Source organism: Mchenga conophoros, linkage group LG3 (assembly GCF_057382185.1).
Source record: "Mchenga conophoros isolate Kocher_MC1m ecotype Shallow Benthic linkage group LG3, M_conophoros_male_GT1.1, whole genome shotgun sequence".
NCBI lineage: Eukaryota > Metazoa > Chordata > Actinopteri > Cichliformes > Cichlidae > Mchenga > Mchenga conophoros.
In genome coordinates, this window is record NC_140528.1 from 62,011,840 (window position 1) to 62,156,018 (window position 144,179).

Sequence of the window (144,179 nt, forward strand, 5' to 3'; positions counted from 1 at the left end):
GTTATTTATTCATTTAGCAGGAACAAACTTCTAACTATAAATGCATGAAATTGTTACAAATGTTTAAGACAAATCAAAAAAAAGAAAACAAGAAAAACATTCATTACATTCAAATCCATACAGTACTGATCAGATCATTTTTATATCATTTAGATATTTAAACAAATACAGTAAAAGTATCTGTAGGTGCCCATAACAGTACTTTCTAATGTAACACTGCTGACTTTAACTCGAGCTATCAGCTTCTAAGATCACATATTTCACACTTTGTTCTCACTGATGCTGAAACAGGAAACATTCAAGGTTTTATAAAAAGAAAGCTTTAAGAATGAATATAAAAACAGCTGAATGTATAGAGCATAGATTTCAAATAGAAATATGCTTTATGCTATAAGAGAGTACTCAGTCTATAGGATATTATTACTTAATATTGTAACTGTACATAAAGCTGAGCATGTCTGATATTTGGGCAGCAGAGGAGCAAGAGTGGCTTCATAAAAAGCTTCTTCTTGGCTTTGCTGCTACAGCTCTCCTCACTGACCTGTAAGACAAGCACAAAAAGACAAAGTGATTTCCAACATGTAAAGATATTATGAGCTGAAGACATTTAATAATGTGAAGAATAAATCAGCCTGCATGGCAGCAGAATTACTGAGAGAGCTTCCTGATGTGACTTCAGAATAAACTGCATCAGCTGCAGGACTTGATTTTCCTGTGAATGAAGAGAAGATCATTGAAAACAATAATATCATTAACCAGGAGGAAACTGGATGTCTCCACTGATGCAAAGATAGAACTAGATTTTATTAACCAAGTAATTAGTACGCATGAAAACCTAAATACAAATATTAATATAAACAGATTTACATTTTAAGAGCAGATAAACATGTTGAACAATATTCAGTGGAGATGATGGCAGACTTTGCTCACCTTTGTTTTTCTTGGCTTTTTCTTTTTTGGGCTGTTTGACCTCAGCATACATCAGACTGTCCTCTAAAAGAGACGTCAGAGCTCAGGACACATTTGTTCAGCACAGATATGATACAAACATGTTGGATACACATGGAATTTAAACTTTTTACAACTACAGTGAAAGAAATCTAAGTAAAAATCATTTGTTGCCTGTGACACTTCAGCTTTGCATGTGTGTGTTTTGTGATTGAGGTCTGGGTCAGAATCTGTGGATGCTGTGATTCAGTAAAGCTGAAACACTGATTAGTAAGTGAATAACTAAACTCCATGTTGACCTATAATTACCTGCAATATAATGATGTGATGACACATTCAAGTACAAACACTGAATGAGACTGTTGTGACTGTACCTGCAGCTCCCGTCTTCACCTCAGAGTAAACAGCACTCTGCTCTGGTTTATGCTGCTTCCCTGTGAAGATGATCGAATCCACAAAAGAAAAACATTTAATACATTTTTTAACTTTTCAAAAACTTTCCAGGCTTTTTTTCTACATTGTATGTTTTGTGTACTCACACTTATTTCCAAAGTTTTCAAGTTCAATATTAGAGTAAATGACATCTGGAGGTTTATCTGCACCTGAAATGTTCATATTTTAGTTACACAATTGTAAACCAATGACATGGTGCCAGTTTCCTTAAATTAAAAGACTGTTTCATCTCTAGCTGCTCTGTGCTTTTCACATGATGTACTGCACCAGTGTTTCAGTGGCTCACACATGAAAACCAACATGACACATTTTTCAAAGATAAATGAAAAAACAGAAAAACCTTTTACAGAGTTTCATTAGTTGTGTTTAAATCAACAACAGGACTATCAGATATTTTCAGAGCATGAACCCATCATGGTGTTACTGTTTGTGTTGTTCTGATATGAAACAACAACATTTGTGGATTCTTTCAGTCGAGTTAAAGATACAATCAGGTTGTAAAATCCTGTTTGTTTCTGATCTTTTGTGCATGTAGTCAGTTGGTTATTTGGATGAAACTGAACCTAAGAAATGTTCCTGTCAATGGAGATGAATGAAGAGTCAATATTAATAATGATAATAAAGATCGGTTTAAGTGCTGACCACTTACTCGAGGTCTCAGTGTCAGTCATTTCCTGTTTTATTCTCCCCTGTTTCTTGTGTCATTCTGTTAACATGTTTTCCATTAGTAACTAAAACAAGGTTTTCAGGGTTTTCCATCAGATCATAGAACTATTTTAGTATTTACTCAACCGGAGTTCCAAGTGATCCAAGGTGATCCCAAAATGTGACGTCAATAGAGTACATGCCACCGACTGACTGGTCAGTGGCATCACTCGATGAGTTACGAGAGCGTCTTGTTGATAAAAAAAAAAAAGCCATTTTTGAAACCCGGCAACCCAGAAATGGCTACACAAGCAACACCGTGGCCCCGAGTCTATAGAAAGCCACAGACCGAGCAACAGGTATATCATTACCGCGATGTTCACCTTTGTTGTATCATTTGTGACAAATACTAATTAAGTCATGGGGTGCTCGACCACGTCACTATGACGATGACCAAACACATTAGGTGGTACTTGAGCGTGATGGAAAACCAGTCGATCTGAGTAATTATTAATGGAAAAGAGGCTTTAGTTACTTAGTTAACACCTGTTACTCATCATCTCATTATCATGTGTTTTATAAACTGCCTCAGTTTTCCTTTGCTTTGTCACATCTTTCCTCATAGTTTGTTTTCCTAAGAATTGTAGAAATGTGGTTTCCAACTTTTATTTAAATTTGGATTTGTACTGAGTTTAATTTCTACAATAAAGTCGTCATTTAGTTTAGTAACCCTGAAAGATTCCTAATGTAATATGAATAATAATAAAAACAGAAAAGAGGCTCTTACACTTGGACTGTCTGCAGCGATACAACAAGAGCAGGAGAATAATAATGAGAGAGACTCCACAAACCAGTCCAACAATCAACCACACAGGAGATGAAGAGCTGTCAGCTCCTGACATGGTTACTGTAACAACAAATAGCAATTAATTATTAATAAATTATAATCTTATGAATAAATGCATTTATAAAATAGAGCCAAGTGACTTTGAGACTTAAATCAGACAATCTAATGTTCCTTCTCAGTCATTAAACTCATCTACAAAATCAATCAAATGTTTTGATCCTGCTCACCTTTAACTGACATCCAGCTCTGTGCTGACTCTCTTCCTGAGTACTGACACTTGTAGAAACCTTCATCAGACTTTGACACTGCAGAGATCTTCAGCTCCCCTCGGGAATCATTTTCAATAAGTTTGTCATTGTGATAGAAAAACACATTGGAAAGTATTTTTTGTGTTCTCAAACTGCAGCTCAGACTAACAGAAGCTCCCTCAGTCACAGGATGAACAGGACTCACCAGGATAGGACCATCACCATCATCTGTGACACAATCACACACAATTGTTTCAGTCACATCAGCTGCTGCACACTTTTAGAAAAAGCTGACAAACAATAATAAGAACAGATTGTACAAATGCTTTTTTTATCATGAAGATCTGATCTTGTGTATTTAAAAACTGCTGTATGTGTTTTATTTTTCCCACATGAAATGACTTCACATACAGCAAAGCTGGGACAAATGTTCATGTGACGTCTAAATCATTAACATCCAAGAAGTAAATGTATAATAACATACTCTGTACAGTGATGTTGACTGCACTGCTGAACTCTCCTGATCCAGACTCACACCAGTACACTGCAGTATCTGACTTTGATGTGTTGATGTCACATGTGGATCCAGTCATTCTCCTACAGTCAGAGTACAGTCGGCCGTCCTCAGAGAACTTCCTCACTCTCCACTCAGTGAAGTTTCCCTCACAGGTCAGTGAGACAGAGTCAGAGGTGAAGTGTTGCACTCTGTCAGGACTCACTGTGAGAGACGCTGCTGAATGAACATCTGGAAACAACATGCAGTGAAGAGACAAAGCTCACAGATGTTAGCATTCAAAATATCAAATTAATATTAGAAAAAAAAATGATGAGCTGAATCTTGGTGGTTTACAGTGATGACACAACTTATTAAACAGAAACAAACTGACCTGCAGACCAGACAAACTTTGGTTGACTGTGATCAGTGTGATACTCTGGGTCTCCTCTTCCAGCTCTGCACACATATCCTGCTGTATGTGTCTGTCCATGAATGATGTAGGAGTCCTGTGCAGTCCCACTGCCATCAGGTAGCAGCTCATAACTGGAGGATTTCTCTGATAGATCAGGAACAGCTTTATACCAGTAGAAGCTCCATCCTGCAGACGGATGTTCAACCTCACAGTTCAGAGTTACTGAGGCTCCAGGACTCAGCCATGATGGAGACACAGTGAGGACAGGACGGGGTTCATCTGTTCAACAAAGATTTTCTCTCAATCTTTCGTCTCTTAACTCTGAATTCAATGTCACTAAAATGTTGACTCACAAATATTTATGATGAACTTTAAGAGTGAGACTATCTAAACATGTCAAATATCTCAACATGTACTAATAAAAACACATTTTTACAAACTGTTTCTATTTCCAGGTTAAATGAACTATGACTCTACTTACTGTCAGAAACTGTCAGTGTGACTGAATCACTCCACTCTGTTGTTTCATGCTGTGAACTTTCCATTCTGCCCTTACAGCGATAGTTTCCACTGTTGGATGATGAAGCAGATCTAATCCTGTATTCATTTTGATTTGGAGCTTTTATCATGCTGTTTGTTTCCCACTCATAATCCCACTCAGTGTCTCCTCCATGGATCTCACATCTGACAGTGATCGTCTCTCCTCTGTATATCTCAGACCAGTTTGGATACAGAGTCACAACAGGCCTGTTTGGGACTGTTACTGTTCAAGAAAGTACAATAAAAACACATGAATGTCAAAAATGTTAATGCCTTTTGTTCTTCATCTTCCTCCTTAATCAGGAATTTATCGGACTTCATGTTAAACTCACCAGTTTTCCCAATCCTGACTGACTGGCTGTCCTCTGTGTAGTAAACTGGGTTTCCTCTTCCTCCTCTGCACCTGTAGAGTCCTTCCTGTGAGACACTGATTTGTCCATTTGAGTGGAAAACTGCATCTTGTGTGGTCAGGGCTTCAGAGGATTTCTCATCTCTGTACCAGTAGTATTTCCATCCAGATGATGATGATGGGCTCACAGAGCAGGTCAGGGTCACACTGCCCCCTACTGGAACAGCTGTGTTATCAGCTCTCAGTTTGGCCTTTGGTTTATCTGCAGTTCAGTTTAGAAAAAGAACAAAAGTCAATGACTGAATCAAACCAGTTGAAATAACTTGGTGGAAATATGGAAATAATAAATATCACATAACTTTAATGGTGAAGCTGCAACAAACTGTACAACTATCACACAAACACAACACTAATCTTTCATATTTAATTTGCTGCATTTCTAAGTTAAAAACACACATGAGGAACAATCAGTGGATTTAATGTTTCTTAGTGGATGTGGTGGAGCAGCTGAGACAGATTCAGCATTTGTTCTGCATTTCATCTTTCATGTATTAGAGCTGCACAGCAGAGAAGTTACTCTCATATGTTTTGTTCTCTTCACTGTGAATAAAAAGCTGCTGTTCAGGTTTTTGTTGTTGGAATAAACACTAAACATTTTACTGACCAACATGAAAGACAGTTATAAAGCTGTAAGAAAGAAGAAGTGCTTTTTCCTTATTTAGATACTCTGGATGAAAGATCTTACATGATACAGTCAGTGTGATGATATCACTCCACTCTGAGAAGAAATAGTCCCTTCTGCCCCGGCAGCTGTATCCTCCACTGTCAGACTCAGTAGCTCTGATGATTCTGTATTCATTGGATGTTGGAGGTGTGTTTAACTTGGCTGCTCTCCATTCATACGTCCACTGAGCTCCTTCACCTCCCTGAATCTCACATCTGACAGTGACTGTCTCACCGCTGTATATCTGAGTCCAGGATGGCTGCAGGGTCACAGTGGGCTTACTGGGAACTGTTCACAGAAAAATATCCAGTTAGAGACAAATAGAAACATAAAAATTCTGATGTTTAAAACATGAGAGTAACATGAGTGGAAAAAATAAACCTCCAACAGGCTACAGGGTTAAACCACACCTCGGGCCAGTCTGACCACTGATAACTGTTTTTGATCACGGCCACATCCCACTTTGTAAAATTGCTACAATCAGCACAAAGACAGTGAAAACCAGGCCACAGGCAGGACGGCTTCATCGGGATGCACTGAGATATTTTCAAACACCCTGACCTGTAGCTGGTTTTTGATAGCATACTGTGCTACATGAAGAACTGTATAGCACAGCTGCACAGTAGCACAGAGGAAATAGCTCCACAGGGTTATACAGGTCACCCAGAGGATAGTCGGCCATCCTTTGCCCTCACTTGAAGAACTGCACAGCTCCCGCAGTCTCAGGAACACAAAGAAAATCCTTCAGGATCCATCTCACCCAGGTCATGCACTGTGTGAACGTCTACCTTCAGGCAGACATTTCAGAGCCATAAAGACAAAAACTAACAAACTAAGGAACAGCTTTGATCCCTCAGCCATCACCATGCTGAACGCTGAACAATCAGATCCAACACAGCTCTCATATACAGTGTTTACATTGTTACAGCACAGTCTCATGTTTACACCTGCAGGTACGGCTGGTGTTTACATCAACACTGTAACAAAGAAACATTTGTTTTGTTGTTTGTTATTAAAACAAAATCTGAAACTTTTCATTGCAAGGTCTCATTTTTCTTTGGAATTTGAACTTTTGTAGCTAAAACACATTTTTTAAAGGTCTGAATCGTTTTGTTGATGTTTTTTGGAGAACACATTCTCTGTGAGGGTGAGTCCTTAATCTCACAATTTTTGACTTAAATCAAGAACAAAACTAAATAAATGTTTCTATTTTCCCACATTTCCAAGTAATTTTAATGAACAGAAAAGTCATCTAAGGGTTAATAAACTCACAGCTATATGATCTCTTAGTGTGGTAGAAATAAAATAATTAAACTCACGAGTTTCTCTAACTGTGACGTCACTGCTGTCCTCTGTGTAGTAAACTGGATCTCCTCTCCCTCCTCTGCAGTGGTACAGACCTCCTTGTGAGACACTAATAACTCTGTTTGCTTCATTTCCTCTCATGAGCTGAGCTTTAGAAGAGACTGAATCACGTCTGAACCAGTCAAACTTCCAGCCAGCAGAGCCCTCCACAGAGCAGCTCAGTGTCACACTGCCCCCTGCTGGTATGACTGAACTTTGTGCTGTCAGTGTGGCTCTGGGTTTACTTGCTGTTGAAGAAACAAAAAATAAAACATTAAATCATTACCAAGAATACTCTTGTCACAGTACTGATCAAACTTTAAACATTCGCTGAGTAATTTATCTAAAAACATAAACAGAAATTGGTAATCCTTCATGTAGTCATGGGAGTAGAGAACTGGATCACAGTAGTCCCAGTCCTGGGAATTGTTAGTCCACTTGCTTATTAATCCTGTTTATTGGTTCTTGCACTCTCGCTACGATCAGCTGATTCCAGTTTGTATCAAAGGAGGAAAATGGTGGTGCAGAAATTACTTTTATTGTTACTACACAAAGGATGGGAACGATGGTAAAGTGGAGACTGCTGCAGGACAGAAACAACTGCATTAACGTGATCAACTGTTAACACAACTTCAGCTCTTCAAAGTACCTGCACAGACAGTACGCTAACACTAAGCTAGCCAATAACCCAGAGTGATGAATTTCAACAGGTAAGAAACTGATGAGCAGTCAGGCTGCAGCTCCGTTTCTACCTGTTCATGCCTCTACAGTAGAATCACCATGACGACCGATTTAAAGTCTCTTTGTGCTGGTTTTGTGTAAGAACTTCTTTGCTTTACTATTTTTGAGAAATGATCCCAACACTGATCCCAACAAAGAGGGGAAATACCTCCAACATGCACAAATATTTGACCTCACAGCCTCTAATTAATCTGCATGAATGTCTTTGATATTCTGCTTAGAGATGGTGGCGACTCTCAAAGTGGAGCCAATGAGAATCAATAAATTCTTATCAATTCCCATCCCTACCTGCATGTGACACATTAGACTGTTTAACAAACTAAAAATTTCACTGATTTATCATTCTCTTATCAAACTGTCATCTCTGTACATTCCTCTTTACATTGCTGATATTTTAAGAGCCTCCATGGTGTCTCTCCTTTCTGTTTGCACAGTGAGAAAAACTGTTGTCCTGAGCTGCCTGCAGACAGCTGGATCATTGTTGGAGTTTTCCTGTTAAGACAGATGTAAACATGAAAACATGAAATGTCAGCATGAATCATGGTCCAACTCACACGAAACTGTCAGTCTGAAGGCATCACTCCATCCTGTTAAGAGATAGTCACTGCTACCCCGACATCTGTAGTCTCCACTGTGGGACACTGAAACTCTGCTGATCCTGTATTCACTGGATGTTGGAGGGCTGTTTGTGTTGGGTGCTGTCCATTCATATTTCCACACCTTTCCTTCACCTCCCTGAATCTCACATCTGAGAGTGATTGTGTCACCAGTGAATATCTGAGACCAGCTGTGCTGCAGTTTCACAGCAGCCCAAACTTTCCCTAACAAACAAATAAACACAAATATTAAACTGAAAAAAAATCAACAAGGCATAAAACAAAATCATATTTATAATGTTTTACTTTCATTTAATCATTAATTTGTGTTATCTCACAACAAAATTTCACCCTCACCTTGTTTCTGAATTGTAACTGCAGCACTGTCCTCTGTGGAGAAAACTGGATCTCCTCTCCCTCCTCTGCAGTAATAGATGCCTCCTTCTGAAATACTGATCGTGTGCTCTGATCTTCCAGCTCCTATTTTCTGAGCTCCAGAAAACTGTGAATCACGTCTGAACCAGTCAAACTTCCAGCCAGCAGAGCCCTCCACAGAGCAGCTCAGTGTCACACTGCCCCCTGCTGGTATGACTGAACTTTGTGCTGTCAGTGTGGCTCTGGGTTTACTTGCTGTTGCGTTTACAGGGAAAAGTTTATCAGATTGTCACTTGCTTCAGGAAGAACTTTGTTATAGAAATGATCAGACTTTACACATTCACTCAGTCATTTAGCTTCTAGCACCAAACAAAAAGTATTTGCCTGCATGTGACACATTAGACCAGGGGTCGGCAACATGCGCCTCTTTAGTCTTACAGTGCGGCTCCGCGTGGTTTGGGAAAATAAATTAGAAGTATTTAGCTGAAGTGTAATTTATTTATGTTAGCTCTTTTTTAACTTGTAGTTCTAAATTGGAAGATTATTGTGATCTTGAAATATAAAAATACAATTCTATTCTATTATTTTTTCATCGCTCAAAATAAGCGTCATACCCGCTGAAACGACATGCATTTATCGAGACTTTCAACCCCAGGTAGGCCAATTATGGATCTTCGGATCCACATTATGTCAGCAGCTGTTCTCCTCCGTGAACTATGTTAAAAACAAACACCGCTCACGCCTCACAGATGACAGCTTACAGTCCTGCGTAAAGATGAAAGTGACTTCGTACAGCCCCGATCTGCAGACGCTGTGCGCAGAGGTTCAGGAGCAGAAGTCCCATTGTAAACATACCACGGCAGACCCGACGATGTTTCCATGAACACACTTTACAGCTTCTCTTTATTGATCACTTTTCACACACGGTTGCTGTACACATACAGCCGGCTGTAGCTTTTCAGCTCACAGCCCGACACACACCAACAACAGCATAGAGAGCACAGACGTTAAGACTGCGAGGCGTGATTGCGGGTGCCGCTCAGGTGCGTCCGCCTCCCCTGCAGCAGCGCTTCAGACCACGCCCCGCCACACAGATTAACCAGGTAAAATACATATTTAGGCAGAATTTTGCAAATATCTATTTTCTTTTTTTTTTTTTTTGCAGCATAGTGCTTTTTTTCCAATTATTTTTTAAAAGTCAGGTCAAGGCTCCAAAAGCCCAAAGGTGATATAAGGCTGGAGGCTCACAACAGTTTTTGTTTGCTACATGGATCATTTTAGTTCAGCTGGGTGTCTTTCCTTTTGTTATATTTCTTTAAGAGTTCAAAATGTGTTCATTACATAAATAAAATGTAAGTTTCTCTGTAGCATGGATTTCATAAGCAACACACCTTAGTTGTTCACACAAAGCATAAAGGTAAAAAAAAACAATATAGATGTCAAAAAGTATTTGCGGCTCCCAATGTTTTCTTTTGCGTGGAAATTGCGTCCAAATGGCTCTTTGGGTGTAAAAGGTTGCTGACTCCTGCATTAGACTGAGTGTCTTCATACAAAACTGCACTACAGCTTCACTATTCAAAGACGAATGCTGCACAAACAAATTACTTTTAGATGTTTTGTGTGCTCTCTGCATTTTCCTTTAATAACAGTCAAAAGTGACACTAAACTGAATGGTGTCTGTTATTGTGAGAGCACCGTGACCATCAGTCATCACTGACATGGTTCAAGTTTAGGTAGTTTTCTATAATCCTATAATTTAATTTCCAATGATGTAAACAACTGATCGACATAGAAAAACTAAAAAATCAGAGAGGCTGACAGACTCCAATAAAGCCTCCAATAAAATGAGACCACATGGGAGTCTGTTGAGTTTTATTCAACTAAAAAAAAGATGGAGTCCAAATGTCAGTTTTGGAGGATCTCGTTTAGCGCTGCCTCTTGTCTAACATCTGACTGATTACCGTGCACAGTAAGTCAGGACAGATCGATATTAGAAAATCGCTGCTATGAACTGATGGTACTATGGACGTGCGGCAGCCAGGTATCCCAGCATGAATTTCAACTCACAAGCAGCAATGTTAGTGCTCTACACTGTAAGTAAAGTTTTAAAATACCGTGTTTTTCTGTCTCCAAGTACGGAATTTTTTGGACTGTAAGGCACACTTAAAATCCTTTAATTTTCTCAAAAATCGACAGTGCACTTTATAATCCGGTGCGCTTTATTTATGAATTGTAGTTGTGCTTACTGACCTCGAACCGATTTTATGTGGTACGTGGTGCTCAAAAATCAGTCCAAAAATGTTTTAGTACAACTTTGGTAAAAGCTACACCGCTTGATGGATTGTCGGAGCATCACGGCTACCACAGTCAGAATCCTCAGTAATCTGGATTAAAACTCAGCTTCAGGTCCCAAAGTCAAAAGAACACATGTGGCATCACTGAGAGTTAAAAATGGTCTAAATTCTTTCATCCTTAATAAAATGATCAGTGTTGATGCTTTGCTTGCTGTTGCTGGCCAGCTAGCTTTGCTAATTGTTAGCGGAAGGAATGTTCTGAGCTCACGATGCTACAAAGTATCCAGTCAGACAGTTAAACATGCTGTTCGTGGACACTGAAGACTGCAGCCTGTCCACAAATGGTTAAATGATCAGTTTTGAAATATAAACAAAAACTGTCTGTTATCATGTTTGAAAGTTTACTAGAATAAAAAATAAATAAATTAACATCTGATTTGTGATTTTATTTATTGAGCAGACGACTGATTTTCCCAATTAAAGGTTAGATTAACACAATAAGTAATTTGAAATAATCTGGATGAAAGATCTTACATGATACAGTCAGTGTGATGATATCACTCCACTCTGAGAAGAAATAGTCCCTTCTGCCCCGGCAGCTGTATCCTCCACTGTCAGACTCAGTAGCTCTGATGATTCTGTATTCATTGGATGTTGGAGGTGTGTTTAACTTGGCTGCTCTCCATTCATACGTCCACTGAGCTCCTTCACCTCCCTGAATCTCACATCTGACAGTGACTGTCTCACTGCTGTATATCTGAGTCCAGGATGGCTGCAGGGTCACAGTGGGCTTACTGGGAACTGTTCACAGAAAAATATCCAGTTAGAGACAAATAGAAACACGAAGTCATTTTGAAGCCTGATTTTCTTTTTGCTGTTGTTCAGAGGAGAAAGATTTACTGCATCCTGGTGACATTTTGACTGTAAATGAAGTTGGATTTAAAAGTCAGTGTTTACATTTATTTACCGTGTGGTACACATGTGTGGTGGCCCACCGGTGTATCTGACTCACACAGCCTGTTCTCCACACACTCCACATTTATAAAGTGATCTACAAATCCTAACATTACAGCTAACAGCTGCATTTTCCCTTTGAAGAACCACTTACAGCTACAGAGACAGGGAGTGAAGGTGGACAGTATATCCTTGTTTTTATGGCAACAAATTTACCTTGAAAGTGGTGCAACTGTGTATAATATGATTCACAAGCAGAAAGTAAGATTTACAGATGTGTGCAGTGATTTGTGTGCAACTTTTCAGGTCTCCAGTTCACACAAACTATTGTACAAATGTGTCGACACAAACCTGAGTAACTGCTGATCGTTGAGGGACAAATTTTAACGTCCGGATTGTTTTTCAGATTTCTTTCTTTAAAATTCATCGTCCATAATTCAGAGATGATAATAAATATACTTAATACAACACAAGATGTCTTAATAATAAGAAGAGCTTTTTTACCTTTTAAGAACTTTTTAACAAAAACTTTAAAGAGGAGAAAAACAGCACAGGCCTGTGCAGGCCTACTTTAAATAAAGCATCATTCTGCAGGTCTGTTTGAGTTCAGAATAAGTAAATAAAATGTAGCTGTGGTCCAATAATTGTAAAATAAGAAGAATAATCATGAAAACTATTTGTATATAATTATGTCTTCAGTCCGTTTCAATGAGCGATCATCTTCTGTTGTTTTCATGCAGCCACAGGCAGCCCTGAGTATAAAATACATCAGCTCAGGGTCGAAAACATAAAGATATTTATTGCACAATAACAGCAGATCTGATGATAATACACAGCTCACAACACCTTAAATACATGTGGACGAATCACCTGACACGCACAGATCACGTCTCGTGCCCACGTGGGGTTTTGAGTCTAATTTAACTGCCAGCTTCACACAGATCCACAAATGTGAGCTGCTTTCAAGTCCCGGTGTGAAACAAATGTGTACAAATCATTGCTTGTTGATCATGTCGTGCACATTTGTAACACTTTCAAGAGATATTTGTTTCCTTGTGGAAAGCAGACTTTGTCGTGTTGACGTGAGTGTCAGAACGGCAGGTTTATCTCCAGATCCACGGCTCTGACCCACGGAGACCTCTGGCTGATGCTCAGTGTTCTGAGTTTGGCTCGTAGCTACTAACTAGCTTTCTGCTCTGGGTCAACTTATGGCAAAGTGCAGAGATGGAGGGAGGCGTGGGAAGGTTACAGCAGCACACTTTTTTCCTCTGGAGGCGGTGAACACAGTGAACAGCTGGATACTAACATGTGGCTCACAGCTGGGCCTGTCAGACTCTCTCTGGCTGCAGTAGCTGCTGCTATAAAAACACTTTTCTTTTTCTCACTCTGTAAACTTCCTCCTGCAGATGTTGGGGATGTTGTGTGGGACTTTTATTTTTCATTTTTTCACCCAAAGCTTGCGGGAGCCACAGCTGAGGGGCGGAAGAGCCGCGGGTTACCGACCCTGATCTGACCTGATGTTAGCTGAGCTGTTGATGACCTCGGATGAAAACATGTTCAGGATTAACCCTTATGTTTGTTTGTTTGTTTTTAGGGCTCTATGGCTTAATACACAGTCTTTCATGTCCACTTAAAGTCAGTTTAATGTGAGGAAGCATTTAGAAAGAGAGGCCAAAAATATTTAACACAAATATTAAACACAATTTAAAGACTAACAGCAGCTAATGAGCAATAAATATGCAGTTTTTCTAGTCTTTTCTGGAGTTGATGCCACAAATTTTATTTCTACATTTCTATGAACGTGGCTCAGGGAGTTGGGCGGCGCATCTCTAACTGGAAGGTTGCCGGTTCGATCCCTGGGCTCTCTGTCCTGGTTGTTGTGTCCCTGGGCAAGACACTTTACCCTACCGCCTACGGGCCGATGGCAAGATATGACAGCCTCACTTCTGTCAGTCTGCCCCAGGGCAGCTGTGGCTACGACTGTAGCTTTCCTCCACCAGTGTGTGAGAGTGAATGAATATTGGAATTTTAAAGCGCTTTGGGTTCCTTGAAAAGCGCTATATAAATGCAATCTATTATTATTATTATGAAACACATGAGAAACTTAAATAACAGAAAGTTTAAAACTCACAAGTCTCCACAACAGTGACGTCACTGCTGTCCTCTGTGTAGTAAACTGGATCTCCTCTCCCTCCTCTGCAGTGGTACAGACCTCCTTGTGAGACACTAATAACTCTGTTTGCTTCATTTCCTCTCATGAGCTGAGCTTTAGAAGACACTGAATCACGTCTGAACCAGTCAAACTTCCAGCCAGCAGAGCCCTCCACAGAGCAGCTCAGTGTCACACTGCCCCCTGCTGGTATGACTGAACTTTGTGCTGTCAGTGTGGCTCTGGGTTTACTTGCTGTTGAAGAAACAAAACCATTAAACAAATTAAATCATCAACATGAATACATTTCTTACAGCACTAATCACACTTTAAACATTCACAGAGTAATTTATCTACAAACACAAAAATTAATTAGTTTCCCTGCATGTGACACATTCGACTGTCTAACAAACTAAAGATTTCACTGATTTATCATTCTCTTATCAAACTGTCATCTCTGTACATTCCTCATTACATTGCTGATATTTTAAGAGCCTCCATGGTGTCTCTCCTTTCTGTTTGCACAGTGAGAAAAACTGTTGTCCTGAGCTGCCTGCAGACAGCTGGATCATTGTTGGAGTTTTCCTGTTAAGACAGATGTAAACATGAAAACATGAAATGTCAGCATGAATCATGGTCCAACTCACATGAAACTGTCAGTCTGAAGGCATCACTCCATCCTGTTAAGAGATAGTCACTGCTACCCCGACATCTGTAGTCTCCACTGTGGGACACTGAAACTCTGCTGATCCTGTATTCACTGGATGTTGGAGGGCTGTTTGTGTTGGGTGCTGTCCATTCATATTTCCACACCTTTCCTTCACCTCCCTGAATCTCACATCTGAGAGTGATTGTCTCACCAGTGAATATCTGAGACCAGCTGTGCTGCAGTTTCACAGCAGCCCAAACTTTCCCTAACAAACAAATAAACACAAATATTAAACTGAAAAAAAATCAACAAGGAATAAGAAAAAAATCATATTTATAATGTGTTACTTTCATTTAATCATTAATTTGTGTTATCTCACCACAAAACTTGTGTTATCTCACCTTGTTTCTGAATTGTAACTGCAGCACTGTCCTCTGTGGAGAAAACTGGATCTCCTCTCCCTCCTCTGCAGTAATAGATGCCTCCTTCTGAAATACTGATCGTGTGCTCTGATGTTCCAGCTCCTATTTTCTGAGCTCCAGAAAACTCTGAATCACGTCTGAACCAGTCAAACTTCCAGCCAGCAGAGCCCTCCACAGAGCAGCTCAGTGTCACACTGCCCCCTGCTGGTATGACTGAACTTTGTGCTGTCAGTGTGGCTCTGGGTTTACTTGCTGTTGATGTTACAGGAAAGACAAACATCAGACTGTCAGTTGCTTCAGGAAAAACTTTGTTATATAACAAATAAAGATTTCAACATAAAAACTCAATAGTAATTTTAAAAAAAATCCAATTTATTTTTATTAATTTACAATTTATGTATTTTTTTAATTCAGTAAGTGCTTAATAGGTCACGACCCTGGATGATGGGTTAAGAAGATGGATGGAGTTCAATAATAGATCTCAGGTTTCTCAGGTAGGTCGGTCCCTGATCTCAGTGTGATCATCACACTTGATGCAAACAGGCACCAACAGCACAAGAACAAAAAAGTGTCTTCAAAGCAAATTTGATGAGAATCAACAACTGGCAGCAGCACACATGAGGACAGCACAGGTATCTCAGCTAACTGTTAGCCAGCCAGAGAGCCAGGAGCTAACACTGGATGTATATAACATGATGAAAACTTTATCAGAGTGAATCAAGAATCAGGTGAGACTGTTTTTATGCTCTGTCACCAAACTGTACTCCTAAATGCAGAGACAGGTGAACTATACACTGTTAGCTGATCTGAGGCCAGTTGATTGTGGTCGCTCTTATTATCAGATTTTTTAATCTGTTTTTTATTTAAATGTTTGTTTTAAGGATCATGATCACATAAATATATATGCATAAAGATGCATAACCAGTGCACAGTCAGCAGCATTTATCAGTCATAATTTACACAGATGTTTTTCATACTGTAAATGGTAAATGGCCTGCATTTGTATAGCGCTTTTCTAGTCCATAGGACCCCAAAGCGCTTTACACTACATTCAGTCATTCACCCATGCACACACACATTGGCGATAGCAAGCTACATTGTAGCCACAGCTGCCCTGGGGAGCACTGACAGAGGCGAGGCTGCCAGACACAGGCGCCACCGGGCCCTCTGACCACCACCAGTAGGCAACCATGGGGTTAGTATCTTGCCCAAGGATATTTGGCATGCAGCCAGGATGCAGCCTGGGATCGAACCACCGACCTTCTGATTAGTGGCTGACCTGCTCTGCCACCTGAGCTACAGCCACCCCTATATGCTATCCCCAACCCCAACCAGGGCTGTGATGTGATAACAGAACTCTTCTCTGTTGATGATCAGCCTTTTCTTTTTTCAGCATCTGTATTTCCATCGTCAGACAGCAGCTCTGCTCATTCTGTATTTATTGATCATGTTTGTTCAACAACTTCAAATAAATTATAAAAACAAAATAATTGTGTCATAATTCTGAGCTGCAGTGGTGGAAACTACACATGTGCAGGTACTGAAGAAACTGAGATCATCACATCTGTGTTTAATGTTTGTTACGATTTTCTCTGATTTTGTTACTAAACTAAAACAAAGAACAATATGACTCAATGAAATGTGTCCAACTTACATGATACAGTCAGTGTGATGATGTCACTGCAGACTGAAAGACTCATGGTGCAGCAGCTGTATCCTCCACTGTCAGACTCAGTAGCTCTGCTGATTCTGTATTCAGATGTTCGAGGTCTGATTACTGTGCCATCTCTCCATACAAACAGTGACTGACTTCCTTCACATCTGACAGTGACTGTCTCACTGCTGTGTATCTGAGGCCAGGATGGTTCGAGGATCACGGTGGGCTTATTGGGAACTGTTCACATAAACACATCAAGTTAGAGATTGATGGAAGCATAAAGTCATTTTGAAGCTGAACTGATTTTATTGCTGCTGTTAAGAGTCAAAAGATTTACTGCATCCTGGTGACATTTGGACTTGAAAATAATAAGATGTGTTTTTATGAAACAAATTAAAGCAGTTAATTAATATTCTGAGTAAAACCACAGAGTGACTGCACAGACCTGCAGGATTTAACTCACTCACTGTTTATAAACCCATTTAGTATCTTAAATAAAACGATGCACAAACAGAGAAACAGAATGTGATTTAAAATGGTGCATGAAATATAAAATATCAGATTAATATTATACATATTATATCAATGTGAAGAAATGAAAGAAACATTTCTCACCTTCAGCATTAATGTAGAAGAGAGAACCGAGCACTAAAGTAAAGATTAAACATCATCAGGATCAAACTGACAGAAAATCAAAATCAAAATGAACAAAAGTGTTTTTAAAGATTAATTTTCACATGACGCAGTTACTGCTCATCAAAATATTTCTGTGCATAAAACACTATGAATATATGAACTTGTACACAACAGTGAGTCAAGTGCAACAAGCAGCGATGTATCCAACACGATACTCCAGACTAAACTGAACCAAGGAACCAGCCAACATTTGTCTGTAACTTTCATAAACATCACAAACATGCTTTGTTCAAACTCTCACATAAACACTTCAAACCAGTGATACACTCTAATTCTCACACATGAGAAACACTTTCATTAATCAGTGCCATTCAAACAATGTCACAAATGTACTTACACAATAACCCCGTCATGCAGAGCAAAGAGTGCCCCATCCTCACATCCAGCCCTGCTGCACTCTGATCCTCAGCTGATCTCAAACACTTTGACTTTACATCAATAATAAAAAGAGAAGCTGCATTTAATACAGATAAGAGCAGAGTGTTTCTTCTGACTGTGGCCTCTCTGTGCTTCCTTTCCTTTTATACAAACCTCAAACAGCTCCTGTAGCTTTGACCACAGCAGTTGTGTGACGTGTTCACATTTCCTGTCCACTGCAAACATGCAGGCTTGCTTCTTGTGTTTGCTTCTTACCTTCTGTTGTTTCAGGTCAGGTGACATATTTTACCAGCTCATAATCATGTTTTATTATTTATTTTTATTCTTTTATGTGATTTGTGCAGTGTCCTGTGTGGTCATCATAAAGCTGCGATATTTTATCTCGAGTCATCTTATCAGTCAATGTTTGTGTAGATCCACAGACAGTTATTGTGCCATACATGAATGCTGTCTTCCCAAAATGTATTGTTTTCAGTTTCTGGCCACCACACTCACTCACTCTCCAGGATTATGCACAGACAATGATCTCCAAATATTTATTTGGTTTCATCTGCTTCCAATATCATATCAAAGATCACTCATACGAAGGTGCCAGTGTTCACATTTTGAACAGACAAGTATGGTTTGAAAGAGGAGTGAAAGAGGCCGTCTATGTCTACTGTGAATGACCATCATTAACCAGAGGTGGTGCCTTATGGCGTCAGCTGTCAGCCAACTACAATCCTGTTTTGAGATCTCTTCCCAGGCACATCAACCCCCACTAGTATCTTTCTTCAAGTGACCTCAATACATCACATGATGGGGTGAGGCAACCTCTCACAGCATTCTCACCCAAAATCTCCGGTGATAATTTCTGAATAAGCCAGAAGTTTTTTTGTTTTTTTAGTGGAACTAAACTCACATTTACCGCTTGGAAAGTCTGAGCAGACACACATACTGTGAGTTAACAATCCAAGATGGCAGCACTGAACCTAAAACGACAGTCAAACTGTAAACTTTTATTTGTACTGCCACTCTTTTGTATTTTTGAATCACTAAATAAGCCAAACACAGAACACTGATTAGCTTTGATTCATGAATGTGTTTTTTAAGTCCAAAAACTTATAGGTCTATAATGACCCACACCTTTTTTCACAGCTTGGCTCATGTGATGACTCACGTCATTAATTGTGAGTCTTTGACCAACTTAAAGTAAAACCCTCACTGAGGTTGTCTGTGAAGGTTCTCAGTCATCCAGGTCATCGTAGTCAAAGGAGCTTGCAGAGAAAAGCGTCTGGACTTCTTTAAGTTGCTTGAAGACGTTTCACCTCTCATCCGAGAAGCTTCTTCAGTTCTAAGGTCAAATGGTGGAGAGTCCCAGATATAAACCTAGTGGGAGTATCCCCCCACAGAGGGACAAAAGGACCCCCTGATGATCCTCTAATCGCCTGAGCCAAGGGTTACTCCCACTAGGTTTATATCTGGGACTCTCCACCATTTGACCTTAGAACTGAAGAAGCTTCTCGGATGAGAGGTGAAACGTCTTCAAGCAACTTAAAGAAGTCCAGACGCTTTTCTCTGCAAGCTCCTTTGACTAGGGATGGGTATCGAAAACCGGTTCTTGTTGAGAACCGGTTCCCACTGTTTCAATTCCTTGGAATCGTTTGAAACTTTTAAAAACGATTCCCTTATCGATTCCAGACGCCCCGAATGACGTCATCACGTTGAGTAGCGTCTTTTACCCAGTAGGAAACACGGCGCCTGAGCGGCACAAACGCTCAAAAGTTTGGTTACACTTTATGAAAAAGGATGACAACAGGGCAACGTGCAATACTTGCAAAGTAGAGATTTCATCAAAGGGAGGAAACACTACGAATATGCAAAAGCATTTGCTCAAAAAACACGCGATTGCTTTCAACGAATGTCGTGTTTTTGATCCGCTCCGGACTAGCGAAGCTCAACCCAGTAGCAGCGGTAGCGTTTCCACGTCCTCTCCCGTTAATACTGCAGGTAACTAATCAATTAGCATTGCATATTATCAGAATCAGAATCAGAATGGGTTTATTGCCAGATGTTGAGGTTTACAACATTAGGAAATTGCTGCGGTGCTTCAGTGCAACTGAGTGCAACTATGTTAGCGCGATTTACCTTATTACAAAACCTGCTATTACTGTGCGTTGCATTTAGATAACCATGATGAGAGAGACAGAGTCTGGCTGGCTCAGATGCTGGCAGTTCTCGCTGCAGTCTACCGTTAGCGTCTCCTTTCAGGCCAGGATAGACGAATGTCACCGAGCAGTGACTAAGTTTGTGGTCAAAGGTTTGCACCCATTTGCCACAGCAGATGCCCCCGATTTCACTTTGGTAAGTGAATGTGTTTAATTGTAGGCAGGGACATTACTGGATATTCTTGTGTAATTGCTACAGAATAATTTATGTTAAACTTTGTTATTGCTACAGGAGAATATTTATTTTATTATTTTACATATACATTTTTTTTCCTGGGGACCCTGTGACACCCCATTGAAGAGCCGTAGGCTGTGGATCTCTTAAGATCTCACTGTTGGGTTTTTAAGGCCATGTTACTCCTAAATTTCTATCTTGTTCAAAGAGAAGATATAAAACACAGTTCTAAGCTAATCGACTTTAGTGTTCTCCTTTAAAAAAAAAAAAGAATCGATAAGAGAATCGAATCGTTAAACAGAATCGAAAATGGAATCGGAATCATTAAAATCTTATCAATACCCATCCCTACCTTTGACCCTCACTGAGGTTAAAATACCTGAGACTCTCTACTGTTTGCTTTTAGAAATGAAAAAAGCCTCTTAGATGAGAGGTGACACATCTTCAAGAAAGCTAAAGAAGTTTAGTCACTTTCCTTCCAAACTTCTTAGACCACCATGAGCTGGATGACTGAGAACCTACACAGACATTAAACCAGAAATAGAAAGGAGGCACATAGATACAGTAGTTCATACTGTTGCCTCACAGCAAGAAAGTTTCCTGTTAGAATCCACCAGCTGGGCTGTTTGTGTGAAGTTTGCATGTTCTCCCTCTACCTATCTGACTTCTCCCCAGAGTCCAAAGTCATATATTATTATGTTAACTGGTGATTCAGGTGATTGCCTGCAGGTGTGAATGTGAACATGAATGGTTGTCTGTCTCTCCATAACCTGTCTAGTTGGACCTCATCTGTCACACTATGAAAGCTACTATAGGCTCCGCCCACATTAGACTCCAAAAGGACAACACAGCAGTGAAAGATTTAAGGTGTGGTAACTTTGCAATTGGGTAGTCCCCTCCATATGAGCATAAGGTGTACCTCAGTTTCTCACTTCTCATTCTCAATATACAGTCTATAATATTAGTAATAGTTAAAGCCTGCAAACACAGCATCTATCCTTATTCTGTCAAACACTTTCTTACAAAGATAACCTTTGATTAAGGTTTGTTGCAGTATCATCTACACACACTCACAAACATGTTGATATCGAAGTGTTTTAGATTGTTTAACAGCAGGTGTGTTTCTCCTTCCCTCCACTTTTCTGTGGGAAAGGTAAAATACATTAAGATGTTACTTCATGTTTTTATGTTATTTGCAGTTTATGTGTAAACATAAGTGCAAAAGTTTCAGTACATATCAATATGTCATGAGGCTTGAAGACAGGAAGTCTCTGTGATACTGCAGAGTCCAGCAGACAGTTTGGAGTCAAACACTGACGTCATCATCACAGGTGTAGGAACCATTTCTGTAACAGCAGCCAAACAGACACATTAGTATCAGTAGGTTTAGATGATTTACTGGCTCCTCTGCTGGTTACAAAGCAGTGATTATACTTTGGAGTTTTGTGTTATACTGTGAGGAACTGGCCTGTTTGGAAGTTGCAGTAAGAAGAAAAACATGTCTGTATATGATGTTGTGGACAGAGAGAGTGATGGATGGTTTTATTTATCTCAGAGATAAATGAACATTTACAGCACGTCCATGCAGAGACTCTTAAAGACATGAGCGTGAGAAACAAGCTTTTCACCGTTTCTCTTGATGCCCACATGCTTTATTTATCCTTTAGTCCAGCATGTGTCATCACCACAATAAAGCTGCTTTTAACCTGTTTTCACACATTGTCATACCTGCACATTTCCACTGTGCTGTGTTGAGATTAAAGAAGATGAACGTTAGACTTCAGGCTGAAACCACAGGCTGCATTTCCTCTTTTCTTGGAGGCCCAGACAGAAATTTTGTGGTATCAGATTTTCAGCAGATAAAAATAAACCTACAACAGTCTTTTACACACATGCAGTCATCACAGTCTGCTCAGAGAAACAAAGGGGGGTCAGAAAAGAATTAAAGGGTGACCCGAACCACTAGGTTCACATGTCATATGTACTCTTGTCTACACGCTGAGGCATCTGTCAATTAATATTAATCTGAAACATCATCACCCTCCTTTTTTCTTCTTTGTGTGTGTGTTTGTATTTAGATTTGTGAAGTTGTGCCCTTAATCTTCATAACATCAAAATCAATAATCAAAAACACCAGCAAAGTGCATCATGATGAGACCCAGAATCAAAACATTACAGCAAAGCTGAATACACTAGTGTATATAACACCCAGCAGTGTGGTAAATTGTGCTGAGAGAGCATCTGCACCCCATAAGACCAAGAAGCCAAGAGCACCAGCATGCTGTGTGAGAAACATGCATGAAAGTCAGAACACCTCTGTCAGTGCGTTCACGTGGCTAGTGGGTCCTCTCTGTGGCTGACTGGCTGTTAACCCAGTGAGTGAGAGTTTCTCCCACTGCATTGGGCCGTATCCTTCTGCTGCACTAAAGGACAGTTTTGCAGCCATGTAGCTCTGCTCATGTCACGTGCAGCCTTCCCACATCACATAATTTCTGGGCATGACTGTGGAGTCCAACAGAGCCTCCATGTCCCTCACCCCGAATTGACAGCAGGCCTTCGGGGTGTGCCTAGACCCATTTGGGCTTCACTCGTGGGGTCAGCTCCTGAGGCTGAGGGCTCTACAGTCTACAGCTCTTATATCAGTCATTGGGCGTCTCTGACATAAATATGCTGGAGCTGCAAGCTGTCATCCTGGCACTCAAGCAGTTTCTGTCATGACTGTTAGGGTACCATGTTATCATCAAGACAGAAAGCATGGTCACAGTAGCCTACATCAACAGCTAAGGGGGCCGAGGGTCTCCCCTCCTCTGCACGATAGCTACCAGACTGTGGCAGTGGGCTCACCCTGTTCTACTCACTGAAAGCAGTTTATGTGCCAGGACCATTGAACGTGACAGTGGACATTACAATATGTTGAGGGGGAGCCCGATCCAAGAGGAGTGGAGGTGGTCCACCAGATCTGGAGTCGCTTCAGAGGGGCAGAAGTTTTTTTCCCCCAGAGAATCGATACATTGCCATCTGTTCTTCTCCCTGCAGACAACTTGGTGCACTCCTCACCACAGGCTCTTCTCTGTGCCTTCCCTCCATACCCCTCCTCCAGTTATTCCTTCACTAGGTCCAGACCGAGGAGTTGATCCTGGTGACCCCTCTTTGGCCACACATGCTAGTTTTCAGTTATCCTGCCAGTCATGACCAGGACACCCCCGGAGCTCCCTGTTCTGAGGGACCTCTTGTCCCAGGTGAGGGGGTCACTGTTCCATCTTTTCCCAGTAGGGCTCAGGGTGACAGCCTGTACCCTGAGAGTGAGAGGCTCCATGCCTGGCCTGATCTAAAAGTGAGAATGCTGCAGGAGTTTTGTGTGCTATCCACTAGGACTGCCTACTGCTTTCTTCGGGGGCTGTTTGCCTCCTGGTGTGCGGCCTGTGTGACCCCATCTGAATTTCACCTGTCCAAGTCAGTGGAGTTATGAATATTCCTCACAGGGGACCTGCACAAGGAGGCAGCTGGGAGCCAGGTTGCCCTGTGCCATCTCTGTGCTTTGGCACAGAACTTCTTACTTATCCGGCCGTTCAGGAAGACAGACCAGCCGTTTGTGAGCTTCCACTATGGAATTCTGGTCAGACCCTTGTCTAAGTCTCGATTGTCCCACAGGGTTGTGGAGGCCATTCAGCAGGCGTATGCCTCTTCGGATGTTCCCCTCCCTTCCAGAGTGCGGACCCACTGTGTCACAATATTAAAAATTTTAATCACTTTCAGCCAATAATCAATATACATATATTTTTTAATTAAAATTATTAACCTATCACAGAGAGAGCTATGTGTGCATGCAGCTAAATTTGTCCACCACTACAAACAGTCACGTGTTAGAGAGCACAGCTCATGCAGTGAAAACCTTGTGTGCTGTCCATGGTGCTGAAATTATATCAGTTTAATGAATTTAATATGACTACTTATTAGTCGTGTGCAATACTGCAAGATTTGGTATCAATCTAATACCAAGTAAATACCAGGCCTATATCGCTGATACTGATACCAGTACCAATACTTTTTAATAATTACCATCATCAGTGTTGCTAATTCTGAATGAATTTTCATGACCTTTAAGACAGCCAGGTTGCTTCTTAGATGGAACTGCAGCAGTGCGTACAGGAAAGAAACAGAAAGTAAAGTATCGAGTTCATTACACTCGTAAGGAAAAAGAACGTGTTGGTTGACCAGGAGGACTGGGAGACTATGACAGATACAATAAATTATAAATGGATTATGTCTCCCTCTATTGGCCACCAGCTGTAAACACAGTCAAGTGATTGTACTTGGAAGCTGTGTTCAGAGTCTGACATGAGAAATATGGGAGAGGAACTATATCTGTATGTCCACACTGACACTTACCTTTATTTACCATGGGCCCACCAGCGGAGAATGTGCTTTAGAAAAGAAGAGAAGCTGAGATTTACAGGGATATTTGGTGTATTACGGTACAATCACAATAGTGTAAGCATAGTTTGATTTCCAAAAATGATAACACTTCGCCCAGTCATGAAGAATTTTCTTAATACTGTTTGTTTAAAGAAAATTTTAACATATTTAAACGATGCCTTCTCTGTGCGATCAATGAATGGTGAAATAAAAAATGTGATATAGGCTTTTAGGCAAGAAGTGCAAAACAAAAAATAACTTAAAGACCTCTGGAATTAAAAAAAATGGTATAATGGTACTGGTATACAGTACCGCGATGGTACGAGGGAAATTTCTTTTGCAGTTCGTCTGAAAAGCTGCACTTGCGCTTTGGCATCTTTTAAAGATCATCTGTTCCATCTGTGAGGCAGAACAACTACTCACAAAGCAGCAGCTCGGCGTGTGACATCACACATATGACCCATATTTGTGATGTCACACCTGTAGGCCTATAGAAAAACCCGGACATTTTCATCAGTCTCGAAAATCCCCTCGGACAGAACGTGAAAAGAGGACATGTCCGGGGAAAAGAGGACGGTTGGTTACCCTAGATCACACGCTATCGCTGTCTTAACACAGAAAAGTCAACTCCGGCTGGTTTTACCAGGGTGACTCGCACTACTGTATCTCTCGACCAGTTGGGCTCGAGAGAAACGGTTACTGAAAGATGAGAAGAAAAACATTACGAAACTTTACGGTGCATCATTATAATGCACGGTCCAATCACAGGTAAGTAATGATGGCACGTGGAGCACTTGGCTCTCCACAATAGAGAGAGATTTGCAATATAAAAAGAAGGATATACAAAAAATTGAGTGGGCTAGGCTCAAATACTTTTTTGTACTAGTATAGTTCATATTTAAAGTTGATGTTGTATTACATTTCATTTATGTTAAATCTGTTTCCACTTCACTATAAATCTGAAAAAACAGAGTCTGTTTTTTCCCCACTGTTGTTCCACTGTCATACGAATACAAGAAAGTATAACGACTGCCAGGTATTGAAAGCTGAGGATTTTCTGGGGGAAAAAAGGGCAAAAGCTGTCACTTACAGTATGATTTCTGACACTTTTACAGCCAAGATTATGATACCTGGTAAAGGGTCTTTTAAAGGACCTTTGAACAATGATATCTGCTGTTTTCTGTCTGTACCGTTCGGCACTGTATTTTTGTCTGATATTTTTCTAAATGAGAGTTTTCATCAGTTCTCACAGTGTGGTATTTTTCCTAGTACAGGTAGATCATATAAAATGTGCAGTCCACACAGAGAACAAGTGCAGTGCTACAGGGGCACACCTGACACTTTTATCCCTTCAACTATACTTTATATTTATATCTGACAATATCAGCATGTAGCTGTCAAGAGAACAACACTGTGCTGTTATTGTCTGCATTTCTTGTTGCCTGTTTGCTAAAACAAGTCATTTACTTTTTCTCTTCAACCACAGGCTGCTTTTCCTCTTTTCTGGGGGCTCAGGCAGAAATCATGAGTCATTTTCAGCAGATTAATAAATAGGATATAACAGACAGTTAGAAAAGACATTTTTATCCACATATAAGCATCACGGGTCACTCAGAAGAACAAAGACGTTTTGTCGTGATATTATTTGATTATTTTTAAAAGCACCACAATTATTTTACACACATCAAACTGTAAACAGCATAAAAGACACAAACATCACCTACAGAAAACAATTTGATCACACACAAAATGTTCTCTGTCATGGCCTCAGTGATGACATGAATAACATTGTAAAATCTGAACATTGACAATAAGTTTTTGTGCATCACAATTTGGAAACATGTATATTAACATAATTCTTATTATTTATTGTTACTTATATGAAAAATATGCAATAAACATCTCCATGCAGCAAACTTTTTTTAAATTCCCCAATTCTTTGATCTTTGCGCTGAAGGAAGAACAACACTCAGTGTATAAATGCTCAATCAACAATCTCTTTAATCGATACAATTCTCTTTATTCCATACAACACTTTGAGCATTACAAACGGCCAGACGGGAGATGTGGACAGGAGGGTATCTGGCAAAATCTCGAAGTGTCTGACCGTTTCTCACACTCTTGTAGCTTCAGCCTCCCTCCAAACTAAGCATTTACATTTTTTCTCTCTCTCAGTAAGTGTAAGTTATGACCTTGGCTTCCTGTGCAGTATGTTTTGTTCTTTCTAATCAGACAAATAAGGCTATGATTCTCTGCAAACAGCATTTCTTATAAATCAGCACTATAATGCATCATAAGACAGTGTAATATTTCATTCCTGTTTTTTCTCAGAACAAATAATCAACTAATTTTATTACATGTACATGGGGATTTTCACAGTTCAGCATCAATCATCAAAATCTGCTGGGGCAGTCCCAACAGCACACAGAGGTCAACAACCTTTGTCTTCTCAAAACTAGGCGCCTGCTAATGTCTCTCTATCTGCTGTCTCCCTTTCTCGTGTCCTTGCTGCCCATTTCTTCGCACACTGTGTTCTCCTTTCTGTCGCCTCTGCTTCTCACATACACCTCTGACTTATTCTCCCAATTCTGTGTCTGCTCTATGTGTGAGTGTTTAGCAGCTTGACCTATGGCCTACTTAAATGAATAACGGATATAATGCTTTACTATCGTTAATACAACTAAATCCCTAATCCTAAAATAATCTATTCTTACACTTTAAAGATAACATGTAAAATTCAGCAGGAAGTGAGTGAACATCTTATAGAAATAAAACAAAGAGACTGAAACAAACTCACAGAACCAAATCATGAAATTGTATCTTGACGGAAACAATGTCCCACACCATCCACCCTCCACTTATTACAACAGAAATAAACACAATAGGATTTTAATACAAAGATGAACCATATAATCAGTCTTCCAGTGTTGATATTAAACCAAGAGCATGTCATTGTTTACACTGACGTTGCTGACGTTGTTCGTGAGTCTTGAGTTTTGTTGAAATAATCTTTTTATGGACCTGAAACAAAATCAGAACAAATACGAGTTTGAAAGTGAAAAACAAAGAAATGATGTTGCCAAAGATGTGATGATGCTTTCTGACACGTTCATGCTTTAATCACACAGAACTGATCTCATCTATTTTATTCAGACATCACAACAGCAGCAGAACGCAACTAAAGCCAATCATATAAAAAGTGATTCAGCTCATCAGCTCCACAAACTTTAGCAATGATGTCACACATTTAACTGCACATGTAATCTGATTACTAATGATTCAGTGTGTGTAGAGTTCACATTTGTACCTGAGGCTGATTCAGGATTCACATTATTGTAGTCAGAGCTCTCCTCTGTGCCATCATGTCTGCCTGTTGTGATGATGGATTATTGTGTTTAATAACATGGAGACTGTCTTCCTCTAAAATGACACAAGTTACAAAAACAATCGACCAATTATTACATTTCATGTTTCTTGTACTCACTCCTTTTATCAAGACCTTCAAGCTGAAATCCAGATGTGACGTTGTTGTATTCATCTGCTGAAATATTAATGAAGTTTGATCAGTCAGAATAAATATTTACATTTCTTACAGCTCTGCTATTATCAAAGTTTATACTGTTTGTACCACTTCCAGTGTTTCCAGAGCCTCTGATTGATTCATAGACTGAAAGATCACCTACAAGTCATTGAAAATAAGAAAGAAGGAAGAAAAATATTATTTCTTTTTGTTTTTGTCACTGTTTGCTGGAAAACTGAGTGTTGAAAACTGTATTAAAGAGAAAAGTAATAATTTCTGGTCTCACCATGAAGAAGAGAGGAGTAAACCTGAGCTTCATTCTGGTTGGATGTTTGTTGTGAAGCAGAGCTTTGATTGGTGCTCTGAGACTGAGTGAGACTGAAACAAATAATGAAAATTTAATGAGGAATAATTCAAAGTTAGTTTCATTTAAAATTATATAAATGAAACTAAACTGCTGCACCAACCTGTTACAACAGGGATCTGTAAAAAGCACAAAGATTATTACATCAGTTTGTTTAAAAGTGTCACAGCATTAAAAAAAATATTTTTCTTGTAAATTTTCAAACAGAAAGTCTCTCACCCTTTATCTGTTTATAGCAACACATCAGCAGCACGACAATAATTCCACTAACAAGTCCGATGATGAACGGAACGATAAATGAACTTCTTTCACATCCAAAAGCTGAAACTAGAAAATGTCAGATTTTGGATCTGAAATCTTAATATAAAGAAACAAAAACTGATGTTTACATTGAGATTTTCTGTTTCCTGTCAGAAACTGTCAGCATGACTCTGCTCTGTGGTTTCATGTTGTGACTCCTGCTCTACACTACTTGCAGTCTTACTTGTAGAATTGTTACAGAACTAATTGTGAATTTATGTTGATTTGGAGATTTGCTGAAAATGATTGTTTCACATTCATAATCCCACCTAGTCTCCCCTCCTTGGATCACATTCCTGACACTGATTCTCTAGACTCCACATTTTACATGACTATTCATGTTCAACCATTTCCAATAAGATCATTATTACAATGCCAAAGAGGTTACCATGAGATATGATGCTCTTTCTCTTCATAGTAATCCTCAATCAACAATCTATTCAACATTGTTGCTGAATACTAACTCACCAGTCATGTTAATCTGAACTTCTTGGCTGTCCTCTGTGTAGTAAACTGGGTTTCCTCTTCCTCCTCTGCACCTGTAGAGTCCTTCCTGTGAGACACTGATTTGTCCATTTGAGTGGAAAACTGCATCTTGTGTGGTCAGGGCTTCAGAGGATTTCTCATCTCTGTACCAGTAGTATTTCCATCCAGATGATGATGATGGGTTCACAGAGCAGGTCAGGGTCACACTGCCCCCTACTGGAACAGTTGTGTTATCAGCTCTCAGTTTGGCCTTTGGTTTATCTTCAGTTTAGAAAAAGAACAAACAAATAAATGACTGAATCTAAGTCATTTAATCAACTAGATGGAAATGAGAAACATGAACAAATCTTGAATAAAATAAACAGTAAACTCATTTTGATCAACACAGTAAAATTTTACATTTACTTTGCTGTATATAAAAAGTAATTTGTCATGGTCTGGTGTGTTAGGGTCCCTGGGTCGTTGACCCAGTGTTTTGTGTTCTTTGGTTCTTTGATTTTGTTATTTCATTATATTCTAGCTTTGCTTTATGGGTTTCGGATCATTCTTAGTTTAGGTTCTCTTGGTGGGGTTTGGTTAGAGTTTTAGTGTTCTGGTTTTCTGTCTGTGTTCCATAGTTGCTGTCTCCCCTGTCTGCTGTATCCCCACATCCAGTCAGTGTCTGTGTCTGCCCTGGTCCCACGTCTTTGTTCCCTTTGTTATAGTGCCTGCCTGTGAGTCTGTGTTATGTTTCCTGTTTTACTTTGAAAGTCCATGTCTGATGTTAATGTGTCTGGTTTTGCTTCCCCTTGTCTCGTTAGGCTAGATTTGCCCCAGCTGTGTTTCCCTCCTGTTACCCAATCCCTGATTGCTCCCTCTGTGTATTTAAGCCCCGTGTTTCTTTGTGTTTGTGTTGTGATCTACTCTCATTTATGCTGTGTGTTCCGTTTGCCTGGTCATGTAAGTTTATTTGGATTTTTGGATTTCAGATTTCTGTTACTTTTTGCCATCCAGCAATAAAAGCTGAGTTTTGAGCCACTTTCTGCCTCCGAGTGTCTGCACTTTGGGTCCTTCTACTTCCACTCCTACCTGCACACAGCCTTAACCTGACATGGTGACTCCGTTATTTAGTGGTTTTTCATGGTTTTGCCTTTTGTATTTCTAGTTCCCTTTGTTATTCTTTGGTACTTCAGTTATTATTCTAGCCCTTTCGTTTTGTCACTGTGCCTCTCTTGTGTTCCTTGTGTTACGTCTAGTGCTCCTGGTTTCTATGTTCATGTATTCCTGTTTTGCTTCGACAGTCCCATGTGCTGCGTCAGTCTATTCTGTATTTTTCCTCCCTGTCTTCTCTCATCAGATTAGGTTCAGCTGTGCCTCCCTGTTATGTATTCCCTCGTTACCCACTGTATGTACTGTGTGTGTTTCCCTTTGTTCCCTGTCGATTCGGCTGCGTTTCTCCTGTTTATCACAAACTGCATTTCTCATGTCTCAGGTTTTGATGTTCCAATTCCCACGTCTCAGATCTTTAATTTTTTATTTTGGTTTTTTAACGTTTTCCCAGTTTAGCTTTTGCTTGTTTAGTCTCTTTCACCTTTTGCTTTTGTTTGTATTCTGCTCTGCCGTAATAAAGGTTCACTCTCAGTTCAAGTCGGTTTTCAGTGTCTGCATTCGGGTCTGACCTCTCTCAGCACCCAACTCTCCTCCAACACTGAATACTTTCACTAAAGTGATTGGTCATCATTGCTTTTTGTATTAAACCAGGTCATGTGTATGTTATATTTTAACAAATGGCAGTGCTTTATGACATGACAGACCAGAGTGACTTATTCTTTCTTATAGAAATTGTAGATTTGCTGCTATTTCTTTGAAATTATTATGTCATCATTGTCCTCAGGTGATGGAGCAGCAGGTCAGCATTGGCATCTCTATACCAGCTGAAGGTTCATGACACAAAGTGGTGACAAACTGTCTACAATGAGGCTACTATCAGCTGCAGCTCTTTGTCTGACTAACAATGTAACATGCTTTGTAGACCATTGAATTCATCCTGTGCTGACCATTATGACATTTGTCAAATGGAGATCACACAACAAACATGACTTACTTGATGCTGACAATGTGAAGGCTTCACTCCACTCTGTTGAAGAATATGAGTCATCTCTGCGTCGACTCTTACACATGTAGTCTCCACTGCTGGACTCAGAAACTCTGAATGTCACATCATTATTGTGTGTCCACTGTGTGGGTGTCCTGGGTCCTCTCCATTCATACTCCCACTCAGTGGTTTCACCTCCTTCCTGCACCTCACATGTCAGAGTGATCGTCTCACCTCTGAATATCTGAGGCCAGTTGGGTTGTTGTTTTACAACAACTTTATTGGAAACTGTTTACACATATTAACAGTTGAGATACAAATAGAAACATGAAATCAACACAGAAAACTTCACATTGTATGTTTGATAATCATGAGTGAATGTATATTTCAAACTAAATTACTGAACTCACAGGTTATCTCAATGATGACATCATCACTTCTATCAGTGTAGTAATCTGGGTTTCCTCTTGTTCCTCTGCAGCTGTAGATTCCTCCTTCAGATACTCTGATATCTCTGTTTTGTTGACCTCTGATTTGAACTTCAGAGGTTGTTTGGGTTCGTCTGAACCACTCAAATATCCATCCATCAGAGCTCTGCACAGAGCAGGTCAGTGTCACACTGCCCCCTACTGGTATGATTTTTGTTCCTGCTGTCAGTGTGGCCCTGGGTCTATATGCTGTTATGAAAAAAGAGAAGAAAATGTACACTTCATCCATTATAAAGGTAGTTTAAAACATTTCAAATGTTTGCCATTTTTCTGTCTCAACATGGTGACAGAGCTGCAGTAATTCAGGTTGTAGATCTCTAAATAAACACAGTATAAATGTTTGTCCAATCTCAGGCCTGAAGAAGTCACACTGGATGTAAACTAATGGAGTTCACTGTTGAAGGAAACACAATGATGGGTTCAGAGGGATCTGCCTAGTTTCAGGTTTAGATAACAGAAACATCATCACCTTAATTTTTTTTAAGCTTTTGACGTTTCTTCTTCTCCTTATTTAAAATTTATTTCATCCACAGTTATTTTATTTATACAATAAAATACACACATATAGTAATAATAAATGACAGAGTGTGAGTATTGTAGTGCTGACATTAATGTATTGAGAATTTACATCTGTATTTCAAGAGGAATCATCACATTATTAGTCATTGAGGACTTACCTAACATAGTTACAGAGACAGTATTACTGATCTTTATATAAGATGATCCCCTCCTGCGACCACAGCACTGATATTCTCCACTGTGACTTGAATATTTAATTTCTAATGTGTGCTCTTTGATTGTGCTGTAGCGGAATAATTCTCGACCATCCTTGTTGGTTTTGTATTCCCAGTCAGTGTCTTCTCCTTCATTCATGTCACATTTGAAGGTAACAAACTCACCGAAGAAAAAACTGGACCAGTTGGGTTCAATAGTTAGCAGAGCAGCTAGAATCCAACACAACCACAAAGTTAACAGCCTGAAACACTTTTATGCACGACACAATCTGTGACAGTACGTTCATACACTGTTCATATATTGAATAATAATTACATATAAAACATAGGTGAACTGTAATTAAGATTCAGTATTTTGAGATGAAACCTTACTAAATAAATGAAAAGAAAGAAGTAAAGTCAAAACTTTTCAGTCACCTTGAGCGTGTCCAGTGCCGAGGAGAGTACAGAGCACTACAATAAAGACAGAAACTTCAGGATTTATCAAACTAAAGACATGTTCATGTTTACAGTTACAGTTATAGTTCGTCCATGTCTGGCTTTACCTTTCCCCAGTTCTGGTTATAGTTTAATTTTACCTTTAACTTTTGCTTTTTGCGTTTCTCATCAGCCTGAATAAACAACTTACTTTTTGTTAAAGTTCAGTTCTGTCCCTCGTGTTTTCTGCTGCTAACACACCGGCACTGATTCAGAAATAAACCTTTCTTAGATAAACTAAACCAGCTCCACTCATTCCAACAAGGTCTGACCATGTTTGTCAGATTTTTATGAAAAGGCCTGTAACACACAGACTAAGCTGACCAATAGCAGACAGTAAGTTTTATTACACATACAGTGGCTTGCAAAAGTATTCGGCCCCCTTGAACTTTCCCACATTTTGTCACATTACAGCCACAAACAGGAATCAATTTTATTGGAATTCCACGTGAAAGACCAACACAAAGTGGTGTACACGTGAGAAGTGGAACGAAAATCATACATGATTCCAAACATTTGTTACAAATAAATAACTGCAAAGTGGGGTGTGTGTAATTATTCAGCCCCCTTTGGTCTGAGTGCAGTCAGTTGCCCATAGACATTGCCTGATGAGTGCTAATGACTAAATAGAGTGCACCTGTGTGTAATCTAATGTCAGTACAAATACAGCTGCTCTGTGACGGCCTCAGAGGTTCTCTAACAGAATATTGGGAGCAACAACACCATGAAGTCCAAAGAAAACACCAGACAGATCAGGGATAAAGTCATTGAGAAATTTAAAGCAGGCTTAGGCTACAAAAATATTTCCCAAGCCTTGAACATCCCATGGAAAACTGTTCAAGAAATTCAGAAATGGAAGGAGTATGGCACAACTGTAAACCTACCAAGACAAGGCCGTCCACCTAAACTCACAGGCCGAACAAGGAGAGCGCTGATCAGAAATGCAGCCAAGAGGCCCATGGTGACTCTGGACGAGCTGCAGAGATCTACAGCTCAGGTGGGGGAATCTGTCCAACTATTAGTCATGCACTGCACAAAGTTGGCCTTTATGGACGAGTGGCAAAAAGAAAGCCATTGTTAAAAGAAACCATAAGAAGTCCCATTTGCAGTTTGCCACAAGCCACGTGGGGGACACAGCAAACATGTGGAAGAAGGTGCTCTGGTCAGATGAGACCTAAATGGAACTTTTTGGCCAAAATGCAAAACGCTATGTGTGGCGGAAAACTAACACTGCACATCACTCTGAACACACCATCCCCACTGTCAAATATGGTGGTGGCAGCATCATGCTCTGGGGGTGCTTCTCTTCAGCAGGGACAGGGAAGCTGGTCAGAGTTGATGGGAAGATGGATGGAGCCAAATACAGGGCAATCCTGGAAGAAAACCTCTTGGAGTCTGCAAAAGACTTGAGACTGGGACGGAGGTTCACCTTCCAGCAGGACAACGACCCTAAACATAAAGCCAGGGCAACAATGGAACGGTTTAAAACAAAACATATCCATGAGTTAGAATGGCCCAGTCAAAGTCCAGATCTAAATCCAATCGAGAATCTGTGGCAAGATCTGAAAACTGCTGTTCACAAACGCTGTCCATCTAATCTGACTGAGCTGGAGCTGTTTTGCAAAGAAGAATGGGCAAGGATTTCAGTCTCTAGATGTGCAAAGCTGGTAGAGACAGACCCTAAAAGACTGGCAGCTGTAATTGCAGCAAGAGGTGGTTCTACAAAGTATTGACTCAGGGGGCTGAATAATTACGCACACCCCACTTTTCAGTTATTTATTTGTAAAAAATGTTTGGAATCATGTATGATTTTCGTTCCACTTCTCACATGTTTGTATTGATCTTTCATGTGCAATTCCAATAAAATTGATTCATGTTTATGGCTGTGATGTGACAAAATGTGGAAAAGTTCAAGGGGGCTGCAAGCCACTGTATGTGAGCTGACTGAGCGGCTAAAAATGAAATGAAGAGATCACAAGTCCAATACTTGTTTAATTGTGAAGAACATTTATTTTATTTGACATGTTAAATACTGTTTGTCATAAACCATCACTAGTATCAAACATTTGTCTTCTCACATGTAAAGATACATTATTTACAATTTTTCAAAACTATTTATAATTTGTTTTTATATTTACAAACCTCCAAGCACACAAATGTATGAATAAAAGACAATAAATATCAATATATAAAAATATAAATAGTTAAACTAAACTCCTCTCTACCTGCATTCATACACTGCAGGAACTAATTAGAGGTGTTTTTACACCTGAAAATTAATTTGAACACACTGATGGATTAAAATAAGTTTAAAAATTAATGTCTTAAAACTTGACTGAGGTCTTACAGAAACAGACATTTTGTTTTATTTGTTCCTTGTTATGCTTTTTTATATTTTTTAGAAACTTTATTGCTAACTTTACTGAGCATAACTACCCTCACAAACATCGATGACAACTTAAATCACAAACACAATGACGCCGTTAATGTATGTGGCAGCCCTACTTTTTAAAATACTGAATTCAGACAGGGTCAAACCGCTGTGGATATTTATATGAAGAAACATGGTTTACAGTAAAGAATATAATGACCTTTTCCTTCCTATCATAGATATAATTATCAAGTACACTGTTGCTGCTTTGTAAAGAGCCACACGTTGTTGATGAGACACTAAAAGCTGCAGTACAAAATACAGCCAGGTATTTTCTTACACTTATGTGTCCAGCACAAAATCATTAAAGTCTTTGAACTATACAGTAAATACATTTCCATCAAGCATGAAAAAAGTAACTTGACTGTACCCGTCTCTCACCCTAAGACAGCTGGAAGAGGGTCAGCTGGAAGTCTTTTTCACACAGAACACACACCAATAATATCTGAGCAACCAAATCAAATAAATTTCACTTTGATCTGCAAACAAACTGAAGTGATTTCCATGCTTCCTTTAATAGGCAGTGGGACAGTAACCTTTAAAGTTTAAATGGATCCAGCTTAAAGTTTAGAGCTCGCCTGAGAAAGCAACACTGGGAGAGCACTAGTAATTTGTAGTGTCACACGAATGCTCTAGCAACATTATACATATATTATAAATAGGATGAAGAGGAAAAACACCTCACCTTGAGTATTTCTATAGGAGAACGTAATGAGCACTGAAGTAAAGATGAAAAAGTCATGAGGCTCAAACTGACAGAAACTGACTCATGATGAATCCGGGCATTTTGTAAAAGTGAATTTCCAAAATTCATCAAAAGGTTTCTGTGCATATAAACTAATATCAGGACATTTCAAAATTTAAGGAAACAAAAAACCTAAATTTTTAAATTGTTAATAGTTTAAAAAACTAATAATGTAACTGTAACAGTTGGTGAAATGTTAGTATTTGACCACTAGGCGGAGCTCTTGTAATGATAATGTAACTAACTCATTTTATTTTGTATGTTTTATTTTTGTGTTGAGCATGTTAACATTTTCCTTTTTTGCCTACCGGATTGGTGTAAAGTTAATTTGATACATGGAAAGTAACCAGTTAATTTTGTAAGTATAAGGTAAGGGCAGAGGTCACTTCCTGTTTTGGGAAAAAAGTCAGAGAAGCTGCGCATGGTGACGGTCTAGCCGTGTAAAAGTCAAGCTAAGAAAGAAGAAATAAGCCCTAAGTTCCAATTACACCGGTTTGTCTACTTGCAGGCCAAAGTGGTATGTTTGTTTATATTTTGTGAATTTTATATTGTAATATGTTTTAATGCTGAAATATAATTTTCTTGTACATTTGTATTCACCAGTTCTACGGTGTACCTGTGTACGTTAAGAGAAGCACAGTAAACATCAGTGAAGAAGAACTCTCGTGTCTCTCGTGTATGTGTACAAGCCGGCATAGTAGAACACTCCACTGCTCCGGAGAAGGCAACGAGATGGTTGGACCGAAGCTACTAGCAAGAGACGCTACTAGCAAGAGAAGCTACTAGCAAGAGAAGTATCACATGCTCCAGCAAATGCATTGAATACGTAAAGAAGCAAGCTAACAAGTGAAAGATAGTCAAGCAAGCACAAAAGTCCGTGTCTTGGAAGTAACAAAGCACTTGTAAATTGTTATCAAGCCTCAGTTCCATTTGAAATTCAAAGTGACCTTTCATATTAAGGAGCAGCTAAAATCAAGATTTATCAAGTAAATGTTAAAGTCAAGTGAAAATACTATTAAGACAACATGGCAGATGAAAATGAAGATGCAATACAGCCCACTGAAGAAGAAAGTGCTGATGATAATTTTCAAAATGATGAAAGTAAAGAGCAGACAAATGGAGAAGAAACTCCACAGTGCTCAGTATTTACTGAAGGCACACAGTCAGAAAGCTTACGCAGAAGCCAGCGCACACGCACTCTCACTGAAAAGGGACAATCCTTACAAGAAGCCAAGTTAAATGACTTGACAAACAATTTTGAGCGAGTTTACAAGAAGTGGAAATACCACATAAACTTATTTAAAAGAATGGTGAAGAGTAAAGACATTGAGTTAATACCTGAAGCTGTAAGTGTTATAGACACTAGTATGACTGACATCTGTAACATTCATGATGAGATCAGAAAAATACAAAGTCCTGATATTGAAATGCGCAGAAGATGTGATGTGTGCATGGCTATCAGTGAAACTGCCAGAGCAAAGGCTCGGTGCCTTTTAGAAGAAGATGGTGATCCAAATAGTATACCCTGGCCTGATTCAGAGTCCGTGTATGACAGCAGTTCATCCAGCGCTTCTTCAAGGATCACATATAAGTCAAGGTCTATCTCTGGGATGTCAAAGCAATCATCTCTGGTCACACTACAACAAAGACACTAAAGATCTACGTGACTTTGCAGATTTTCTAAGCAGTGTTGAGTCAGCCATACCTTATGTTCAAGGTTTACAAGTTTTGCATGACTGTGTGGAAAATCAGAGGATAGCTGCAAAGCTGCCTGATTTGCTAAGTGCACGGTGGAACAGAATGGTGACAGAGTTTCAAGATGAACACAGAATGTTCCCAGATTTTAGTCATTTTGTCAAATTCCTGAATAAAGAAGCAAGAATTGCATGTAATCCTATCACTTCTCTGCCTGCAATAAAGCCGACTGAACAAGACAAGCATGCATTCAAAGACAAGCCCAAAAGAAACTACATGCTGAATGCTAAGTCACTTAGTACAAGCTCTAGTGAAAGGACAAATGTCACATGTCTCTTTTGTAAGAAACCTGGTCACACGCTTCAGAAATGTCGCAAGATAATGGACAAGTCAGTTGAAGAGAGAGTAAAGTTTGTGCAGTCTGAAAAACTGTGCTTTGGTTGCCTCAAGACTGGTCATAACTCTAAGAACTGCACTTCCAGAAGTGTGTGTGACAAATGCCAAAAGCCTCACCCAACTTGTCTACATCAAGACAGAGAGAAAAGAGACAAGGAACAAAGAAAGAATAGCCAACAACAATTTAAGGCTAACCAGGAAACAGAGGTTTCTGAAGTACAAGAGCAAGTATCTAACCAAGTTACATCCAACAGAGTTGTGCAACAAAAGTCAAAAGGTTGTACTTCCTCAGTTGTCCCAGTTTATGTATCCACTGTGGATGAACCAGAGAATGAAAAGTTGGTGTATGCTTTGCTCGATACTCAAAGTGACACCACTTTCATCTTGAAAGACACAGCTCAGTCGCTCAACGCCATGTTAGAGCCAGTTAAACTCAAGATTTCCACTATAACGTCCAAAACAAAAGTTGTTTCAAGCAGCAAGTTAAAGGACTTACAAGTAAGAGGCATTTACTCTGAAACGAGAATCAAACTACCAACAAGCTATACCAGAGACTACATTCCTGCTAACAGATCACATATTCCCACAAACAAAACAGCAGAGAACTGGTCACATTTGAAACATTTATCAAAGGAGATGGCTCCCAAGCTTGATTGTGAAGTTGGACTACTGATCGGATATAACTGTCCTCAAGCATTGCTCCCTCTAGCGGTGGTCAGTGGTGATCGAGACCAGCCATTTGCACAGAAATTTCTGCTTGGCTGGAGCATCATTGGCTACAGTGACTCTGAAGGTGATTGTGAAGATGAAATAGGAGTAAGCCATCGTGTTATTGTTAGACAAGTCTTGCCAGCTGTAGGACCAGCTCACAAGCTCAAAACGGAAGTTCACTTTGTAAGCAGAAACAAAGTCAAAGAAATACTTACTCCAGCCGAGATACTTAATGTGCTAGAGATGGACTTTGTTGAAAAAAGTGTTGAAGAAGAGTCAATGTCACAAGAAGATCTACTGTTTCTAGCCAAAGTAAAAGAAGGCATAAAACAAAGGCAAGATGGCCACTTTGAAATGCCACTACCCTTCAGACAAGAAAGACCTGACTTGCCAAACAACAAACTTTGTGCAGAACACAGACTGAAGTGTTTAGAAAGGCGTCTCAGAAAAGACGAGCGCTACTACAAGGACTACGTGACTTTCATGCAAGACATCATAAAGAGAGGTGACGCAGAGAAAGTGCCAGAGGCTGAGCTAAATAATCAACCAGCATGGTACATTCCTCACCATGGCGTCTACCATCCGCAGAAGCCAAATAAGATCCGCGTCGTCTTTGATTGCTCTGCAAGGTTCCAGAATACATCGCTCAACGAGCATCTCCTGTCAGGACCTGACCTCACAAATACTCTTGTTGGAGTTCTGTGTCATTTCAGGAAAGGACGTGTAGCTGTCATGTGTGACGTGGAGCGCATGTTTCACCAGTTTCATGTTGCCCCAAAAGATCAAGATTACCTCCGATTCCTATGGTGGGAGGATGGTAACATGGAAAAGTCCACATCAGTGTTTCGCATGAGAGTCCACTTGTTTGGTGCAGCATCTTCACCAGGATGCGCAAACTTTGGATTCAAGCATGTCGCTGCGCAAGGTGAAAATAAGTTCAGTGAAGCCACGGTGAAGTTCATGCAACGCAACTTCTACGTGGACGACGGTTTGGTGAGTGTGGATTCAGTGCAAGAAGCTATTCAACTTGTAAAGGAAGCTAGAGAACTGTGTGCCACGGGTAAGCTGCACCTGCACAAGTTCATTAGCAACAGCAAGGAAGTGATTGCTGCTATCCCAAAGGAAGAATGTGTAGCAGGAGCAACTGATCTGGATCTGGCACTAGGAGAGCCAAAGATAGAAAGAGCCTTAGGGGTCCAATGGTGTGTAAGCTCAGACACCTTTCAATTCAGGGTGATTGTAAAGAATAACCCCTTCACTAGAAGAGGAGTGCTCTCGACAGTGGCCTCAATATTCGACCCACTTGGATTCGTCGCTCCGTTCATTTTAGTTGGTAAGAAACTCCTCCAAAGAATGTGTCAGGAAAAGCTGGACTGGGACGAGCCGCTTCCAGAAGATCTCAAGCCTCAATGGGAAGCTTGGCTCAGAGACCTCCAGAACCTGTCCTCCATAAAGATATCACGTTGTTATGTCCCATCAACATCTGACCAAGTGAAGCAGTATGAGTTACACAGCTTTTCTGATGCCAGTGTAACCGGTTATGGTGTGTGCTCATACTTGAGAACAGTGACCAAGTTTGGAGAAGTACAGTGCACTCTTGTGATGGGTAAAGCAAGAGTCGCTCCTACTAAAGTGACAACCATCCCAAGATTGGAGCTTTCTGCGGCTGTAGTAGCTACGAGAGCAGCTGACTTTCTAAAGAGAGAATTGGAGATCCAAAATATTCAGGTGTACTACTGGACTGATTCCAAAGTTGTCCTTGGTTATATTAACAACGACGCAAGGCGCTTTCATGTATTCGTTGCTAACAGAATACAGAGAATCAGATCAAGTACAGAACCAAGTCAATGGCGATATGTTGCCTCTGAACAAAATCCTGCAGATCACGCGTCACGTGGAGTCATGACAAAAGAACTAGTACAGTCCAACTGGTTCACAGGACCAAGTTTTTTATGGCAAAAGGAACTACCACAAGAAGATGCTAAAGTGAAAGAGATCAGTATCGAAGATCCAGAACTCAAAGTCACAACAGTATTCGCAGTTAAGGCAAAAGAAGAGAAATCCATTTTAGAACGACTGGAAAAATTCTCAGATTGGACGAGAGTTGTGAAAGCAATAGCAAGATTAAGACGACGTGTAAAGTATGCAAAGAACTCAAAGGAAATGTCCAATGAAAGTACTACATTGGAAGAAAGGAAAGAAGCCGAGGAGTTCATCATACAGACAGTTCAACAAGAAGCATTTGGAAAGGAAATTAAGATCATAAAGGATAAGGAGGAAGTCAGACCATCTCACTCAAAGCTACTTCAGTTAAGTCCATTCCTTGATCAACACAATATCTTGAGGGTAGGAGGAAGACTTACAAAAGCATCAATCCATCCCAACATCAAACACCCAGCCATTCTGCCAAAGAAACATCATGTGTCGCACCTGCTCATCAAACATTTTCATGAGAAGACGCATCATCAAGGCCGAGGGATGACAGTAAATGAGATACGGTCCAATGGCATATGGGTAATTGGCTGCAGTACTGAAGTATCGTCATTTATATACAAATGTGTCAAATGTAGAAAGTACAGGAAAGGCAATCAAGAACAAAGGATGGGAGACCTGCCACCAGAAAGACTGGAAGCTACCCCTCCATTTACATACAGCGGTATGGACTGCTTCGGACCATTCTGTGTAAAAGAAGGGAGGAAAGACTTGAAGAGATATGGACTCTTGTTTACATGTATGTGCTCGAGAGCTATACATATAGAAGTTCTAGATGATCTCAGTGCAGACTGTTTTCTCAATGCACTCCGTTGTTTCATAGCAATACGTGGCAACGTAGGTCAGCTGCATTGTGATCAAGGCACCAATTTTATCGGTGCAAGAAACGAGCTTCTAACGCAAGCAACTCAAGAGAAAGTCAAAGAGCTGGGAATAACTTTCGTTTTCAACCCACCTGCTTCTAGCCACATGGGAGGAGTCTGGGAGAGGCAGATTCGGACAATAAGAAATGTTCTGAAATCCATTCTTGACCAGTCAGCTTCAAGATTAGACACTTCATCATTGAGAACGTTCATGTATGAAGCTATGGCAATAGTAAACAGTCGACCACTAACTGTAGAGTCTATCAACGACCCTGTAGGACTGGAGCCGTTGACACCCAACCATATTTTGACGATGAAGTCAGCAGTGATCTCACCACCACCTGGAGAATTCGCTAAAGAAGATCTCTACCTCCAGAAAAGATGGAAACGAGTACAATATTTGGCGAATGTATTTTGGACAAGGTGGAGAAAGGAATATCTGTTAAACTTGCAACAGAGAAGAAAATGGAATAAAAACAGAAGAAATGCAAAAATAAATGACATTGTGTTATTACAAGAAGACTGTCTTCCAAGAAATCAATGGAAACTCGCCAAAGTTGTGGAAGTCACTCCTGGAGCTGACGGCAGAGTCAGAAAAGTTAAGCTTCTCATCGGTGACTCTACTAGAGACAATAAGGGGAAGCACACAACTAAGACGATTTTAGAGAGACCCATACATAAGACTATACTTTTACTTGAAGCAGAGTAAAGACTCAACATAATGTTTATTGGTTAACCTTCGCTAAGTTCATTGTTGGGTCAAATTCCTTTAGGATCACACATGCTGTTGCGATAGTGTGATGGTGGGAGTGTAACAGTTGGTGAAATGTTAGTATTTGACCACTAGGCGGAGCTCTTGTAATGATAATGTAACTAACTCATTTTATTTTGTATGTTTTATTTTTGTGTTGAGCATGTTAACATTTTCCTTTTTTGCCTACCGGATTGGTGTAAAGTTAATTTGATACATGGAAAGTAACCAGTTAATTTTGTAAGTATAAGGTAAGGGCAGAGGTCACTTCCTGTTTTGGGAAAAAAGTCAGAGAAGCTGCGCATGGTGACGGTCTAGCCGTGTAAAAGTCAAGCTAAGAAAGAAGAAATAAGCCCTAAGTTCCAATTACACCGGTTTGTCTACTTGCAGGCCAAAGTGGTATGTTTGTTTATATTTTGTGAATTTTATATTGTAATATGTTTTAATGCTGAAATATAATTTTCTTGTACATTTGTATTCACCAGTTCTACGGTGTACCTGTGTACGTTAAGAGAAGCACAGTAAACATCAGTGAAGAAGAACTCTCGTGTCTCTCGTGTATGTGTACAAGCCGGCATAGTAACAAATTTTAAACAATAACAATGAGTCAACTCCAAAAACAGTGGTGTATCCAACAAAATGCTCCACCCTAAACTGAGCCAAAACAGCAACCAACATTTTGCTTTAAAATCATCAAAATATTCTCAGTTTGAACTCCCAGTTAAATTGTTTTAAAGCAGTGATGCACTGTAATTCTAACAAATAATACATCAAACAACATCAAAAATGTACTTACAGAATAACCCCGTCATACAGAGCAAAGTGTGCCCCATCATCACTGCACTCTGATCCACTCTGATGCGATGCAGATGATCACAAAGTGTTTTCTATGAATAATAAATGCAGAAATAGAAGCTGAACTTAAACCAGATAAGGTCAGTTTTTCTCTGACTTTTTTTTCTGTCTTTCACCTCTCTGTGCTTCCTTCGCTTTTACACCTACCTCAAACAGTTCCTGTAGCTTTGACCACAGCAGTTGTTTGACATGTTTACATTTCCTGTCCATGGCAAACACATATAGGTTTCTTTCACATGTTGTGTTTCACATGTCTTTCTCTATAATATACAAATGTGTATTTTGTTCCAAGTCAGGAAGTCAGTTCATAGTTTTTGCCTTTTACTTCTTTGAAAACTGTCACGGCATTTTTAAGTGTCCTGTGAAACAATTTTAATCTGCAATGTTCCTCTTCTGTCAGGTTTCTGGGAACTTGGAGTCACCTTATCAGCCAGTAATTTTATATATCCACAGATATTCATAGTGCCATCTATAAATCTTAAAAAAAAATGTATATGTACTGGTTGTCATAACATTACTACCTTGGGGACTCTCTACACACTGCAAGACCTAGTCCTGTTCTGGACTCCATCTGAACACATTTATCTTGGTCTGATTTGACAAAAGTGGTGTCCCAGCATTCATCAAGCCAAATCTTTTTTTTTTAATTTTTTTTTTTTTTTTTTTTTTAGAACAGTTTAGTTTTGCAGTTATATGTGTTGTTCTTAAGCAGTGTCCTTTATGCTGTTTGAGCCGCAACTCAATTTTATTTATTTATTTTTTTCAAAGTAACTGTCGGTCTGATGTACCTCTCTCTCTCTCTCTCTCTCTCTCTCTCTCCCTGAACTCACATTTATTCTGTCTTTTCAGTGGATAATGGAAATCACGGGTGCATTTTTATTGTTGTTTACTTCTAACTTATAAATATCAAAGTTTTGTAGAGTTTAGAGCTTTGTAGTCTTTGCTTTTGATTGATTATAACAAGAAATATGTTAAGATGTTTCCCCCATACTTCATAAAAACATATATGATGTATTTCATAGTTCGATTAAAGATTATCATGTAGCACTGAAGTGAAAAAGCTCGCTCAGCCTCAGAATAGATCTGTGAATGTTCTCACTTTGTGCTGGAAATATGTTTTAAATTTGGCTGTGACTCCAAACACAGGAAATGACTCACTGTGTGGCTGAACTGTAGCTAAAGCTTAACACGAAATCTAAAGACAACATTTATATTCAGTGTTACTTTTTTTTATCTGACGGCATATCAAAGTAACATTAAGTACTAACACATTTGATCTGGAAACAATTCTTTGTCTTACTTGGACATCAACATACAGATTAGACCTGAGCATCTGACTAAATGTCAAAAATCAGGAAAGAAAATCCAAATAGATGATGTGAAAAACTTATTTAAAAGCTGCAATTAAAAAAAAAACAAAAAAAAAAAGGTTTGTTTCAAAAGCTACATGTTGTGGATCAAGTTTATGTCTGTGAAGGTTCTCAGTTATCCAGGTCATCGTAGTCAAAGGAGCTTGGAAAGAAAAGCGTCTGGACTTCTTTAAGTTACTTGAAGACGTTTCACCTCTCATCCGAGAAGCTTCTTCAGTTCTAAGGTCAAATGGTGGAGAGTCCCAGATATAAACCTAGTGGGAGTGACCCCCCACAGAGGGACAAAAGGACCCCCTGATGATCCTCTAATCGCCTGACCCAAGGTGTGAAACTGGGTGTGGGTCCCAATCAGCCAGAGTTTCGGGTGAGTTCATTGTAAAACCTGGCCCCACCTTATCATGCGAATTCCTGAGATCAGATGGCCCAGGATGTGAGTGGGCGTTAAGGCGTCTGGGAAGGGATCTCAAAACTGGATTATAGATGGCAGAGAGTTGGTGTCGTAAACCACCGCCTCTGTTCAAAGATGGTCGCTCACAGTGGACATAGATGGCTTCTTTCACTCCTCTTTCAAACCATCTGTCCTCTCTGTCCAAAATGTGAACATTGGCATCCTCGAAAGAGTGTCCTTTATCCTTAAGATGCAGATGGACTGCTGAGTCTTTTCCTGTGGAGGTGGCTCTTCTGTGTTGTGCCATGCGCTTGTGAAGTGGCTGTTTGGTCTCTCCAATGTAGAGGTCTGGGCATTCCTCGCTGCACTGTACAGCATACACCACATTGTTAAGTCTGTGTTTTGGCGTTTTGTCTTTCGGGTGAACCAGTTTTTGTCTGAGCGTGTTGCTGGGTCTGAAATGCACCGGGATGTCATGCTTGGAGAAAACCCTCCTGAGTTTTTCTGATACACCGGCAACATAGGGGATGACAATGTTGTTGCGTCTGTCTTTCTTATCCTCCCTCGCTGGTGTCTGGTCTTCTTTTCTGTGCCTCTTTGCTGACTTTAAGAACGCCCATTTAGGATAGCCGCACGTTTTGAGTGCTTCCTTTACATGTGTGTGTTCCTTCTTTTTTCCTTCAGGCTTAGAGGGAACATGTTCTGCCCGGTGGTGTAGGGTCCTAATTACTCCAAGTTTGTGTTCCAGAGGGTGATGGGAGTCGAACAGGAGGTACTGGTCCGTGTGTGTGGGCTTCCGGTAAACTTCGATGTTGAGGTTGCCCTTCTCTTCAATGTGCACAGCGCAGTCCAGGAAAGGCAAACAGTTGTCCTTTGTGTCTTCCCTGGTGAACTTGATGTTTTTATCCACAGCGTTAATGTGCGCAGTGAAGGATTCCACTTCTTGTGTCTTGATTTTGACCCATGTGTCGTCTACATATCTGTACCAGTGGCTGGGTACTCTTCCTTTGAAAGAGCCAAGAGCCTTCCTTTCCACTTCCTCCATGTAAAGGTTGGCTACAATAGGTGACACGGGGGAGCCCATGGCACAGCCATGTTTTTGTCTGTAAAAGCCTTCGTTGTATTTGAAATATGTAGTGGTGAGGCAGAGGTCTAACAGTGTGCAGATCTGATCGGGTGTGAAGTTGGTCCTGTCCTCCAAGGAGCTGTCTTCTTGTAGTCGTTTTCTGACAGTCTCCACGGCCTCTGTGGTGGGTATGCAAGTGAAGAGAGAGACTACATCAAAGGACACCATGGTTTCATCTGGATCCAGGGTAAGTTTCTGGACCTTGTCGGTGAAGTCGGTGAAGTTCTTGATGTGGTGTGGGGTGTTCCCCACGAGAGGAGCAAGGATGGTAGCAAGGTGTTTAGCAATGTTATAAGTGGCTGAGTTTATGCTACTGACTATGGGTCTGAGTGGGACAGCTTCCTTGTGGATTTTAGGAAGTCCGTAAATGCAGGGTATGGCATCCCCTGGGTAAAGGCGGTGATATGTAAGGCGGTCAATAATTTTGTCCTTTTCAAATTCTTGAAGGCAAGCTATAACTTTCTTTTTGTAGCTGTTTGTGGGGTCTCGCTTTAAGGCTTCGTAGGTATTGTTGTCCCTGAGGAGAGTAGTGATCTTTGTATGGTAATCTGTAGTGTTTAGGACCACTGTGCATCTTCCCTTATCAGCTGGTAAAACAGTGATGTTGTGGTCTTTGCTCATTGAAGCGACGGCCTTCTTTTCCTGTATTGTGAGGTTGGATGGAGGGACTTTGGCACTGGAGAGCGTGGCTGAGACTTTCATCTTGATTTGCTCTGCTTCTGTCTGTGATAATTTATTAATCCGTATGGCAGATTCTGTGGCTGTGATGAGGTCCACTATGGGCAACTGTTGTGAGATCCCTTCCCAGATGCCTTAACGCCCACTCACATCCTGGGCCATCTGATCTCAGGAATTCGCATGATAAGGTGGGGCCAGGTTTCACAATGAACTCACCCGAAACTCTGGCTGATTGGGACCCACACCCAGTTTCACACCTTGGGTCAGGCGATTAGAGGATCATCAGGGGGTCCTTTTGTCCCTCTGTGGGGGGTTACTCCCACTAGGTTTATATCTGGGACTCTCCACCATTTGACCTTAGAACTGAAGAAGCTTCTCGGATGAGAGGTGAAACGTCTTCAAGTAACTTAAATAAGTCCAGACGCGGATCAAGTTTATGCAACTCTACCATGTAGAAATTTAAAGTATGTATTTCTAGTATTTAATTTACAAATGTTTTGAATTACATCCTTCTTTAAACCAAAGACTGATATTGATTACTTCCATTAAACCGAAGTCCAGCCCTCTGTCCAAACTATTTAAGTATGTGTAGAACACCACATCAGAAGATGCTGTGATGTATTACATGACTTATGGTGATGACCAAAAGTCTTGTTCTGTAGCCTTGTTGAGAGATATTTGAGCATTTACAGCATGTCCACGCAGAGACCCTTGAGGGCAGCTGCTTTTCAGTGTGAAAAACAAGCTTTTCACAGTTTCTCTTGATGCCCACACAGTTTTTTTCTGTCGATTTTTGATCTGTTTTCACAGAATATTATGCATACTTAAATGTAGCAGTGATAATTATTACAATTATTTTACTACATATAAATCATTTAAAAATTTACCATCCACACAGGGATCAAAGTGAAACTTCCTTTGTTCTTTTTGCATCTTTTGTCAACTCTCGTCAACTCATTCTTGTTTGCTGCACGCTGCTCTATGATCTTTAAAACAGACCACTTTGGGCTGAGACCACAATCTGCATTTCCTGTTTTCTCGGTAGCCTGACTCGAAACCATGTTGTTTTTCAGTAGATTAAAAATAACAGTTTTACACACATGAAGGCATTGGAGCCTGCTCAGAAGAACAAAGACGTTTCCAGTTTGGTCTTTTAATACTGCTTGATATTGCTTCTCATCATTGTAGTTTTTTGTAGATCTGAATTTACTGTATTTTTGTTTGATTGTTTAAAAAAAGTTTTGCGTTAATGAAAAAGTCTACAGTATTCTGTATTTGCAGTTTATATTGAGAGATTTATCCAATAACACAAACAGAGGTCAATACAGTCTGCTCTGGTGCTCAACAGCTCCAAAGTTCTTCATGTCAACAGCTGAGGTTGTTGATTTTGACCATACACTATGTACTTCACACATGATTGCAGTGCTGCAAATATAGTGCTGCACAGTAGAAAAGGCAGAAAGAAGGCTGCAAAGGGACAAGAGTCACACACACAAACTCTTCACAATCCATTAACAATTCAATCATTCAATTAATTTCAAAATACTTTACTTCATTAACCCTTTAAGACCTACCATAGAACCAAGTTCGCCAGAGCTTATATTATATTTTTACATGCTGTGGAGCCATTTTTGGGAGCATTTCAAGTTGCTATACATCAATACAACCATTATAGCCCAAACTTTAATAATATGTCTGCATTAGGTGCATAGTAATTACATAAATTGCAAAAAAGTGCAATAAACTACAAACAAATTGAAAATCGTTTTTGTTTTTTTAACATATATTTCTAGTTAGAGAAATTTAAGAGGCTTATCCCTCAAAACTGTAAATACAAAAAAGTTACACAAACTAGTTTCCCACCACAGGAAATTTATTTTGAGTGTCTTCATAGTTTTATTTTTGAAATACACCAATTTTTATATACTGCAGGAAAAACGAAAATAAATATTATAGTGCAAATTTGCAAAATAACAGCATATGCATCAAAATAAACTATTTCCAGCAGTGCAATATGAGTCTTAAGCATCCCAGAAACGACACAGAAAGTCATAAAGTCAAACATAACTTTTTAAAACACATAACAAGTAAAACACAAGCTCATAAGGCCCCGATCGTAAAAAAACTACATTTCCGCAAAATGACATCACTTCCGGTTTCGGGCAGGTCATGCGGTCATGTGATAGTTCGCGCTGATGGACGTAGGAAGTGTTACAAACAGCTGATGGATCGGCGAAGCGTGTTTCTGGAATATCATGTTTTTGTTGCTGCAAGTGATTTATATGCAGTTTTTGCAAAGCTATATGTGGAAGGAAACTGTGACCTAGGACAAGCTGATGGCATAAGATGTAAGTACAACTCCTCCAGTTTCATATGCAAAAAAAATTATTGCGCTAGCTTACTTGGTTGCAGAGCTACCGGGATTTAAAAATAGTTACGCAAAACAGAGCGTGCCCGCTCCGATCGGCTGTAAAGGGTTAATGAATTAAACTTTTACTGAGACAAATAGGACATACAGTAAGCTGTATATATATATATATATATATATATATGTAGTGGAAGAGCATGCTAGTCAAAGAGAGACACCTGGAATTGCTAAGCGAAGGGCGGACAGTCCTGATCCTTAAGAACCCCCAAAAGGGACCGGTCCCATCCAACTACCAGCCAATAACCTGCCTCAGTATCACATGGAAGCTCCTGTTAGTTGTCATAGGGGCTAAGATGTGCACATTGAAGAGAACGGCAACCTCAACATCGAAGTTTACTGGAAGCCCACACACACACGGACCAGTACCTCCTCTTTGACTCCCATCACCCTCTGGAACACAAACTTGGAGTAATTAGGACCCTACACCACCGGGCAGACAAGAATGATGGTTTAAAAGAGGAGTGAAAGAGGCCATCTATGTCTACTGTGAATGACCATCACTGACCACAGGTGATGGATAATGGCATCAGCTGTCAGCCACCTACAATGCAGTTTTGAGATCTCTTCCCAGGTACATCAACCCCAACTAGTATCTTTCCTCAGGTGACCTCAGTAGGTCACATGATAGGGTAAGGCAAGCTCTCACAGTGATCTCACCCCAAATCTCAGGTGAAAATTGCTGAATAAGCCAGAAATGGGAAATTCTGAGTTACCAGTCAAAATGTTTTTTTTTTTTGTGGAACTCAACTCACATTTACAGCTTGGAAAGTCTGAGCAGACACACGTACTGTGAGTTAGTAATCCAAGATGGCAGCACTGAACTTTCAACAGCAGTAAAACTGAAACTTTCTTCTGTGCTGCCACTCTTTTGTATTTTTGACTCACTAAATAAGCCAAACACAGAGGACTGATTAGGTTTGATTCATGAATGTGTTTTTTGAAGTACAAAAAGCTCCATAATGACCCACACCTTTTTTCACAGCTCGGCTCATGTGATGACTCACGTGATTAATTGTGGATCTATGACCCACTTAAAGTAAAACCCTCACTGAGGTTAAAATACCTGGGACTCTTTACTGTTTGCTTTTAGAAGTCAAAGAGCCTCTTAGATGAGAGGTGACACATCTTCAAGAAATGTAAAGAAGTTTAGTCACTTTCCTTCCAAACTTCTTAGACCACCATGAGCTGGATGACTGAGAACCTACACAGACATTAAACCAGAAATAGAAAGGAGGCACATAGATACAGTAGTTCATACTGTTGCCTCACAGCAAGAAAGTTTCCTGTTAGAATCCACCAGCTGGGCTGTTTGTGTGAAGTTTGCATGTTCTCCCTCCACCTGTCTGGGTTCTCTCCAAAGTCATATATTATTATGTTAACTGGTGATTCAGGTGATTGCCTGCAGGTGTGAATGTGAACATGAATGGTTGTCTGTCTCTCCATAACCTGTCTAGTTGGACCTCATCTTTCACACTATGAAAGCTACTATAGGCTCCGCCCACATTAGAGTCCAAAAGGACAACACAGCAGTAAATGCTTTAAGGTGTGGTAACTTTGTGATTGGGTAGTCCCCTCCATATGAGAATAAGGTGTACCTCAGTTTCTCACTTCTCATTCTCAATATACAGTCTATAATATTAATAATAGTTAAAGCCTGCAAACACAGCATCTATCCTTCATTCTGTCAAACACTTTCTTACAAAGGTTATGATTACGGTTTGTTGCAGTATCATCTACACACACTCGCAAACATGTTGATATCGAAGTGTTTTAGATTGTTTAACAGCAGGTGTGTTTCTCCATCCCTCCACTTTTCTGTGGGAAAGGTAAAATACATTAAGATGTTACTTCATGTTTTTATGTTATTTGCAGTTTATATGTTAACATAAGTGCAAAAGTTTCAGTACATATCAATATGTTATGAGGCTCGAAGACATGAAATCTGAAAAGGCCTAAAAACTTGTCCAGCAGACAGTTTGGAGTCAAACACTGACGTCATCATCACAGGTGTAGGAACCATTTCTGTAAAACCAGACAAACAGACACATTAGTATCAGTAGGTTTAGATGATTTACTGGCTCCTCTGCTGGTTACAAAGCAGTGATTATACTTTGGAGTTTTGTGTTATACTGTGAGGAACTGACATGTTTGGAAGTTGCAGTACGAAGAAAAACATGTCTGTATATGATGTTGTGGACAGAGAGAGCGATGGATGATTTTATTTATTTCAGAGATAAATGAACATTTACAGCACGTCCATGCAGAGACTCTTAAAGACATGAGCGTGAGAAACAAGCTTTTCACCGTTTCTCTTGATGCCCACATGCTTTATTTATCCTTTAGTCCAGCATGTGTCATCACCACAATAAAGCTACTTTTAACCTGTTTTCACACATTGTCATACCTGCACATTTCCACTGTGCTGTGTTGACTTTAAAGAAGACAAACGTTAGACTTCAGGCTGAAACCACAGGCTGCATTTCCTCTTTTCTTGGAGGCCCAGACAGATATTTTGTGGTGGCTGATTTTCAGCAGATAAAAACAAACCAACAACAGTCTTTTCCACACATGCAGTCATCACAGTCTGCTCAGAGAAACAAAGAACAAACGGGGAGGGGGTGACCTGAACCACTAGACTCATATGTACTATCATCTACAGGTTGAGTCATCTGCCAATTAATAGTACTCTGAAACTTCCTTAGTCCCACCCCAACCCAAACCCCTGAATTCATTTTAAATGAAAGTCAGACTTTCAGCTTTCAGCAAATGTGAGAAACTAAAGCATATTTTAACACAGTCCCAACAGTGGTGGTCTCACAGGGGCTTCATCGAGCTCTCCATCTGTGGAGGGTACTCGACCATCCTGGAGGAGGGCCAAGGGATGGGTCCCGTGACTGCCAGTTAGTCCTCACAGATGACTCCCCAACAGGTTGGTGTACAGTCCATGAAGGCTCTCGGCTCAACAGCTGTTAGATCAGTCATTGGGTGTCTCACACATAAATGCTGGAGCTTCAAGCTGTCACCCTGGCACTCAAGCAAGTTCTGTCGGGTCTGCAGGGGCACCATGTCATCGTCAGAACAGACAGGGCAGAAGACAACCTTTTTCTTTTTATATAGAGAGTCAACATTTTTCTATCTATTCATCTCCCTGCAGAACAATGTCCCTCCCCTTGCATGTGACAACCTGGCAAATGCTTTTCCCTTCCCTCTATATTTCCTCCTCCAGTCATTCCTTTGCAAGGTCCAGACCGAGGAGGTGGGGTTGATCCTGGTGGCCCCACTTTGGCCCCACATGGCCTGGTTTCCAGCTGTCCCACTACTCCTGTCCAGGACTCCCTTTTCTGAAGGTCCTCCTGTCCCAGGTGAAGGGGGTCACCGTTCCATCTTTTCCCAGTAGGACCCAGTAGCGCTAGGGGTGTTTTGCCGGAAACCAAAAAGAACATAAATGGGAAAATAAATGACAACTGGCCAGCTTACTTGATACAGTCTGACGTACAGATTCCAGGGAAGTTAGAAGCCAGACTTAAAAGGCACAGAGGGAGACTGAGAGGTGAGGTGCTGGGACGTGAATTGAATCTCTGTATAGACTCGGAGAAGATGATCTCCACAAGCTCCGGTAGGTGGGTGAGCAGTTACACAGACCCCCCTGAAAAGGACAATACTCCGACACTAGACAACCGTCGTGCAGCTCCTTAAGAACGCTTCTGATGAAAGCGTCTGACGAGTAGCAGGTGTGCCAGAGGCTCAGTGAATTGGTGCCCCGCCTACCTGCAGTGATGGGAATAACGGTGTTACAAGTAACGGTGTTACTAACAAGGTTACTTTTTTCAGATTAATGAGTAATCTAACTAATTGCTATTTCAATCGTTACAACATAGTTACCGTTACAAACCGTTACGCAACGGCATGCGGTGCGGTTGCGTTACTTTTTGTCAACAGACGGTTGAAGCTGTGTTCAGCTTACCACATCCTATATCAGTTGCACAGAAGTAGCTGTCTACGTAAGTCATCTGGGTGCTACGGCTTTAAGTAACTGCGCGTGCTCCTGCGGACGGCAATCACTTTCTGGAAGACGACCACTTTTTGGCACAACACCTGGAGCTAAGGGGGCAAAACAATCGCATGAGTGCTGCTGTTCGACTGAGGAAGAATAAAGTAGTCGTGGTAAGCCAATCACACGACTACTTCAAGATGACAAAGCAACAGGGTGATATATACCAGTTTTTAAATTGTGTTTATAGGCCAGAGTCATGATAAACAATATGTACGTGTGTTTTTTCCTGAATAGTTTCGTCACGTTTACTGTCTAAGAACAACGCTAGCAAACAGTTTCAGACTGACACCCAGTGACTTACAAATAGAAGGACTGGTCCCCCATTTCCTCCCATGAGTCCTGGATCTGGTTCTTCAGTGCTGTGCTTTTGAGATGCTGGAGGTTGCTGAACTGCAATGTCTGTCCCTGAAAACCACTTTTTTTTGCTGGCCATAAAATCTGCCAGGTGGATTAATGAGCTCTGTCGGTACACAGGCAATGCTGCTGCTGGTTGCTGGACTGGAAAGTGGTGATCCTCCGGCCCAACAGTTACGAACATCTCCCACTGGGGACCTGGACAAGGTTGCAGGCCTGGTTGCCCTGTGCCATCTCTGTGCTTTGTCACAGCATGTCTTGCAAATCTGGTCGTTCAGGAAGACAGACCAGCTTTTTGTGAGCTTCCACTGTGGAATTCTGGGCAGACCCCTGTCTAAGTCACAATTGTTCCATAGGGTTGTGGAGGCCATTCAGCAGCCATATGCCTCTTCAGATGCTGATCTTGGTTCTTTGGACACAGTTACACCTACATTTACAACACACAGAGATTTATTTTTCTTCTGCAACATGTTGTGATGTAAATAATAGACTCTGAAGTCAAAGTCTTTTTCCTTTATCATCACAACTCTGGGAAATATTTAACACTCAGACAAGCAGACTAATGCATTGCAATAAAAAATAACTCAATTGCGCCCTCTGTTGAGTACCAGCTCTAAACACAACCCAGTGTTTATATTGGAGAGGTGTTTTTGCATGAGAAAGGTGGAGAATGACAAGGATCTGACTGTCTGAAGTTACACAAAGATCTGGTTTTGTGGGCAGAGAGAGTGACAGATTCTCTTGAGATTTCTTATTTCAAATATAATTACACTGTTGCAGTGACATGATGTAACCCAGGGACAGGGACCTTAGAAACAGTACAACAGTAAATTATTTCATTTTTCTTTTTAATGAAAATTATTAACCTATGCCCATAAATGTGAAAGAGAGATCTATATGTGCATGCAGCTAAATTTGTGCAGGTCCACCACGACAAACAGTCACGTGTTAGAGAGCACAGCTCATGCAGTGAAAACCTTGTGCGCTGTCCATGGTGCTGAAATTGTAACAGTTTAATAAATTTAATATTTCACTATTTCTGGACGTGTGCAATAAGATGTGTGTGCAAGATTTGATATTAATCTGATACCAAGTAAAATACAAGGCCTGTATCACTGATACTGATACCAGTACCAATACTTTTTAAGTATTAACTACATCATCAGATTGCTAATTCTGAATGAAGGAGTTTTCATGACCATTAAGTTTTTTGTTTTTTTTGTCCTTTGGATTATTAATTAGTTAAAACCTGGGACCGAAATAAAAAACAATAATCTAGCACATCTAATAGTATTTTAACTACAGTAATCAGACAGTATCTTTTTCACATTTAGCACAACAGGGTAATTATATTGAATTAAATCTGAGCCATACTATGTTTGGTATATTTGTTTCAATTCCTGTAATTGTTTTCATTTAAATGTTTCAGTCAGATAAATGTATTATATCAATGTTTTAGCATAAATGACACTTTATGAGTAAGAATCAGCCAGTTCCACTTTGAAAATTAAAGTAATATAACTGAAATATTACTATTACCACAGTTATCTACATAGATATTCTCTGCTTACTGCGTTGCTGGATGGTCCTGGTTAGCTGAGCACGTTTGCTTACTTGTTTGCCTGGCACTGCTGAGTCAGGGACAGTAAAACATAAAACACAAGAGAGGAGAAGCAAACTGTGGCTGCTCTGTGACACCTGAAAGCAGCAGCATTTACACAGACAGCCAGGTTGCCTCTTTGATGAAACTGCAGCGGTGCACACAGGAGAACAGAAACTGAAGCATCAAGCTCATTACACTCGTATTGATCAACATTGATACAAATGCTGGTATCAAAATTATCAATATTTGGATCGATACGCCCATGATTACTATTTATTTGAGTCCAATAAAACTTTATTAATGAAACTGTATTTTTAAAGTTTATTAATGTAAATGCTTTGATCACTATGACATCCATCCAAGGCCTGATTATTTTCATGATAGGGTCCAAAGTCAATATCATTCCTCTGTTCTGTCTGTTCTTCAGTCATATCAACATCTTCTCACTCCTTACAATAAATTATAAATGGATTAATGTCTCCCTCTATTGGCCACCAGCTGTAAGCACAGTCCAGTGATTGGACTTGGAAGCTGTGTTCAGAGTTTGACATGGGAAATATGGGACAAGGAGCTATAACTTTATATCCACACTGACACTTAAAGCCCATCACAGGACCGACCTTGAACACTGATGTCTCTCTGATGTGGAGAATAGATGACTTCAAATGTTCTGTTCCCAAGATTTTGGGTAGCAATGAAAACAGAATAACTAAATGAACATATCATAAATAATGATAAGAACAGCTGTTAGGAAGCTGGAGTTCATGGAGGAAACCCACACAGATGCAAACTAAAATGAATGTGCATCTAAAAAGTAAAATATGAGAACTTCCATTAAACAACGACTTGAGAGCTTCAAATGTTCGAGTAACACATGTAGCAGTAAAGTTAACACAGAAGCACTAAATGAACAGATGAAACAGCTGCTCATGAAATTCCCGCTGTGCTCTTTGTCTGAACTCCTTGTTTCCTCTCTGCTGTGTGAAGTTTGATGAGAACATGAATCAATCATAAATCTGCTAAAAGGAAGACTTGTGGCTCAAACCACAGGCTGTGTTTCCTCTTCTCTATGTGGCTCAGTCAGAAATCATGAGCTCCTTTAATTTCAGTGCATAAAAAAGTCATGAAGCAGAAGAGAAAGTTAGAAACTATATTTTAAGTAGTTTAAAAGTGATTTGATTTTGATTTATGTGTCACACACAGAGTTATCATGGTCTTGCTGAACATGTGATTGACACTGTCAATATAAATCGGTATTACATGAAAGTACAGGCCGGACCACCTCGAGAAAACTGGAAAAACTGCTACACAGTAAAAAGGCTGCTGAGCATCATCAGAGCAGTTGTTACTTCCCATCATGTTGATAGCTTTAGTTCATTTCGGAGGGTTTGAAGCTGTTTTAAATGACAATGAGTGCTTTTAAATGAAAGCTCTCTTTCAGTGGATTCATGCACAACACTGAACAGCTGTAACATGTACTCTCAGTCTGACACACAACAACAACAACAACACACTTTATTTATATCACACTTTTATTAACAAAGTTGCAAAGTGCTTCACAGAAAGACATTTATAATATATTACAAATAAAATAAACAATTAAAAAGATTTAAAAAAAGATCTACAGTACATTAAAGTAAATAAAAATTATTATCTAAGGGGAGAGAAACAAGTGAAACACACTAAACGATTCTTTCTGAAGGAAATATAAACTCAGGCATCAGGATCATTGCTTTGAATTCAAAACCTTCTCCTTTTCACTCAAAGTGACTTAAAGCATTTAAGAGACTTTAAAGAGAAAAAACAGCTAAAGAGCTGCTGTTAAGACTTTAGAGCTGTGGCTGAATTTGGATTTTGTCACAATCTGTGGCTGCAGACTCTGTGGCTCTTTGTAAGGATCCAAATGCAGACAACGAGAGACAAAATCAAAATTTTAACAAAAAAACGTTTTTCATGGCCAACAAACATGAACCAAATCAGGTTAACCAAAAATAAATAAAGAAAAAAAAAAACTAAGCTGGGAAAGCTAAAACTTAAACTAACAGAAAATGTGGAACACTGGGAATACCTTGAAACACCTTGGAAGGATTGAGAGATGATCAGTGAAGTGGAAACACATTGGAAAACAGCTCTGATGAATTGAATATAACGAGACAGGGAAGCCAAACCAAACACACTGAACACGGGATGAAATGCTGTCAAACTAAAACAGGAAGTACACGAACGCACGAGCTTGATGCAGAAATGGGGATAAACAAACAGAGAGACAAAACACACTGACACTACTAAGACACACGGAGGGCGAGTGAGCAGAGACATGGATGACACGACAGACTCTCACAAGCGACACAGGGATGAGACAAACACACAAGTGGAACCTCACAGACAACAAACCATAAACTGGAAATACAAGAAAACTCAGAAACACAGAAAGAACTAAACTCCTGCTTAAACTGTATAAACTTAAACTTAGACCATCTTCACACTTTCACAGAGAGACTCACAAAAGCAAAATAACCTCAGAATCTTTGGTCAACGACCCAGCACCCTGACAGATTGACATTATTGTAGTCAGAGCTCTCCTCTGCGTCACCACGTTGCCCTGTTGAGGTGATCAAATGAAAGCATTTCAAAACAAACACCTTCTGTTCTCTGCTTAAATGCATTTATTATCAGTGAGAATAATTACCAATGTACATTTTGCATTTCAAATCTCACATTTTGTGCACTCACTTGTCTTGTTAATGACTTTGAGCTGAATCACAGATGCGACTTTGGCAGCAATGAAATAATAATCTTACTGATGTTAATGTTCCCTTCCGTGAATCTCTAAATTATTATGTTGGAGGGGTTTGTGTGTCCCATGGATCCCAGGGGCTGTGTTGTTGTTGGAGGAGGAGGAGGGGGGGGGGGGCTCCTGGTAGGGTCTCCCATGGCAAATTTTATCCGGTCCCTCACCCAGGACCAGACAAAGAATAATAAAAAAAAACCTGAATGAAAGGAACAGTTCACTCTGCCCTTGAAAGGGTTAATGGGGTCCCATGAAGCAAGGCCTGGGGAGGGTGCCTAAGAGCAAGCACCTGGTGGCCAGGCATTGGTCCATGGGGCCCGGCTGGGCATAGCCCAAAAAAAGGACGTGGGTCCACCCTCCTATAGGCCCACCACTCGCAGGAGGAGAGGGGAGTAGATTGGTGCTACGTCCACTGTACCGGTACGTCAAGATGAAGAGAGAACTGACCGTAAAAGTGAAGCTCTCAGTTTACATCTCTACCCTCACTTATGGTCACAAGCTCTGGGTTAGTGACCCCAAAGAACAAGATCGTGGATATAAGCAGTGGAAATCAGCTTACTTCAAAGTTTGGCTTGCTTCTTCTTTAGAGATAGCGTTAGGTGTTTGGCCATGTGGGAGGGGCTCAGAGTAGAACCACATTTGAGGTGGTTCAGGCATCTGACAAGGATGCCTCATGTGTGATGTTTTTCAGGCATGTCCCACTGTGAGGAGACCCTGGGGCAAAACAAGGAAATGCTGAAGAGATTATATCTCTCGGCTGGTGTGGGAAGCCTTGGTGTTCCCCCAGACAAGCTGGAGGATGTGGCCTCTCTGTTTAGGATGCTGCCCCCACGACCTGGTCCCCAAGTGTAAGAAAATAGTTGGACGCATGGACTTCAATGTTAAACACAGTTATTATATAATCATCCAGCGTCCACAAGCTCAATATTAATGAAAGTTTATACTTTACCATTTTCAGAGTTTTCAGACCTTCTGATTATCTCATAGCCACAATGATCACCTGCAGGTCAGAGAAAATCAGTCACCTCATGTCTGTGATGCTATTTTAAAAAACAAATATTATTGAAAATAACATTTATATTAAAAGCTGCAGCAGATTTAATAAGTACAGTCTTGTTGCAAACATCAGGCAAAATATTATAACTGGATGAAAAACTAACCAGCAAGAAGAGAGGAGTACACTTGCTGCTGATGGTGTTGATTGAAGGCCTGCTCATTAACAGCACCTTTATTAAAAATGTAGAATAAGACTTTTGCTTTTAAATGAACCTCATGATGCATTTGTGTCTTTGAAGGATAAAGAGTTTGTGTTAAGTAAAGGAAAAGGTCTCACTGTTGGTTGTTGTGCAGCGATACAACAAGAGCAGGAGAATAATAATGAGAGAGACTCCACAAACCAGTCGAACAGTCAACCACACAGGAGATGAAGAGCTGTCAGCTCCTGACACAGTTACTGTGACAACAAACAATAAAGTTTAATTATACTTTATAATTCATAAAATAATTTTAGGAAACTTCTCAGAAAATAAAGCGAGGTGACTTCAAGCCTTAAAACAAAACTCATTTATGAAACTCCATCAAATGTTTTGCTCCTGCTCACCTTTAACTGACATCCAGCTCTGTGCTGACTCTCTTCCTGAGTACTGACACTTGTAGAAACCTTCATCAGACTTTGACACTGCAGAGATCTTCAGCTCCCCTCGGGGATCATTTTCAATAAGTTTGTCATTGTGATAGAAAAACACATTGGAAAGTATTTTTTGTGTTCTCAAACTGCAGCTCAGACTAACAGAAGCTCCCTCAGTCACAGGATGAACAGGACTCACCAGGATAGGACCATTACCATCATCTGTGACACAATCACACACAATTGTTTCAGTCACATCAGCTGCTGCACACTTTTAGAAAAAGCTGACAAACAATAATAAGAACAGATTGTACAAATGTTTTTCATCATGAAGATCTGATCTTGTACACTTAAAGACTACGGTACAAATACTGTATGCCACAAAAAAAATAATGGGAGAAATACACATTTGATGTCTAACTCATTAAAATCCAAGTAGTAAATGTATAATAACATACTCTGTACAGTGATGTTGACTGCACTGCTGAACTCTCCTGATCCAGACTCACACCAGTACACTGCAGTATCTGACTTTGATGTGTTGATGTCACATGTGGATCCAGTCATTCTCCTACAGTCAGAGAGTCGGCCGTCCTCAGAGAACTTCCTCACTCTCCACTCAGTGAAGTTTCCCTCACAGGTCAGTGAGACAGAGTCAGAGGTGAAGTGTTGCACTCTGTCAGGACTCACTGTGAGAGACGCTGCTGAATGAACATCTGGAAACAACATGCAGTGAAGAGACAAAGCTCACAGATGTTAGCATTCAAAATATCACAGTGAAAATATTCCTTTGCTTTAATGTTTAAAGGTCAGTGCTAAAAGACGCAATGTTCGTATAATTTTCACCTTCAATGCTACCCCCCCCCCCCAAAAAAAACCCCATCAATTTACATTTTTTTGCTGTTGCATTACTTGAAAAAAGATAAACAGAATCACACTGACCTGCAGACCAGACAAACTTTGGTTGACTGTGATCAGTGTGATACTCTGGGTCTCCTCTTCCAGCTCTGCACACATATCCTGCTGTGTGTGTCTGTCCATGAATGATGTAGGAGTCCTGTGCAGTCCCACTGCCATCAGGTAGCAGCTCATAACTGGAGGATTTCTCTGATAGATCAGGAACAGCTTTATACCAGTAGAAGCTCCATCCTGCAGACGGATGTTCAACCTCACAGTTCAGAGTTACTGAGGCTCTAGGACTCAGCCATGATGGAGACACAGTGAGGACAGGACGGGGTTCATCTGTTCAACAAAGATTTGCTCTCAATGTTTTGTCTCTTAACTCTGAATTCAATGTCACTAAAATGTTGACTCACAAATATTTATGATGAACTTTAAGAGTGAGACTATCTAAACATGTCAAATATCTCAACATGTACTAATAAAAACACATTTTTACAAACTGTTTCTATTTCCAGGTTAAATGAACTATGTCTCTACTTACTGTCAGAAACTGTCAGTGTGACTGAATCACTCCACTCTGTTGTTTCATGCTGTGAACTTTTCATTCTGCCCTTACAGCGATAGTTTCCACTGTTGGATGATGAAGCAGATCTAATCCTGTATTCATTTTGATTTGGAGCTTTTATCATGCTGTTTGTTTCCCACTCATAATCCCACTCAGTGTCTCCTCCATGGATCTCACATCTGACAGTGATCGTCTCTCCTCTGTATATCTCAGACCAGTTTGGATACAGAGTCACAACAGGCCTGTTTGAGGCTGTTACTGTTCAAGAAAGTACAATAAAAACACATGAATGTCAAAAATGTTGAAGTTTTTTTTTTCTTCATCTTCCTCCTTAATCAGGAATTTATCTGACTTCATGTTAAACTGACCAGTTTTCCCAATCCTGACTGACTGGCTGTCCTCTGTGTAGTAAACTGGATCTCCTCTTCCTCCTCTGCACCTGTAGAGTCCTTCCTGTGAGACACTGATTTGTCCATTTGAGTGGAAAACTGCATCTTGTGTGGTCAGGGCTTCAGAGGATTTCTCATCTCTGTACCAGTAGTATTTCCATCCAGATGATGATGATGGGCTCACAGAGCAGGTCAGGGTCACACTGCCCCCTACTGGAACAGCTGTGTTATCAGCTCTCAGTTTGGCCTTTGGTTTATCTGCAGTTCAGTTTAGAAAAAGAACAAAAGTCAATGACTGAATCAAACCAGTTGAAATAACTTGGTGGAAATATGGAAATAATAAATATCACATAACTTTAATGGTGAAGCTGCAACAAACTGTACAACTATCACACAAACACAACACTAATCTTTCATATTTAATTTGCTGCATTTCTAAGTTAAAAACACACATGAGGAACAATCAGTGGATTTAATGTTTCTTAGTGGATGTGGTGGAGCAGCTGAGACAGATTCAGCATTTGTTCTGCATTTCATCTTTCATGTATTAGAGCTGCACAGCAGAGAAGTTACTCTCATATGTTTTGTTCTCTTCACTGTGAATAAAAAGCTGCTGTTCAGGTTTTTGTTGTTGGAATGAAAACAAAACATTTTACTGACCAACATGAAAGACAGTTATAAAGCTGTAAGAAAGAAGAAGTGCTTTGTCCTTATTTAGATACTCTGGATGAAAGATCTTACATGATACAGTCAGTGTGATGATATCACTCCACTCTGAGAAGAAATAGTCCCTCCTGCCCCGGCAGCTGTATCCTCCACTGTCAGACTCAGTAGCTCTGATGATTCTGTATTCATTGGATGTTGGAGGTGTGTTTAACTTGGCTGCTCTCCATTCATACGTCCACTGAGCTCCTTCACCTCCCTGAATCTCACATCTGACAGTGACTGTCTCACCGCTGTATATCTGAGTCCAGGATGGCTGCAGGGTCACAGTGGGCTTACTGGGAACTGTTCACAGACAAATATCCAGTTAGACACAAAAAGAAACATGAAGATAAAAAAAATAAGACAGAATAAATTCTTCTATTTGTCAGGAGTTGTCTCTCATTTCAGGGTTAATAAACTCACAGTTGTTGAATGAAATTGTTAGCACAGAACACAAAATGACATCTCTCAGTTTGGCAGAAATAAAATTATTAATCTCACACGTTTCTGTAACTGTGACGTCACTGCTGTCCTCTGTGTAGTAAACTGGATCTCCTCTCCCTCCTCTGCAGTGGTACAGACCTCCTTGTGAGACACTAATAACTCTGTTTGCTTCATTTCCTCTCATGAGCTGAGCTTTAGAAGAGACTGAATCACGTCTGAACCAGTCAAACTTCCAGCCAGCAGAGCCCTCCACAGAGCAGCTCAGTGTCACACTGCCCCCTGCTGGTATGACTGAACTGTGTGCTGTCAGTGTGGCTCTGGGTTTACTTGCTGTTGAAGAAACAAAATAAGTAAAACATTAAAACATAATCAAGAATAAACTTGCTACAGTACTGATCACACTTTAAACATTCACTGATTAATTTATCTACAAACACAAACAGTAATTAGTAATCCTGCATGTAGGGATGGGAGTAGAGAACTGGATTACAGCATACAGGATGAGAGTGATGGTAAAGTGGAAACTGTTCTAGGACAGAAACAACTGCATTCAAATAATCACCTGTTAACACAACTTTGGCTCTTTAAAGCACAGCATGCTAACGCTAAGCTAGCCAAGAACCCAGAGTGACGTTAAAGCTGAGTGAATGCTGACCCCAGACCAGCACTGTGAGAAATGAGTTGTGATTTACAGTAAAGCTGCTGCTGAAATTCTACAGGTAACAAACTGATGAGCAGTCAGGCTGCAGCTCCGTTTCTACCTGTTCATGTTTCTACTGTAAAATCACCATGACGACCGCTTTAAAGTCTCTTTGTGCTGATTTTGTGTAAGAACTTTTTTGCTTTACTTTTTTGAGAAATGATCCCAACACTGATCACAACAAAGAGGGGAAATACCTCCAACATGCACAAACATTTGACCTCACAGCCTCTAATCTGCATGAATGTCTTTGATATTCTGCTTAGAGATGGTGGCGACTCTCAAAGTGGAGCCAATAAGAATCAATCAATTCTTATCCATTCCCATCCCTACCTGCATGTGACACATTAGACTGTCTAACAAACTAAAGATTTCACTGATTTATCATTCTCTTATCAAACTGTCATCTCTGTACATTCCTCTTTAAACTGCTGATATTTTAAGAGCCTCCATGGTGTCTCTCCTTTCTGTTTGCACAGTGAGAAAAACTGTTGTCCTGAGCTGCCTGCAGACAGCTGGATCATTGTTGGAGTTTTCCTGTTAAGACAGATGTAAACATGAAAACATGAAATGTCAGCATGAATCATGGTCCAACTCACATGAAACTGTCAGTCTGAAGGCATCACTCCATCCTGTGAAGAGATAGTCACTGCTACCCCGACATCTGTAGTCTCCACTGTGGGACACTGAAACTCTGCTGATCCTGTATTCACTGGATGTTGGAGGGCTGTTTGTGTTGGGTGCTGTCCATTCATATTTCCACACCTTTCCTTCACCTCCCTGAATCTCACATCTGAGAGTGATTGTGTCACCAGTGAATATCTGAGACCAGCTGTGCTGCAGTTTCACAGCAGCCCAAACTTTCCCTAACAAACAAATAAATACAAATATTAAACTGAAAAAATCACAAATCAATTGTTACTTCAGTTTAATCATGATGTTTCGTTTTATTTCACAACAAGATTTCACCCTCACCTTGTTTCTGAATTGTAACTGCAGCACTGTCCTCTGTGGAGAAAACTGGATCTCCTCTCCCTCCTCTGCAGTAATAGATGCCTCCTTCTGAAATACTGATCGTGTGCTCTGATGTTCCAGCTCCTATTTTCTGACCTCCAGAAAACTCTGAATCACGTCTGAACCAGTCAAACTTCCAGCCAGCAGAGCCCTCCACAGAGCAGCTCAGTGTCACACTGCCCCCTGCTGGTATGACTGAACTGTGTGCTGTCAGTGTGGCTCTGGGTTTACTTGCTGTTGATGTTACAGGAAAGACAAACATCAGACTGTCAGTTGCTTCAGGAAAATCTTTGTTGCAATAAATAAAGATTTTAAAGAGAAAGTAAAACATTCAAGAATCATTTTAGAAATATGCAATTTGTTGTTTTTTTCAGTAAGTGCTTAATAGTAATGATCAAACTTTACACATTCACTCAGTCATTTAGCTTCAAGCACCAAACAGAAAACATTTACCTGCATGTGACACATTAGACGGTCTTCATGCACAACTACACTACAGATTCCCTCTGACTTATTCTTCATCTATTCAAAGACAAATGTCACAAATACAAAGTACTTTATCCATGTTTAATCCATGGTCAGTTTGTTTGTGTTCTCTCTACTTTTCCCTTTAATAATAGTCTAAAATCACACTACACTGAATGGTGTCTGTTATTGTTCGAGCACCGTGACCATCGCTGACATGGTTCCAACATCAAGTTCATGTAGTTTTCTATGATCTTAAATGTAATTTTGAATAATGTAAACATCTTATTTACAGAGGAAAACTGAACAATCAGAGAGGCTGACAGACTCCAATGAAGTCTCCAATAAAATAAAACCACACAGGAGTCCTTTGAGTTTAATTCAGCTAAAGATGGAGTTTGTGTTCCTCATGAGACCAAACTTGGCAAAATGTGAAAAACCTGTGGAGGGTCTTGTTTAACGCTGCCACTGCAGCTCGTCTAACATCTGATTGGTTACCATGTAGAGTAAGTCAGCACAGATCAATACTAGACAATCGAATGCGATGAACTGGTGGTACTGTGGACGTGGGGCAGCCAGGTATCCCAGAATGCATTTCAATTCACAAGCAGTAATTATAGTGGTATAGAGTATAAGTAAAGTTTTAAAATACCCTGTTTGTCTGTCACCAAGTGTAAATGACCTCATTAATATTTGGTAAAGTGTTTTGTAAACTTATGAGTGGCTATTATATTGTTGGAGTGAATGCTTTTATTTTGAAAGTCACAGAGCGACAAGGTGCCGTAAATCAAGTAGCGTAAACCATATGGCAGAAGCGCGAGTTTTAATGCACAGAGAGAAGGTGTGCTCTATGGTTAATGGACGGGAATGGGAAAAAGAACGGCTATTAAGGTGCAACACTGAGTGGAAAGCAGTTTCTTAGCACCTGGTTGATGAGGGAACAAGGTTTGTACCAAAGTTTGTCCTGTAGATATGTATTTTGTTGTTTTACGGAGCATATATCTGCTGACCGCTACTAAGCATGAAGGCTAAGTTTTCACCCACTAGAGGGCGCAAACGTACCTCGTCATGTTTAGGCAGCGATGCAACGATTTCCCTGTTGTATGCAATAATTTACAAGTTTTAGTGTTATTTGTTATGTAAGGTAAGGAGAATTAATTTGTGATTAATGAATAAGTCAAAAGGTTAAAGGTAACACACTGTTTGATTTACTAATAGTCTTTTATTCTGTATGTTGTAGCTCTTACGGTGTGTTCACATACACGGCTGTTTAATAAAAGGATTGCGAACCATCAGTTTGAGAGACCATCTTTTCAACCGGGGATGCTACACCAAGTGTACTTTTTTAATCCATACTCATTTTGTTCGATCCTATTTGCAAAAGTGCTTCAATGTTAGCTTGGCTAACTGTTAGCTGTTAGCTCTCGATGCCACAAAGCACGACTCCAGTCACACAGTTTAACACCCACACTGAGTGAACACTGGACATAATTCACTGAGGTTGTATCTGTGGGGTGATGTTTATTTCATTGATTTATTTAATGCTGATTAAATCAGTTTGACTCAGATTAAAGTTTCATAACTGCACAGTGTTACTGAAGTTTAATGTCTGACTGGAGCGCTTGTTGAACTGAAACATTCACTTGCTTTTTCTTTGATGTTTATATGTGTTACATGTTAATTTTGAATTAAAACTAACATTAAAATATTTTTATACAAGAAGAAAAGAAATAATTTCTACCCTGAGAAGAAACGTCTGAACCAGCATGTTGATGCTGTTCATGGACACTGAAGACTGCAGCCTGTCCACAAATGGTTAAATGATATGTTTTGTAATATAAACACAAACTGTCTGTTATCATGTTTGAAAGTTACTGGAATAAAAAATAAATAAATTAACATCTTATTTGTGATTTTATTTAATAGGCAGATGACTCATTTTCCCAGTTAAAGGTTAGATTAACACAATAAGTAATTTGAAATAATCTGGATGAAAGATCTTACATGATACAGTCAGTGTGATGATATCACTCCACTCTGAGAAGAAATAGTCCCTCCTGCCCCGGCAGCTGTATCCTCCACTGTCAGACTCAGTAGCTCTGATGATTCTGTATTCATTGGATGTTGGAGGTGTGTTTAACTTGGCTGCTCTCCATTCATACGTCCACTGAGCTCCTTCACCTCCCTGAATCTCACATCTGACAGTGACTGTCTCACCGCTGTATATCTGAGTCCAGGATGGCTGCAGGGTCACAGTGGGCTTACTGGGAACTGTTCACAGAAAAATATCCAGTTAGAGACAAATAGAAACATGAAGTCATTTTGAAGCCTGATTTTCTTTTTGCTGTTGTTCAGAGGAGAAAGATTTACTGCATCCTGGTGACATTTTGACTTTAAATGAAGCTGGATTTGAAAATCAGTGTTTACATTTATTTACCGTGTGGTACACGTGTGTGGTGGCCCACTGGTGTATCTGACTCACACAGTCTGTTCTCCACACACTCCACATTTATAAAGTGATCTACAAATCCTAACATTACAGCTAACAGCTGCATTTTCCCTTTGAAGAACCACTTACTGCTACAGAGACAGGGAGTGAAGGTGGACAGTATATCCTTGTTTTTATGGCAACAAATTTACCTTGAAAGTGGTACAACTGTGTATAATATGATTCACAAGCAGAAAGTAAGATTTACAGATGTGTGCAGTGATTTGTGTGCAACTTTTCAGGTCTCCAGTTCACACAAACTATTGTACAAATGTGTCGACACAAACCTGAGTAACTGCTGATCATTGAGGCACAAATTTTAACGTCCGGATTGTTTTTCAGATTTCTTTCTTTAAAATTCATCGTCCATAATTCAGAGATGATAATAAATATACTTAATACAATACAAGATGTCTTAATAAGAAGAAGAGCTTTTTTACCTTTTAAGAACTTTTTAAAGAGGAGAAAAACAGCACAGGCCTGTGCAGGCCTACTTTAAATAAAGCATCATTCTGCAGGTCTGTTTGAGTTCAGAATAAGTAAATAAAATGTAGCTGTGGTCAAATAATTGTAAAATAAGAAGAATAATCATGAAAACTCTTTGTATATAATTATGTCTTCAGTCCATTTCAATGAGCGATCATCTTCTGTTGTTTTCATGCAGCCACGGGCAGCCCTGAGTATAAAATACATCAGCTCAGGGTCGAAAACATAAAGATATTTATTGCACAATAACAGCATATCTGGTGATAATATACAGCTCACAACAGCTTAAATACATGTGGACGAATCACCTGACACGCACAGATCACGTCTCGTGCCCACGTGGGGTTTTGAGTCTAATTTAACTGCCAGCTTCACACAGATCCACAAATGTGAGCTGCTTTCAAGCCACAAATCATTGCTTGTTGATCATGTCGTGTGTGTTTGTAATACTTTCAACACAAATTTGTCTCCTTATGGAAAGCAGACTTTGTCGTGTTGACGTGAGTGTCAGAACGGCAGGTTTCTCTCCAGATCCACGGCTCTGACCCACGGAGACCTCTGGCTGATGCTCAGTGTTCTGAGTTTGCCTCGTAGCTGCTAATTAGCTTTCTGCTCTGGGTCAACTTATGGCAAAGTGCAGAGATGGAGAGAGGCGTGGGAAGGTTACAGCAGCACACTTTTTTCCTCTGGAGGCGGTGAACACAGTGAACAGCTGGATACTAACATGTGGCTCACAGCTGGGCCTGTCAGACTCTCTCTGGCTGCAGTAGCTGCTGCTATAAACACACTTTTCTTTTTCTCACTCTGTAAACTTCCTCCTGCAGATGTTGGGGATGTTGTGTGGGACTTTTATTTTTCATTTTTTCACCCAAAGCTTGCGGGAGCCACAGCTGAGGGGCGGAAGAGCCGCGGGTTACCGACCCTGATCTGATCTGATGTTAGCTGAGCTGTTGATGACCTCGGATGACAACATGTTCAGGATTAACCTTTATTTTTGTTTGTTTGTTTGTTTGTTTAATGGCTCTGTGGCTTAATACATGTAGTCTTTCATGTCCACTTAAAGTCAGTTTAAGGTGAAGAAGCATTTAAAGAGAGAGGCCAAAAATATTTAATACAATACAATTTAAAGACTAACAGCAGCTAATGAGCAATAAATGTGCAGGTTTTTTTTGGAGTTGATGCCACAATGTTTATTTTTACATTTGTATGAAACACATGAGAAACTTAAATAACAGAAAGTTTAAAACTCACAAATCTCCACAACTGTGACGTCACTGCTGTCCTCTGTGTAGTAAACTGGATCTCCTCTCCCTCCTCTGCAGTGGTACAGACCTCCTTGTGAGACACTAATAACTCCGTTTGCTTCATTTCCTCTCATGAGCTGAGCTTTAGAAGAGACTGAATCATGTCTGAACCAGTCAAACTTCCAGCCAGCAGAGCCCTCCACAGAGCAGCTCAGTGTTACACTGCCCCCTGCTGCTATGACTGAACTTTGTGCTGTCAGTGTGGCTCTGGGTTTACTTGCTGTTGAAGAAACAAAACCATTAAAAAAATTAAATCATCATAAAGAATACATTTCTTACAGCACTAATCACACTTTAAACATTCACAGAGTAATTAAAAAAAAATTAGTTTCCCTGCATGTGACACATTAGACTGTCTAACAAACTAAAGATTTCACTGATTTATCATTCTCTTATCAAACTGTCATCTCTGCACATTCCTCTTTAAACTGCTGATATTTTAAGAGCCTCCATGGTGTCTCTCCTTTCTGTTTGCACAGTGAGAAAAACTGTTGTCCTGAGCTGCCTGCAGACAGCTGGATCATTGTTGGAGTTTTCCTGTTAAGACAGATGTAAACATGAAAACATTAAATGTCAGCATGAATCATGGTCCAACTCACATGAAACTGTCAGTCTGAAGGCATCACTCCATCCTGTTAAGAGATAGTCACTGCTACCCCGACATCTGTAGTCTCCACTGTGGGACACTGAAACTCTGCTGATCCTGTATTCACTGGATGTTGGAGGGCTGTTTGTGTTGGGTGCTGTCCATTCATATTTCCACACCTTTCCTTCACCTCCCTGAATCTCACATCTGAGAGTGATTGTCTCACCAGTGAATATCTGAGACCAGCTGTGCTGCAGTTTCACAGCAGCCCAAACTTTCCCTAACAAACAAATAAACACAAATATTAAACTGAAAAAATCATAAATCAATTGTTACTTCAGTTTAATCATGATGTTTCGTTTTATTTCACAACAAAATTTCACCCTCACCTTGTTTCTGAATTGTAACTGCAGCACTGTCCTCTGTGGAGAAAACTGGATCTCCTCTCCCTCCTCTGCAGTAATAGATGCCTCCTTCTGAAATACTGATCGTGTGCTCTGATCTTCCAGCTCCTATTTTCTGAGCTCCAGAAAACTGTGAATCACGTCTGAACCAGTCAAACTTCCAGCCAGCAGAGCCCTCCACAGAGCAGCTCAGTGTCACACTGCCCCCTGCTGGTATGACTGAACTGTGTGCTGTCAGTGTGGCTCTGGGTTTACTTGCTATTGATGTTACAGGAAAGACAAACATCAGACTGTCAGTTGCTTTAGGAAAAACTTTGTTATATAACAAATAAAGATTTCAACATAAAAACTCAATAGTAATTTAAAAAAAATCCAATTTATTTTTATTAATTTACAATTTATATATTTTTTTAAATTCAGTAAGTGCTTAATAGGTCACGACCCTGGATGATGGGTTAAGAAGATGGATGGAGTTCAATAATAGATCTCAGGTTTCTCAGGTAGGTCGGTCCCTGATCTCAGTGTGATCATCACACTTGATGCAAACAGGCACCAACAGCACAAAAACAAAAAGTGACTTCAAAGCAAATTTGATGAGAATCAACAACTGGCAGCAGCACACATGAGGACAGCACAGGTATCTCAGCTAACTGTTAGCCAGCCAGAGAGCCAGGAGCTAACGCTGGATGTATATAACATGATGAAAACTTTATCAGAGTGAATCAAGAATCAGGTGAGACTGTTTTTATGCTCAGACACCAAACTGTACTCCTAAATGCAGAGACAGGTGAACTATACACTGTTAGCTGATCTGAGGCCAGTTGATTGTGGTCGCTCTTATTATCAGATTTTTTGTTAATCTGTTTTTTATTTAAATGTTTGTTTTAAGGATCATGATCACATAAATATATATGCATAAAGATGCATAACCAGTGCACAGTCAGCAGCATTTATCAGTCATAATTCACACAGATGTTTTTCATACTGTATGCTATCCCCGACCCCAACCAGGGCTGTGATGTGATAACAGAACTCTTCTCTGTTGATGATCAGCCTTTTCTTTTTTCAGCATCTGTATTTCCATCGTCAGACAGCAGCTCTGCTCATTCTGTGTTTATTGATCATGTTTGTTCCACAACTTCAAATAAATTATAAAAACAAAATAATTGTGTCATAATTCTGAGCTGCAGTGGTGGAAACTACACATGTGCAGGTACTGAAGAAACTGAGATCATCACATCTGTGTTTAATGTTTGTTACGATTTTCTCTGATTTTGTTACTAAACTAAAACAAAGAACAATATGACTCAATGAAATGTGTCCAACTTACATGATACAGTCAGTGTGATGATGTCACTGCAGACTGAAAGACTCATGGTGCAGCAGCTGTATCCTCCACTGTCAGACTCAGTAGCTCTGCTGATTCTGTATTCAGATGTTTGAGGTCTGATTAACTTGTCTTCTCTCCATACAAACAGCGACTGACTTCCTTCACATCTGACAGTGACTGTCTCACTGCTGTGTATCTGAGGCCAGGATGGTTCGAGGATCACGGTGGGCTTATTGAGAACTGTTCACATAAACACATCAAGTTAGAGATTGATGGAAGCATAAAGTCATTTTGAAGCTGAGCTGATTTTTATTGCTGCTGTTAAGAGTCAAAAGATTTACTGCATCCTGGTGACATTTGGACTTGAAAACAATAAGATGTGTTTTTATGAAACAAATTAAAGCAGTTAATTAATATTCTGAGTAAAACCACAGAGTGACTGCACAGACCTGCAGGATTTAACTCACTCACTGTTTATAAACCCATTTAGTATCTTAAATAAAACGATGCACAAACAGAGGAACAGAATGTGATTTAAAATGGTGCATGAAATACAAAATATAAAATATCAGAGCAAAATTATTCATATTTGATAAATATGAAGAAAGGAAAATGAACCATTTCTCACCTTCAGCATTAATGTAGAAGAGAGAACCGAGCACTAAAGTAAAGATTAAACATCATCAGGATCAAACTGACAGAAAATCAAACTCAAAATGGACAAAAGTGGTTTTTAAAGATTAATTTTCACATGACGCAGTTACTGCTCATCAAAATATTTCCGTGCATAAAACACTATTAATATATGAACTTGTACACAGCAATGAGTCAAGTGCAACAAGCAGCGATGTATCCAACACGATACTCAGACTAAACTGAACCAAGGAACCAGCCAACATTTGTCTGTAACTTTCATAAACATCACAAATATGCTTTGTTCAAACTCTCACATAAACACTTCAAACCAGTGATACACTCTAATTCTCACACATGAGAAACACTTTCATTAATCAGTGCCATTCAAACAATGTCACAAATGTACTTACACAATAACCCCGTCATGCAGAGCAAAGAGTGCCCCATCCTCACATCCAGCCCTGCTGCACTCTGATCCTCAGCTGATCTCAAACACTTTGACTTTACATCAATAATAAAAAGAGAAGCTGCATTTAATACAGATAAGACCAGCGTGTTTCTTCTGACTGTGGCCTCTCTGTGCTTCCTTTCCTTTTATACAAACCTCAAACAGCTCCTGTAGCTTTGACCACAGCAGTTGTGTGACGTGTTCACATTTCCTGTCCACTGCAAACATGCAGGCTTGCTTCTTGTGTTTGCTTCTTACCTTCTGTTGTTTCAGGTCAGGTGACATATTTACCAGCTCATAATTATGTTTTATTCTCAGAGACTTTTATGTGATTTGTGCAGTGTGCTGTGGATCATCATAATGTTGGAATATTTTATCTTGAGTCATCTTATCAGTCAATGTTTCTGAACATCCACAGACATTTATTGTGCGATACATGAATGCTGTCTTCCCAAAATGTGTTGTTCTCAGTTTCAGGCCACCACACTCACTCACTCTCCAGGATTATGCACAGACAATGATCTCCAAATATTTATTTGGTTTCATCTGTTCCCAATATCATATCAAATATCACTCATTTAAAGGTGCCAGTGTTCACATTTTGAACAGACAAGTATGATGGTTTGAAAGAGGAGTGAAAGAGGCCGTCTCTACTGTGAATGACCATCATTAACCAGAGGTGGTGCCTTATGGTGTCAGCTGTCAGCCAACTACAATCCTGTTTTGAGATCTCTTCCCAGGCACATCAACCCCCACTAGTATCTTTCTTCAGGTGACCTCAATACATCACATGATGGGGTGAGGCAACCTCTCACAGCATTCTCACCCAAAATCTCCGGTGATAATTTCTGAACAAGCCAGAAGTTGGAATTGGTTTTTTTTTTGTGGAACTCAACTCACATTTACTGCTTGGAAAGTCTGAGCAGACACACAGACTGTGAGTTAGCAATCCAAGATGGCAGCACTGAACCTAAAACAACAGTCAAACTGTAAACTTTTATTTGTATGGCCACTCTTTTGTATTTTTGACTCACTAAATAAGTCATACATAGAGCACTGATTAGCTTTGATTCATTAATGTGTTTTTTAAGTACAAAAAGCTCCATAACGGCCTTTTGCCTGTCCCATTTGGATCTTTAGCCATCAGAATTGTTGTCTTAAGGCCAAGAAAGATTTACTTTACCAAGTGGATCATCATGGCCTTGCCATATTGGTCCATTTGATTGACCTTTATTATAATTATGTATTTATTTTATTTTATTTTCGGTTATTACAGACGGGACAGACATGATTAGGGGATAGGACAGGGAGAAAGAATGAAAGAAAGAGAGAGAGAGAAAGAAAAATAGAGGGGAGAAGAGACGGTGAGAAAGGGGGGAGAAAGAATGAAAACAAACAAAACACCTGGATCAACTATATGGAGAAAAAAAAAACAGAAGAGAAAACAAACAAAAAAGAGCAACATAATAAATACAACACCATCACAATGAACTAGGTAGCAGTAGATAATAAATAATAAATGTTATTGTGCAGCACGCAAGATCGACAGCGCACAATGTGCTTTGAGGTAGCAGCCAAGAAAGGTGTACAGGGAGTGCAGAATTATTAGGCAAATGAGTATTTTGTCCACATCATCCTCTGCATGCATGTTGTCTTACTCCAAGCTGTATAGGCTCGAAAGCCTACTACCAATTAAGCATATTAGGTGATGTGCATCTCTGTAACGAGAAGGGGTGTGGTCTAATGACATCAACACCGTATATCAGGTGTGCATAATTATTAGGCAACGTCCTTTCCTTTGGCAAAATGGGTCAAAAGATGGACTTGACAGGCTCAGAAAAGTCAAAAATAGTGAGATATCTTGCAGAGGGATGCAGCAGTCTCAAAATTGCAAAGCTTCTGAAGCGTGATCATCGAACAATCAAGTGTTTCATTCAAAATAGTCAACAGGGTCGCAAGAAGCGTGTGGAAAAACCAAGGCACAAAATAACTGCCCATGGACTGAGAAAAGTCAAGCGTGCAGCTGCCAAGATGCCACTTGCCACCAGTTTGGCCATATTTCAGAGCTGCAACATCACTGGAGTGCCCAAAAGCACAAGGTGTGCAATACTCAGAGACATGGCCAAGGTAAGAAAGGCTGAAAGACGACCACCACTGAACAAGACACACAAGCTGAAACCAAGACTGGGCCAAGAAATGTCTCAAGACTGATTCTTCTAAGGTTTTATGGACTGATGAAATGAGAGTGAGTCTTGATGGGCCAGATGGATGGGCCCGTGGCTGGATTGGTAAAGGGCAGAGAGCTCCAGTCCCACTCAGACGCCAGCAAGGTGGAGGTGGAGTACTGGTTTGGGCTGGTATCATCAAAGATGAGCTTGTGGGGCCTTTTCGGGTTGAGGATGGAGTCAAGCTCAACTCCCAGTCCTACTGCCAGTTTCTGGAAGACACCTTCTTCAAGCAGTGGTACAGGAAGAAGTCTGCATCCTTCAAGAAAAACATGATTTTCATGCAGGACAATGCTCCTTCACACGCGTCCAAGTACTCCACAGCGTGGCTGGCAAGAAAGGGTATAAAAGAAGAAAAACTAATGACATGGCCTCCTTGTTCACCTGATCTGAACCCCATTGAGAACCTGTGGTCCATCATCAAATGTGAGATTTACAAGGAGGGAAAACAGTACACCTCTCTGAACAGTGTCTGGGAGGCTGTGGTTGCTGCTGCACGCAATGTTGATGGTGAACAGATCAAAACACTGACAGAATCCATGGATGGCAGGCTTTTGAGTGTCCTTGCAAAGAAAGGTGGCTATATTGGTCGCTGATTTGTTTTTGAATGTCAGAAATGTATATTTGTGAATGTGGAGATGTTATATTGGTTTCACTGGTAAAAAAAGAAATATATAATTGAAATGGGTATATATATATGTTTTTTGTTAAGTTGCCTAATAATTATGCACAGTAATAGTCACCTGCACACACAGATATCCCCCTAAAATAGCTAAAACTAAAAACAAACTAAAAACTACTTCCAAAAACATTCAGCTTTGATATTAATGAGTTTTTTGGGTTCATTGAGAACATGGTTGTTGTTCAATAATGAAATTATTCCTCAAAAATACAACTTGCCTAATAATTCTGCACTCCCTGTAGTTTGTGTCTGTGCACACCTGTGTGGATCAGCACACTTGTATTCCAAAGGTTTCTCCATGTAACAATCTGCTAGGGAGTGTGGGGAGCCACAGCCCCGTCCCCCAGGGCATGAAGCAGGTATGGAGGAGATCCAGGCCCCAGACATCCAGAGGCCCCAGAGTACGAGGACCCAAGGAGGACCACCAAAGGGGGGCAACCTTCCCACCCTCCGGGGAAGAGCTGAGTAGAGTAGAGCCCCAAACAAGAGGTCACCCAGCAGCTACGGAGCAGAGGCCAGAGGGGGTTGCAGTGGCGTGCCCGTGGGCTCTGCCAGCAGCCAGCTGTGCCAGAGAGGACCGAGCCTCAGGCCCAGAGGCCAGAGGGCACCCCACCCCCCGGAAGGGGCTCAGCCGGGCCACAGGCGCCAGGCCCCGCCAATCGGCCACCAGGAGTGAGCCGGTACATACATGAGCGCCCAGCCCCAGTCGACAAGAACCACCAACACACCAACGTCTGAGCCACTGGCAGGGAGTGTGGTGAGGGGAGATAGGCCTCCATACTTTGGAGGGCCTGAGATGAGAGGGAGGCAGCTGAGGATGGGGAGGGAGGAAAGGGAGGGGAAAGCGGCCCCTCCCTGGGGTCAGCTCCCCCTCCCTGGGGTCAGCTCCCCCGCTGACCCCAGTAGCCACCCCCACACTCTGGAACCCACCAGGGCAAGGGGGCCCAGGCCCATCCGGACAGGGGCTGTAAGGAAGAGGACTCCCTTACTGCATTTATTTATATTGTATTGTCTGTATAGCACTTTAGAGCACACCTTTCACTTTATTAAAAGCACCTTATCAAGCAATTTATGAGCATTGCACTTTAAGCATGGATTTGCACACAAGAAGTTTAAATATTTATTGACTATTTATTGGGAATTTTAAAATCAGTTGGTGGCCTTATTTCAGATCCTGCACAGCTGCTCCTCGTCAAGGAATGTGGTGGTTGTCTGTCAGGAGAGAAGAATGGTGATTGAGATTAAGGTTTACCAATAAGGAAAACTAATGCAAATGTGTGTGTGAAATCAAGGGATAAAAGTGGTGCAAATAAGTGTTTGTAAGTTAATGATTACTCACCTTTCTTGCTTGTGTCCTCTTTAAGGTGTTTGGGCAAATGTTTCCCTGGGGGTCCAGACACCATTTAAAGGTTCCGGGAGAGACCATGGGTAAAGAGTGTGGTGAATCTTTTTGTGCTTGGGTTTCTGGGTTTTTATAATATTGGGTTTGGTGTAACATTAAAGTGTGAAATATTTATTAATATGTAAATGTGAAAATGTATTTATGTATTTATTTATTCTTATTGATATATTGTATACTGTGGTGGAAGGTTGGGATTTAAGAATTTACCTGAGAGTGGAATAATGGTTAAGTCTGTGACAGCTGAACATATTTAAGGCTGCCAGTGCCAAATCCACTCATTAGAGGGTGGATTTTTTTTTGTGCTGTGAAGAAGCGCGACCATTTAATTGTTGTAAGGAGAGCCATATAGCAAATAAATACTTTGTTCCACTACACTTGCCTTGGTCTGTCTCACTGTGTTTCCAGCCGCTAAGGGCTGCCCTGTTACAGGGGCCCACAGCAGCAGCACCGCCCAGCCCCACAGAGTCCGGGGCAGCCCACCCGACCCAACCGCAGAGAAAACTGCACCCACCCCATCATCCAATCATCTCCCAAACGACACAAGACAATAGACACCCAGGTTGAGTTCATTCTCTACCTCTCCTATATAGGGATGGGTATCGAAAACCGGTTCTTGTTGAGAACCGGTTCCCACTGTTTCAATTCCTTGGAATCGTTTGCCATTTTTGCAAACGATTCCCTTATCGATTCCAGTCGCCCCGAATGACGTCACCACGTTGCGGAGCGTCATTTACCTGGCAGGAAACACGGCGCGTAAGCGGCTCAAACGCTCAAAAGTTTACGAGAACGGATGACAACAGGGCAACTTGCAATACTTGCAAAGTAGATACTTCATTTAAGGGAGGAAATACTACGAATATGCAAAAGCATTTGCTCACAAAACACGTGATAACCTTAAATGAATGTCATGTTTTTAATTCCGCTCCGGACTCGTGAATCTCAACCCAGCAGCAGCGGTAACGTTTGCACGTCCTCTCCCGTTAATGCGGCAGGTAAATAATCAACTAACAGTGCATATTATGTTAGCGCAATCTGCCTTATTACAAAACCTGCTATTACTGTGCATTTAGGTGACCATGATGAGACAGACAGAGTCTGGCTCAGATGCTGGCAGTTCTCGCTGCAGTCTACCGGTAGCGTCTCCTTTCAGGCCAGGATAGACGAATGTCACCGAGCAGTGACTAAGTTTGTGGTAAAAGGCTTGAACCAGTGTTGCCAACTCCTCAGTAAGGAAAATCGCTATTGGCTGTCCTAAAAGTCGCTAGAAGTCGCTAAATGATGTCATCGCCTGATTTGCATAATTGGTCATGCTAATCTAATTGTAACCTATGTTGTTGGAGAGAGAAATAACATCGTGGAAGAGACATAAAGTGAGTAAAAAACTTCCTAAATGCATTTAGTTTATTTAGAACTACAAATTAAATTTATTTTAGCAATTATTGTTTTTTTTAATGTCACAATTCCAACCCTGCTCCTTTACCCGGGCTTGGACCGGCAAAAGTGACCTGAAATAGGCACTCTGGTGGAGTTACTTTGTGTGTGTGTTTATGAGTAGTTTTAAACCTTGTGATCCACAAAACAGCATACGAGTAAAAGAAGAACTGACTGCGTTACAGCACCCACTGCTTGTTGAGAGTAAAATCGATACGCGCTTTCACGTCCTTTTTTAGCGACCTTTTTTCTAAAAAAAAGTCGCTAAGGGGTCTGAAAACTCGCTAAATATAGCGACAAAGTCGCTAAGTTGGAAACACTGGCTTGAACCCATTTGCCACAGCAGATGCCCCCAATTTTAGGTAAGTGAATGTGTTTAATTGTAGGCAGGGACATTACTGGATATTCTTGTGTAATTGCTACTGAATAATTTATGTTATGCTTTGTTATTGCTACAGAAGAATATTTATTTTATTATTTTACATTTACAATTTTTTTTCCTGGGGACCCTGTGACACCCATTGAAGAGCCAGGCTGGATCTCTTAAGATCTCACTGTTGGGTTTGTAAGGCCATGTTACTCCTAAATTTCTATCTTGTTCAAAGAGAAGATATAAAACAAAGTTCTAAGCTAATCGAACTTAGTGTTCTCCTTTTTTAAAAAGAATCGATAAGAGAATCGATAAAGAATCGAATCGTTAAACAGAATCGAAAATGGAATCGGAATCGTGAAAATCTTATCAATACCCATCCCTACTCCTATATCTCTCCCCCACCTGCAGAGTGAGCTGACAAACATGTTGATATCGAAGTGTTTTAGATTGTTTTTCCTTCCCTCCACTTTTCTGTGGGAAAGGAAAAATACATTAAGATGTTACTTCATGTTTTTATGTTATTTACAGCTTATGTTAAGTAAGTGCAAAAATTTCAGTACATATCAATATGTCATGAGGTTGTAATGCCTCCAGACATGAAGTCTGAAAAGGCCTAAAAACTTGGGGACTCTGTGATGCTGCAGAGTCCAGCAGACAGTTTGGAGTCAAACACTGACGTCATCATCACAGGTGTAGGAACCATTTCTGTAACAGCAGCCAAACAGACACATTAGTATCAGTAGGTATAGATGATTTACTGGCTCCTCTGCTGGTTACAAAGCAGTGATTATACTTTGGAGTTTTGTGTTATACTGTGAGGAACTGACATGTTTGGAAGTTGCAGTAAGAAGAAAAACATACAGTGAGGAACATAAGTATTTGAACACCCTGCGACTTTGCAAGTTCTCCCACTTAGAAATCATGGAGGGGTCTGAAATTCACAATGTAGCTGCATTCCCACTGTGAGAGACAGGATTTTGAAAACAATTCAGGAAATCACATTGCATGATTTTTAAATGATTTATTTGTATCACTGTATCTGTATATGATGTTGTGGACAGAGAGAGTGATGGATGATTTTATTTATTTCAGAGATAAATGAACATTTACAGCACGTCCATGCAGAGACTCTTAAAGACATGAGCGTGAGAAACAAGCTTTTCTCTGTTTCTCTTGATGCCCACATGCTTTATTTATTCTTTAGTCCAGCATGTGTCATCACCACAATAAAGCTACTTTTAACCTGTTTTCACACATTGTCATACCTGCACATTTCCACTGTGCTGTGTTGAGATTAAAGAAGACAAACGTTAGACTTCAGGCTGAAACCACAGGCTGCATTTCCTCTTTTCTTGGAGGCCCAGACAGAAATTTTGTGGTATCTGATTTTCAGCAGATAAAAATAAACCAAACCTACAACAGTCTTTTCCACACATGCAGTCATCACAGTCTGCTCAGAGAAACAAAGAACAAACAGGGAGGGGGTGACGTGCACCATTAGACTCATATGTACTATCATCTACAGATTGAGGAATCTGCAGTACTCTGAAACTTCCTTAATCCCACCCCAAACCCCTGATTTTTTTTTTGATGAAACTGATAACTCTGTAGGATGAACAAGGATTGCATAAAAAATGTGAGAAACTGAAGCATGTTTTAACACAGTCCCAACAGTGGTGGTCTCACAGGGGCTACATCGAGCTCTCCATCGGTGGAGGGTACTCAACCAGCCTGGAGGAGGGCCAAGGGATGGGTCCTGTAACCTACCACTAGTTGGTCCTCACAGATGACTCCCCAACAGGTTGGTGCACAGTCCATGAAGGCTCTCGGCTCAGCAGCTGTTAGATCAGTCATTGGTTGTCTCAGACATTTACAGTGAGGTCAATAAGTATTTGATCATCCTGTGATTTTGCAACTTCTCTTACTTAGAAGTGATGGAGGGGTCTACAATTTTCAGCATAGGTGCATTTCCACTGTGAGAGACAGAATCTAAAAAGAAAAATCCGGTAATCACATTGTATTATTTTCGAACAATTTATTTGTGAATTACTGTGTCAAATAAGTATTTGATCACTTGCTTATCAGCCAGATTTCTGACCCTCAAAGACCTGTTATTTTGCTTTCAAATAGTCCAGCTACACTCTGCTCATGATTCTAAATAAGTAGCACCTGTTTGAGGTCGTTAGCTGTCATAAAGACACCTGTGTCATCCTGGCACCAGCCAAGTCTAAGTAGCAACATAGGCAAAACCAAAGAGCTGTCAAAAGACGCAAGAGACAAAACTGTAGACCTCGCTGGAAAGGGCTACGGGTGCCACCTCTCTGGGGACATCTCAGGCCCTCCAAGGTTTGGAGGCCTATCTCCACCCACCACCACTTCCCCTGCCAGTGGCGGACTCCCTCAGACATCGGTGCGTTGGTGGTTCTTTGTGTCTGGGGGTGGGCGTCCGGGTACACACCGGCTCACTCCTTGGCGGCCGCTTATCGGGGCCTGGAGCCTGGGGCTCGCTCGGGCCACTTCGGAGGTGGGGTCCCCCCGGCCTCTCGGCCTGGGGCTCGGTCACTCAGGCACAGCTGGCTGCCGGCAGAGCTCACGGGCGCGTCACTGCAACTCCCCCTGGCTTCTGCTCCGCGGCTGCTGAATGACCCCTCATCTGGGACTCTCCTTAGCTCTTACTGGGACAGTGGCACGGCTGCCCCTCTGTTGGTCTTCCTTGGTCTCTTGTGTTCTGGGGGCATCTGGATGTCTGGAGTTTTGATCTCCTCCATACCTGCTTCATACCCTGGAGGACGGGGCTGTGGCCCCCCACACTCCCTAGCAGATCATTACATGGAGAAACCTTTGGAATGCAAGTGCGCTGATCCACACAGGTATGCACACAGGTGTACACATGGGTGTTCACAGACGCGGACTACAGCTTTCTTGGCTGCTGCCTCAAAGCACATTGTGCGCTGTCTATCTTGCGTGCTGCACAATATCATTTATTATTTAGTATCTACTGTTATCTACTGCTAGCTAGTTCATTGTGATGGTGCTTTTTTTTTTTTTTATTATGTTGCTCTTTGTTGTTTGCTTTCTCTTCTGTTTTTTTTCTCCATACAGGTGACCCAGGTGTTTTTTTGTTTTTTTTTCTTCCCCCCCTTCTCACCGTCTCTTCTCCCCTTTGGTTTTCTTTCTCTCCCTCTCTTTCTTTCATTCTTTCTCCCTGCCCTATCCCCAAGTCATGTCTGTCCCGTTTGTAGCAACTGAAAATAAAATAAATTCATAATTATAATAAAGGTCAATCAAATGGACCAATATGGCAAGGCCATGATGATCCACTTGGTAAAATAAATCCGCTTGGCATCTTTCTTGGCCTTAAGACAACAATTCTGATGGCTATAGATCCAAACGGGACACAAAAAAAAAAAAAAAAAAAAAAAAAGGAAAGGGCTACGGGGCAATTGCTAAGCAGCTTGGTGAAAAAAGAACAACTGTTGGAGCAATTGTCAGGAAATGGAAGAGGCTAACGATGACTGTCAATGTCCGTCGGCCCCACGGAAGATCTCTCCTCGTGGGGTTTCAGTGATGCCAATGTAACCCTGGTAAGATTTACAGCAATCAGAAGTACAGGGTTCTTTGAATGCATCGTAGTCCTTGTCTGATAGTTTAATTTCCGGGCTTGCCCTGAAGGCACCATCTGCAGCTCCGTGCGCGTGAAGGTGTGGTGTAGAGGAAAAAGGACGGCAAGGAAAAACTCCATGCTGCCGCGGAGCACGGTTTTTTCCAGTTGAAAGAGAGGAAAGAGGTTTAATTAACATTTGTGAAAGAGCTGTCGTTAGCGGTGAACCACAGACGGGTACCTACCTGAAAGGAGTCGGAGTATTTCTTTGAACTTTTTGAACTATTCTGGTGAGTTAGCCTAGCTCACTTAGCACCGCTATTGCAGTTCAATGCACTGGAAAAAATAACTAACCAGTCAGAATAGTAGTAAATGTGTTTAATGATGTTTAAGACGTGTTTTCATAGTATTGCAATGTTGTGACAGTTTTGTTTATTATGAGTGTCTAATGTTTTTACTTTCTTGGGTCTGCTAGTTCAGCCGCGGCCAGCTAAGTGGTTATGCGCAGTTCACGTGCAATAGCTGTGCTGTTACTGTAACTGCGGGTGATGCACAGTAATACGGTGTATTTACTTTTAATGTGTCACAAGATGCAAATTTATTTTAATATTTCAAAAGAACCAAGGACATTAGGAACAAGGACATTTAAGGAATGTGGACATCTAACATTCTGCGTATTTGTGTGCAGACTGGTTTTTTTTTGAGGTACAGTTCCATGGGTGCCAAGTGAGGAGCTGGTATCGTGGGTCTAAGACACTGTTGCTGCTGTGGAGGCCTTCTCTGTGTCAGGACGCCGACACGTTGATGCCTGCCGTACCAGGAGGGCGGTAGGGAAAAAAACAAAAGGAAGCCCACCTGAGAGATACCTTATCATTTTCTTTGCTACTTTTTCTCCGCCTGAGATTCAGGTCATTTTCAGTTCTTAACCCAAGACAGTGGGTAACTGAATAAACTGACACCATAAGGAACTGGACACTCACATGCTATTTTCTTTTCTTTTTCCTTTTCTTTGGGGTGTTGAAATATTGTGTTTCTTGTCTTACATCTATTTTGATTGTTTCAATTATTTTTGTGATGCATTTGAGATGGTTACTGCATTTGGAGGTATCCCTACATTGAGGATGAGCAAAGGGAACTGATCCAAAAGGAAATATATAAAGCAAACTTTGTTTCACAAGCCTGTGGTCGTGCGTGTTATGTGGGTTGGAAGTCTCATTGCTCTTACAGAGTTGCTACCGCCAATCTCCTTCCCAAACCTAGATTCGGATATTGTAGACATTGCACTTGGGCGAGCAGTATAGATCATCTCTTTATAGATAGAGGGACACACGTCCAGGTTACACCAAGAATGGTGAAGAATCAGCCCAGAACTACACGGGAGGAGCTGGTCGTTTCCAAGGCTACTATCAGTAATACACTAAGACATCATGGTTTAAAATCTTGCATCGCACAGAAGATTCCCCTGCTTAAGTCAGCCCATGTCCAGGCCTGTCTGAATTTTGCCAGGGATCATCTGGATGATCCAGAGGAGTCATGGGAGGAGGTCCTGTGGTCAGATGAGCCCAAAGTAGAACTTTTTGGTCTTAACTCCATTCACCGTGTTTGGAGGGAGAAGAATGATGAGTATCATCCCAATAATACCATACGTACAGTGAAGCATGGGGCTGGAAGCATCATGCTCTGGGGGTGTTTTTCTGCATAGGGGACGACTGCACTGTATTAATGAGAGGATGAACGGGCCATGTATTGTGACATATTGGGCAAAAACCTCCTTCCCTCAGTTAGAGCATTAAAGATGGGTCGTGGCTGTGTCTTCCAACATGACAATGACCCAAAGCCCACAGCCAGGAAAACCAAGGAGTGGCTCCGTAAGGAGCATATTAAGGTTCTGGAGTGGCCTAGCCAGTCTCCAGACCTAAATCCAATAGAAAATCTTTGGAGGGAGCTGAAACTGTGTTGCTCAGCGACAACCCCGAAACCTGACAGATGTAGAGAAGATCTGTATGGAGGAGTGGGCCAAAATCCCTCCTGCAGTGTGTGCAAACCTGGTGAAGAACTACAGGAACCGTTTGACCTCTGTAATTGTTAACAAAGGCGTCTGTACCAAATATTAACATTTTTTGACTCAAGTTTGACTTATTTGACACAGTAATTCACAAATAAATAGTTCAAAAATCATACAATGTGATTTCTGGATTTTTCTTTTTAGATTCTGTCTCTCACTGTGTAAATGCACCTATGCTGAAAATTGTAGACCCCTTCATGATTTCTAAGTAAGAGAAAAAAAATCACAGGGTGATCAAATACTTACTGACCTCACTGTAAATGCTGGAGCTGCAAGCTGTCGTCCTGGCACTCAAGTAAGTTCTGTTGTGTCTGCAGGGGCACCTTGTCATTGTCATAACAGACAGGGCAGAAGACAACCTTTTTCTTTTTTTCCAGGGAGTCAACATTTTTCCATCTGTTTGTCTCCCTGCAGAACGATGTCCCTCCCCTTGTGTGTGACAACCTGGCAAACCCTTTTGCCTTCCCTCCATACTCCCTCCTCCAGTCATTCCTTTGCCAGGTCCAGACCAAAGAGGTGGGGTTGATCCTGGTGGGCCCACTTTGGCCCCACATGGCCTGGTTTCCAACTGTCCCACCACTCAGAAAGGGACACCCTTTTCTGAAGGTCCTCCTGTCCCAGGTGAAGGGGGTCACTGTTCCACCTTTTCCCAGTAGGGCTCAGGCTGGCAGCCTGTTGTTAGGTGTAGCTATGGGTGGACTCAAGAGCAGAAAACACGGAAGTTCGGGGAAAGTTTATTTACAGTGAAAGGCTATATACAGGGAAGGAACGTATTTACAAGACAGGACATGTATGGAAACACAGAGCCAGGACGTGCAGGGTGAACATACACTGGTGGCGCTTATGATCTCAGGGGGAGGGATAATAGTGTTAGTGGTGTTTTACCGTAAACCGAAAAGAACACAAACGGGAAAATAAACAAGAACTGGAGAGCTTACTTGATACAGTCTGACATATAGACACTGGGGAAGTTATTAGAAGCCAGACTTAAGAGGCACGGAGGGAGACTGAGAGGTGAGGTGCTGGGACATGAACTGAATCTCCGTATAGACTCGGAGAAGATGATCTCCACAAGCTCCGGTAGGCGGGCGAACAGTTACACAGACACCCCTGAAAAGGACAATACTCTGACACTAGACGACCATCGTGCAGCTCCTTAGGAACGCTTCTGATGAAAGCGTCTGACGAGTAGCAGGTGTGCCAGAGGCTCAGTGAATTGGTGCCCTGCCTACCTGTGCCATAAAAAAGGAGACAAAAAAACAAAACAAAAAACACAACAATAATCCAGCTCCACAGTTGACATTATCCTGCAGTTTCTGTAGTCCCTGATCCAGCCTGATCCAGAAGTGAGAACACTACAGGAGTCTTTTACACCACCCACCAGGACTACTAATCCTTCTGCTGGTGGCTGTTGACCTCCTGGTGTGGTCCACCAGCTGGACCCCCACAGTTGACATGATCCTGCAGTTTCTGCAGTCCCAGCTGGAGGTGATAAATGTGCAGTTACCCTGCGAGGCATGGTGGCAGCAATCAAGGCTGTTCTCTTGGGTCATTTAGCACTTAATGAGGCCGACTCCTCCTTAATTTCCCAGTTTCAGATGGACACCCAGTGACTTACAAGTAGAAGGACTGGAATATTTAACAGTCAGCCAAGCAGACTAATTCATTGCAATAAATAACTAAATTGCGCCCTCTGTTGAATACCAGCTCTAAACACAACCCAGTGTTTATATTGGAGAGGTGTTTTTGCATGAGAAAGGTGGAGAATGACAAGGATCTGACTGTCTGAAGTTACACAAAGATCTGGTTTTGTGGGCAGAGAGAGTGACAGATTCTCTTGAGATTTCTTATTTCAAATATAATTACACTGTTGCAGTGATATGATGTAACCCAGGGACAGGGACCCTAGAAACAGTACAACAGTAAATTATTTCATTTTTCTTTTTAATGAAAATTATTAACCTATGCCCATAAATGTGAAAGAGAGATCTATATGTGCATGCAGCTAAATTTGTGCAGGTCCACCACGACAAACAGTCACGTGTTAGAGAGCACAGCTCATGCAGTGAGAACCTTGTGCGCTGTCCATGGTGCTGAAATTGTAACAGTTTAATAAATTTAATATTTCACTATTTCTGGACGTGTGCAATAAGATGTGTGTGCAAGATTTGATATTAATCTGATACCAAGTAAAATACAAGGCCTGTCTCACTGATACTGATACCAGTACCAATACTTTTTAATTATTAACTACATCATCAGATTGCTAATTCTGAATGAAGGAGTTTTCATGCCCATTAAGTTTTTTCTTTTGTCCTTTGGATTATTAATTAGTTAAAACCTGGGACCGAAATAAAAAACAATAATCTAGCACATCTAATAGTATTTTAACTACAGTAATCAGACAGTATCTTTTTCACATTTAGCACAACAGGGTAATTATATTGAATTAAATCTGAGTCATACTATGTTTGTTATATTTGTTTCAATTCCTGTAATTGTTTTCATTTAAATGTTTCAGTCAGATAAATGTATTATATCAATGTTTTAGCATAAATGACACTTTATGAGTAAGAATCAGCCGGTCCCACTTTGAAAATTAAAGTAATATAACTGAAATATTACTATTACCACAGTTATCTACATAGATATTCTCTGCTTACTGCGTTGCTGGACGGTCCTGGTTAGCTGAGCACACTCGATTACTTGTTTGCCTGGCACTGCTGAGTCAGTGACAGTAAAACATAAAACACAAGAGAGGAGAAGCAAACTGTGGCTGCTCTGTGACACCTGAAAGCAGCAGCATTTACACAGACAGCCAGGTTGCCTCTTTGATGAAACTGCAGCGGTGCACACAGGAGAACAGAAACTGAAGCATCAAGCTCATTACACTCGTATTGATCAACACTGATACAAATGCTGGTATCAAAATTATCAATATTTGAATCAATCTGCACATGATTACTATTTATTTGAGTCCAATAAAACTTTATTAATGAAACTGTATTTTTAAAGTGTATTAATGTAAATGCTTTGATCACTATGACATCCATCCAAGGCCTGATTATTTTCATGATAGGGTCCAAAGTCAATATCATTCCTCTGTTCTTCAGTCATATCAACTCTTCTCATTCCTTACAATAAATTATAAATGAATTAATGTCTCCCTCTATTGGCCACCAGCTGTAAGCACAGTCCAGTGATTGGACTTGGAAGCTGTGTTCAGAGTTTGACATGGGAAATATGGGACAAGGAGCTATAACTTTATATCCACACTGACACTTAAAGCCCGTCACAGGACCAACCTTGAACACTGATGTCTCTCTGATGTGGAGAATAGATGACTTCAAATGTTCTGTTCGCAAGATTTCGGGGAGCAATGAAGTGAAAACAGAATAACTAAATGAACATATCATAAATAATGATAAGAACAGCTGTTAGGAAGCTGGAGTTCATGGAGGAAACCCACACAGATGCAAACTAAAATGAATGTGCATCTAAAAAGTAAAATATGAGAACTTACATTAAACGACTTGATGGTTCTTTGATAATAAATAAATAGCTTCAAATGTTCGAGTAACACATGTAGCAGTAAAGTGAACACAGAGGCACTAAATAAACAGATCAAACAGCTGCTCATGAAATTCCCGCTGTGCTCTTTGTCTGAACTCCTTGTTTCCTCTCTGCTGTGTGAAGTTTGATGAGAACATGAATCAATCATAAATCTGCTGAAAGGAAGACTTGTGGCTCAAACCACAGGCTGTGTTTCCTCTTCTCTATGTGGCTCAGTCAGAAATCAGGAGCTCCTTTAATTTCAGTGCATAAAAAAGTCATGAAGCAGGAGAGAAAGTTAGAAACTATATTTTAAGTAGTTTAAAAGCGATTTGATTTTATGTGTCACACACAGAGTTATCATGGTCTTGCTGAACATGTGATTGACACTGTCAAAATGAATCGGTATTACATGAAAGTACAGGCCGGACCACCTCGAGAAAACTGGAAAAACTGCTACACAGTAAAAAGGCTGCTGAGCATCATCAGAGCAGTTGTTACTTCCCATCATGTTGATAGCTTTAGTTCATTTTGGAGAGCTTGAAGCTGTTTTAAATGACAATGAGTGCTTTTAAATGAAAGCTCTCTTTCAGTGGATTCATGCACAACACTGAACAGCTGTAACATGTACTCTCAGTCTGACACACAACAACAACAACACACTTTATTTATATCACACTTTTATTAACAAAGTTGTAAAGTGCTTCACAGAAAGACATTTATAATATATTACAAATAAAATAAACAATTAAAAAGATTAAAAAAAAGATCTACAGTACATTAAAGTAAATAGAAATTATTATCTAAGGGGAGAGAAACAAGTGAAACACACTAAACAATTCTTTCTGAAGGAAATATAAACTCAGGCATCAGGATCATTGCTTTGAATTCAAAATCTTCTCCTTTTCACTCAAAGTGACTTCAAGTATTTAAGAGACTTTAAAGAGAAAAAACAGCTAAAGAGCTGCTGTTAAGACTTTAGAGCTGTGGCTGAATTTGGATTTTGTCACAATCTGTGGCTGCAGACTCTGTGGCTCTTTGTAAGGACCCAAATGCAGACAACGAGAGACAAAATCAAAATTTTAACAAAGAAACGTTTTTCATGGCCAACAAACAAGAACCAAATCAGGTTAACCAAAAATAAATAAAGAAAAAAAAACTAAGCTGGGAAAGCTAAAACTTAAACTAACAGAAAATGTGGAACACTGGGAATACCTTGAAACACCTTGGAAGGATTGAGAGATGATCAGTGAAGTGGAAACACATTGGAAAACAGCTCTGATGAATTGAATATAACGAGACAGGGAAGCCAAACCAAACACACTGAACACGGGATGAAATGCTGTCAAAATAAAACAGTAAGGACACGAACGCACGAGCTTGATGCAGAAACAGGGATAAACAAACAGAGAGACAAAAGACGAAACACAAGAAGAAGACAAAACACACTGACACAACTAAGACACACGGAGGGCGAGTGAGCAGAGACATGGATGACACGACAGACTCTCATAAGCGACACAGGGATGAGACAAACACACAAGTGGAACCTCACAGACAACAAACCATAAACTGGAAATCAAGAAAACTCAGAAACACAGAAAGAACTAAACTCCTGCTTAAACTGTATAAACTTAAACTTAGACCATCTTCACACTTTCACAGAGAGACTCACAAAAGCAAAATAACCTCAGAATCTTTGGTCAACGACCCAGCACCCTGACAGATTGACATTATTGTAGTCAGAGCTCTCCTCTGCGTCACCATCTTGCCCTGTTGAGGTGATCAAATGAAAGCATTTCAAAACAAACACCTTCTGTTCTCTGCTTAAATGCATTTATTATCAGTGAGAATAATTACCAATAGGAATGGGTATCGAAAACCGGTTCTTGTTGAGAACCGGTTCCCACTGTTTCAATTCCTTGGAATTGTTTGACATTTTTGCAAACGATTCCCTTATCGATTCCAGTCGCCCCGAATGGCCTCACCACGTTGCGGAGCGTCATTTATCTGGCAGGAAACGGCGCCTAAGCGGCTTAAATGCTCAAAAGTTTGATTATACTTTATGAGAACGGATGACAACAGGGCAACTTGCAATACTTGCAAAGTAGATATTTCATTTAAGGGAGGAAACACTACGAATATGCAAAAGCATTTGCTCACAAAACACGCGATGACCTTAAATGAATGTCGTGATTTTAATTCCGCTACGGACTCGTGAATCTCAACCCAGCAGCAGCGGTAACGTTTGCACGTCCTCTCCCGTTAACACGGCAGGTAAATAATCAACTAACAGTCCATATTATGTTAGCGCAATCTGCCTTATTACAAAACCTGCTATTACTGTTCATTTAGGTGACCATGGTGAGACAGACAGAGTCTGGCTGGCTCAGATGCTTGCAGTTCTCGCTGCAGTCTACTGGTAGCGTCTCCTTTCAGGCCAGGATAGACGAATGTCACTGAGCAGTGACTAAGTTTGTGGTAAGAGAGAGGTAGCACAGTGGCTAGCACTGTTGCTGCACAGCATGAAGGTCCTGAGTTCAATTCCAACATCAGGCCGGGGTCTTTCTGTGTGGAGTTTGCATGTTCTCCCCGTGTTTGCGTGGGTTCCCTCCGGGTACTCCGGCTTCCTCCCACCGTCCAAAGACATGCAGTTTGTGGGGATAGGTTAATTGGATAATCCAAATTGCCACTAGGTGTGAATGTGAGTGTGAATGGTTGTCTGTCCCTGTGCGTTGGCCCTGCGACCTGTCCCGGGTGTACCCCGCCTCTCGCCCTATGACAGCTGGGATAGGCTCCAGCGCCCCCCGCGACCCTGAAAAGGATAAGCGGAAGCGAATGGATGGATGGATGGCTTGCACCCATTTACCACAGCAGATGCCCCCGATTTTCGGTAAGTGACTGTATTTAATTGTAGGCAGGGACATTACTGGATATTCTTGTGTAATTGCTACAGAATAATTTATGTTATACTTTGTTATTGCTACAGAAGAATGTTTATTTTATTATTTTACATTTTTTTTCCCCGGGGACCCTGTGACACCCCATTGAAGAGCCATAGACTGGATCTCTTAAGATCTCACTGTTGGGTTTGTAAGGCCATGTTACTCCTAAATTTCTATCTTGTTCAAAGAGAAGATATAAAACAAAGTTCTAAGCTAATCGACCTTAGTGTTCTTCTTTTTTTAAAAAAAGAATCAATAAGAGAATCGATAAAGAATCGAATCGTTAAACAGAATCGAAAATGGAATCGGAATCGTGAAAATCTTATCAATACCCATCTCTAATTACCAATGTATATTTTGCATTTAAAATCTCACATTTTGTGCACTCACTTGTCTTGTTAATGACTTTGAGCTGAATCACAGATGCGACATTGGCAGCAATGAAATAATAATCTTACTGATGTTAATGTTCCCTTCCGTGAATCTCTAAATTATTATGTTGGAGGGGTTTGTGTGTCCCATGGATCCCAGGGGCTCTGTTGTTGTTGGAGGAGGAGGAGGGGGGGGGGGGGGGGGGTGCCTCCTGGTAGGGTCTCCCATGGCAAATTTTATCCGGTCCCTCACCCAGGACCAGACAAAGAATAATAAAAAAAACCTGAATGAAAGGAACAGTTCACTCTGCCCTTGAAAGGGTTAATGGGGTCCCATGAAGCAAGGCCTGGGGAGGGTGCCTATGAGCAAGCACCTGGTGGCCAGGCATTGGTCCATGGGCATTTTTTGGGCATAGCCCAAAAAAAGGACATGGGTCCACCCTCCTATAGGCCCACCACTCGCAGGAGGAGAGGGGAGTAGATTGGCGCTACGTCCACTGTACCGGTACGTCAAAATGAAGAGAGAACTGACCGTAAAAGTGAAGCTCTCAGTTCTCAGAGTAGAACCACATTTGAGGTGGTTCAGGCATCTGACAAGGATGCCTCATGTGTGATGTTTTTCAGGCATGTCCCACTGTGAGGAGACCCTGGGGCAAAACAAGGAAATGCTGAAGAGATTATATCTCTCGGCTGGTGTGGGAAGCCTTGGTGTTCCCCCAGACAAGCTGGAGGATGTGGCCTCTCTGTTTAGGATGCTGCCCCCACGACCTGGTCCCAAGTGTAAGAAAATAGTTGGACGCATGGACTTCAATGTTAAACACAGTTATTATATAATCATCCAGCGTCCACAAGCTCAATATTAATGAAAGTTTATACTTTACCATTTTCAGAGTTTTCAGACCTTCTGATTATCTCATAGCCACAACGATCACCTGCAGGTCAGAGAAAATCAGTCACCTCATGTCTGTGATGCTATTTTAAAAACCAAATATTATTGAAAATAATATTTATATTAAAAGCTGCAGCAGATTTAATAAGTACAGTCTTGTTGCAAACAGCAGTATAATATTATAACTGGATGAAAAACTAACCAGCAAGAAGAGAGGAGTACACTTGCTGCTGATGGTGTTGATTAAACGTCTGCTCATTAACAGCACCTTTATTAAAAATGTAAAATAAGACTTTTGCTTTTAAATGAACCTCATGATGGATTTGTGTCTTTGAAGGATAATGAGTTTGTGTTAAGTAAAGGAAAAGGTCTCACTGTTGGTTGTTGTGCAGCGATACAACAAGAGCAGGAGAATAATAATGAGAGAGACTCCACAAACCAGTCGAACAATCAACCACACAGGAGATGAAGAGCTGTCAGCTCCTGACACAGTTACTGTGACAACAAACAATAAAGTTTAATTATACTTTATAATTCATAAAATCATTTTAGGAAAGTTCTCAGAAAATAAAGCGAGGTGACTTCAAGCCTTAAAACAAAACTCATTTATAAAAATCCATCAAATGTTTTGATCCTGCTCACCTTTAACTGACATCCAGCTCTGTGCTGACTCTCTTCCTGAGTACTGACACTTGTAGAAACCTTCATCAGACTTTGACACTGCAGAGATCTTCAGCTCCCCTCGGGGATCATTTTCAATAAGTTTGTCATTGTGATAGAAAAACACATTGGAAAGTATTTTTTGTGTTTTTCTCAAACTGCAGCTCAGACTAACAGAAGCTCCCTCAGTCACAGGATGAACAGGACTCACCAGGATAGGACCATTACCATCATCTGTGACACAATCACACACAATTGTTTCAGTCACATCAGCTGCTGCACACTTTGAGAAAAAGCTGACAAACAATAAAAAGAACAGATTGTACAAATGTTCATCATGAAGATCTGATCTTGTGTATTTAAAAACTGCTGTATGTGTTTTATTTTTCACACATGAAATGACTTCACATACAGCAAAGCTAGGACAAATGTTCATGTGACGTCTAAATCATCCAAATCCAAGAAGTAAATGTATAATAACATACTCTGTACAGTGATGTTGACTGCACTGCTGAACTCTCCTGATCCAGACTCACACCAGTACACTGCAGTATCTGACTTTGATGTGTTGATGTCACATGTGGATCCAGTCATTCTCCTACAGTCAGAGTACAGTCGGCCGTCCTCAGAGAACTTCCTCACTCTCCACTCAGTGAAGTTTCCCTCACAGGTCAGTGAGACAGAGTCAGAGGTGAAGTGTTGCACTCTGTCAGGACTCACTGTGAGAGACGCTGCTGAATGAACATCTGGAAACAACATGCAGTGAAGAGACAAAGTACAGAGACATTAGGAACAAAAAATGTCAAATTATTATTAGAAAAAAAATAATGAGCTGAACCTTGGTGGATTACAGTGATGACACAACTTATTAGACAGACTGACCTGCAGACCAGACAAACTTTGGTTGACTGTGATCAGTGTGATACTCTGGGTCTCCTCTTCCAGCTCTGCACACATATCCTGCTGTGTGTGTCTGTCCATGAATGATGTAGGAGTCCTGTGCAGTCCCACTGCCATCAGGTAGCAGCTCATAACTGGAGGATTTCTCTGATAGATCAGGAACAGCTTTATACCAGTAGAAGCTCCATCCTGCAGACGGATGTTCAACCTCACAGTTCAGAGTTACTGAGGCTCCAGGACTCAGCCATGATGGAGACACAGTGAGGACAGGACGGGGTTCATCTGTTCAACAAAGATTTTCTCTCAATCTTTCGTCTCTTAACTCTGAATTCAATGTCACCAAAATGTTGACTCACAAATATTTATGATGAACTTTAAGAGTGAGACTATCTAAACATGTCAAATATCTCAACATGTACTAATAAAAACACATTTTTACAAACTGTTTCTATTTCCAGGTTAAATGAACTATGACTCTACTTACTGTCAGAAACTGTCAGTGTGACTGAATCACTCCACTCTGTTGTTTCATGCTGTGAACTTTTCATTCTGCTCTTACAGCGATAGTTTCCACTGTTGGATGATGAAGCAGATCTAATCCTGTATTCATTTTGATTTGGAGCTTTTATCATGCTGTTTGTTTCCCACTCATAATCCCACTCAGTGTCTCCTCCATGGATCTCACATCTGACAGTGATCGTCTCTCCTCTGTATATCTCAGACCAGTTTGGATACAGAGTCACAACAGGTCTGTTTGAGGCTGTTACTGTTCAAGAAAGTACAATAAAAACACATGAATGTCAAAAATGTTAATGCCTTTTGTTCTTCATCTTCCTCCTTAATCAGGAATTTATCTGACTTCATGTTAAACTCACCAGTTTTCCCAATCCTGACTGACTGGCTGTCCTCTGTGTAGTAAACTGGGTTTCCTCTTCCTCCTCTGCACCTGTAGAGTCCTTCCTGTGAGACACTGATTTGTCCATTTGAGTGGAAAACTGCATCTTGTGTGGTCAGGGCTTCAGAGGATTTCTCATCTCTGTACCAGTAGTATTTCCATCCAGATGATGATGATGGGCTCACAGAGCAGGTCAGGGTCACACTGCCCCCTACTGGAACAGCTGTGTTATCAGCTCTCAGTTTGGCCTTTGGTTTATCTGCAGTTCAGTTTAGAAAAAGAACAAAAGTCAATGACTGAATCAAACCAGTTGAAATAACTTGGTGGAAATATGGAAATAATAAATTTCACATAACTTTAATGGTGAAGCTGCAACAAACTGTACAACTATCACACAAACACAACACTAATCTTTCATATTTAATTTGCTGCATTTCTAAGTTAAAAACACACATGAGGAACAATCAGTGGATTTAATGTTTCTTAGTGGATGTGGTGGAGCAGCTGAGACAGATTCAGCATTTGTTCTGCATTTCATCTTTCATGTATTAGAGCTGCACAGCAGAGAAGTTACTCTCATATGTTTTGTTCTCTTCACTGTGAATAAAAAGCTGCTGTTCAGGTTTTTGTTGTTGGAATAAAAACTAAACATTTTACTGACCAACATGAAAGACAGTTATAAAGCTGTAAGAAAGAAGAAGTGCTTTTTCCTTATTTAGATACTCTGGATGAAAGATCTTACATGATACAGTCAGTGTGATGATATCACTCCACTCTGAGAAGAAATAGTCCCTTCTGCCCCGGCAGCTGTATCGTCCACTGTCAGACTCAGTAGCTCTGATGATTCTGTATTCATTGGATGTTGGAGGTGTGTTTAACTTGGCTGCTCTCCATTCATACGTCCACTGAGCTCCTTCACCTCCCTGAATCTCACATCTGACAGTGACTGTCTCACCGCTGTATATCTGAGTCCAGGATGGCTGCAGGGTCACAGTGGGCTTACTGGGAACTGTTCACAGACAAATATCCAGTTAGAGACAAATAGAAACATAAAAATTCTGATGTTTAAAACATGAGAGTAACGTGAGTGAAAAAAAAAATCAACCTCAAACAGGCTACAGGTTTAAACCACACCTCAGGAAGTCTGACCACAGATAACTGTTTTTGATCACGGCCACATCCCACTTAGTAAAATAGCTACAATCAGCACAAAGACAGTCAAAACCTGTCCAGAGGCAGGATTGTTTCATCAGGATGCACTGAGATATTTTCAAACACCCTGACCTGTAGCTGGTTTTTGATAGCATACTGTGCTACATGAAGAACTGTATAGCACAGCTGCACAGTAGCACAGAGGAATTAGCTCCACAGGGTTATACAGGTCACCCAGAGGATAGTCAGCCATCCTTTGCCCTCACTTGAAGACCTGCACAGCTCCCGCAGTCTCAGGAACACGAAGAAAATCTTTCAGGATCCATCTCACCCAGGTCATGCACTGTGTGAACGTCTACCTTCAGGCAGACATTTCAGAGCCATAAAGACAAAAACTAACAAACTAAGGAACAGCTTTGATCCCTCAGCCATCACCATGCTGAACACTGAACAATCAGATCCAACACAGCTCTCATATACAGTGTTTACATTGTTACAGCACAGTCTCATGTTTACACCTGCAGGTACGGCTGGTGTTTACATCAACACTGTAACACAGAAACAATTGTTTTGTTGTTTGTTATTAAAACAAAATCTGAAACTTTTCACTGCAAGATCTCATTTTTCTTATTTATTTTCTTATTTAAGGGTTAATAAACTCACAGCTATTAGATAAAGTTGTTAGCACACATTACATAATGACCTCTTACTCTGGTAGAAATAAAATAATTAAACTCACAAGTTTCTGTAACTGTGACGTCACTGCTGTCCTCTGTGTAGTAAACTGGATCTCCTCTCCCTCCTCTGCAGTGGTACAGACCTCCTTGTGAGACACTAATAACTCTGTTTGCTTCATTTCCTCTCATGAGCTGATCTTTAGAAGAGACTGAATCACGTCTGAACCAGTCAAACTTCCAGCCAGCAGAGCCCTCCACAGAGCAGCTCAGTGTCACACTGCCCCCTGCTGGTATGACTGAACTTTGTGCTGTCAGTGTGGCTCTGGGTTTACTTGCTGTTGAAGAAACAAAATAAGTAAAACATTAAATCACCCTCAAGAATAAACTTGTTACAGCACTGATCAAACTTTAAACTTTCACTGATTAATTTATCTACAAACAGAAACAAAGTAGTTTTTGTTGGAGCTCTTTAAAGCACCTGCACGGATAGCATGCTAATGCTAAGCTAGCAAATAACCAAGAGTGATGAACTTCATCCTAACAAACTGATGAGCAGTCAGGCTGCAGCTCCATTTCTACCTGTTCATGTTTCTACTGTAGAATCACCATGACAACCGATGTAAGGTCTCTTTGTGCTGATTTTGTGTAAGAGCTTTTTTGCTTTACATTTTTGAGAAATGATCCCAACACTGATCACAACAAAGAGGGGAAATACCTCCAACATGCACAAACATTTGACCTCACAGCCTCTAATCTGCATGAATGTCTTTGATATTCTGCTTAGAGATGGTGGCGACTCTCAAAGTGGAGCCAATGAGAATCAATCAATTGTTATCCATTCCCATCCCTACCTGCATGTGACACATTAGACTGTCTAACAAACTAAAGATTTCACTGATTTATCATTCTCTTATCAAACTGTCATCTCTGCACATTCCTCTTTAAACTGCTGATATTTTAAGAGCCTCCATGGTGTCTCTCCTTTCTGTTTGCACAGTGAGAAAAACTGTTGTCCTGAGCTGCCTGCAGACAGCTGGATCATTGTTGGAGTTTTCCTGTTAAGACAGATGTAAACATGAAAACATTAAATGTCAGCATGAATCATGGTCCAACTCACATGAAACTGTCAGTGTGAAGGCATCACTCCATCCTGTTAAGAGATAGTCACTGCTACCCCGACATCTGTAGTCTCCACTGTGGGACACTGAAACTCTGCTGATCCTGTATTCACTGGATGTTGGAGGGCTGTTTGTGTTGGGTGCTGTCCATTCATATTTCCACACCTTTCCTTCACCTCCCTGAATCTCACATCTGACAGTGATTGTCTCACCAGTGAATATCTGAGACCAGCTGTGCTGCAGTTTCACAGCAGCCAAAACTTTCCCTAACAAACAAATAAACACAAATATTAAATTGAAAAAATCATAAATCAATTGTTACTTCAGTTTAATCATGATGTTTCGTTTTATTTCACAACAAGATTTCACCCTCACCTAGTTTCTGAATTGTAACTGCAGCACTGTCCTCTGTGGAGAAAACTGGATCTCCTCTCCCTCCTCTGCAGTAATAGATGCCTCCTTCTGAAATACTGATCGTGTGCTCTGATGGTCCAGCTCCTATTTTCTGAGCTCCAGAAAACTCTGAATCACGTCTGAACCAGTCAAACTTCCAGCCAGCAGAGCCCTCCACAGAGCAGCTCAGTGTCACACTGCCCCCTGCTGGTATGACTGAACTTTGTGCTGTCAGTGTGGCTCTGGGTTTACTTGCTGTTGAGGTTACAGGAAAGACAAACATCAGACTGTCAGTTGCTTCAGGAAAAACTTTGTTACAATAAATAAAGATTTTAAAGAGAAAGTAAAAAAAATCAAGAATCGTTTTAGAAATATGCAATTTGTTGTTTTTTTCAGTAAGTGCTTAATAGTAATGATCAAACTTTACACATTCACTCAGTCATTTAGCTTCTAGCACCAAACAGAAAACATTTACCTGCATGTGACACATTAGACGGTCTTCATGCACAACTACACTACAGATTCCCTCTGACTTATTCTTCATCTATTCAAAGACAAATGTTACAAATACAAAGTACTTTATCCATGTTTAATCCATGGTCAGTGTGTTTGTGTCCTCTCTACTTTTCCCTTTAATAATAGTCTAAAGTCACACTACACTGAATGGTGTCTGTTATTGTTCGAGCACCGTGACCATCGCTGACATGGTTCCAACATCAAGTTCATGTAGTTTTCTATGATGTAATTTTGAATAATGTAAACATCTTATTTACAGAGCAAAACTCAACAATCAGAGAGGCTGACAGACTCCAATGAAGTCTCCAATAAAATAAAACCACACAGGAGTCCTTTGAGTTTAATTCAGCTAAAGATGGAGTTTGTGTTCCTCGTGAGACCAAATTTGCCAAAATGTGATCAACCTGTGGAGGGTCTTGTTTAACGCTGCCACTGCAGCTCGTCTAACATCTGATTGGTTACCATGTAGAGTAAGTCAGCACAGATCAATACGACTGCGATGAACTGGTGGTACTGTGGACGTGAGGCAGCCAGGTATCCCAGAATGCATTTCAATTCACAAGCAGTAATTATAGTGGTATAGAGTATAAGTAAAGTTTTAAAATACCCTGTTTGTCTGTCACCAAGTGTACTTTTTTAATCCATGGTCAGTTTGTTGCTGACGGAGTGTTTTGAGCTCTCGATGCCACAAAGCACGACTCCAGTCACACAGTTTAACACCCACACTGAGTGAACACTGGACATAATTCACTGAGGTTGTATCTGTGGGGTGATGTTTATTTCATTGATTTATTTAATGCTGATTAAATCAGTTTGACTCAGATTAAAGTTTCATAGCTGCACAGTGTTACTGAAGTTTAATGTCTGACTGGAGCGCTTGTTGAACTGAAACATTCACTTGCTTTTTCTTTGATGTTTATATGTGTTACATGTTTTTAAACATTAATTTTGAATTAAAACTAACATTAAAATATTTTTATACAAGAAGAAAAGAAAGAATTTCTACCCTGAGAAGAAACGTCTGAACCAGCATGTTGATGCTGTTCATGGACACTGAAGACTGCAGCCTGTCCACAAATGGTTAAATGATCAGTTTTGTAATATAAACACAAACTGTCTGTTATCATGTTTGAAAGTTTACTAGAATAAAAAATAAATAAATTAACATCTGATTTGTGATTTTATTTAATAGGCAGATGACTCATTTTCCCAGTTAAAGGTTAGATTAACACAATAAGTAATTTGAAATAATCTGGATGAAAGATCTTACATGATACAGTCAGTGTGATGATATCACTCCACTCTGAGAAGAAATAGTCCCTCCTGCCCCGGCAGCTGTATCCTCCACTGTCAGACTCAGTAGCTCTGATGATTCTGTATTCATTGGATGTTGGAGGTGTGTTTAACTTGGCTGCTCTCCATTCATACGTCCACTGAGCTCCTTCACCTCCCTGAATCTCACATCTGACAGTGACTGTCTCACCGCTGTATATCTGAGTCCAGGATGGCTGCAGGGTCACAGTGGGCTTACTGGGAACTGTTCACAGAAAAATATCCAGTTAGACACAAATAGAAACATGAAATCATTTTGAAGCCTGGTTTTCTTTTTGCTGTTGTTCAGAGGAGAAAGATTTACTGCATCCTGGTGACACTTTGACTGTAAATGAAGCTGGATTTAAAAATCAGTGTTTACATTTATTTACCGTGTGGTACACGTGTGTGGTGGCCCACTGGTGTATCTGACTCACACAGTCTGTTCTCCACACACTCCACATTTATAAAGTGATCTACAAATCCTAACATTACAGCTAACAGCTGCATTTTCCCTTTGAAGAACCACTTACTGCTACAGAGACAGGGAGTGAAGGTGGACAGTATATCCTTGTTTTTATGGCAACAAATTTACCTTGAAAGTGGTACAACTGTGTATAATATGATTCACAAGCAGAAAGTAAGATTTACAGATGTGTGCAGTGATTTGTGTGCAACTTTTCAGGTCTCCAGTTCACACAAACTATTGTACAAATGTGTCGACACAAACCTGAGTAACTGCTGATCATTGAGGCACAAATTTTAACGTCCAGATTGTTTTTCAGATTTCTTTCTTTAAAATTCATCGTCCATAATTCAGAGATGATAATAAATATACTTAATAAAATACAAGATGTCTTAATAATAAGAAGAGCTTTTTTACCTTTTAAGAACTTTTTAACAAAAACTTTAAAGAGGAGAAAAACAGCACAGGCCTGTGCAGGCCTACTTTAAATAAAGCATCATTCTGCAGGTCTGTTTGAGTTCAGAATAAGTAAATAAAATGTAGCTGTGGTCCAATAATTGTAAAATAAGAAGAATAATCATGAAAACTCTTTGTATATAATTATGTCTTCAGTCCATTTCAATGAGCGATCATCTTCTGTTGTTTTCATGCAGCCACGGGCAGCCCTGAGTATAAAATACATCAGCTCAGGGTCGAAAACATAAAGATATTTATTGCACAATAACAGCATATCTGGTGATAATACACAGCTCACAACACCTTAAATACATGTGGACGAATCACCTGACACGCACAGATCACGTCTCGTGCCCACGTGGGGTTTTGAGTCTAATTTAACTGCCAGCTTCACACAGATCCACAAATGTGAGCTGCTTTCAAGTCCCAGTGTGAAACAAATGCGTACAAATCATTGCTTGTTCATAATATTGTGCACATTTGTAACACTTTCAACACAAATTTGTCTCCTTATGGAAAGCAGACTTTGTCATGTTGACATGAGTGTCAGAACGGCAGGTTTATCTCCAGATCCACGGCTCTGACCCACGGAGACCTCTGGCTGATGCTCCGTGTTCTGAGTTTGCCTCGTAGCTGCTAACTAGCTTTCTGCTCTGGGTCAACTTATGGCAAAGTGCAGAGATGGAGAGAGGCGAGGGAAGGTTACAGCAGCACACTTTCTTCCTCTGGAGGCGGTGAACACAGTGAACAGCTGGATGCTAACATGTGGCTCACAGCTGGGCCTGTCAGACTCTCTCTGGCTGCAGTAGCTGCTGCTATAAACACACTTTTCTTTTTCTCACTCTGTAAACTTCCTCCTGCAGATGTTAGGGATGTTGTGTGGGACTTTTATTTTTCATTTTTTTCACCCAAAGCTTGCGGGAGCCACAGCTGAGGGGCGGAAGAGCCGCGGGTTACCGACCCTGATCTGACCTGATGTTAGCTGAGCTGTTGATGACCTCGGATAACAACATGTTCAGGATTAACCTTTATTTTTGTTTGTTTGTTTGTTTGTTTGTTTGTTTGTTTTTATGGCTCTATGGCTTAATACACAGTCTTTCATGTCCACTTAAAGTCAGTTTAAGGTGAAGAAGCATTTAAAGAGAGAGGCCAAAAATATTTAATACAATACAATTTAAAGACTAACAGCAGCTAATGAGCGATAAATGTGCAGTTTTTTTTTGGAGTTGATGCCACAATGTTTATTTTTACATTTGTATGAATGAGAAACTTAAATAACAGAAAGTTTAAAACTCACAAATCTCCACAACTGTGACGTCACTGCTGTCCTCTGTGTAGTAAACTGGATCTCCTCTCCCTCCTCTGCAGTGGTACAGACCTCCTTGTGAGACACTAATAACTCCGTTTGCTTCACTTCCTCTCATGAGCTGAGCTTTAGAAGAGACTGAATCATGTCTGAACCAGTCAAACTTCCAGCCAGCAGAGCCCTCCACAGAGCAGCTCAGTGTCACACTGCCCCCTGCTGGTATGACTGAACTTTGTGCTGTCAGTGTGGCTCTGGGTTTACTTGCTGTTGAAGAAACAAAACCATTAAAAAAATTAAATCATCATAAAGAATACATTTCTTACAGCACTAATCACACTTTAAACATTCACAGAGTAATTAAAAAAAATTAGTTTCCCTGCATGTGACACATTAGACTGTCTAACAAACTAAAGATTTCACTGATTTATCATTCTCTTATCAAACTGTCATCTCTGTACATTCCTCTTTAAACTGCTGATATTTTAAGAGCCTCCATGGTGTCTCTCCTTTCTGTTTGCACAGTGAGAAAAACTGTTGTCCTGAGCTGCCTGCAGACAGCTGGATCATTGTTGGAGTTTTCCTGTTAAGACAGATGTAAACATGAAAACATGCAATGTCAGCATGAATCATGGTCCAACTCACATGAAACTGTCAGTGTGAAGGCATCACTCCATCCTGTTAAGAGATAGTCACTGCTACCCCGACATCTGTAGTCTCCACTGTGGGACACTGAAACTCTGCTGATCCTGTATTCACTGGATGTTGGAGGGCTGTTTGTGTTGGGTGCTGTCCATTCATATTTCCACACCTTTCCTTCACCTCCCTGAATCTCACATCTGAGAGTGATTGTCTCACCAGTGAATATCTGAGACCAGCTGTGCTGCAGTTTCACAGCAGCCCAAACTTTCCCTAACAAACAAATAAACACAAATATTAAAATGAAAAAATAATAAATCAATTGTTACTTCAGTTTAATCATGATGTTTCGTTTTATTTCACAACAAAATTTCACCCTCACCTTGTTTCTGAATTGTAACTGCAGCACTGTCCTCTGTGGAGAAAACTGGATGTCCTCTCCCTCCTCTGCAGTAATAGATGCCTCCTCCTGAAATACTGATCGTGTGCTCTGATGTTCCAGCTCCTATTTTCTGAGCTCCAGAAAACTCTGAATCACGTCTGAACCAGTCAAACTTCCAGCCAGCAGAGCCCTCCACAGAGCAGCTCAGTGTCACACTGCCCCCTGCTGGTATGACTGAACTTTGTGCTGTCAGTGTGGCTCTGGGTTTACTTGCTGTTGTAGTTACAGGAAAGACAAACATCAGACTGTCAGTTGCTTCAGGAAAAACTTTGTCATATAACAAATAAAGATTTTAAAGAGAAAGTAAAAAATTCAAGAATCATTTTAGAAATATGCAATTTGTTGTTTTTTTCAGTAAGTGCTTAATAGTAATGATCAAACTTTACACATTCACTCAGTCATTTAGCTTCTAGCACCAAACAGAAAACATTTACCTGCATGTGACACATTAGACGGTCTTCATGCACAACTACACTACAGATTCCCTCTGACTTATTCTTCATCTATTCAAAGACAAATGTTACAAATACAAAGTACTTTATCCATGTTTAATCCATGGTCAGTTTGTTTGTGTCCTCTCTACTTTTCCCTTTAATAATAGTCTAAAGTCACTCTACACTGAATGGTGTCTGTTATTGTTCGAGCACCGTGACCATCGCTGACATGGTTCCAACATCAAGTTCAGGTAGTTTTCTATGATGTAATTTTGAATAATGTAAACACCTTATTTACAGAGGAAAACTGAACAATCAGAGAGGCTGACAGACTCCAATGAAGTCTCCAATAAAATAAAACCACACAGGAGTCCTTTGATTTTAATTCAGCTAAAGATGGAGTTTGTGTTCCTCATGAGACCAAACTTGCCAAAATGTGAAAAACCTGTGGAGGGTCTTGTTTAACGCTGCCACTGCAGCTCGTCTAACATCTGATTGGTTACCATGTAGAGTAAGTCAGCACAGATCAATACTAGACAATCGACTGCGATGAACTGGTGGTACTGTGGACGTGGGGCAGCCAGGTATCCCAGAATGCATTTCAATTCACAAGCAGCAACTATAGTGTTATCGAGTATAAGTAAAGTTGTAAAATACCCTGTTTGTCTGTCACCAAGTGTACTTTTTTAATCCATACTCAGTTTGTTGCTGACGGATTGTTCTGAGCTCTCGATGCCACAAAGCACGACTCCAGTCACACAGTTTAACACCCACACTGAGTGAACACTGGACATAATTCACTGAGGTTGTATCTGTGGGGTGATGTTTATTTCATTGATTTATTTAATGCTGATTAAATCAGTTTGACTCAGATTAAAGTTTCATAACTGCACAGTGTTGCTGAAGTTTAATGTCTGACTGGAGCGCTTGTTGAACTGAAACATTCATTTGCTTTTTCTATGATGTTTATATGTGTTACATGTTTTTAACCATTAATTTTGAATTAAAACTAACATTAAAAATATTTTTATACAAGAAGAAAAGAAATAATTTCTACCCTGAGAAGAAACGTCTGAACCAGCATGTTGATGCTGTTCATGGACACTGAAGACTGCAGCCTGTCCACAAATGGTTAAATGATATGTTTTGTAATATAAACAAAAACTGTCTGTTATCATGTTTGAAAGTTTACTAGAATAAAAAATAAATAAATTAACATCTGATTTGTGATTTTATTTAATAGGCAGATGACTCATTTCCCAATTAAAGGTTAGATTAACACAATAAGTAATTTGAAATAATCTGGATGAAAGATCTTACATGATACAGTCAGTGTGATGATATCACTCCACTCTGAGAAGAAATAGTCCCTTCTGCCCCGGCAGCTGTATCCTCCACTGTCAGACTCAGTAGCTCTGATGATTCTGTATTCACTGGATGTTGGAGGTGTGTTTAACTTGGCTGCTCTCCATTCATACGTCCACTGAGCTCCTTCACCTCCCTGAATCTCACATCTGACAGTGACTGTCTCACCGCTGTATATCTGAGTCCAGGATGGCTGCAGGGTCACAGTGGGCTTACTGGGAACTGTTCACAGAAAAATATCCAGTTAGAGACAAATAGAAACATGAAGTCATTTTGAAGCCTGATTTTCTTTTTTCTGTTGTTCAGAGGAGAAAGATTTACTGCATCCTGGTGACACTTTAACTGTAAATGAAGTTGGATTTAAAAATCAGTGTTTACATTTATTTAATGTGTGGTGGCCCACTGGTGTATCTGACTCACACAGCCTGTTCTCCACACACTCCACATTTATAAAGTGATCTACAAATCCTAACATTACAGCTAACAGCTGCATTTTCCCTTTGAAGAACCACTTACAGCTACAGAGACAGGGAGTGAAGGTGGACAGTATATCCTTGTTTTTATGGCAACAAATTTACCTTGAAAGTGGTACAACTGTGTATAATATGATTCACAAGCAGAAAGTAAGATTTACAGATGTGTGCAGTGATTTGTGTGCAACTTTTCAGGTCTCCAGTTCACACAAACTATTGTACAAATGTGTCGACACAAACCTGAGTAACTGCTGATCATTGAGGCACAAATTTTAACGTCCAGATTGTTTTTCAGATTTCTTTCTTTAAAATTCATCGTCCATAATTCAGAGATGATAATAAATATACTTAATACAATACAAGATGTCTTAATAATAAGAAGAGCTTTTTTACCTTTTAAGAACTTTTTAACAAAACTTTAAAGAGGAGAAAAACAGCACAGGCCTGTGCAGGCCTACTTTAAATAAAGCATCATTCTGCAGGTCTGTTTGAGTTCAGAATAAGTAAATAAAATGTAGCTGTGGTCCAATAATTGTAAAATAAGAAGAATAATCATGAAAACTATTTGTATATAATTATGTCTTCAGTCCGTTTCAATGAGCGATCATCTTCTGTTGTTTTCATGCAGCCACGGGCAGCCCTGAGTATAAAATACATCAGCTCAGGGTCGAAAACATAAAGATATTTATTGCACAATAACAGCAGATCTGATGATAATACACAGCTCACAACACCTTAAATACATGTGGACGAATCACCTGACACGCACAGATCACGTCTCGTGCCCACGTGGGGTTTTGAGTCTAATTTAACTGCCAGCTTCACACAGATCCACAAATGTGAGCTGCTTTCAAGCCACAAATCATTGCTTGTTGATCATGTTGTGTGTGTTTGTAATACTTTCAACACAAATTTGTCTCCTTATGGAAAGCAGACTTTGTCGTGTTGACATGAGTGTCAGAACGGCAGGTTTATCTCCAGATCCACGGCTCTGACCCACGGAGACCTCTGGCTGATGCTCAGTGTTCTGAGTTTGGCTCGTAGCTGCTAACTAGCTTTCTGCTCTGGGTCAACTTATGGCAAAGTGCAGAGATGGAGAGAGGCGTGGGAAGGTCACAGCAGCACACTTTTTTCCTCTGGAGGCGGTGAACACAGTGAACAGCTGGATGCTAACATGTGGCTCACAGCTGGGCCTGTCAGACTCTCTCTGGCTGCAGTAGCTGCTGCTATAAACACACTTTTCTTTTTCTCACTCTGTAAACTTCCTCCTGCAGATGTTAGGGATGTTGTGTGGGACTTTTATTTTTCATTTTTTTCACCCAAAGCTTGCGGGAGCCACAGCTGAGGGGCGGAAGAGCCGCGGGTTACCGACCCTGATCTGACCTGATGTTAGCTGAGCTGTTGATGACCTCGGATAACAACATGTTCAGGATTAACCTTTATTTTTGTTTGTTTGTTTGTTTGTTTGTTTGTTTTTATGGCTCTATGGCTTAATACACAGTCTTTCATGTCCACTTAAAGTCAGTTTAAGGTGAAGAAGCATTTAAAGAGAGAGGCCAAAAATATTTAATACAATACAATTTAAAGACTAACAGCAGCTAATGAGCGATAAATGTGCAGTTTTTTTTTGGAGTTGATGCCACAATGTTTATTTTTACATTTGTATGAAACACATGAGAAACTTAAATAACAGAAAGTTTAAAACTCACAAATCTCCACAACTGTGACGTCACTGCTGTCCTCTGTGTAGTAAACTGGATCTCCTCTCCCTCCTCTGCAGTGGTACAGACCTCCTTGTGAGACACTAATAACTCTGTTGGCTTCATTTCCTCTCATGAGCTGAGCTTTAGAAGAGACTGAATCACGTCTGAACCAGTCAAACTTCCAGCCAGCAGAGCCCTCCACAGAGCAGCTCAGTGTCACACTGCCCCCTGCTGGTATGACTGAACTTTGTGCTGTCAGTGTGGCTCTGGGTTTACTTGCTGTTGAAGAAACAAAACCATTAAAAAAATTAAATCATCATAAAGAATACATTTCTTACAGCACTAATCACACTTTAAACATTAACAGAGTAATTAAAAAAAATTAGTTTCCCTGCATGTGACACATTAGACTGTCTAACAAACTAAAGATTTCACTGATTTATCATTCTCTTATCAAACTGTCATCTCTGTACATTCCTCTTTAAACTGCTGATATTTTAAGAGCCTCCATGGTGTCTCTCCTTTCTGTTTGCACAGTGAGAAAAACTGTTGTCCTGAGCTGCCTGCAGACAGCTGGATCATTGTTGGAGTTTTCCTGTTAAGACAGATGTAAACATGAAAACATGAAATGTCAGCATGAATCATGGTCCAACTCACATGAAACTGTCAGTCTGAAGGCATCACTCCATCCTGTTAAGAGATAGTCACTGCTACCCCGACATCTGTAGTCTCCACTGTGGGACACTGAAACTCTGCTGATCCTGTATTCACTGGATGTTGGAGGGCTGTTTGTGTTGGGTGCTGTCCATTCATATTTCCACACCTTTCCTTCACCTCCCTGAATCTCACATCTGAGAGTGATTGTCTCACCAGTGAATATCTGAGACCAGCTGTGCTGCAGTTTCACAGCAGCCCAAACTTTCCCTAACAAACAAATAAATACAAATATTAAACTGAAAAAAATCATAAATCAATTGTTACTTCAGTTTAATCATGATGTTTCGTTTTATTTCACAACAAAATTTCACCCTCACCTTGTTTCTGAATTGTAACTGCAGCACTGTCCTCTGTGGAGAAAACTGGATGTCCTCTCCCTCCTCTGCAGTAATAGATGCCTCCTTCTGAAATACTGATAGTGTGCTCTGATGTTCCAGCTCCTATTTTCTGAGCTCCAGAAAACTGTGAATCACGTCTGAACCAGTCAAACTTCCAGCCAGCAGAGCCCTCCACAGAGCAGCTCAGTGTCACACTGCCCCCTGCTGGTATGACTGAACTTTGTGCTGTCAGTGTGGCTCTGGGTTTACTTGCTGTTGATGTTACAGGAAAGACAAACATCAGACTGTCAGTTGCTTCAGGAAAAACTTTGTTATATAACAAATAAAGATTTCAACATAAAAACTCAATAGTAATTTAAAAAAATCCAATTTATTTTTATTAATTTACAATTTATGTATTTTTTTAATTCAGTAAGTGCTTAATAGGTCACGACCCTGGATGATGGGTTAAGAAGATGGATGGAGTTCAATAATAGATCTCAGGTTTCTCAGGTAGGTCGGTCCCTGATCTCAGTGTGATCATCACACTTGATGCAAACAGGCACAAACAGCACAAGAAAAAAAAGTGACTTCAAAGCAAATTTGATGAGAATCAACAACTGGCAGCAGCACACATGAGGACAGCACAGGTATCTCAGCTAACTGTTAGCCAGCTAGAGAGCCAGTAGCTAACACTGGATGTATATAACATGATGAAAACTTTATCAGAGTGAATCAAGAATCAGGTGAGACTGTTTTTATGCTCTGTCACCAAACTGTACTCCTAAATGCAGAGACAGGTGAACTATACACTGTTAGCTGATCTGAGGCCAGTTGATTGTGGTCGCTCTTATTATCAGATTTTTTGTTAATCTGTTTTTTATTTAAATGTTTGTTTTAAGGATCATGATCACATAAATATATATGCATAAAGATGCATAACCAGTGCACAGTCAGCAGCATTTATCAGTCATAATTCACACAGATGTTTTTCATACTGTATGCTATCCCCGACCCCAACCAGGGCTGTGATGTGATAACAGAACTCTTCTCTGTTGATGATCAGCCTTTTCTTTTTTCAGCATCTGTATTTTCCATCGTCAGACAGCAGCTCTGCTCATTCTGTATTTATTGATCATGTTTGTTCCACAACTTCAAATAAATTATAAAAACAAAATAATTGTGTCATAATTCTGAGCTGCAGTGGTGGAAACTACACATGTGCAGGTACTGAAGAAACTGAGATCATCACATCTGTGTTTAATGTTTGTTACGATTTTCTCTGATTTTGTTACTAAACTAAAACAAAGAACAATATGACTCAATGAAATGTGTCCAACTTACATGATACAGTCAGTGTGAAGATGTCACTGCAGACTGAAAGACTCATGGTGCAGCAGCTGTATCCTCCACTGTCAGACTCAGTAGCTCTGCTGATTCTGTATTCAGATGTTCGAGGTCTGATTAATGTGCCATCTCTCCATACAAACAGCGTCTGACTTCCTTCACATCTGACAGTGACTGTCTCACTGCTGTATATCTGAGGCCAGTATGGTTCGAGGATCACGGTGGGCTTATTGGGAACTGTTCACATAAACACATCAAGTTAGAGATTGATGGAAGCATAAAGTCATTTTGAAGCTGAACTGATTTTTATTGCTGCTGTTAAGAGTCAAAAGATTTACTGCATCCTGGTGACATTTGGACTTGAAAATAATAAGATGTGTTTTCATGAAACAAATTAAAGCAGTTAATTAATATTCTGAGTAAAACCACAGAGTGACTGCACAGACCTGCAGGATTTAACTCACTCACTGTTTATAAACCCATTTAGTATCTTAAATAAAATGATGCACAAACAGAGAAACAGGATGTGATTTAAAATGGTGCATGAAATACAAAATATCAGATTAAAATTATACATATTATATGAATGTGAAGAAAATAAAGAACCATTTCTCACCTTCAGCATTAACGTAGAAGAGAGAACCGAGTACTAAAGTAAAGATTAAACATCATCAGGATCAAACTGACAGAAAATCAAACTCAAAATGGACAAAAGTGTTTTTTAAAGATAAGTTTTCACATGACACAGTTACTGCTCATCAAAATATTTCTGTGCATAAAACACTATGAATATATGAACTTGTACACAACAGTGAGTCAAGTGCAACAAGCAGCGATGTATCCAACACGATACTCCAGACTAAACTGAACCAAGGAACCAGCCAACATTTGTCTGTAACTTTCATAAACATCACAAATATGCTTTGTTCAAACTCTCACATAAACACTTCAAACCAGTGATACACTCTAATTCTCACACATGAGAAACACTTTCATTAATCAGTGCCATTCAAACAATGTCACAAATGTACTTACACAATAACCCCGTCATGCAGAGCAAAGAGTGCCCCATCCTCACATCCAGCCCTGCTGCACTCTGATCCTCAGCTGATCTCAAACACTTTGACTTTACATCAATAATAAAAAGAGAAGCTGCATTTAATACAGATAAGACCAGAGTGTTTCTTCTGACTGTGGCCTCTCTGTGCTTCCTTTCCTTTTATACAAACCTCAAACAGCTCCTGTAGCTTTGACCACAGCAGTTGTGTGACGTGTTCACATTTCCTGTCCACTGCAAACATGCAGGCTTGCTTCTTGTGTTTTCTTCTTACCTCCTGTTGTTTCAGGTCAGGTGACATATTTTACCAGCTCATAATTATGTTTTATTCTCAGAGACTTTTATGTGATTTGTGCAGTGTGCTGTGGATCATCATAATGTTGGAATATTTTATCTCGAGTCATCTTATCAGCAAATGTTTCTGAACATCCACAGACATTTATTGTGCGATACATGAATGCTGTCTTCCCAAAATGTGTTGTTTTCAGTTTCTGGCCACCACACTCACTCTCCAGGATTATGCACAGACAATGATCTCCAAATATTTATTTGGTTTCATCTGCTTCCAATATCATATCAAATATCACTCATACGAAGGTGCCAGTGTTCACATTTTGAACAGAAAATACTGACGGTTTGAAAGAGGAGTGAAAAAGTACATCTATGTCCACTGTGAATGACCAGAGGTGGAGCCTTATGGCATCAGCTGTCAGTCACCTACAATGTAGTTTTGAGATCCCTTCCTTGTGCCACAACCCCTCCATGGTACTTTCCTCAGGTGACCTCAGTAGGTTACATGATGGGGGGAGGAAAGGTCTCAAAGTGTTCTTACCCCAAATCTCTGGTGATAATTTTTGAATAAGACAGAAGTTGGAAATTCTGAGTTACCAGTCGAAAAGTTTTTTTGTGGAACTAAACTCACATTTACTGCTTGGAAAGTCTGAGCAGACACACAGACTGTGAGTTAGCAATCCAAGATGGCAGCACTGAACCTAAAACAACAGTCAAACTGTAAACTTTTATTTGTGCTGCCACTCTTTTGTATTTTTGAATCTCTAAATAAGCCAAACACAGAGCACTGATTAGCTTTGATTCATGAATGTGTTTTTTAACTCCAAAAACTTATAGGTCTATAATGACCCACACCTTTTTTCACAGCTTGGCTCATGTGATGTCGTGATTAATTGTGGGTCTTTGACCCACTTAAAGTAAAACCCTCACTGAGGTTAAAATACCTGAGACTCTTTACTGTTTTATTTTTAGAAGTCAAAGAGCCTCTTAGATGAGAGGTGACACATCTTCAAGAAATGTAAAGAAGTTTAGTCACTTTCCTTCCAAACTTCTTAGACCACCATGAGCTGGATGACTGAGAACCTACAAAGACATTAAACCAGAAATAGAAAGGTGGCACATAGATACAGTAGTTCATACTGTTGCCTCACAGCAAGAAAGTTTCCTGTTAGAATCCACCAGCTGGACTTTTTGTGTGAAGTTTGCATGTTCTCCCTCCACCTGTCTGGGTTCTCTCCAAAGTCATATATTATTATGTTAACTGGTGATTCAGGTGATTGCCTGCAGGTGTGAATGTGAACATGAATGGTTGTCTGTCTCTCCATAACCTGTCTAGTTGGACCTCATCTGTCACACTATGAAAGCTACTATAGGCTCCGCCCACATTAGAGTCCAAAAGGACAACACAGCAGTAAATGCTTTAAGGTGTGGTAACTTTGTGATTGGCTAATCCCCTCCATATGAGCATAAGGTGTACCTCAGTTTCTCACTTCTCATTCTCAATATACAGTCTATAATATTAGTAATAGTTAAAGCCTGCAAACACAGCATCTATCCTTATTCTGTCAAACACTTTCTTACAAAGATAACCTTTGATTAAGGTTTGTTGCAGTATCATCTACACACACTCACAAACATGTTGATATCGAAGTGTTTTAGATTGTTGAACAGCAGGTGTGTTTCTCCTTCCCTCCACTTTTCTGTGGGAAAGGTAAAATACATTAAGATGTTACTTCATGTTTTTATGTTATTTGCAGTTTATATATTAACATAAGTGCAAAAGTTTCAGTACATATCAATATGTTATGAGGCTTGAAGACAGCAAGTCTCTGTGATACTGCAGAGTCCAGCAGACAGTTTGGAGTCAAACACTGACGTCATCATCACAGGTGTAGGAACCATTTCTGTAACAGCAGCCAAACAGACACATTAGTATCAGTAGGTTTAGATGATTTACTGGCTCCTCTGCTGGTTACAAAGCAGTGATTATACTTTGGAGTTTTGTGTTATACTGTGAGGAACTGACATGTTTGGAAGTTGCAGTAAGAAGAAAAACATGTCTGTATATGATGTTGTGGACAGAGAGAGTGATGGATGATTTTATTTATTTCAGAGATAAATGAACATTTACAGCACGTCCATGCAGAGACTCTTAAAGACATGAGCGTGAGAAACAAGCTTTTCACCGTTTCTCTTGATGCCCACATGCTTTATTTATTCTTTAGTCCAGCATGTGTCATCACCACAATAAAGCTACTTTTAACCTCTTTTCACACATTGTCATACCTGCACATTTCCACTGTGCTGTGTTGACTTTAAAGAAGACAAACATTAGACTTCAGGCTGAAACCACAGGCTGCATTTCCTCTTTTCTTGGAGGCCCAGACAGAAATTTTGTGGTGTCTGATTTTCAGCAGATAAAAATAAACCTACAACAGTCTTTTACACACATGCAGTCATCACAGTCTGCTCAGAGAAACAAAGAACAAACGGGGAGGGGGTGACCTGAACCACTAGACTCATATGTACTATCATCTACAGGTTGAGTCATCTGCCAATTAATAGTACTCTGAAACTTCCTTAGTCCCACCCCAACCCAAACCCCTGAATTCATTTTAAATGAAACTCAGACTTTCAGCTTTCAGCAAATGTGAGAAACTAAAGCATATTTTAACACAGTCCCAACAGTGGTGGTCTCACAGGGGCTTCATCGAGCTCTCCATCTGTGGAGGGTACTCCATCCTGGAGGAGGGCCAAGGGATGGGTCCCGTGACTGCCAGTTAGTCCTCACAGATGACTCCCCAACAGGTTGGTGTACAGTCCATGAAGGCTCTCGGCTCAACAGCTGTTAGATCAGTCATTGGGTGTCTCAGACATAAATGCTGGAGCTTCAAGTTGTTATCCTGGCACTCAAGCAAGTTCTGTTGTGTCTGCAGGGGCACCATGTCATCGTCAGAACAGACAGGGCAGAAGACAACCTTTTTCTTTTTATATAGAGAGTCAACATTTTTCTATCTGTTCATCTCCCTGCAGAACAATGTCCCTCCCCTTGCATGTGACAACCTGGCAAATGCTTTTCCCTTCCCTCTATATTTCCTCCTCCAGTCATTCCTTTGCAAGGTCCAGACCGAGGAGGTGGGGTTGATCCTGGTGGCCCCACTTTGGCCCCACATGGCCTGGTTTCCAGCTGTCCCACTACACCTGTCCAGGACTCCCTTTTCTGAAGGTCCTCCTGTCCCAGGTGAAGGGGGTCACCGTTCCATCTTTTCCCAGTAGGACCCAGTAGCGCTAGGGGTGTTTTGCCGGAAACCAAAAAGAACATAAATGGGAAAATAAATGACAACTGGCCAGCTTACTTGATACAGTCTGACGTACAGATTCCAGGGCACCATGTCATTGTCATAACAGACACAGGGAAGGAACGTATTTACAAGACAGGACATGTATGGAAACACGGAGCCAGGACGTGCAGGGTGAACATACACTGGTGGCGCACTTGATCTCAGGGGGAGGGATAATAGTGTTAGTGGTGTTTTACCATAAACCGAAAAGAACACAAACGGGAAAATAAACAAGAACTGGAGAGCTTACTTGATACAGTCTGACATATAGACACTGGGGAAGTTATTAGAGGCCAGACTTAAAAGGCACAGAGGGAGACTGAGAGGTGAGGTGCTGGGACGTGAATTGAATCTCTGTATAGACTCGGAGAAGATGATCTCCACAAGCTCCGGTAGGTGGGTGAGCAGTTACACAGACACCCCTGAAAAGGACAATACTCCGACACGAGACAACCGTCGTGCAGCTCCTTAAGAACGCTTCTGATGAAAGCGTCTGACGAGTGTGCCAGAGGCTCAGTGAATTGCTGCCCCACCTACCTGCAGTGATGGGAATAACGGTGTTACAAGTAACGGTGTTACTAACAAGGTTACTTTTTTCAGATTAATGAGTAATCTAACTAATTGCTATTTCTATCATTACAACATCGTTACCGTTACAAACCGTTACGCAACGGCATGTGGTGGGGTTGCGTTACTTTTTGTCAACAGACGGTTGAAGCTGTGTTCAGCTTACCACATCCTATATCAGTTGCACAGAAGTAGCTGTCTACATAAGTCATCTGGGTGCTACGGCTTTAAGTAACTGCGCGTGCTCCTGTGGACGGCAATCACTTTCTGGAAGATGACCACTTTTTGGCACAACACCTGGAGCTTAGGGGGCAAAACAATCGCATGAGTGCTGCTGTTCGACTGAGGAAGAATACAGGGAGTGCAGAATTATTAGGCAAATGAGTATTTTGTCCACATCATCCTCTTCATGCATGTTGTCTTACTCCAAGCTGTATAGGATCAAAAGCCTACTACCAATTAAGCATATTAGGTGATGTGCATCGCTGTAATGAGAAGGGGTGTGGTCTAATGACATCAACACCCTATATCAGGTGTGCATAATTATTAGGCAACGTCCTTTCCTTTGGCAAAATGGGTCAAAAGAAGGACTTGACAGGCTCAGAAAAGTCAAAAATAGTGAGATATCTTGCAGAGGGATGCAGCAGTCTCAAAATTGCAAAGCTTCTGAAGCGTGATCATCGAACATTTAAAATAGTCAACAGGGTCGCAAGAAGCGTGTGGAAAAACCAAGGCGCAAAATAACTGCCCATAAACTGAGAAAAGTCAAGCGTGCAGCTGCCAAGATGCCACTTGCCACCAGTTTGGCCATATTTCAGAGCTGCAACATCACTGGAGTGCCCAAAAGCACAAGGTGTGCAATACTCAGAGACATGGCCGAGGTAAGAAAGGCTGAAAGACGACCACCACTGAACAAGACACACAAGCTGAAACGTCAAGACTGGGCCAAGAAATATCTCAGACTGGTTTTTCTAAGGTTTTATGGACTGATGAAATGAGAGTGAGTCTTGATGGGCCAGATGGATGGGCCCGTGGCTGGATTGGTAAAGGGCAGAGAGCTCCAGTCCGACTCAGACGCCAGCAAGGTGGAGGTGGAGTACTGGTTTGGGCTGGTATCATCAAAGATGAGCTTGTGGGGCCTTTTCGGGTTGAGGATGGAGTCAAGCTCAACTCCCAGTCCTACTGCCAGTTTCTGGAAGACACCTTCTTCAAGCAGTGGTACAGGAAGAAGTCTGCATCCTTCAAGAAAAACATGATTTTCATGCAGGACAATGCTCCATCACACGCGTCCAAGTACTCCACAGCGTGGCTGGCAAGAAAGGGTATAAAAGAAGAAAAACTAATGACATGGCCTCCTTGTTCACCTGATCTGAACCCCATTGAGAACCTGTGGTCCATCATATAAAATCTGCCAGGTGGATTAATGAGCTCTGTCGGTACACAGGCAATGCTGCTGCTGGTTGCTGGACGGGAAAGTGGTGATCCTCCGGCCCAACAGTTACGAACATCTCCCACTGGGGACCTGGACAAGGTTGCAGGCCTGGTTGCCCTGTGCCATCTCTGTGCTTTGTCACAGCATGTCTTGCAAATCTGGTCGTTCAGGAAGACAGACGAGATTTTTGTGAGCTTCCACTGTGGAATTCTGGGCAGACCCCTGTCTAAGTCACAATTGTTCCACAGGGTTGTGGAGGCCATTCAGCAGGCATATGCCTCTTCAGATGCTGATCTTGGTTCTTTGGACACAGTTACACCTACATTTACAACACACAGAGATTTATTTTTCTTCTGCAACATGTTGTGATGTAAATAATAGACTCTGAAGTCAAAGTCTTTTTCCTTTATCATCACAACTCTGGGAAATATTTAACACTCAGACAAGCAGACTAATGCATTGCAATAAAAAATAACTGAATTGCGCCCTCTGTTGAATACCAGCTCTAAACACAACCCAGTGTTTATATTGGAGAGGTGTTTTTGTATGAGAAAGGTGGAGAATGACAAGGATCTGACTGTCTGAAGTTACACAAAGAAAAATATATTCAGATCTGGTTTTGTGGGTAGAGAGAGTGACAGATTCTCTTGAGATTTCTTAATTCAAATATACATACACTTTTGCAGTGAAATGCTGCAAAGAGAATACATTCAGAGAATACACATATAACCAGGGACAGGGACCCTAGAAACAGTACAACAGTAAATTGTTGCATTTTTCTTTTTAACAGAAATTATTAACTTATGCCCATAAATGTAAAAGAGAGATCTATATATGCATGCAGCTAAATTTGTGCAGGTCCACCACGACAAACAGTCACATGTTAATAAGCACAGCAGTGAGAACCTTGTGCGCTGTCCATGGTGCTGAAATTTTAAGGTAAATAAATTTAATATTTCACTATTTCTAGACGTGTGTAATAATGCAAGATTTGATATTAATCTGATTTCAAGTAAAATACAAGACTGATACCAGTACCAATACTTTTTAATAATTAAGCTCCATCATCAGATTGCTAATTCTGACTGAATTTTCATGACCTTTAAGTGTTTTCTTTTTTCCTTTGGATTATTAATTAGTTCAAACCTGGGACAGAAATAAAGACAATAATCTAGCACATCTAATAGTATTTTAACTACAGTAATCAGACAGTATCTTTTTCACATTTAGCACAACAGGGTAATTATATTGAATCAAATCTGAGCCATACTATGTTTGGTATATTTGTTTCAATTCCTGTAATTGTTTTCATTTAAATGTTTCAGTTAGATAAATGTATTATATCAAGGTTTTAGCATAATTGAGACTTTAGGAGTTGGCTAAAGTAAGAATGAGCCATTTCCACTATAAATTAAAGTAATATAACTGAATTATCACTATTACCACAGTTATCTACATAGATATTCTTTACTTACTGGGTTGCTGGACGGTCCTGGTTAGCTGAGCACGTTTGCTTACTTGTTTTACTGGCACTGCTGAGTCAGTGACAGTAAAACATAAAACACAAGAGAGGAGAAGCAAACTGAGGCTGCTCTGTGACACCTGAAAGCAGCAGCATTTACACAGACAGCCAGGTTGCCTCTTTGATGAAACTGCAGCGGTGCATACAGGAGAACAGAAACTGAAGCATCAAGCTCATTACACTCGTATTGATCAACATCGATACAAATGTTGGTATCAAAATGATCAATATTTGGATCGATACGCCCATGATTACTATTTATTGGAGTCCAATAAAACTTTATTAATGAAACTGTATTTTTAAACTTTGTTAATGTAAATGCTTTGATCACTATGACATCCATCCAGGGCCTGATTATTTTCATGATAGGGTCCAAAGTCAATATCATTCCTCTGTTCTGTCTGTTCTTCAGTCATATCAACATGTTCTCATTCCTTACAATAAATTATAAATGGATTAATGTCTCCCTCTATTGGCCACCAGCTGTAAGCACAGTCCAGTGATTGGACTTGGAAGCTGTGTTCAGAGTTTGACATGGGAAATATGGGACAAGGAGCTATAACTTTATATCCACACTGACACTTAAAGCCCATCACAGGACCGACCTTGAGTACTGATGTCTCTCTGATGTGGAGAATAGATGACTTCAAATGTTCTGTTCGCAAGATTTCGGGTAGCAGTGAAGTGGAAACAGAATAACTAAATGAACATATCATAAATAATGATAAGAACAGCTGTTAGGAAGCTGGAGTTCATGGAGGAAACCCACACAGATGCAAACTCCACACAGAATCACCTCCACCTGTGATTCAAGAACAGCACAGCACATATGGAGCACACACACAGAAAATGATATCATTAATATGAAAATGAATTTGCCTCTAAAAAGTAAAATATGAGAACTTAAATTAAACAATAAATTTGATGGTTCTTTCATAATAAATAACATAAAATGTTCTAGTAACACATGTAGCAATAAAGTGAACACAGAAGCACTAAATGAGCAGATCATAAATCAACAATCACGAAAACAGCTGCTCATGAAATTCCCGCTGTGCTCTTTGTCTGAACTCCTTGTTTCCTCTCTGCTGTGTGAAGTTTGATGAGAACATGAATCAATCATAAATCTGCTGAAAGGAAGACTTGTGGCTCAAACCACAGGCTGTGTTTCCTCTTCTCTATGTGGCTCAGTCAGAAATCAGGAGTGTCATGTTTCGGCTGTGTACAGGCAGGAGAAGGACCCAAACGCAAAACTCACGACAACGAAATTAAACTCAAAAGCTGCTTTATTGCAAAATGGCATGGAAGACTAAACTGGGACATGGATGACTAACACACAGGGAAACACAGCCATGACGGAGACTACGACACTGACAAAGAGAAACACAGGGCTCAAATACACAGAGGGATAACGAGGGAACAAGACACAGAAGGAGAGCACAGCTGGGAGTAATCAGGCTGGACGAGACACGGGAAGCAAAAGTAGAAACACTGACATGAGACACAGACCTTCAAAGTAAAACAGGAAACACACTGACTGAACTTCATGTAAACTTAACAGCAACTGGGGAGACAGAACATAGGAACCTGACACATGGTACAAAAACGTCACAGTAGACACAACATGGAACACAGGGAAGCCATATTACAAAGCCAAAGAACTAAACCTATGATAACCATAACTGAGACCTAGGGAAACAAGAAACAGTACAACAAAGGACTCAAAACATAAACCATAATATAAAAACACAAGATCTCTTCAAAATAAAATAGGAAACATGACAACCAGAACTTGACAACGTAAGACACAGACATGAAACACATGAAGAGCAGGGGAGACTTAACATGGGTTGGAAACACAAGGGGGAACTAATAAGCAAATGGACATAGGAGACCCAATGAGCTTAAACGTACTATAAACATCAAAATGAACTAAAACTCAAAACACTGGATCATAAGACCCAGGATCGTGACAAGGAGCTCCTTTAATTTCAGTGCATAAAAAAATCATGAAGGAGGAGACAAAGTTAGAAACTATATTTTAAGTAGTAGCGATTTGATTTTTACCAGCTCACTTTATTGAACAGATAATAAAGAATCTACAGTGTAATAACATACATAAAATAGAAAATCAAGATTTATATGTCATACACAGAGTTTTCATGGCTTTGGTGAACATGAGACTGACACTGTCAAAATAAATTGGTAGTACATGAAAGTACAGGCCAGACCTCCCTGAGAAAACTGGAAAAACTGCTTTACAGTAAAAAGGCTGCTGAGCATAACGTCACAGCAGTTGTTACTTCCCATTATGTTGATAGCTTTAGTTCATTTTGGAGGGTTGTACCCTGTTTTACATTACAATGAGTGCCTTTAAATAAAAGCTCTCTTTCAGTGGATTCATGCACAACACTGAACAGCTGTAACATGTACTCTCAGTCTGACACACAACAACACAGTTTATTTATGTCACACTTTTATTAACAAAGTTACAAAGTGCTTCACAGAAAGACATTTATAATATATTACAAATACAAGAAACAATTAAAAAGAAAAACAGATCTGCAGTACATTAAAGTCCATTAAAATTACTATCTAATGGGAGAGAAACAAGTGAAACACACTGAGCGGAGTGGGGAAATATAAACTCAGGCATCAGGATCATTGGTTTGAATTCAAAACCTTCTCCTTGTCACTCAAAGTGACTTCAAGTATTTAAGAGACTTTAAAGAGAAAAAACAGCTAAAGAGCTGCTGTTAAGATTTTAGAGCTGTGGCTGAATTTGGATTTTGTCACAATCTGTGGCTGCAGACTCTGTGGCTCTTTGTAAGGATCCAAATGCAGACAACGAGAGGCAAAATCAATTTTCATGGCTGGAAACAAACATGAACCAAATCAGGTTAACCAAAAATAAACAAAGAACTGACTGAGAAAAAACAAACAAACTGGGAAAGCTGAAACTTAAAGTAACAGGAAACCTGGAACACTGGGAATACCTTGAAGCACCTTTGAAGGATTGAGAGAACATGGAGACATAAGGATTAGCAGATGCACTGACAACAGACACAATATATACACAAGAGGGTGATCAGTGAAGTGGAAACACATTGGAAAACAGCTCTGATGAATTAAATATAACGAGACAGGGAAGCCAAACCAAACACACTGAACACGGGATGAAATACTGTCAAAATAAAACAGGAAGTACATGAACACATGAGCTTGATGCAGAAACGGGGATAAACAAACAGAGAGACAAAAGAGATGACAAAACACACTGACACAACTAAGACACACGGAGGGCGAGTGAGCATAAACATGGATGACACGACAGACTCTCACAAGCGACACAGGGATGAGACAAACACACAAGTGGAACCTCACAGACAATAAACCATAAACTGGAAATCAAGAAAACTCGGAAACATAGAAAGAACTAAACTCCTGCTTAAACTGTATAAACTTCAGTTCAGTTCAGTTCAGTTCTTTTTTATTTCAAACATATACATTCACCAACGTTTCATAAAATCATTCCATACAGTTGTTTGAAAAGGAGTACGCAGAAGTATATACTTATTTAGCCCTACCCCCTCAGGTTTACATCCTCATCATCTAAATTTGAACAACAAAAACGTATACACTGCCTTCAACTTAGAACATAACATCTCAAAAAAATATTTTTACATGTTCAACTAAAACTATATTTAGATTTGCTAATTTGCAGAAGAAAATAAACATGAGTTTGACTGCTGTCTTGGGTTAATTGCATTTTCTTCATTCTTATACTTATTTAATATTTCTTTTTTGAGTTTTATTTTAAACTGGTTTATATCACTACTGACCTTTATTTCTTCTTTTAACTCATTCCAGAATTTAACTCCCGCTATTGAAATAGACATCCTTTTCAATGTTGTTCTTACTCTTTGTAATTTTAAATTCGACTTCCCTCTAAAATTATACCTCCCTTCTCTTTCTAAGAACCATTTCGATTGGGAGCATCCCTTTCCTTACCTTATATATTATTTGCACTGTTTTAAACTTCACCAGATCCTGGAATTTTATAGCTTGCGTCCTAATAAAGAGTGCATTTGTGTGAGCCCTATACCCCTCCTGATTTATTAGTCTAATGGCCCTTTTCTGCATTATGATTATAGTCTGAATATTACTTTTATATGTATTTCCCCAAAACTCTACACAATAACTCATGTATGGTAATAGCAAAGCACAATATAACATATACAATGTTTTCCTATCCAGAAATTGTTTTACTTTCCCCAAGACAGCAATGCCCCGTGTTAACTTTCCCCTCACATAAGTGATGTGTGATTTCCAACAGGCCTTTTGATCAATGATCACACCAAGAAATTTTATGGCATTAACCCTTTCTAGATATATATTATCGACACAAATTTCAATGTTAATGTTTTTCTTATAGTTTCCGAATAACATAAATTTTGTTTTATTTAAATTTAAGGACAATTTGTTTCTATCAAACCACTTCTTTAATATCTTTAACTCCTGTGTGATCACCTCCAGAACCTGTTGAAATTCCACACCTGAACAAAGTATATTGGTATCATCTGCAAAAATTACAAACTTTAGTATCTTCGATACTTTACAAATATCATTTATATACATAATAAACATTTTCGGACTTAATACTGATCCTTAAGGTACTCCACATTCAATATCCATCAATTTAGATTTAAACTCATTTATTTGTACATATTGCTGTCAATTCATCACATAGCTGCTTATCCAATCCAGTACCACACCCCTGAACCCATATTTTTCCAGTTTGATTTTTAGAATTTTGTGGTCAACAGTATCAAATGCTTTTTTTAGATCTAGAAAGACTCCTAGTGCATACTTCTTGTTATCCATACATTCTGTTATTTCTTCCATTAAATCCATCAATGCCAAAACTGTTGATCTATTATTTCTAAACCCATACTGGCAATTTGCCAACAAATCATGTTTATCCACAAAGCTATCAAATCTTTTTAGAAATAGTTTTTCCAGTATCTTAGAAAACTGGGAGAGTACCGACACTGGTCTATAATTTGTAAAACAATGCTTTTCACCTGATTTATAAATAGGAATAATTTTTGCAACTTTCATTTTTGTGGAAAAACCCCTTCCTGGAAAGACAAATTAAAAATATATTGTAGTGGTTTTACAACACCATCAATTACTTTCTTTACCGTTACCATATCAATATCATGACAGTCAGTACTCGTTTTGTTCTTAAGTCCACTGACAATATCATATATCTCCTTCTCTTCCACTGCTCTTAAAAACATTGAGCTTGCATTCCTTTCAATGTTTCCTCCAGTCTCCCTTTCTATCATATAAACCTTTATTTCCGCAGCCAGTTTTGGCCCTATATTTACAAAAAATTCATTGAATCCATTTACTACTTCGTTCATTTTACTAATAGTATTTGTCCCTTCCACAAAATACCCAGGGTAGTCATTAGTCCTTGGTCCATTTTTTATTATACTATTTAATACCTTCCATATCCCTTTCATGCTATCTTTATTATCTTCTAACTTTTTGATGAAGTATTCTTTTTTACAAGTTCTCATCATGTTAGTTAATTTATTTTTATACTTTTATATTTCTTTTCAGATTCTGTAGTTCACTTTTTAATGAATTCTCTATATAAGGTGTTCTTTTTTTTACAGGCATTTTGCAGTCCCTTTGTCATCCATGGTCTTCCTGCATACTTATCTTTCCTGTTGTCTTCAATAAGTAGGCTGTTTTCCTCTAATAAGGCCATGAATATGCTTAAGAATGCCTCATAGGCTTTATTGACATCCTTGTGTTTATATACAATAGTCCAATCTTGTTTTATTAAGTCATTTTTGAGACACTGCATTGTCTTTTCTTAACTTAAACTTAGACCATCTTCACACTTTCACAGAGAGACTCACAAAAGCAAAATAACCTCAGAATCTTTGGTCAACGACCCAGCACCCTGACAGATTGACATTATTGTAGTCAGAGCTCTCCTCTGCGTCACCACGTTGCCCTGTAAAGGTGATCAAATGAAAGCATTTCAAAACAAACTCCCTCTGTTCTCTGCTTAAATGCATTCATTGTCGAGGAGAATAATCACCAATGTATATTTTGCATTTTAAATCTCGCGTTTTGTGCACTCACTTGTCTTGTTAATGACTTTGAGCTGAATCACAGATGCGACATTGGCGTAAACATCTTCTGCAGGACCTGAAATAATAATCTTACTGATGTTAATGTTCCCTTCCGTGAATCTCTAAATTATTGTGGTGGAGGGGTTCGTGTGTCCCATGGATCCCAGGGGCTGTGTTGTTGTTGGAGGAGAGGGGGTTGCCCCCTGGTAGGGTCTCCCATGGCAAATTTTATCCGGTCCCTCACCCAGGACCAGACAAAGAATAATTTAAAAACCTGAATGAAAGGAACAGTTCACTCTGCCCTTGAAAAGGTTAATGGGCCCCCATGAAGCAAGGCCTGGGGAGGGTGCCTAAGAGCAAGCACCTGGTGGCCAGGCATTGGTCCATGGGGCCCGGCTGGGCATAGCCCAAAAAAAGGACATGGGTCCACCCTCCTATAGGCAAACCACTTGCAGGAGGAGAGGGGAGCAGAATGGTGCTACGTCCACTGTACCAGTACGTCAAGATGAAGAGAGAACTGACCGTAAAAGTGAAGCTCTCAGTTTACATCTCTACCCTCACGTATGGTCACAAGCTCTGGGTTAGTGACCCCAAAGAACGAGATCGTGGATATAAGCAGTGGAAATAAGCTTACTTCAAAGTTTGGCTTGCTTCTCCTTTAGAGATAGCGTTAGGTGTTTGGCCATGCGGGAGGGGCTCAGAGTAGAACCACATTTGAGGTGGTTCAGGCATCTGACAAGGATGCCTCATGTGTGAGCTTTTCAGGCATGTCACTCTGTGAGGAGACCCTGGGGCAAAACAAGGAAATGCTGAAGAGATTATATCTCTCGGCTGGTGTGGGAAGCCTTGGTGTTCCCCCAGACAAGCTGGAGGATGTGCCCTCTCTGTTTAGGATGCTGCCCCCATGACCTGGCACCCAAGTGTAAGAAAATAGTTGGACGCATGGACTTCAATGTTAAACACAGTTATTATATAATCATCCAGCGTCCACAAGCTCAATATTAATGAAAGTTTATACTTTACCATTTTCAGTGTTTTCAAACCTTCTGATTATCTCATAGCCACAATGATCACCTGCAGGTCAGAGAAAATCAGTCACCTCATGTTTGTGATGCTAATTTAAACACAAATATTATTGAAAATAACATTTATTTTAAAACCTGCAGCAGATGTAATAAGTACGGTCTTGTTGAAAACAGCATCAGAATATGATAAATTGATGAAAAACTAACCAACAGGAAGAGAGGAGTACACTTGCTGCTGCTGATGTTGATTAAACGTCTGCTCATTAACAGCACCTTTATTAAAAATGTAAAATAAGACTTTTGCTTTTAAATGTACCTCGTGATGCATTTATGTCTTTGAATGATAATTCAACAGAACATCTTGCTAACAGAACATTTGAAGACATCTATTCTCCACATCAGAGAGACATTCAATTCAATTCAATTTTATTTATATAGCGCCAAATCACAACAACAGTCACCTGAAGGAGCTTTATATTGTAAGGTAGACCCTACAATAATGCATACAGAGAAAACCCAACAATCAATTGACCCCATATGAGCAAGCACTTTGGAAAAAAGGAAAAACTCCTTTCTAACAGGAAGAAACCTCCGGCAGAACCAGGCTCAGGGAGGGGCGGCCATCTGCTGCGACCGGTTGGGGTGAGAGAAGGAAGACAGGATAAAATGCACAGAGATTAATAACAAGTACGATTTAATGCAGAGAGGTCTATTAACACACAGTGATTGAAAAAGGTGACTGGAAAGGAAAAACTCAATGCATCATGGGAATCCCCAGCAGCCTACATCTATTGCAGCATAACTAAGGGAGGATTCGGGGTCACCTGGTCCAGCCCTAACTATATGCTTTAACAAAAAGGAAAGTTTTAAGCCTAATCTTGAAAGCAGAGATGGTGTCTGTCTCCAGAATCCAAACTGGAAGCTGGTTCCATAGACGGGGGCCTGAAAACTGAAGGCTCTCCCTCCCATTCTACTTTTAAATACTCTAGGAACAACAAGTAGGCCTGCAGTGCGAGAGCGAAGTGCTCTAATAGGGTGATATGGTACTACAAGGTCATTAAGATAAGATGGGGCCTGATTATTTAAGACCTTGTATGCAGTGTTGGGACTAACGCGTTATTAAGTAACGCGTTACAGTAACTACGTTATTATTGTGGTAACGAGCACGGTAACTAGTTATTATGCCAAAACCAGGAACGCGTTACTCGTTACTGGGATTTAGATAGGTTCGTTATTCGTTACTTCGTGTGGTGGCTATCGCGGAGCTTCCACAGATTCAATAACATTAGCAAGTGGTGGAGGCAGCAGGTGGATGAAGGAAAAGGGAGGCAAGAGGAGAGACCCGAAGCGGCCGCTGGTCCGAGAGTGTCAGGTGAACTGAACTTCAGGTAAGAAGTTATAACCTGCAGTCTATCTGGGTCAGATATAAACCAAGTTTAGGTGGAGTTTATTTTCGTTATGCTGACTTTTTCGTACTGCGTGCTAGCTAGCATGACGGAGTTTCTATACAGCTGGGTGGGTGCTATGTTACTGATGTTGACCTTTATTTTGTTCATAAGGTTAATTATTAGAGTTGCCAACCGTCCTGTAAAAAACAGAATCGTCTCGTATTCAGAGAAAATATTACGCGTTTCGTATTGAGGTGAAAAGGAACACATTTTGTCCCGGACTTCAGCTACAATGAAAAAGACGCAAAGCTGGAGTTATTCTGTGTTTACGCTGCACAGCTGCCTCTTCTTCTCTCATCCTCTCACCCTCCCTCTCCTGTTTCTACTTCAATCATGAAACTGATCAATGATCAGCTGATCGGCTTTTCTCTCTTTTTTATTTTTCGCCCACTTTGCGCCAGAAAGAGGAAACCAGCTGATGTCGCGCTAAACAACAGCAGCACTTTTAAGCTTGATCAGCTGTTGTTAGAATTTATTTAATATTAATTTCTAGTATCAGCTGATGTTGGCTGGAGCCACAGCTGTAAAACTGCTGGTCATGATATCGGTTTGGTTATGTGATGAGAGGGAAACATGAAGATGAAACCAGGAGATGTCCTTACTGAATCATCAGAGCTGAACAGGTGATGGAGAAACAGGTTTACCTTTTAGTTAACATGAATGAGTTGAAGAGAAGTTATGAACTGTTGAAGGACATGTCCTGGTCAAAAATGACTCCAAGGTTCCTCACAGCGTTACTGGAGGCCAAGGTAATGCCATCCAGAGTAAGAATCTGGTTAGATACCATATTTCTAAGCTTTTCAGGGCCGAGTACAATAACCTCAGTTTTATCTGAATTAAGGAGCAGAAAGTTAGCGGCCATCCAGATTAGGGGTGGGTGATATAAACAATATACGATAGAAACAATATAAATTTGGCCAACGATAGAGATTTTGACTATATCGCTATAGCGCATGTTGATGATGTCATCAAGCTGCACCTGTTTTGGTCGAAAGCATCGCACCGGCTAAAACCATTATCATCTGCAAATTATGGCGGGCGACAGTCATAGCAAAGAGATGAAGCACTTTTGAAATATGGGGAAAGCCAAAAACTACGCTTCCTCCACTTCCGTAACATTGATTCGTTAATGTTGAATTCTCTCGCAGCTGTTCTAGTCCCATTTTGTTGCAGTATATTAATAACTAACCTTTTATTGTGGATGAATAATATCAGTTGTTCTCCTGACTGAAGTTTGGCCTGTGTATAGCATCCTGCTATGCGATTGCATTTGTCCCTAACCACCAGAATCTGTCACGTTAACTTTTATCGAGTGGGAAAAAAGTTGGCGTTCATCCTCCAGCTTCAATGTGCTAATGTTATGCTAACATAGCTGTGTCGCTAGCAATCACGTAGCACAAAATTATATACCAGGTAGTCCAACTTCAGTAACCCTGCAAACGCCACTGCTGTTTAGTTTTCTGTCTTCATTTATGTTGGAAGTGGTAGCAGAGCTGTACGTTTTAATTAGTTTCAAAAATCTCTCAGTCAGAGCATGGCATGAAATGTTTAGGTGTAAACTAGCGAGCTAACTTCCTGTTAACTTCTAACTGATGATTTAATTAAAGATGAAATAATTTAGACCGTTTTTAACTCTTAGTGTTCATTTGACTTTGGGACCTAAAGTTGACAGAGTTTTGGACCCAGATTACTCCGCGAAGCTCCTCACTATGGCAGCCGTAATACTCTGACAATCCATCAAGCAGTGTGGCTTACCAAAGTTGTACTAAAACATTTTTTAACAGATTTCTGCACGCCAAAATCGGTTCGAGGTCAGTTAGCACAACCAGAATTCATACATAAGGCACACTCTCAATTTTTGAGAAAATTAAAGGATTTTAAGTGTGCCTTATAGTGTGAAAAATACGTTATACAGAAGAAAAGAATATATCGTGATATATATCGTTACCGCATGTGCTTCAAATGGTATCATGATTAGAGCAGGGCGATATGGCCAAAAATATTTATCACGATATATATTTGAAAATTTGCGATAACGATATAACTGACGATATAATTTATGCGAGACAAAATACAACTCCACAACATTACTAGCGCAAAAAGACAACCTTCCATTTATTTTCACTTAAACAAGAAGCTGGTTTTTATGTACATTAAAGCTTTATAAAAATGTAACAGTGCAAATGCAAATTCCTTGCTGAAAGTTTAACTAAAAGGCATTTCCAGTAGAAATGGGCTGACATATCCTGAGCATAACCATGTATAATATCCACTGAAGTTAAAAAGAGGTGCTTTGCAACATTAAACTGCAGTGTGCAGTACGTATTTTTCGGACCATAAGGTGCACGGGATTATAAGGCACATTAAGTGAAACAAAGCAGTCAGATAAATCAAACTTTATTAGACTCATTCTTGCTTCCTCCACTTCTGTACCATTGATTCATTAATGTTGAATTCTCTGGCAGCTGCTCTATTCCCATGTTGTTGCAGTATATTAACCTTGTATTGTGGATGGATTATCTCAGTTGTTCTCCTGACTGAAGTTTGGTCCGTTTACAGCATCCTGCCATGCGACTGAATTTGTCTCTAACTATCATGCTTAGGTAACTAGCGAAACTAGCGAGCTAACTTCCGCTAGCTTCCTGCTAACTTCTAACTACGTTAAATGTAATAAATTTTGTTTTCATGGATGCCTGGAAGTTAAACTTCATAGTTACACCTGGTAAAGCAGCAATGCTGATCGTTTTATTAAAGATGAAAGAATTTAGACAGTTTTTAACTCTCAGTGATGCTGCAGTGTTGTTTGACCTGAAGCATACAGAGTTTAGGACCCAGATTACTCCCAGATTTAAGAGCATCTTAGTCCGACAAATACGACAATAACGACGGCCGCTTGCATGTTCTGCAAAAAAATGTGCTTTGTCGTGTATCTGACGGACAAACACCAAACCAGTTCCACATCACTGAAGTTGCACCATTTTTACAAACCAATTCTGGTTCATTTGTTTCACTCAACAATCGGCCATGTGCGTATGAAAACAAAGGCACTGCGCATGCGCGTTTTACTCATATTCTATCGCGATATTTCATTTTCCTATCATTGCCTAACATTATACCGGTATTACCGTGAACGGTATAATATGGCCCAGCCCTAATCACGATATGAATTTTAGGCCATATCGCCCAGCCCTAATCCAGATCTTTATGTCCTTTATGTCATTCCTGCAGTTTAACTTTTTTTTTTTTTTTTTTTTTTTTTTTTTAATAAATAGGACAGGGGGAATGAATGAGAGAAAGAGGGGGAGAGAAAGAAGGAAAACCAAAGGGGAGAAGAGACGGTGAGAAGGGGGGGGGAAGAGAGAGAAAAAAAAAAAGAACTCCTGGGTCACCTGTATGGAGAAAAAAAAAAAACAAACAAAAAAAAACAAACAGAGGAGACAGCAAACAACAAAGAGCAACATAATAATAGAGAAAACAAAGCACCATCACAATAAACTAGCTAGTCATAGATATCAATATTTACTAAATAATAAACGATATTGTGCAGCACGCAAGATAGACAGCGCACAGTGTGCTTTGAGGCAGCAGCCAAGAAAGCTTTAGTCCGCGTCTGTGAATACCCATGTGTGCATACCTGTGTGGATCAGCATGCTTGCATTCCAAAGGTTTCTCCATGTAATGATCTGCTAGGGAGTGTGGGGGGGCCACAGCCCCGTCCTCCAGGGTGTGAAGTGGGTATGGAGGAGATCAAAACTCCAGACATCCAGAGGCCCCCAGAACACAAGAGACCATGGAAGACCAACAGAGGGGCAGCCGCGCCACTGTTCCAGTAAGAGCTGAGGAGAGTCCCAGATGAGGGCTCGCCCAGCAGCCGCGGAGCAGAAGTCAGGGGGAGTTGCAGTGACGCGCCCGTGAGCTCCGCCGGCCCCCAGCTGTGCCTGAGTGACCGAGCCCCAGGCCGAGAGGCCGGGGGCACCCCACCTCCAAAGGGGCCCGAGCGAGCCCCAGGCCCCAGGCCCCAGGCCCCGACAAGCGGCCGCCAAGGAGTGAGCCGGTGTGTACCCGGACGCCCACCCCCAGACACAAAGAACCACCAACACACCGACACCTGAGGGAGTCCGCCACCGGCAGGGGAAGTGGTGGTGGGTGGAGATAGGCCTCCAAACCTTGGAGGGCCTGAGGTGTCCCCAGAGAGGTGGCGTCTGATACCCAACCTGACATATAGACACAGACATACGGGCACACACAGACACAAACATCCATTCCCACCCTCATGCTCTCATATGCACTCACTCCACACTCAACCAACGTGGAGACAGACATAAAGAGACGCTGTACACACAATCACACTCCCCAAGCGTACTCTACAAACCGGGTCTAGGTACCCTTGCCCCTGGAGGGGGGAATTGCACCCAGACCCAGGTGGTGTTACCCTTTTCCCTGCGGTGGGGAGAGGCAGACCACCCCGACTCCGCAGCAGCAGGGAGGCCCCACACCCCAGACCGCAGTCGGACGGCCAACTCCTCCTACTAGCCCTCCCGCTCCAGCAGGCCGCAGAGAATGGGGGTGGGAGAAGACTCCAAACCTCCCTCCACCCGCTCATTGTAGTGTTGATGCATATGTGTTCTAAGGTGCAATTAAAACCCAGGAGGGCATGGAGCTACCTGCCAAGGAGCAGCAGGTAAGCGCATAGTCCCTCCTGCTAGCCCTCAATGACTAAGTGTATTTAAAATTGAGAGGTGGGCAACGACGTCAGGGGTGAGGTATACACCCTGATGGTAATTTTGACTCCGTGATTGTGCCCACCCCCAAGATCCTATATGTATGTGTAATGAGAGTGTGAATAATGTGAATGTCTAAGTTGTGGGATAAAATTGAGGCAGAGGCAGCCAGAAGGGGACAGGGGGGGGGGGGGGGGGGGGTAGCCTCCTCTGCACCCTGGTGACATACCCCCACTCCAAGGCCCTGCATGTGTGGGTGGTTGTGGAGGAGCGGGAAGAGGGAGGCAGCTGGAGACGGGGAGGGAAGGAAGGGAGGGGCAGGTAACCCCTCCCTGGGGCCAGCTCCCCCGCTGACCCCAGTAGGCACTCCCACCCTCCGCGACCCGCCAGGGAAGGGGGGCCCAGGCCCATCAGACCAGGGCCCACTGCAGTTTAACTAATTAGTGTGTGTTATCTGGCTTCATGGATAGATAGAGCTGGGTGTCATCAGCATAGCAGTGAAAATGTAGATGTAAGGCAGTGCAGGGTACCTAGACCCGGTTCGTAGAGTACGCTTGGGGAGTGTGATCGTGTGTACAGCGTCTCTTTATGTCTGTCTCCACGTTGGTTGAGTGTGGAGTAAGTGCATATGAGAGCATGAGGGTGGGAATGGATGTTTGTATCTGTGTGTGCCTGTATGTCTGTGTCTATATGTCAGGTTGGGTGTCAGACGCCACCTCTCTGGGGACATCTCAGGCCCTCCAAGGTTTGGAGGCCTATCTCCCCCCACCACCACTTCCCCTGCCAGTGGCGGACTCCCTCAGACATCGGTGCACCCCTCTCGGCCTGGGGCTCGGTCACTCAGGCACGGCTGGCTGCCGGCGGAGCTCACGGGCGCGTCACTGCAACTCCCCCTGGCTTCTGCTCCGCGGCTGCTGAGTGAGCCCTCATCTGGGACTCTCCTCAGCTCTTTCTGGGACAGTGGCGCGGCTGCCCCTCTGTTGGTCTTCCTTGGTCTCTTGTGTTCTGGGGGCCTCTGGATGTCTGGAGTTTTGATCTCCTCCATACCTGCTTCATGCCCTGGAGGACGGGGCTGTGGCCCCCCCACACCCTCTAGCAGATCATTACATGAAGGAACCTTTTAAAAAAACAAGCGCGTCCATGCTCACAGGGGTACACATGGGTGATCACACCCACAAACTACACCCTTTTTGGCTCCTACCTCAAAGCACACTGTGTTCTGTTGATCTTATGTGCTGCACAATAATGTTTAATATTTAGTATTTACTGTCATATTCCCATATATCATTGTGATGTTGTTTATTCTATTACTCTTGTTCTCTTCTGCTTGTTTTCTTTTTTCTTTCTCAGCAGGTGACCCAGGTGATCGATAGATGCATTTTTTTTTCTTTTTCTTTTTTTTTTTCTGCCCGTTCTGTTGGTTTTTGTTTTTTGCCCTTCTCCCCCGTCCCTCTTCTCAGCTGTTTCTCTTTCCCTCTTTCTTTCTCCCCTTCTTTCCCCCAGTCAAGTCTGTCCTGTATTCAGTAAGTGAAAATAAAATAAACAATAAAAGGTGAATCAAATGGACCATTACGGCAAGGCTGGGATGGTCAATTTGGTAAAGTAAATCCGTTGGGCATCTTTCTTTGCCTTTAGACAACAATTCTGATCAGGGCCGTGCAGAGAGGTTTAAAGGGGCGGGTGCTCAAAGTTAAAAAGGGGCACATTGAACCAGGCTGAATAACAACAACACACATTCATCAAGAATCTAATATGGGAAGGGCAGGGCTGTGTTGATCTGAGACTGTAGACAAAAAAGTCCACAGGAGAGATGGTAGCTGATTAAACAAGTGTCATGAGATAATAACAAAATCCAAAGATTGGTGACAGCGCTTGGAACCATAAGGCAACAAAAAACTGTGAGAAATAATTTAGGCTCTGCCTGTGAATCACTCTTTGCTTCTCTTCTTCCTTTCATCCTATCATTTCATATATCACTCTCCACTTGCTGTCTATCTGAGAACAAGGCACAACTTGCTATTGCAATAAACTATAATCTAATTATCCACACCTAACAACTCTTGCACTTAATCTATAATAAAATGATGACAGAAAAATGTTATAGCACTGCCTTTAGTAGCCTCACACAGCTCCGGCTGTTTCCTCCTCATGTCCTTACCAGGCATGTCTGGACAATGTTATATCATGAGTAATATTTTTTTTTTTAATCCATCTAAATAAAACACACACATGCACGCACACACAGTGACATTTTAGACCTTCTTCAGAATACTGTATATACTATGGGCATCACAGTGCTGATCCAGAATCCTTACATTATTATTTATTACTAGAGCTACAATAATAAAGCAATGAGGAGGGGGAAGTAATAAATATGAAATAATGTCATTATGATGATTCCATTTGTTTCACTATCCACTCTGTGCAGGGGCAAAGCTTATTACATTTTTAAACTGTAGATATACAATCATTTTACTGCTGTAAAATCCAAATTTTGTCTTATTTAAAATATAAATCTAATATAATCTGCTTCTTAATGTATGTTCTTTAAAATACAGCTTGTGTTTTTTATTATATTATAATTATAATAATGCATAATTATGTGGACATGCATATTAGATCGTTTTTTAGTGAAATATAATCCCTCCAGAAAGGCAGGAAAAGCCCGGAAACTTACTTTAAAACTAAATATGTTCCCTAAAACGGGGACAGACCCATGACAGCCTTACACAGGTAGCCAGCAGCTATGACCAGCACTACTTGTGCAGTTAATACAAGGACAGGTAATGTTTGTCACGCTGTTGCAAACACAGCACGCTCGTTTGTTTCAGTTCGTCAGTTGCAACAAGACAGCTTACCAACGTGTACATAATAAGCTAATACTCCTGGGTGCTATACACTACAGTGTACGCTGTACACCTACTTACTGGTTTTGTCGCATCAGTCTGTGTCTCTGAGTTAACTTGTGTTTCTCCTACAGCTCCGGACCGCTAAAAATGCGCGTGCTCTTTGTGAGCTCGTTCCCGGCTCGTAACCAGCGCGTTCTGCCGTCAAGGGTGATCATTGGTTAAATGTGATCATGTGACTGATGCAAGCCAGATCCTTTTATTTAGCAAAACTGTGATTAATAGTTAAATATTATTGTTGAGGGGCACAGACAGGACTCCGCACGCACACACACATAAAAAAATAAATAATTTTTTTTAAAAAGTTGCCTCAACAAAAGGGCACTTTGGGCACCCATGAGGAAAGGGGCGGGTGCTCAAGCCCCTCTAGCCCCCCCCCCCCCCCCCCCCCCCCATATTGTGGGGGGTTTAATACATTTGTCCATATTTCTAGAAATGAGAGCTGCTCCATCTAAAGAGGGATGGATGCCGTCTCTCCTAACAAGACCAGGTTTCCTCCAGAAGGTTTGCCAATTATCTATGAAGCCCACATCATTTTTTGGACACCACTCAGACAGACAGCAATTTAAGGAGAACATGCGGCTAAACATGTCACTCCTGGTCTGATTTGGGAGGGGACTAGAGAAAACTACAGTGTCCAACATTGTTTTGGCAAAGTTACACACCGATTCAATATTGATTTTAGTGACCTCTGATTGGCGTAACTGCGTGTCATTACTGCCGACGTCAATTAAGATTTTACTGAATTTGCATTTACCCTTAGCCAGCAGTTTTAAATTTCCCTCAGTGTCACCTGCTCTGGCCCCTGGAAGACAATTGACTATGGTTGAGGTGTCTCTAGCTTCACATGTCTCAGAACAGAATCGCCAATTACCAGAGTTTGACCCCTGGCTGGTGTGTCACCGAGTGGGGAAAAACAGTTTGAAATATGAACAGGGGCTTCTGTTTAAGACTATGCTTCCTCCTCATCGTCACCCAGCCGCATGGGGTGTGCCGGGGAACAGCTAGCGGGGCCTACGCTATCTTCGGCAGCACGCCCTATCCGGTCTTTAAAATGGTAAATGGCCTATATTTATTTATTTATTTATTTATGCTTTAAACTACATTCAGTCATCCACCCATTCGCACACACAGGTGATGGCAAGCTACATTGTAGCCACAGCTGCCCTGGGGCACACTGACAGAGGTGAGGCTGCCGGACACTGACACTTGTGAAGTGTCTTGCCCAAGTACACAACGACCGAGACTGTCGGAGCCGGGGCTTGAACCGGCAACCTTCTGATTACAAGAAGAACTGTCAACTCTTGAGCCACGATCGCCGATCACTTTAAGCGATAACGTGACAAATCCTGCAAAGTAGTCTGTGTTTAATATGGCTTTTGTGTTGTTAACATGTTTAATGTTTTGTATCTTCTTCTATTTATTTTCAAAAAGCCCCTAAAAACAGTCAGCGATCACTGTCGGACTCTCTCGGCTTTTATTACCAATAATTATTTTAAAGTTCAGTTTTTAAAACCTTACGATGTAACGCCCAGCCCATGCAGCAGTAGGGGAGACCGGGGATAGTTGTAACGTGGGTCAGTTGTAACACTTCCAATTTCTCCAATCAGGGCTAAGTTTCAAATTATGTGATTCATCCTGTGCATGCCCAATTCAGTTCTGCTATCACATGTAAAAAATCAGCACATTTTGTCAAACACAGACAATTTAACATGAAAAAAAGTAATTTGTATGCCAAAAAGTAAGTATTTCTACTTTATTTCAATTTCTAATAGCATTATCTGCTTTGCAGTTAAACTCATCAAACTTAAATTGTGTTATTTGTATGTCTATGGGGATATATTCTGTGTAGGTCTTTAGTGCTAATGTTTTAGCCGTTGGCTGTAATGTTAGCTAGTTCATGGCTATAGGAGTCTGGGTCAGTTGTAACAATAATGCAGATGTTACAACTTACCATACTATTACTTTAACTTATATTAAACAAGTTGGGGCAACGACATCAGCAGAGAGAGGTTCACTGGTCACCTTTGTATATGCGGTTAATGCCATTGGCAACACAATTCCTCCACTGTTTGTGTTCCCACACATACATTATGCAGACCACTGTGTCAGAGATGGACCAATAGGAAGTACTGGTAGTGGAAATAAATCAGGATGGGTGCAAGAAACAGATTTCCTCATCTTTCTGAAGCACTTTGCAAACCACACCAAGGTAAGCCATGATAAAAAGTAATGGAATTGCGATGCTGGTGAACAACTACATTTTTTCAGCTTCATTGTTATGTTCAAAATTGGTGCAAGAGTTGTAGGTTATAATGCCCACTGAGCCAATGAGGCCAAACTCAAGGAAGACCAACCAAAATTAATGAAATATTCAGTTGCAGAAATTTCCATAACTTGTCTTTTTTGGGGGGTTGGAATATGTTCAAAAGCTGGATTTCTGCATTCTGTCACACACACACACACACACACACACACAGCTATATAAATGGCTCTAAGTGCATTCATGTGTTGAATAAACAAAGATTACATGTTAATGTTTTGTTAGTACCCTTATTTCATTGTGTTACATTTCACCCCAGGATATGTTACAACTAACCCAGACTATGGGGTTAATTGTAACATTTCACTCTTTGTGTTTGAGGCCATACCATGCAATGGGTAATTGTGCTGCAGAGAAAATAGCTGCACTATTTAATAGCCGAGACATGTAAATACTTTGCATTACATTTTGAATCCACTACCTTAAAAGAGCTCCAATTTACAGATAGAAATGTCAAAAATGTTACAACTATCCCCGGTCTCCCCTATATGAATTACTAACTTCGTATTGTGGATGGATTATCTTAGTTGTTCTCTTGGCTGAAGTTTGGTCTGTTTACAGCATCCTACCATGTGTTTACATTTGTCCCTGACCACCGAGAATCCTCACGTTAACTTTTATCGAGTGGAAAAAAGTTAGCGTGTTCATATTATGCTCACATAGCTGTATCCCTAGAGGTCACGTAGCACATCGTTATATACCAGCTAGCCAAACTTCAGTAACCCTACAAATGTCACTGCTGATTAGTTTTCTGTCTTCATTTATGTCGGAAGTGATAACAGAGCTGTACGTTTGAATTTGTTTCCAAAACCCCGCAGTCAGGACATGCTATATTGTATTTAAATGGAAGCTAGCGAGCTAACTTCCTGCTAATTTCTAACTCCGTTAACTGTCATAAATTTGTCATAAATCAGTTTTCATGGATGCCTGGATGTTAAACTTAATTGTTACACCTGGTAGAGCAGAATGCTGATCATGTTATTACAGATGAAAGACTTTAGACCGTTTTTCAACTCTCAGTGATGCCACAGTGATCGTTTGATTTATGGACCTGCAGTGGAGTTTGAGCCCAGACAAGGCTAGTGACGTCAGACATAAAGACTGGATAGCGGCCTGGCTAGCAACGGATGAATCGAGGGTGTGAAGTCGAGTCTCAAATTCAGTAATCCTGGCCTCCAGAGCTGCAAATATGCTAGATTTGTTACAAGTATCATTACTGCTGAGGAGGCAGGAAAGTGCAGGCGGGACAGGTGAAGAGGCCATGCTGCTAGCGAGTCGGCTACAAGCCAAGCTAAGCTAGTGAAACAGCAAAGACACAGTGAATGAATACTTTGGCTATAAATTAGGGAGTGAGTACACAGAGAGTGTGCTTTGGATGAAGCACGTGAAGATTATACTATAAAAACAGAAGTTATCTAAAAGTGTTTAATTAAATTGCTATGCAGATAAGCTACTCAACAACACCACTGTGTGTTGGAACAGGAACAGGAAGTGATACTCTATAGTGATGTGTCGGTCGCGAACGAAACAGCTCTTTGAGCCGACTCTTTGAAGTGAACGACACGAGCCGGCTCCTTATTGGGAGCCGTGGGTGGTGTACAGTCGTGGGTGGTGTACAGCCGTGGTTTTTTTTGTTTTTGTTTTTTTTTTCTTTCTCTCACCCTCTCTCTCGCACTTTTTTTCCCACTTCACTCTGCACGCAAGCCTTGTGCTTTGGGCTGGGAAGAGGGGGGAGGGGCGGTAGTTACACTCGCAGAAGCACAGGAACAGAGCGGGAGGGAAAGAGAGAGAAAGAGAGCCAGGGAAAACAAGGTCACATTAGAAAGGTATAGTAATCATCCACAACTATTTTCAGTTGCGGATGATAAAGGATTCAGAAAGTTTATTCATGCAGGCCCATATGACAGAGAATATGCATCTTCTTTTTGTTTTCATATTTTAATTTATATTTAATTGTGTTGTGGTTTGCAGTGTTTTGTGTTGTTTCACTTTAAATTTGTTTAAAAGGAAAAAACTGAAAATTTAAGTAGTTAAAAGTTGAAATGTAAGTAGTTGGTTTTTGTATAATATGATTTATTGATTACATTTTATGTGGAGTGAATAAATAAAAGTATATTTACGTTGGCCCCTAGAGACAAAGTATGTACAAACTCCAAAACACGTAAAAACTCCGAAGCACATACAAACTCTGAAGCACGTACAAAACACAACAGAAGTGCTCCAGGATGCTAGGCCCAGTGTTGAGCTTTTGTTACCTCGTGGCTACACAAGCCAGGAAGTACCAATGACCGGATTTGGTGTGTGGTAGTAACAGGTAAATGAACTTTTTTTTTAAATTATTTGAATATATATGACTGCTTGTGTATAAATACACAAACAATACACATATGCTTTCAATTGTGTAATTTAAGTGATCTAGGTAGCTCTGTTTTGGAAGTTTAGTTAACGCTAGGAATGTGTTTTGTAGTTCGTACGTGCTTTTTGGAGTTTGTACGTGCTTTGTCTCTAGGGGCCACTGTTTATATAGCCGAGCCGAAAGAGCCGGTTCTCTAAAAAGAGCTGGAAATCCCATCACTAATACTCTACCGAAGAGAGAGCGAACACCAAGTGACAGTGCCCACCAAGACATCAGTAGGGCTGAACGATTATGGAAAATAATCTAATTGCGATTTTTTGCCCCAATATTGCGATTGCGATGCGATATGCGATTATTTTTTAAGGTCTTTGTCTTCTGTATTATTAAACAAGACAAGCAATACATCATATAGTATGGCCAATACTATATTACATTAATTTTAAACTGTTCTTTCCTGGAAGACAGACCTCTGTTATGATGACATGAGGTGATGCATGAATTGATGACTGACATTTTTATTTAACTTCTTCAATCACAACAGTATATTTGAACATACACAATAGTTTATTTTTAGCTTACAAACATCTGAGCATAAAGTGCTGACAAGGAACCCTGGTGTAAACATTAAAATGAAAGTCAGTACAATGTGCAGATTGCAGAAATATACATAAACAAAATCAGTGGCTTTACCACACTCAGTTTTTCGACATCTGTGAACTACTAGACAGTCATTCAATTAAAAAATAATATTAAATAAATAAAACTAATAAATAAAAAATACACACATCTTACTGATCTCTGCAGTCAGTAACATTACACATAAAGTGCAAACATAATAGCAATTGTATAAACACACACACAAACACGCCTTTAAAATTTAAAGGCGTGAAATTGGACGGTCTAGTTCTGATTAGCGTCACCGCTGTCTCGGTGGAGTTTAATAAACTCGGCCGTCTGCTTCTTGCTATCTAAAATATAACCAGACACTGGCGTAAATTCTCGACTGTCTCATACTTCTGTTTAATAAGTTTTCTGTTTGACGTTTAGTCAGCTGTGTGAAAACCAAGGAGGAACCCACCCGGGGGATTAATAAAGTTTTATTTTATCTAATCTAATAACTTTAATCTCAGCCAAACCGATTTACTCACGAACAAACAAAACACTGAAAAAAGCCCAACAATAACATTTTTAGGTTGTCTAAGTGACTTATATATTACGTTTAACCCGAGCAGCGAAACTCCGCGGTGATCTGAAAATGATGTGCCGGGAGTTGTGCCGTTCTCGGCCGCATCAGTAACCCTCGAGCTCCCGGCTAGCTGTCGAGCTGGTGGGTAGCAGACGCCTCTGAAAACGTCGAAGCACTTTTGCAAATATGGGATATCTTGATAAACCGAGCAGATATTTGATGTTTACACAGCTACTTTCTCGCCTGAAAATATTTTAAAAGCTTATTTTGTGACCCAGAAAGATTAGTATGAGTAATTTTAAAACTTAGTAGCGGCCGCCATTGTTGGAAACTGGAGTTTGGCTGGGCCGCGCTATGAATTCTGGGGTATGGTAGTAATTTGGACAGCCTTCGGCGCGTCGCTGTGACGTAATCGGTCTACAAATGCGGCCTCAGGAGGATGCAGCCCATGAATTTGGACATGTCCAGAGTATAATCGCAGCCTTTGCGGTTAGAAAATTGCACTTGATCATGTCGCGATATTATCGCAAATGCGATATATCGTTCAGCCCTAGACATCAGTGTTGAAGGTAGGCTTTAAGTGTCAGTGTGAACACACAGATATAGTTCCTTGTCCCATATTTCCCATGTCAAACTCTGAACACAGGTTCATTGAATAATGATAAGTAAAGGAAAAAGTTCTCACTGTTGGTCGTTCTGCAGCGATACAGCAAGAGCAGGAGAATAATAAGAAGAGAGACTCCAAAAACCAGTCCAACAATCAACCACACAGGAGATGAAGAGCTGTCAGCTCCTGACACAGTTACTGTGACAACAAACAATAAAGTTTAATTATACTTTATAATTCATAAAATAATTTTAGGAAACTTCTCAGAAAATAAAGCGAGGTGACTTCAAGCCTTAAAACAAAACTCATTTATAAAACTCCATCAAATGTTTTGATCCTGCTCACCTTTAACTGACATCCAGCTCTGTGCTGACTCTCTTCCTGAGTACTGACACTTGTAGAAACCTTCATCAGACTTTGACACTGCAGAGATCTTCAGCTCCCCTCGGGTATCATTTTGAATAAGTTTGTCATTGTGATAGAAAAACACATTGGAAAGTATTTTTTGTGTTCTCAAACTGCAGCTCAGACTAACAGAAGCTCCCTCAGTCACAGGATGAACAGGACTCACCAGGATAGGACCATTACCATCATCTGTGACACAATCACACACAATTGTTTCAGTCACATCAGCTGCTGCACACTTTGAGAAAAAGCTGACAAACAATAATAAGAACAGATTGTACAAATGCTTTTTTTATCATGAAGATCTGATCTTGTGTATTTAAAAACTGCTGTATGTGTTTTATTTTTCCCACATGAAATGACTTCACATACAGCAAAGCTGGGACAAATGTTCATGTGACGTCTAAATCATTAACATCCAAGAAGTAAATGTATAATAACATACTCTGTACAGTGATGTTGACTGCACTGCTGAACTCTCCTGATCCAGACTCACACCAGTACACTGCAGTATCTGACTTTGATGTGTTGATGTCACATGTGGATCCAGTCATTCTCCTACAGTCAGAGTACAGTCGGCCGTCCTCAGAGAACTTCCTCACTCTCCACTCAGGGAAGTTTCCCTCACAGGTCAGTGAGACAGAGTCAGAGGTGAAGTGTTGCACTCTGTCAGGACTCACTGTGAGAGACGCTGCTGAATGAACATCTGGAAACAACATGCAGTGAAGAGACAAAGCTCACAGATGTTAGGATTATAATGTCAGAAATGAAAAGATTGATTCTTCTTCTCAAAATAGTTTTTAAATGGGTTTATCACAGTGAGAGAGATGTTGGTGAATTAAATGATGACATCATATCAGCTCAATGAAACGATAAACAGAATCAAACTGACCTGCAGACCAGACAAACTTTGGTTGACTGTGATCAGTGTGATACTCTGGGTCTCCTCTTCCAGCTCTGCACACATATCCTGCTGTGTGTGTCTGTCCATGAATGATGTAGGAGTCCTGTGCAGTCCCACTGCCATCAGGTAGCAGCTCATAACTGGAGGATTTCTCTGATAGATCAGGAACAGCTTTATACCAGTAGAAGCTCCATCCTGCAGACGGATGTTCAACCTCACAGTTCAGAGTTACTGAGGCTCCAGGACTCAGCCATGATGGAGACACAGTGAGGACAGGACGGGGTTCATCTGTTCAACAAAGATTTTCTCTCAATCTTTCGTCTCTTAACTCTGAATTCAATGTCACTAAAATGTTGACTCACAAATATTTATGATGAACTTTAAGAGTGAGACTATCTAAACATGTCAAATATCTCAACATGTCCTAATAAAAACACATTTTTACAAACTGTTTCTATTTCCAGGTTAAATGAACTATGACTCTACTTACTGCCAGAAACTGTCAGTGTGACTGAATCACTCCACTCTGTTGTTTCATGCTGTGAACTTTTCATTCTGCCCTTACAGCGATAGTTTCCACTGTTGGATGATGAAGCAGATCTAATCCTGTGTTCATTTTGATTTGGAGCTTTTATCATGCTGTTTGTTTCCCACTCATAATCCCACTCAGTGTCTCCTCCATGGATCTCACATCTGACAGTGATCGTCTCTCCTCTGTATATCTCAGACCAGTTTGGATGCAGAGTCACAACAGGCCTGATTGAGGCTGTTACTGTTCAAGAAAGTACAATAAAAACACATGAATGTCAAAAATGTTAATGCCTTTTGTTCTTCAGCTTCCTCCTTAATCAGGAATTTATCTGACTTCATGTTAAACTGACCAGTTTTCCCAATCCTGACTGACTGGCTGTCCTCTGTGTAGTAAACTGGGTTTCCTCTTCCTCCTCTGCACCTGTAGAGTCCTTCCTGTGAGACACTGATTTGTCCATTTGAGTGGAAAACTGCATCTTGTGTGGTCAGGGCTTCAGAGGATTTCTCATCTCTGTACCAGTAGTATTTCCATCCAGATGATGATGATGGGTTCACAGAGCAGGTCAGGGTCACACTGCCCCCTACTGGAACAGCTGTGTTATCAGCTCTCAGTTTGGCCTTTGGTTTATCTGCAGTTCAGTTTAGAAAAAGAACAAAAGTCAATGACTGAATCAAACCAGTTGAAATAACTTGGTGGAAATATGGAAATAATCAAATTTTTATATTATTATAGAAATATTACAAAAAAATTAGTATAAGAAATAAAATAGTATAAGAGTAATATTACAACTAAGTAGCTGCAGCTATTGTTGGAAATACGTGTTGTTTTGATGTTTTGATGTATTTCCATAAAGTGAGTTTAGACTTTTCATCAAGAAAAATCACAGTTTGTGCCTGTAAGCAAATTGGTAAGACACAGTAATGTTTCAGTGTGAAGCTGCAGGACTGCATTTTGTTTTCTGCAGCCGCTGTAATTTTTTAGTTAGAGTGACGCTAACCCAGCTGCTAATAAGGACTACTGTAGACTGCTGTTTTCCTAACTTTGTTGTAAAAAGTTAGCAAGAAGTTGCAGAGGATCGTTACCGGACTGGATAATGACAGACGAACTCCCGATAGTCACTCCGAGTGCCTGAGTCGCTCAGAGTACCTCTGCCAACGTGGGAAAGGAAAACAAATACCTGTGGACCACGTGGAGATCACGCACCTTCATCATCTTTGTGCTTCTCAAGGAACTGAAGACAACCTGTTAGCTGGACTAATCTGGTGAGTGTTGCACATTTTCACCATGTACTGAGGTTTAATTTATTTTTTGCTCTTTGACTGAAGAGACTGCGGTTTGGAGATCTTATTACATTGCTACGTTCTCCAGCATCAGTACAGGCCTGCAACAAGGCTGTATTAGTGCTGCTGGTTGTTCCTATAACTGAACTGATACTAAAACCTGCCATTTTATTATATTATTATTTTTTATAATTTTGGCTTACTAAGAGAGGGTTGCTATGGTGTATTTTACATTGTGTATGGTGTAATTTACTGCACTGTGATACACTAGTGTTCAATTTACAATAAGTGCTCCTGTTAAGACAGATGTAAACATGAAAACATGAAATGTCAGCATGAATCATGGTCCAACTCACATGAAACTGTCAGTCTGAAGGCATCACTCCATCCTGTTAAGAGATAGTCACTGCTACCCCGA

At 40.5% G+C, this 144,179-nt stretch overlaps 4 protein-coding genes and 1 long non-coding RNA gene across 5 annotated transcripts in view; 1 reads left to right on the plus strand and 4 right to left on the minus strand.

The window, feature by feature from the left end:
* Positions 1-590: 590 nt before the first annotated feature.
* On the minus strand, positions 591-72,882 carry LOC146579906 (Fc receptor-like protein 5). Its single transcript, XM_085265599.1, has 21 exons — positions 72,846-72,882; positions 72,428-72,460; positions 70,455-70,727; positions 70,079-70,339; positions 69,427-69,699; positions 67,206-67,472; positions 64,698-64,970; positions 64,318-64,588; positions 31,870-32,129; positions 31,465-31,747; positions 14,098-14,366; positions 11,547-11,813; positions 5,684-5,950; positions 4,029-4,328; positions 3,626-3,886; positions 3,121-3,369; positions 2,834-2,953; positions 1,488-1,550; positions 1,323-1,382; positions 931-993; positions 591-712 (listed from the first exon to the last, which is right to left on the minus strand). Exons 1-21 carry the CDS (start codon positions 72,880-72,882, stop codon positions 591-593), a joined length of 4,272 nt encoding a protein of 1,423 aa, XP_085121725.1.
* LOC146579907 (Fc receptor-like protein 5) lies at positions 59,700-64,246 on the minus strand. The gene is made up of 7 exons (XM_085250553.1): positions 64,138-64,246; positions 61,853-62,131; positions 61,461-61,736; positions 60,959-61,258; positions 60,475-60,732; positions 59,990-60,238; positions 59,700-59,842 (listed from the first exon to the last, which is right to left on the minus strand). Exons 1-7 carry the CDS (start codon positions 64,244-64,246, stop codon positions 59,700-59,702), a joined length of 1,614 nt encoding a protein of 537 aa, XP_085106679.1.
* Positions 72,883-82,575: 9,693 nt separating the features above from the next.
* LOC146579908 (uncharacterized) lies at positions 82,576-83,774 on the plus strand. The gene is made up of 2 exons (XR_014891677.1): positions 82,576-82,887; positions 83,286-83,774. It is a non-coding gene; the product is annotated as an uncharacterized LOC146579908 (long non-coding RNA).
* Positions 83,775-92,359: 8,585 nt separating this feature from the next.
* On the minus strand, positions 92,360-110,775 carry LOC146579909 (basement membrane-specific heparan sulfate proteoglycan core protein-like). The gene is made up of 19 exons (XM_085265611.1): positions 110,739-110,775; positions 110,320-110,352; positions 108,357-108,629; positions 107,980-108,240; positions 107,329-107,601; positions 105,102-105,368; positions 103,288-103,560; positions 102,912-103,178; positions 102,261-102,533; positions 100,001-100,267; positions 98,191-98,469; positions 97,821-98,087; positions 95,617-95,883; positions 93,962-94,261; positions 93,565-93,825; positions 93,062-93,313; positions 92,795-92,914; positions 92,622-92,687; positions 92,360-92,462 (listed from the first exon to the last, which is right to left on the minus strand). Exons 1-19 carry the CDS (start codon positions 110,773-110,775, stop codon positions 92,401-92,403), a joined length of 4,098 nt encoding a protein of 1,365 aa, XP_085121737.1. The 3' UTR covers positions 92,360-92,400.
* Positions 110,776-140,662: 29,887 nt separating this feature from the next.
* Positions 140,663-144,179, minus strand: part of LOC146579910 (basement membrane-specific heparan sulfate proteoglycan core protein-like) — a 15,614-nt gene continuing 12,097 nt past the window's right edge. The window contains exons 8-12 of the mRNA XM_085268028.1: positions 142,443-142,715; positions 141,938-142,237; positions 141,491-141,751; positions 140,986-141,234; positions 140,663-140,838 (exon numbers count right to left, since the gene is read on the minus strand). Coding sequence (XP_085124154.1) covers positions 140,663-140,838; positions 140,986-141,234; positions 141,491-141,751; positions 141,938-142,237; positions 142,443-142,715 — 1,259 coding nt within the window. The remainder of the gene's footprint in view (positions 140,839-140,985; positions 141,235-141,490; positions 141,752-141,937; positions 142,238-142,442; positions 142,716-144,179) is intronic.

Coding starts and splice junctions, on each gene's coding strand:
- LOC146579907 (XM_085250553.1), bottom strand. CDS start 64,246: ATGATCCAGCTGTCTGCAGGCAGCTCAGGACAACAGTTTTTCTCACTG. Junction 61,737..61,852: donor AGTCAGGATTGGGAAAACTG/GTCAGTTTAACA, acceptor GAACAGTAACAG/CCTCAAACAGGCCTGTTGTG. Junction 59,843..59,989: donor GAGCTGGATGTCAGTTAAAG/GTGAGCAGGAGC, acceptor TTGTTGTCACAG/TAACTGTGTCAGGAGCTGAC.
- LOC146579906 (XM_085265599.1), bottom strand. CDS start 72,882: ATGGGGCACTCTTTGCTCTGCATGACGGGGTTATTGT. Junction 64,971..67,205: donor CATCACACTGACTGTATCAT/GTAAGATCTTTC, acceptor TAACATCAACAG/CAAGTAAACCCAGAGCCACA. Junction 1,551..2,833: donor TCGCTGCAGACAGTCCAAGT/GTAAGAGCCTCT, acceptor TGAACATTTCAG/GTGCAGATAAACCTCCAGAT.
- LOC146579909 (XM_085265611.1), bottom strand. CDS start 110,775: ATGGGGCACTCTTTGCTCTGCATGACGGGGTTATTGT. Junction 108,241..108,356: donor AGTTACAATTCAGAAACAAG/GTGAGGGTGAAA, acceptor TGTTAGGGAAAG/TTTGGGCTGCTGTGAAACTG. Junction 93,314..93,564: donor AGTCAACATCACTGTACAGA/GTATGTTATTAT, acceptor ATTGTGTCACAG/ATGATGGTAATGGTCCTATC.